Here is a 144179-nt window from a genome sequence, read left to right on the forward strand (position 1 = left end):
AGAGCAGGATATGGCTGGGTTGCAGATGATGCCTGGCAGAGAGAGGAAGGCAGCTCCAGGGAGAATAGGCCAGCAGTACCATGCAGGTGGCTGGCTGGTTGGCTGGCTGTTGGCCCTCAGATGGGCCTGCCGCCAGTCTGGCCACAGGCCCCATCCCGACCTCCTGCTCTCTATTCAGCCCTTTGTGTTGCTGTGAGGCGGGCCAGACAAATTCATGTCTCATCATCATCACACACTGTGATAGCAGTGACTCAGCGAGCGTCAATATCCCCTGTCACCTAAATCAATAGTGATGACTGTATTACACAACACGCGTGCCCGTGCGTGCGCGCACACACACACACACACACACACACAAACACACACACACACAGAAGAGTGATAAATGCACAATTAAACAAAGCCTAAATATTGTCCTTGCATTAATATATTCTTCTCATTTACATGAAGCCTTAAACCCAAATAGGAAGTAATATACCCATACAAAGCCTCAAGTGTCAAGCAATAATGCAGTTTGAAATGTCATGAGAACGTAATGTCTTTGGACTGGCTCTCACTACTGATATCTGCAGATATCAGAGGAAGTGTCTCACCTTCTGTTTGATTTTGCTCTATGCATACTCTACAGAAACACTCACTCACACCCACACACTGTCACACCCTCATCTGTTTCACCTGTCTTGTGCTTGTCGCCCATTTTCCCCATTATCCCCTGTGCATTTATACCTGTGTTTTCTGTTTGTCTGTTGCCAGTTCGTCTTGTCTCGTCAAGCCTACCAACGTGTTTTTCCATACCCATGTTCTGTTTAATCCCTGTTTTCTAGTTCTTCCAGTTTTGACCAATCTGCCTGCTCTGACCCTAAGCCTGCCTGCCGTTCTGTACCTTACGGACTCTGCCCTCGATTACTGACCTCTGCCTGCCCTTGACCTGTCATTTGCCTGGCCCCTGTTTTGTAAATAAACTTCTGTGACTGCATCTGGGTCTTATCATGGGGTCTGATAGTAAGGACTGGCCCTGACTGACCCAGTAGACTCGGACCAGCTCCACAACGTCATCTCCTCCTAAGGAGACACGAGGAGTTACGGAAGGATTCCAGACCTTGGCGGAACGCCATGAACGTGCCTTGAATACATTGCTGGAGCAATTCCGGGGATTGTCTGTTAGGCAGCCAGCCATGGCAGTAACCTCCCAGCCCCTCAATAACCCCGCTGTCAGCAGCGCGTCTCTCCAGGCCACCCCGGCATCCCGAGAACCCCGCTTACCTCCTCCAGAACGCTTTGCTGGAGAGTCAGGAACATGTCTGGCATTGTTCCCTCATCTTCGAGCTGCAGCCCTCGTCCTTTCCCTCGGACCGCTCGAAGATAGCATACCTCATAACGCTGATGTCCGGGAGGACCTTTGCCTGTGCTACGGCGGTGTGGGAACAACATTATGCCGTGTGCTTCAGTCTGGAGGAGTTTGTGGCTGAGGTGAAAAAGGTTTTCGATTCTTCATTGTCCGGGAGAGGGGCTGCCCGGAAGTTACTCCAGCTTTGTCAAGACTCCTGCAGTGTGGCAGACTATGCTGTTGATTTCCGCACGTTGGCTGCCGAGAGTGCCTGGAACGCGGAAACCCTGTTCGACATGTTCCTAAACTGATTATTGGAGGTTAAAGACGAGCTCGCAGCCCGGGAGCTGCCTACGGATCTCGACTAGCTCATCTCCTTGACCTTCCTGATCGATGGGCGGCTACGGGAACATAGGAGGGAGAAAAGATCTGATTCCGGTCCCACTCGCTCGCCCAAGGATTCCACCTCGCCTCAGAAGAATCCTGGAAGTCACCGGCGTCTACGTTTCTGAGAGAATCCGAGGATACCCGAGTTCCCCCGAGAGTCTCCGAGGTCTGCCGACTCGCCTCTTCCAGAGTTGATGCAACTCGACAGGGCTAGGTTGTCTCCTGCCGAACATTTACACAGATTTAACACCAAGAGTTTTCTGTATTGCAGGACTACCAGTCATTACATGTCTACCTGTCCATTAAAAGACTAGGCTCATCAGTAGGTACGAGTACTCTGGTGGGCCATATGGAGAATTACTTGTACCCCTCTCCATGCCATCCTGCGGTGGGGCGACCAGTCAAAATCTCTCTGGGTACTTATTGACTCTGGGGCAAATGAGAGTTTCATGGACACTACCCTGGTGTCAGAGCTGGGCATCCCCACTCAGCCTTTCTCCATTCCCATGGAGGTTAGAGCGCTGGATGGGCATTCTATAAGGCAGAGTCACCCACAATACCACTCCTATCAACCTGGGAGTGTCAGGGAACCACTGCGAGACTATGCAGTTCATGCTTATCAAGTCTCCTCAGGTACCCGTGGTATTGGGGTTTTCATGGCTCCAGCGTCACAATCCCCTCATCGACTGGACTGCTGGTGCTATCATGGGCTGGAGCCCATTCTGCCACGCTCATTGCCTGAAGTCGGCACAGCCTTTCCCCGGCAAGTCTTCCTGTGGGCTTGGAAGAAGCCTCAGACATCTTCCATTCCAGCGGAGTACCAGGACCTCCGGGAGGTTTTCAGCAAGTCCCGTGCCACTTTGCTTCCTCCGCATCGACCCTATGACTGAGTGATTGACCTTCTCCCGGGCACTACACCAACCCCGGGGACGGCTGTATTCACTGTCGGGTCCGGAGACCAAGGTTATGGAAACGTACATCGAGGACTCCCTGGCTGCAGGGTGTATCCATCCTTCTGCCTCCCCCGCCGGCGCAGGGTTCTTCTTTCTGGAGAAGAGGTACAAAACCCTGCATCTGTGCATTGACTACCGGGGCCTCAATGACATCACGGTTAAGAACCGCTACCTGCTACCACTCATCGCCTCGGCTTTCGAGCCGCTTCAGGGGGCCACCATTTTCTCTAAGTTGGGCCTGCAGAATGCCTACCATCTGGTGCAGATATGGGAAGGTGACAAGTGGAAGACAGCCTTCAACACGGCTAGAGGACACAACGAATACCTGGTGATGCCACTTGGTCTGACCAACGCTCCTGCTGTGTTCCAGGCCCTGGTTAACGACGTACTCCGCGACATGTTGAACCGGTTCGTGTTTGTCTACCTTGACGACATCCTCGTCTTGTCACGCTCAGCTCAAGAACATGTTCTCCACATCCAACAAGTCCTCCATCGTCTGCTGGAAACCAGCTTTTGTGAAAGCAGACAAATGCGAATTCAATCTCTCCTTCCTTGGATACATCATTGCTACTGGTAATGTGCAGATGGATCCCGGAAAGGTGACAATGGTGGTGGATTGGCCCCAACCCACTTCCAGAGTACAGCTGCAACGCTTCCTGGGATTTTCCAATTTCTATTTCCGTTTTATCTGGGGTTACAGCACCCTGGCTTCCCCTTTTCAGCAATCACCTCTCCCAAGGTGTCATTCACGTGGTCCCCAGCGGCTGACCAGGCATTCCTGGACCTTAAGCACTGCTTCGCCACAGCTCCTATATTAATCCATCCGGACCCGTGTCGTCAGTTCGTGGTGGAGGTTTATGCTTCGGACGTCGGAGTCAGGGCTGTCCTGTCCCAGCATTCTGCCCTAGACCTTAAGCTACATCCCTGCGCCTTCTTCTCCCATCGTCTTAATGCCACAGAGAGGAATTACGATGTGGGAATATGAAACTACTCGCGGTGAAGATGGTGTTGGAGGAGTGGAGGCACTGGTTAGAGGGGGCGGAACATCCATTCATTGTGTGGACGGATCACAAGATCCTGGAATATCCCCGCACCTCCTAGTGTCTTAACTCCAGGCAAGCTCAATGGTCCCTGCTTTTCACACAGTCCAACTTTACCATATCCTACCGCCCGGGGTACAAGAACGTGAAGCCAGATGCGCTTTCATGCTGCTATAGCCCCTGCCGCTACACCCTTGGACCACGAGACCATCCTTCCCACCTCGTGTCTGCTGGCTGCACTCATCTGGGGATTAGAGAACCAGGTCCGTGAGGCGCTGCGTTCCCATGACCGTGGTCCTCAGTTCTCGTCCCGTTTCTGGAAGGTGTTCTGCACACTCATTGGGTCATCGGCCAGTCTGTCCTCCGGGTTTCATCCCCAGTCAACAGCCAGTCGGAGTGAGCCAATCAGGATCTGGAGACGACACTTCACTTCCTTGTCTCCGCCAACCCCACCACCTCGAGCCAGCAACTCGTGTGGGTGGAATATACCCACAACATCCTTCCCTGCTCAGCCACTGGTCTCTCGCCTTTCAAGTGGTCGATGGGTTATCAGTCCCCGCTCTTCCCTGAGAAAGAGGAAGAAGTCAACGTACCCTTGGCCCAGATGTTCATCCGCTGCTGTCGCCGTACCTGGAAGAGTTCCCGGTCTGCTCTTCTCAAGACCACCTCTAGGGGTCGATGACAGGCAGACCGCCACCGGACCCCGGCTCCCCGCTATTGTCTCAGGCAGAGGGTATGGCTGTCCACTCGTGTTCTGCCCCTCCGGGTGGAGTCCCGCAAACTTTCTCCCTGTTTTATTGGCCTTTTCCCCTTCTAAGATTCTTAGCCCCTCTGCTGTTCATCTTCTGTTGCCCCGCACCCTCGGTATACATCCCACTTTTCGTGTATCAAGGATTAAACCTGTTTTACAGCCCTCTGTCTCCTCTTTTCCCCATTATCCCCTGTGCATTTCTACCTGTGTTTTCTGTTTGTTTGTTGCCAGTTCGTCTTGTCTTGTCAAGTGTACCAGCGTGTTTTTCCGTACCCCTGTTGTCTTTAGTCCCTGTTTTCTAGTTCTTCTGGTTTTGACCATTCTGCATGCCCTGACCCTGAGCCTGCCTGCAGTTCTGTACCTTACGGACTCTGCCCTGGATTACTGACCTCTGCCTGCCCTTGACCTGTCGTTTGCCTACCCTCTGTTTCGCAAATAAACTTATGTGATTTGAACTGTCTGCATCTGGGTCTTATCCTGAGGTCTAATACACACTGACACTGACACTACAACACACACACGCACACACACGCTTCATTTGCTCACACATACAGTTGAAGTCGGAAGCTTACATACACTTAGGTTGGAGTCATTAAAATCCGTTTTTCAACCACTCCACAGATTTCTTGCTAACAAACAATAGTTTTGGCAAGTCGGTTAGGACATCTACAAGTAATTTGTCACGATCTTTCAAGATCGAACCCAGAAGCAGACCAGGACAAGGAGCGTAGGAAGAAGGTGAGTATTTATTTACAGTGAAATGTGAAAAGGTAGATATATCCAGATGGCGTAGCGGGCAGCGGTGGTGAGTAGATGAGAGGAAATAGGTGAATCCAATGTAGTAGCAGAATCCTCTGTCAACCAGGCGGGAATGGAGTGAATGATCCAGGTGAGTAACTGAAGACAAAACAAACGGAGGTAAGTTCAAGGCAAGCAATACGTAAATGAAAACAACAAAACAAATACTATCCAACTGGAGTCTGGTACTCAGGCACAACATACTGTTCATGGCTAACGATCCGGCAGGGAATGGAAGTCAGGTCAGAGCTTTTGAAGGGTAGAGATGATGATCAGGACAGGTGTGCAGATTACTGACGGGAAACAGGTGCGGGTGAAATCAATCTCCCAATGAGCTAATTCGCCCGGCAACCAGACAGGATGCGTTCCAGGACACCTGAAACACACTCCAGGACAGACACACAGGCAAACCCAGACTCAGGAAGCGGGATTCGTGACAGTACCCCCCCTCCGACGAACGCCACCGGGCGGACTACCTGGAGCGCCAGGATGGAAGCGGTAGAAGTCACGAATCAGGTCGTCATCCAGAATCTGTCGCCGAGGAATCCAACTCCTCTCCTCTGGACCATATCCTTCCCAGTCCACTAGAAACTGGTACCCTCGACCCCGCCGTCTGGAGTCCATGATGCGGCGCACCGTGTAGACAGGACCACCTCCGATCATCCGAGGAGGAGGAGGACGAGGAGGAGGAGGCAACAGAGGACTGAGGTGAACCGGCTTGAGACAGGAGACATGAAAAGTGGGATGCACTCTAAGTGTTGCAGGCAACTTGAGTCGAACCACCACAGGATTTATGATTCTCTCCACTACAAACGGACCAATGAACTTAGGTGACAACTTCCTTGACTCCGTCCGTAGAGGAAGATCCCGTGTAGCCAACCAAACCTTATCTCCAACCGTATAAGCTGGGGCAGGAATACGGCGACGGTTCGCCTGTATCTGATACCGGTCAGAAACTCTAAGGAGAGCCTTCCTGGCCCGATGCCAGGTCCGGTGGCAACGACGAATATGGGTCTGGACAGAGGGAACCGAGAGATCCCTCTCCTGAGAAGGAAACAAAGGAGGTTGGTATCCGTAAAGGCATTGGAAGGGGGACATCCCAGTGGCAGATGAAGGAAGGGTATTATGGGCATACTCAACCCAGGGTAATTGAGATGACCAAGAGGTGGGATCAGAGGAGACAAGACAACGCAGCGTGGACTCCATCTTCTGGTTGGCTCTCTCCGCTTGACCATTAGATTGTGGGTGAAATCCAGAAGTGAGACTGACTGTAGCTCCAATGGCCAAACAGAAGGATTTCCAGACAGCAGAGGTAAACTGAGGACCATGGTCAGACACAATGTCACTGGGCAATCCGTGAACCCTGAAAACCTCCCTGACCAGGATCTCGGACGTCTCCGTAGCCGATGGAAGCTTGGAGAGAGGAACAAAATGAGCAAACTTGCTGAATCTGTCCACAATGGTCAGAATGACCGTGTTCCCAACAGAAGGGGGCAATCCCGTGACAAAATCCAGGGCCAGATGCGACCAAGGTCGCCGAGGAATAGGTAGGGGGTGAAGAAGCCCAGAGCTGGGCCGATTGGTACTCTTGTTCTGGGCACAAACAGGACATGCGGCAACAAACCTCCGGGTATCTTCTCCCATGGCAGGCCACCAAAAACGTCTGCGCAGTAGTGCCATAGTCCGAGCAACGCCAGGGTGACAAGCTATCTTGCTGGCGTGGGACCACTGAAGGACAGCAGAACGGACCGACTCAGGCACGAACAACCGACCGGGTGGACCGTTACCGGGGCCGGGCTGCGTCCGAAGGGCCGCCATCACATCCTCCTCTATCCTCCATGTAACGGCTCCCACGACAACATTCTGGGGAAGAATCGTCTCAGTCTTGACCCCACTCTCCTCCGTCTTAGAGAACATCCGGGACAGGGCGTCCGCCTTCCCGTTCTTAGACCCAGGTCGGAACGTCAGGGAAAAATTGAAACGTCCAAAAAACAAGGCCCACCTAGCCTGACGGGCGTTGAGACGTTTAGCCGATTGTACGTAAGCCAGATTCTTGTGGTCAGTCCAGACCACAAACGGTTGCTCCGCTCCCTCCAACCAGTGCCGCCACTCCTCCAAGGCAAGCTTCACAGCGAGAAGCTCCCGGTTACCCACATCGTAGTTTCTTTCAGCTGGAGAAAGACGACCAGAGTAGAAAGCGCAGGGATGGAGTTTACCGTCAGTGGAGCTACGCTGGGACAGGATGGCGCCCACACCCACATCAGAAGCATCCACTTCCACAACGAACTGACGGGAAGTGTCAGGTTGAGAGAGAATCGGGGCGTTGGTGAATCGGCTCTTCAAGTCCAGAAATGCTCGGTCTGCCTCAGGAGTCCAACAGAACTTTCTGGTGCAAGACGTCAGGGCAGTTAAAGGTGCAGCCACCCAGCTGTAGTCACGGATAAACCTCCGATAAAAATTCGCAAACCCCAGGAATCTCTGGAGCTGCAATCTTGTACCGGGCTGGACCCAATCCCGAACCGCCCGAACCTTCTCTTGGTCCATCTTGATCTCTCCCCTGGATATGATGTACCCGAGGAAGGACGTTGTATGGGCGTGAAAATCACACTTCTCCGCCTTCACGAACAGACGGTTCTCCAATAACCGCTGCAGGACCTGCTTGACATGCAGAACGTGGCTAGAAAGCTCCTTTGAGAAGATGAGGATATCATCCAGGTAAACGAACACAAAAATACCAATCATATCTCTCAAAACGTCATTCACCATACTTTGGAACACCGCCGGAGCGTTGGTCAGTCCAAACGGCATCACCTGGTACTCAAAATGTCCCATCGGAGTATTGAACCCAGTCAACCACTCGTCCCCCTCCTTGATCCGAACCAAATGATAAGCATTACGTAAATCAAGCTTCGTAAAAACCGTAGCACCCTGTAAGGAATCGAAAGCCGAGCTCATCAAGGGCAGGGGATACTTGTTCTTAACCGTAATCTCATTCAAACCCCGATAATCAATACACGGTCGAAGAGAACCATCCTTCTTGCTCACAAAAAAAAATCCTGCTCCCAAAGGTGATGACGATGGCCGAATGAGACCTGTAGCTAGAGACTCCTTGATGTAGGTCTCCAAGGCCTCACGTTCCGGTCGAGAGATACTGTATAACCGTCCCTTGGGAAAGGCAGATCCAGGAAACAGATTAATCGCACAATCATAAGGTCGGTGGGGAGGAAGAGACAGAGCCTTCTGTTTACTGAATACCTCACCCAACTCGTGATATGTTTCTGGAACCAGGGACAAATCAGGAGGAGCAGAGTCACTGACCTGACTGGAAACAGCAGGAGAACAGGCAGTCCTAAGGCAGTTAGCATGACACTCAATGTTCCAACTAGTTACCTTCCCTGTCACCCAATCAAACGAGGGATTGTGTTCCTTCAGCCAGGGGTAACCAAGAACCAGAGGAACATGGGGCGAGGACAAAATGAAGAAAGAGATAAACTCTGAATGATTTCCCGACACCAACATCTTAACCGGTTCAGTCCTCATAGTGATCCGTGCCAGACTACTGCCGTTCAGAGTGGTTGCTTCAATGGCTTCCGGCAATTGCTCCTTGGAAAGCCCCAGCTGTTCCACCAAGTCGGCATCCATAAAGTTGACATCGGCACCTGAATCGATAAAAGCGTTCAGGTCAAAACTCTGATCCTTATTCATAAGGGTCGCAGGAAAACGGGGTCTGACAAGATCCTTGAGAGATTGAAACTGGCTCGCTAAAATTCCTCCCAAATTTAGCGAGCCGGGCAGTTTAACGGGCGCTGTGGACAAGCGGAGTTGTAATGTCCCGATCTACCACAGTAGAAAGAGCTATTGGTCTCACGTCTACGTTGGCGCTCCTCCTTAGTTAGCCCGTGTCGCCCCACTTGCATTGGTTCAGAATCTGGTGGCAAGACTCCTCCACTAATCCCGTGTGGAGAATAACGATCAATACGTCCTGGTTCACCTCCTGAACCGAATGGTAACCGAGTTACAGATTGATTGGATAGACCCCACTGCTTCTCCCTCCTTCTCTCTCGGACTCTATTATCAACCCGAATAGATAAAGCGACCAAGCTGTCTAAGTCACTAGGCTCTGGATAAGAAATCAGCTCATCCTTAAGTTCATCTGACAACCCCTTGTAAAAAAACGCTTGTAGTGACTCCTCATTCCAACCACTCTCCACAGCCAATGTCCTGAACTCAATCATAAAATCTGCCACACTGCGATCTCCTTGGCGAAGAGAGAACAAACGTTTAGCTGCGTCCTTACCTCGGACTGGATGATCAAAAAGCTTCCTCATCTCTCCCGTGAACTCCTGATATGAAGCCGTGCAGGTTCCCTGTCGTTCCCAAACGGCTGAAGCCCATTCCAGAGCTCTTCCACGCAACAGTTCAATAACCAAGGCTATCCTAGCCTTGTCAGTGGCGTAAGAATGGGGCTGTAGATCAAACACTAACCCACACTGCATAAGAAACGAACGGCATTTTCCCAAATCCCCTTCATATTTATCAGGCGTCGGTACCTTGGGTTCACGAAATGGAAACGCTTCAGACACGGCAGGTGAGATGGGTGAAACCGGTGGTGAATGAATCACCTGCAAACTGAGCTGATCCTGGACTTGTGTCAAGCTAGCAGATAAATTCTGGATCGAACTCGCTATCTCCTGTAGCGCCGTATTGTGTTGTCCCAATTTCTTCTCCTGCAGGGTAATGGCATGGCAAACGGAGTCCAGGTCCGCTGGGTTCATTACTGGCCGGATCGTTCTGTCACGATCTTTCAAGATCGAACCCAGAAGCAGACCAGGACAAGGAGCGTAGGAAGAAGGTGAGTATTTATTTACAGTGAAATGTGAAAAGGTAGATATATCCAGATGGCGTAGCGGGCAGCGGTGGTGAGTAGATGAGAGGAAATAGGTGAATCCAATGTAGTAGCAGAATCCTCTGTCAACCAGGCGGGAATGGAGTGAATGATCCAGGTGAGTAACTGAAGACAAAACAAACGGAGGTAAGTTCAAGGCAAGCAATACGTAAATGAAAACAACAAAACAAATACTATCCAACTGGAGTCTGGTACTCAGGCACAACATACTGTTCATGGCTAACGATCCGGCAGGGAATGGAAGTCAGGTCAGAGCTTTTGAAGGGTAGAGATGATGATCAGGACAGGTGTGCAGATTACTGACGGGAAACAGGTGCGGGTGAAATCAATCTCCCAATGAGCTAATTCGCCCGGCAACCAGACAGGATGCGTTCCAGGACACCTGAAACACACTCCAGGACAGACACACAGGCAAACCCAGACTCAGGAAGCGGGATTCGTGACATAATTTTTCCAACAATTGTTTACAGACAGATTATTTCACTTATAATTCACTGTATCACAATTCCAGTGGGTCAGAAGTTTACATACACTAAATTGACTGTGCCTTTAAACAGCTTGGAAAATTCCAGAAAATGATGACATGGCTTTAGAAGCTTCTGATAGGCTAATTGACATCATTTGAGTCAATTGGAGGTGTACCTGTGGATGTATTTCAAGGACTACCTTCAAACTCGGTGCCTCTTTGCTTGACATCATGGAAAAATCTAAATAAATCAGCCAGACCTCAGAAATACAAGTGTAGACCTCCACAAGTCTGGTTCATCCTTGGGAGCAATTTCCAAATGCCTGAAGGTACCACGTTCATCTGTACAAACAATAGTACGCAAGTATAAACACCGTGGGACCACTCAGCCGTCATACCGCTCAGGAAGGAGACACGTTCTGTCTCCTAGAGATGAACGTACTTTGGTGCGAAAAGTGCAAATCAATCCCAGAACAACAGCAAAGGACCTTGTGAAGATGTTGGAGGAAACAGATACAAAAGTATCTATATCCACAGTAAAACTAGTCCTATATTGACATAACCTGAAAGGCCGCTCAGCAAGGAAGAAGCCACTGCTCCAAAACCGCCACAAAAAAGCCAGACTGCGGTTTGCAACTGCACATGGTGACAAAGATCTCACTTTTTGTAGAATTGTCCTCTGGTCTGATGAAACAAAAATAGAACTGTTTGGCCATAATGACCATTGTTATGTGTGGAGGAAAAAGGGGGAGGTTTGCAAGCCGAAGAACACCATCCTAACCATGAAGCATGGGGGTGGCAGCATCATGTTGTGGGGGTGCTTTGCTGCAGGATGGCAACATGAGGACGGAAAATGATGTGGATATATTGAAGCAACATCTCAAGACATCAGTCAGGAAGTTAAAGCTTGGTCGCAAATGGGTCTTCCAAATGGACAATGACCCCAAGCATGCTTCCAAAGTTGTGGCAAAATGGCTTAAGTCAATGGCTTAAGTCATACAAAGTCAATGTAATGGAGTGGCCATCACAAAGCCCTGACCTCAACCCTATATGAAATTTGATGGCAGAACTGAAAAAGCTTGTGCGAGCAAGGAGGCCTACAAACCTGACTCAGTTACACCAGCTCTGTCAGGAGGAATGGGCCAAAATTCACTCAACTTATTGTGGGAAGCTTGTGGAAGGCTACCCGAAATGTTTGATCCAAGTTAAACAATTTAAAGGCAATGCTACCAAATAATAATTGAGTGTATGTAAACTTCTGACCCACTGGGAATGGGATGAAAGAAATTAACCTCTCTGGTACAAGTGGGATGCTAGCATCCCACCTCGACAACAGCCAGTGAAATTGCAGGGCTCCAATTTAAAAACAACAGAAATCCAATAATTAAAATTCCTCAAACATACAAGTATTATACACCATTTTAACAATAAACTTCTTGTAAATCGAACCACAGTGTCCGATTTTAAAAAGTCTTTACGTAGAAAGCACACCATGCGATTATGTTAGGTCTGCGCCTAGCCACAAAAACCATACAGCCATTTTCCAGCCAAGGAGAGGGCTCACAAAAGTCAGAAATAGCATTAAAATGAATCACTTACCTTTGATGATCTTCATCTGGTGGCACTCCCAGGTCTCCATGTTAGACAATAAATGTTCGTTTTGTTCGATAATGTCCCTCTTTATGTCCAAAAACCTCAGTTTTGTTGGTGCGTTTAGTTCAGAAATCCAAAGGCACAATGCGCACTCTCAAAATCAAGACGAAAAGTCAAAAATGTACAATAAAAGTTAGTAGAAACATGTCAAACGATGTTTAAAATCAAGCCTCAGGTTGTTTTTGTCATAAATAATCAATAATATTTCATCTGACAAAAGCTTTGCCAATAGAAAAGGAGAAACAAGAAATGTGCACACCCGGGACTCATGGATGGAAATTTCCACTGGCCTCTCATTGAAAGTGCTGTAGCTCCCTCATTTTTCAGAGTAAAAGCCTGAAACAATGCCTAAAGACTGGCCACATGTAGAGGAAGCAATAGATATCGTGAACTGGGTCCTAAGTCTTTGTATGGTGGATAGGCTTTCAATGGAAAAACAGCCTTTCAAAATAATAGTACTTCCATGTTGGATTTTCTTCAGGTTTTCGCCTTCCATATCAGTTCTGTTATACTCACAGACATTATTTTAACAGTTTTGGAAACTTTAGAGTGTTTTCTATCCAAATCTACTAATTATATGCATATCCTAGCTTCTGAGCCTAAGTAGCAGGCAGTTTAATTTGGGCACGCTTTTCATCCAAAATTACGAATGCTGCCCCCTACCCTAGTGAAGTTAAAGATTAAATAAATCATTCTCTCACTATTATTCTGACATTTCACATTCTTAAAATAAAGTGGTGATCCTAAATGACCTAAGACAGGGAATTTTTACTAGGATTAATTGTCAGGAATTGTGAAAAACTGAGTTTAAATGTATTTGGCTAAGGTGTATGTAAACTTCTGACTTCAAATGTACATAACATTATTAACATTATTACTGACTCTACACACACTCACCTATTATCATCAGATACAGTGCTGCTACTCGGTTTATCATGTATATCCTGATGCCTAGTCACCTATACATATCTACCTCTATCACTCCGGTATCCACTGCCGGCCCGCTCATTAGGCAGGATTAGGCCACCGCTTATGATAGCAGATTGACGAGTGCGGCATTTTCTGAGCTAAACTGACCAAGACCCAACTCCAACAACAACACATAAAACCTCACATAATTCTGCCCAAAAGCAATTACAATTTCTCTCAACCATTGGCATATGGGCTTTTTAAGTGAGCGCTGATGTCACCCTGTGATACAGTGTCGACTTTGTCAAAGGCAGGGGCGCAAAATGTCCAGAGTGCTGTTGGAGAGAGCTGCGGCGCTCCACCAACATTCCGTCAAAAAAAGTATCTAACATAAATCATATAGCAGATATAGGATATTGTAGAAAGAGTATGCAGCCTTTTCTGCAGCCTACAGGCTGGAGATAAAATGTATGACAGTGTAATGAGACGGACACTTTTAACCTCATGCAAGTTTCTCCGATCAAATAGCCTAACCTAAATAAAATAAAATAAAAAATGAGCTGTCATGTTAACAATCAACATATCCTAAAAACAGGACAGGTCAAAGTAAAATGGACAATATGGAATGGACAATCACAACTGTTGTCCAGGAGTTTCACCCCATTGTCGTGATCAGTGGTTTCAAGTTTGTATCGATACATTTTTGACAAGCTGATCATACCCAAAAATAAAATACGTTTGCATTTCCTGCTGTGTTAACACATTGCAAATAGGCTGACAATAACACCTGATAAAGTTGAGTTGCTGATTTTCAGAGCTTAAATAGCCAAATTGATTAGTCACAGGAATCAGAACTAATAAAGCCAATGCAACGGCCTGTTTTACAAATGGTGAGCCTATCACATGGATGGGCATTCATAAAATGTCCATTGCAGCCGACATGGTAGGCTACACCCCAGTAAGCACGTACAGACGTCAATGTTTGGTTCAGATTTTGTCGGGTCTGGGCCAGCCTTGGTTTGGCCCAAACACAGACGTCTGTAAATTACATCTTTTGAACTTTTATTCAGAACAAAATATTTGCCTGATTTCAATATTAGGAAAATACATGTTTTTCAATGTTTGGAAAAGATGCCTTTTCAACGTCCTGCAAAATATGTATTTTAAACTTACTGACAATATGTCTTTTCACCTTCCATTCAGAACCTAAATTGAACCTAACTTCAACGTCTAGAAAATACGTATTTTACATGTCTTTTCAACTGCATTTTGCTTACTGGGACCATTCTAGTTTCTTTTGGTGGGAGGACATTTTTTGGTCTCTCCTAGTGAGGCAGAATGGCACATTGTAAATATGGTATTTGCACTGACCCTGGAACTGACCCTGTATATACAGTAGCTTACTTACTCTCTCGTGTTCTTCTTATTTCTATTTTTCATGTGTTTTTGTTCTACTTAAAGAGCAAGCAAGAAAGGCATTTCACTGTACTTGCATTTCACTAAAACTTGAAACTTGAACCATTCAGAACAAGCAGGGGACCAGAACAACCCACTACCATTTGTTTTCCCTTCTGTGGCTTTGAAGCTACAAAAGAGACTGTACAGTATTTGTTACCTTAAATCCATGTTGGTGTGGTTTGATGGTTGTGAAGGAGGCATGAGGTTCATATACTGTGGTCCCATGAGTGGACAGGACCTAATGAGAAGCAGGGGGTCCTGGGAGGTGGGAGTTGGGAGCTGGATGGGCCCTGGGGACAGGGTCACCCTGGGTTAACTATCAAAGATGAGGGCAAACCAATCCCTGTGGAAAAGGCCCAAAAGAAAACATCACCCTGCGCAAGCTAAGCCCTCCAAACAGAACAGGGAGTTCCCCGCCATACAATAATTAATCCAAGACACTAGAACCTGCATTTTTTTCATCCTACTAACTCCTTACTGGTCACAGCCCACAAGACTGGACACTGAGAAACTTTGGTCCAAAAACATGTTGGTCTATTGAGACTAGAAAGTCATCATTCAGCCATCCTGTTAAGGATTTTGGTGGAAAACTTGACACTTGGCACAATAGCTGTGTATGATTGTTGTATAAAAAAGGCTTTGACTCTCTTTCTTTGTAAATACAGTAGTTTGTTTTATATCAATATTTTTTTGTCGAAGAGTTGTATTACTCCATGTGCGTATTGCCAAGCCTTAGCTTTTGAGAGCATTCAATGGTTTTCAACAAAAATACTGACCATAAGAAATTGATACATGTTTATTTCTTTGACTGTTTATTGAAAAATATCTGAAGGAATGAATAAAGTATATATGGTTAACCATGGAGAAAATATGATAATAAATGTATTATAGAGTCTTGGAAAGATTCGTGTGGGGATTTTGAAAAACACCCAGCAAATGTGGAAACCACACAGTGATAGACAGTGAAAAACCAAATGAAAATAAAGACAGATGTGAAAAGTCCAACATTTAGCAATGACAGAAACAGTGGCAACAATGAAGTTGTCTAGACAGCTAGTTTTTATTAGATGAAAAGCTGGCTATTAATGCATTCTCTTGATTAAAGTCAACTTGAAAAAAAAAGTCTATACCCAATCCAAATTTCTGTGGATGTACAGTATATTTTACTGTTTAAACTTTTAAACACAGTAAAGTGGGATTCACAATCCCAAAATAACTCTTTCTTACAATGCTATTTTAATCTTTCAAACAAGCCTACTTAAAAATGTGACACAATCTGTGCAATTTAACTCATAATGATAATGCGGATTTTATTGTCATCAACTTGACGGCGTCGGGCAATGTAACTATTATGACCACCGCTCGATGAAGATGAAGTGCCTCTTCTACAACTAGAACAGCGTTTCCTGAATCCTTTGTCCACCATGGTCCAAGAGGGCATGCACCTGGCTGACTCAACAGTGTGGTCCAGCTAACATCACAATTCATGTCAAATCCTCCATGAGATCACTGCATGGATATCAAGTGAACAGCTCCTCTCTATGTTCTGTGATGATGATAGAGTACCTCAACCGTACTGCTAACAAAACCCAGCTTCCCCAGCAGATCACTGGATCTTATGCATGTATATGTACCCATAACATAGATAAGAAGACACACACAAATGCTGCCCCCCGCCCCTAATCTTTTTAATCACCCCTCTGCTGACACACCTTGCTAGAATGCCCCTTAAAGAGAATCTCTTTCATCACAGCGACACTTTTAGTCTCATTTCACATGTCCAGACAGAGGTAGCAGTGCTAATGGGGTTGCAATAATTGTCAAATGGGTTACAGGTCCTTGGGCAGAGGCAGTAAAGTCACATCACTGAGACACTGCTTGTCTAACAGCTCACTGCATGGTTCTAACTACTATACATCTATGAAGTGCTAGAACCTTCTGATGATCATGTCTGCTTTATTCTTTATATTTGTCTTTAGTCAACTTGCTTTTTGTTGTGGTTGCCTTAACCACTTGAAAAAATACTATAGTTTACTATTTTCTAAATACTGTAGTATTACTATAGTTTAAAAACGGTGGTGTTTTTGTGGACTGTAATATATTGTAGTATGTACTATAGTGCTTTTGCAGATATTACTGTAGAATACTGCAGTATTTACAGTTTACTGTGTCTAAATACTGTAGTATTACTATAGTTTTTTTGTATATACTATAGTATTTACTGTAGTGTTTTTGAGGACATTATTGTAGTAAAGTGTAGTGTTTACTGTAGTATTTTTGCAAACCTTACTGTAGTATTTACTATAGTGTTTTTATCTTTAGAAGTGGGTTCTTTCTCCTTGAGGAAAACTACTGGACAAATACTAAAAGAGCAAATTTTTCATAACCTCTACTGTAGGTAGGTAGGTAGGACTGGGGTCTGAAAAGATAGTTCAGCGCTTCTGCTCTTTTCTATAACCTGTAGCGAACACAACACATCGTCTAAACTTGGCATGTAGGTTTCTCACTTATGGGTGGAACAAATTGGGATATGGGGAATGAGCAGGGTTTATGCAAATTAAATACTGTGGTATCACTATAGTTAAAAAAACTGTAGTGTTTTTGCCGACTGTAGTATTTTTTCAGACAATACAATAATATTTACTGTAGTGTTTTTGTGGACTGTAGTATTCTGTTGTATTTACTGCAGTATCCTACAGTATACAACAACATTCTAAAGTAAGTACTACACATGATCGAGGGATACTACAATGTACAGTATAGTATTCTACAGTATTCCGTTTACTACAGAATTCTATAGTAAGTACTACAGAATACTACAGTCCGCAAAACCACTACAGTAAATACTATAGTAAACTGTAGTATTTTTCATGTGGGTAGAGCCATAAGAAATATGTTTAGACAAGAACAAAATGTATGCAGGTAGGACCTTTCTTTCCCCAATATGTCAAATGAATCAGCAAAGTGTACAACTGTGAAGTAATGCAGGCTGCTAAAGACTTAAGTTATTGGTCATTGGATATGGCCATAATACTAGATCAGCGTTTCCTCATTGTCCAGTCAACATGGAAGAAAAAGCGAAACCAATAGCCATTAAGACATTGCTCAGCACTTGTAGCCTACTGGGTCCTAAAGCACCAGTAATGTGTTGTTTCTATATGTCCAATGCTGATGAGTTTATTGTTTTAGAGCAGGGCTCCTCCTGCTGAGATCATTAACAGCTTTAAATTGTTCAAGGCTGAACTCGTGCTGAAATCCAAGCTCCCAGACATCATTCATTAATTCAATTAGGCTACAATGACATAATTTTCTGGGGGAGCATTGTCGTAAACACTAAAGATGGCTGACACCTGTCTATGTAGATACTGCAGGGCAGTCGTACAGTCACATACTTTGCATATTTCTCTCTTAATTGTATTAACACCCGCACGGTCTATTAATGTTGCTCTGTTCCAATTGCTGTGGTGACACAAATATGCCGTGTTTGCCATCATCCCTGCAGTGTGAGTCTAGTTATGTTTGGCATACAACCTACTGCGGGGATAATGCAAGATTAGATGGTGTTCTCTTTATTGTCAGGAGACCAAGAAGAGCACTAACAAACTATGTTATTATCTATTTTTCTCTGTAAGGGATGAAAGATTTGGGATACACATCATTCTGTAAGCGTATGTCAGACCTGTAGCTATCTAACAGACCTGTGACAGGACTAGTTGGGCAGGGACATTTACACTTTACTCTTACAAACAGTTCATGTGGACTTGAAGGATTAAAGCATGTACATTCCTCACCTGACACTGAGACAGCTTATCTTTTGAATCTTCTTCCAGACAGTTTGAACACAAACTTTAAGACAGTGAAGAGGCAACCCAATGTTTCCAGGGCAACTTGACAAGAAATGACATGCACCTTCAAATGTACAGCCAAAGGCAAGGGGTTTGTGGGTAGCCTTTCCTCCCCGAGCGATGGTAACTCATTCCAGGCTGGCTGGGAACACAGCCCTCTCTCTGTCAGGGCTTGCTGCCTTCACCTGAGCCTCCTGCTGCCTTCACCTGAGCCTCCTGCTCCCTCCCAGAAGGCTGCTGCATCACATTGTTTTCCTCCTCTCAGAGGCAAATCAGGTGATCCAGTTACACAGTGATTGACACCACCGATGTGCATCTCAACAAGAGGATTGGATCTGCTCAAGAAGTATTTCAAATGTTGTTTTGAGGAGCTAATACAGAATGGTTGTTTCTGAGTAATATGCAGACATCATAAAACTATGACACGAGAGCTTTCCAAAGCATGAGTAATGTTCATTTTAAATAAATCTTTCTCAAACCCCTTCTCTGAGAATGTTTTAATTTAGTGAAAAGCTATAACATAAAGACATAAAACCGTGTATTACTTATCCTAATTCATGACTTAGCGCTCAACGCCATATAGCTTGAAAGGCCTCCCTTTCAGCAGAGGAAGTCAACAGAGAGCTTCCATCAGGAGGGTACAGGGAGTCTGATGACATGCAGGGAGGTGGGGAAGAGAGCCATGTGAACCCATGTACCTCCACACCACCTTGGGAGAGAACCAGTAAATGTCCGGGAGGAACCGATCCATCACGACCTTGACTTTCCATTGCCTGCTCTGCCTCACTGATGTGACGGTCTGACCGCACCAAGCGAGGAGGAGTAGGACTAGAGGGAGGGTCTGTGAAACTCAAGCCTCACACACACAAATGCATGCACGGCCACAGTCGGATGAGTAAACACACCGAGAGAATGTATACATAAAACCTGTTTACACAAGACCGGGCCGGGCGGTACTGGTGGATCCAGAGGCTGGGGCTGAGTCTGAGGCTGGGGCAGTGCAGGTCACCAACGCCTCTACAGCCTCTTCAGGAAAACACCACAACTCTATGTTCTACTCTGGTAGGTCCACTTAGGCTGTTGACTGTAAGGTAATCAATATCGACACAAAGGTCATTCTGGGAGGTCACGTCCTTTGATATCTGTGCTAGGATGTAATCTGCAACTAGAGATTATTGCTCCGGCTAGAAACATATACTATAAAAAATGATAATGCATCCCCATCCCAACACTGACAGGTAAACAATCAATGAGATTGAGGTTTATATAACATGGAGATCAAAGAAACGTCAAATGATTTGACATACTGTACATGTTGTGGTGTTCTATGTCTAAATATTAACATGGATCTATTGAGATGAATATGTTATTACACCCACCAGTTAATCCCCCCAAATATATACGGAGAAGACAAACAATAGCAACACTTAACTTCACCAGACTCAGAGACATTGTAAAAGTGCAATTTCTCTCCAAAACGACCCCACAGTTAATTATTAAACCATGACATTTAAGAAAGCCCATAAAAATCCATATCGTGAATGTCCTAACCTTTTGAAGAAAAGTTTGGCGGGGCTGTTCATCGGAGGTTTATTTTGGATGTTTAAAGCCTTATAATAAAGCTGTCAAAGCCAGTCAAAGCTGCCCGTCTGAGAGCAACGGTCTTCTGGTGTGGTGCTCCGGTTGGTCAGCTGAGAGAAGAAGGTACTGGGGTTCAGTCAGGCCTCTGATACAGTCAATACGGTCTGGGAGGACACAGCCATAGAGAGAAGACTCTCTGAGGAGGCACAAGGAATCATGCTTGTACTTACACTATATATTCATCCATCTTATGAGACATGTATGGAAAACACATTCACATTCACATTAAAATAATAGCATTGCTGTCCTGACAAAAACTCTGGAGCCTTCATAATATCTCAGAGAAGGTCAGAGGGAAGGGCACGCAAGTGACAGTGGTAGGGACCTCTATCCTCTCTGAGAAAACACCCGTTATCAGATAGGTCAATTAGGTCATACATAGATCACACAGGGTGACGTGACAAGATCCAGAATCCAGCCCAAAAGTCATTAGGTTTGCACTGTTAAAGAATAGCTTTGTCACTGCAACTGGAGTTAAGCAGGATTCCAGCGTGGGGTTTAACGAGGGCTTAAATAATTGAGGTCAGCCAATTAGATTTTTGTGGATTCATTGCATGACTTGTCTGGGTGTAGTTAATCCCTTGGACCATTTCACTTAAACATGGCCCAAAGGTCCTTACTACTGTAGCTACTCCCCTCAGAATGTCATACAGTATGGCTCACACTGCCACTGACGTGGTAAAGCTTGAAAAGAAAGACCCTCATCGCTCTCTGTAAGAGAAGTATCCCTCCTGCTCTTGTTAGGAAATTGAATTATTTATACTGACCTAAGGACGTTCTTCTAAAAGTGGTCAATTATATAAAGTAAGATAAAAGTAAATTATTTCATTGTTTAGAAGTTTTTTGCAATTCTATCAGAGTAAATTATTTCATAACATATGTGCAAAAGATGCTGCAAACTCGAGGCATCAGCTGATTTGAATGATAAAGATTAGGAGAACAATTATCACAGTGTCACTTCAATAAGTTTTGCACTCTGCAGATTTACTATTTTTCAAAGACCTTTGGGCATGAACAAAAACTTAAGCTAATTTATGTAAACAAATATAGACCTTGCTTTTTATAACTTCCCTCATAAAGAACAGAGGCAAACCCGTATTTTGTGAGCAAATGTATGTCTTACAAGTCAGCAATGGCCTACAGGAAGCAGAGAAAAAGGGTCTCTTATTGGAGGTATTAAGCGTATGTAATAAATAGAAAGTACATGACAGGATGTGCACCAAATGCAGAATTCCTGCCAGTTTAGTTTACTAGTTATTGGCTGTTGACTTTAGGATTTACTGTCTACGGCAAGTTCTATGCCTACAGTACCTGTGATTTATTAGCCAATGGCTATTTCTGTCAAAACATCGTGGGGTGAAATATAGCAGAGAGCCTAAACACCTTGTCCTGTACTACATCCCAGGGTAACTGAAAGGTCTCTTCTACTTCCCAGAGGACTAGATGTGCTGTCTGCAGGGACACAGTCTGCTGTGAGCCAGTCATCTGACTCTTCCCTGCCCTGAGTGTGCCTGGACAAGTTGTATCCTATTCAGTTTCAGCTATACAAGTGTGATAGGATCACAGAGTGCAGAAGGCATCGGGCTTTAACAGGCTATCAAATGAAACTGATTATGTCTCTCCGTTACATGAAGCCATTTTTTTTTAAAGAAAATGAGACGGAATAAAATACTTAAATAGAGCTCTTTATTTGACGGTTTGTAAACTGCCTGAGTAATATGAAACTGCAGACACACACTCCCTTCCAAGTCTTGTGGTTAACAGACAGCTTATCTAGAGAGAACTTGGTGACAGGTTTAATTCTGTGTTCATTTTTTACATATGTCCATCCAATACAACAGCAGAGGTGAACTTCAATTTGTTAGAAGTTAGCTCAGTAAATGTCAGTGTCCTGTGTATTTGGAAAAAGGTAAGTCAGGTCATGTAATAATGGTAAGCACACAGGTATCAGTTTACATTGCATTTCATGGTTATGAAACACTATAGTGCATGCAAGCAATGACTTTGCCACTGCATAGTGTTCTAACAAATCTCTAATTAAAGTTAAGACCACAAGCAAGATATTAGGTTTTCCAATTAACTTCTCTTTATCCACATTGAATAGCCTTTCTTAGGTTTCATAATAGGAGCATAATACTGTCTGTCTGTCCATTTTAATTAGACGCAGCAAATGGAAAACTCTTCCTTATAGTCATTCTTATTCTATAAATTGAGGTCCCCGGTCAATATATTGTTCTAGTTTGCAAGACATACAATTCCCACGAGGAAGTGCAAAAATGTCTGTGGCAAAAATGTGTTTGGGGATTGTAGGGCAGCATTAAAGGTGGATCTCCAGGAGGTTAAGGGTGCTGGCTTGTGTTAGCCCTGGAGGTTATCTCTACTACATCCATTGCCCCTGGCCTCACTATCCTCCTCAGACTTCAAACAGTCAGACTGCATTCCTCGGCCGTGTACAAATAAGGACTAATAATGCTGAAAAATAAAAAAAGCAAAACAGATGGTGTCCAATAGCGTGGGAGAATTACTGGGGCTATCCAAGGCTATATCTACACCTCTGGGCACGGAGAGGTAAATCACATTCCATTTCTTTCTCAGCAAAAGGACACAGAGTTGACCAGCCTCTCACGACGCAAATAGTTTCATACAGTATCTGTGGAAGAGTGTGGTGTTTTGATTGAGAGCCTGAACTCAAAGCTTCTCTGGGGGGCGGTACCTGGCTGGATAGCAGGCTATGACCTCTCTATTTGTTTACAGTCACAGCACAGTCAGTCAGCCTCAGTCGTGTGCTCATCACGTACAGGGCCCTTCAAGACTCTTTCTTCAAGAAAATGACTGGCTTGAAGAAAGTGTCAGAGTCAGACATTGGTTACCACCATTCTCCCTAACAGTTAACCACAAGCAATGAAAAGTGCTCAACAAAAACGGAGAGAAGCTCCTCTGCTCCCCAGTTGGACTAGGGCTGAACTCAGATGATTGTGCTGAGAGCAGGGAGACCCAGACAGTGGTGAGCCCACAGAGGCCTGATTGTCTTTGGCCCAGCCTGTAATTAATTGGGCTGAGGGAAATGTGGTCTCGGTCGCTTCTAATTGTAAGGTTGGGAAATAATGGTGATAAAATACGCCTTAAAGGACCTCATTGTGTTAAAATATGCTGTGGATATGAAAACAATAGTCAGATAAAAACAATGTATTGTGGGATATTCAGAGCAAACCCAGTCATCTGTTACAGTAGATTAATTAATGAAGGGCCTCTTCTGATTTGAGTGATGGAGAGAGGATGGTTGTAAGGTCACTGACTGACACATACTGTAGTACTATCAATTGTCTCCAGCCATGCTGTGTTCTTAAGAGGCCTGCTGCTAAGAATGTATGTAGCTATTCATCTAATACTTTGGATAAACAAACAGGACCATACATATGTTTTTTCTTGGGGTGGAATGTAAAGAAAACATCTAGAAGAAAATAACAGGCCTACAACTGTCTCTCAGGTGGAAAATGGGGGATTTTGGTAATCAAATGAAAATATTGTCGCTGGACTAATTTCCTATGTGGTGTCAGAGCGGCAGTGGTGAAAATGTGTGAAAACTCTACGGAGGCCAACGGTTAACAGAGTGGAAATGTGTGTATGAGAGTGTGTGTGAGGGTGTGTGTGAGTGGTAGAGGTCAGCTCATGTTTCAGGAGTGGTGTTTTCTTGCCCAAGCCACCCCACTAGTCCCTAACAGGGACTTCTCTGGGCTAGCTGAATCTCAGAGCAGGCAGTGATACAGGCTGGCATTCAACTACTGCCTGCACTGTTTTGGCTTGATTAGTTCCGCTCTAATTTGAGAAGCTAGAATCTCAGGTTTGTGTTGATGATGAGCGGTGCATTATTAATGACAATAAGCAGTTCGTGGTTTGAAATGACAGGATATGAAGGTATGTGGATGGAATAAGGAATTATGGTTGGGAAAAGCTTAAACAACCAGTACATTATTGAGATCCAGAAGTGCCTAAGAGTGAAAAGGTTTAAAATATTGTGATATTCACTAATATGATATAATATCTTCAAATAATGGAATCCAACATGAATAAACATGATGTCAACTCTGCAAAGTAAAGTACTATACAGTACAGTATATCACACTACATGCTTGTGTTTGCTGGTAACTGAGCTTACAGTTGTTGTCAGAGCCCTACACTGTGGGTTCACCTGGCCTGATGTCTACTAGGTGAGGTCCTGACCAACAGTCTTTTTGAAATGCAAAAAGGGGGGGGGGGGGGGGGGGGGGGTTAGAAGGATTACTTTATCCTATCCTAGGTATTCCTTAAAGAGGTGGGGTTTCAGGTGTCTCCGGAAGGTGGTGATTGACTCCGCTGACCTGGCGTCGTGAGGGAGTTTGTTCCACCATTGGGGTGCCAGAGCAGCGAACAGTTTTGACTGGGCTGAGCGGGAACTGTACTTCCTCAGAGGTAGGGAGGCGAGGAATAAATCATAAATATAAATATAAATAAATATAATAAATCATTCCTAACATACTAATAATACCACACATATATTAAAAGGATATAAGCTAATATTGTACAGTAGAAATGGCAACTGCATTTGGCTGTGGTAAGACTGTCATAGTGGAGAAATGACAGCAATTCAGCCAGAGGCCATAACTCACATAGATTAACAAGGTGATATGGGTGGTACCCATTTCCCTGTCATTTGTCTCTGTAGATACTGAGGTGTTTGGGCTGAAGTGGTAATGTAAGCGATGCTCCTTTAAGGAGTGGCGGGATAATAACAGAGAGACGGGGGAAGACAAACGACCCTATACCTTCCAACACCTGTGATGTCAGATCTCTAGGTTGATAAGGAAGAGATATACTACTGTACCAGAGAGAGGAGGCCTTCAGCAGCTCACTCACGCCACAAGCCCTCCAAGCCTCGGTCATCACCATCACAGCAGTAGATCTCGCACGCATTGTTCTAGCTGCTGTGGAGTTGTCTTCAGGTGGACATTTATTTAATACCTCACTCACTCACTCACTCACTCACTCACTCACTCACTCACTCACTCACTCACTCACTCACTCACTCACTCACGGATCCCTCCGGAACTTTCATCACACACACCTGTCCCCTATTCCCACTGATTAGTATTTGTATATATGTGCCCTTTGGTTTCCATTGGGTTGTCGATTAATGTTACTATGTCCGTTGGTGCATGTGAGTACCTGTGCTGTGTGTTTTGGGCTTTCGTGCCCTTGTGGTTTGCGTAGATGATTACGGGTCTCGTCCCGTGTGTTCATCATTGTGCGCATGTGTTATTTATTCAAGGTACTCTTCGCTCTTTTATTTGGGTTTCAACCGTGTTTTTGTATAGTGTTTGTTTGGTCTTCGTCCCCGTGCCTTTACACGGCACGCCGTAATTTGGGCTTAATAAAAAAAACTATTACACATTTCCTGCACCTGTCTCCCGAATCATTCATACCAACGTGACACACACTCTCATGTACGCTGTGCATGAGGCACAGAAGCAAACACACAGCAAAAAAAAGAAAGGGCAGCTACTACCCAATTATGATTTAAAAAAATTGAAGTGAACATCCTGACCACAGCAGCTAAAAGCTAAACAAATATACATACACATGTGATTCACTGTTTGCAGAATGTCAACCTGCAGTCATAAAAGGACATAGAATGGGAGGACGAGGAGGACTCTACAATTGGATTGACAGAAGTATCACCTCATTTAGTATGATAAAATAGAGCTCAGATTAGAAGAGACTGTAGGCAGTAAGCAGGAGGCAAGGCAAAGCTCTGGAGGAAGTGTCAGCTTGCCTGACTGCATTGAGGGGCTGTCAGGGAGATGAAGGATCACCCAGGTGGTATCTAGCCTACATTCAAGCGGCTGCTGGGGGTGTCTGGAGCCTATTCAAGCCATGCTACAGTATCCTGCTCTCTTTTTCGGTCACCCAAATTACCCATTTCCCCCACTCTCTCCCTCCCTCTTCTCTCAATTCAATTTAAGGGCTTTATTGGCATGGGAAACATATGTTTACATTGTCAAAGCAAGTGAAATAGATAATAAACAAAATGCTCTCTCTCCCTCCAACTCTCTCTCTTTCTCTCTCCTTCTCTCAATAAAATCATAAATGAACATGGTTGCAATTGCAAATTTCATCCATTCACAGAGTTTAATAAAAAATAAAAATAAACCTTGAGTTCAGTCGCTTTAACTATTACTATACAATGAAAATACACAATACAATGTTGAATTTGCTATTATGAGGTTCAGTCTTTTGAGTACAACAGTGTTTTAGTGTAGCATGAATTAAGCTATTATCAGGAGAAGGAAATATTGTTTATTCAATGAACCAATTGACTTTGGTAATTTAGCAATTTCTTAACATTCAAAATGTACATTTGACATGGTCTCAAGTCTGTACGAAATAAATAGCACAATTTTGCTCATTTACAGCTTGGCTGAAAAAAAGGGTTATGGTTGGTTCATAATTAAATGGCATACAAATTCATTTTAATAATCATGTTCTCACCAGTGGAGGCTACTGAGAGGAGGACGGCTCATAATGGCTGGAATGGATTTTAATGGCTGGAATGGAGTGAATAGAATGGTATCAAACCCATTGACACCATATGTTTTTGATTCCATTCCAGTCATTATTATGACCCTTCCTCCCCTCAGAAGCCTCCACTGGTACTCATTAGTTACATAACAAAATATTATCCTTTTAAATAAAGCTTTTCAGATTCATAAGTACCTTCAAGAGCATGTTATAGTTAAATAAATAGAATGTTTTCCATTTTAACATGCACAACCAATCTGTTTGGGAAAGTATTTACACTAAACAGACACTACATTTATTTTTCGAAAGGTGTATATGTCGACGCCCGGACACATACATACTCACATCCTCTCTTGTGAACACACTGTCTATTTACTATTAACACCATATCTTCTCTTCAGGGCTAAAACTAGCAATGTGATCAAGCCGAACGCATTATAAAGAGGACAAGGAGTTCCAAACCACGTTCTGACATCTCAACAATTCACATGATTATTATTAAGGGTTTTTCACTTTTATGGTCATACGATTAACTATGGAGTCATGCATTTAGAGAACTGGTAGGCTTGTAGTATTTGGTAAGAGGTTTTTTTTATATCAGTGGCTCAATGAAATGTCTTTAGGTGGACAAAGAAAGGTGTGCTACTTCTGTGACAGTACAATACAAATATGCTACCAACAATCTCTAGAAAGGAGGAGAAAATAGAATTATCCCAGGGAATCTTCACGGTTGAGAAACTAGTTTCTCTCTCTTTGAGTCCATTGTCTGCAAATGATCCAGGAGTCACTGGAAGAGGTTGTTGCTTATGTCTTGTCCATAGCAGTGTGGAAACTCCTTGATGTGAGGCAGTTGAGGAAGTTGAGAAGCAGATTCTGTGGATGATCTGCTATATTACATAACATCATTTCTGTTTGTGGTTCTTTCATGACGCAAAGTAAGAGTTCTGCATGGAATAGAGTCGGTCAATGGGTCCCACACGTGCTGGCATGTTCACTTCCGAAGATGCCATGAAGCAGTCACTGAGGCTGGTTAAAGATGTGTCGCTGTCTATGTCATGGAAAATTGAGTCATTACCTGTAAAGAAGAGAAAGAGAAAAATAAGTTGCAAGAATATAATCATGTACATAACAAATAAATACTAAACACGGCACATTGAATAAAAGCACACTGCAACTTCCAATTGCACTGATAATACAGATGATGTACTGTATTTATGACTGTCTTGAAAATGAATAATTGTTAGTCTTGAATCCCACTTTGAATTATTGTTATTACGTGCTAGTGTAATTCTGATAACTGTTTTGACAATAACTCTCTGAAGTCATTGTCCTTCCTCTCTGGGACAGTTACTATAGATCTGAGAGGAACATGTCAACAAAGAACTTAATATGCATCTCATAATTTCTTGTCCTATTATTTTCCTTGCGGGAATTGTTAACTTTATTGCACTCCAGATTTTAATGACACTGTTACACAAGACGGGGACAGAGTGATGAAGAGGCATATCGTTTAATGTGTTGGCAATATCATCCTTCCCTCTATTTATCCCATAAAATAGAGGGAGTGTGATGAGACTGGGACTTTGGGTGTTGCAATTGCAAGAAACAAAATGGTGGCTTAAAAAAATGATATCAAGTTCAAGAAGCTATCTTTATGGGGTTGGAGACACTGCTCAGAATTGTCTTCTACCAGTTTCACCCCGTGTAAGTAAAGGGAAGAATAAAACAACAGATTCAAGATAGATTCAAATATTAGTTTTTTCTTGCTTGCAGCTGCATCGCTCTGATTGTCACATATTAATCACATAAAATTGTTATTTTGCATCGTGGCACGTTACTATACTCATCATGGTCACCATTGTTTTGATTATAATTTACCGCAAGCCCTTTGGATTATCTAAAAGCTCTTCACATAGTCTGCAATGCAAACTTTTAGATATCATACCAGAGCATGTCACCAAACCCCATGCATAGAGAGAATATAGCGAGTGATTGTGGGGTGGGAGTAGGAGGGTAGTAGAAAACATGTTGGATTGATTTACAAATGAACTTCAAAATAAACCAGTGGCCTGTTTGTGTCATCTCATGTGGGGGTGGGGGGGTGCTTGTACTTTGTGCGAGCGGCCTAAACCAGGGGTCTGTGGCCTGAACACATGTCCCACACTGGGGAGTATGTGAGGTTGAGTAGAGGGGCAGGGGGACTGATGCTCACCATATGGGTTCATGTGGTCTCCGGGCATCTGTGGGGGGGTGAGGCCCTGCTGGAAGGGGTCCGTACTGTAGCCGTTCTGATCCATGGCAACCAGCTGCTGCTGGGGCGGGGCCAGTGGCGTGAAGGAGTTCATCATGCCCTCCATCCGATTGGACATCACCTCTGTATCACAGCCAACCACACGGAGAAAGACTTTACATTAAGACTGTTGTGGAAGAGGCATTTACCTGACAAGCATTTTTCAGCTGGAAGGAAAGCCATCGACTCTAAATCTAATATAGAAACTAGACCAAAAGCACTGTCTCCATGGAAACCCTCCCTGCTCTGCTGTGGCCAATGGAGATTCTCCCAGCATTTCCTGATAGAAGGCTGCTCTTGACTCACTCAGTGGTGAGTGGGACACACACACAGCCCTTGTTGCTTTAAGACTGGAGCTCACCACCCTGCACTTTCCTTTACATTGGTGAGCCCTTGTGAACATATGTCTGTCATTCATTTTAGTTCCAGAAGTTTTATATGTTCTTGAGATTTTTTCTTGTTTAAGTTAACTGCACAGAGTGGATTTTGTTATCTTAAACACATACAGTGCCTTCAGAAAGTATTCATACCCCTTGACTTATTCCACATTTTGTTATTACAGCCTGAATTCAAAATGGATAAAATAAAATAAAAAATACCCAATCTTCACACAATACCCCATAATGACAAACTGAAAAAATGTTTGATCATTGCTAGACAACCATTTTCAGGTCTTGCCATAGATATTCAAGTCGTTTTAAGTCAAAACTGTAACTCGGCCACTCAGGAACATTCACTGTCTTCTTGGTAAGCAAATCCAGTATAGATTTGGCCTTGTGTTTTAGGTTATTGTCCTGCTGAAAGGCACTGTATATCCTATCTCCTCCCATACTATCCTATCCACAGTATGCACTTTTGGGCATTTCAGGGCATGACTATATTCCTTTTCCTAGAGAGTTTGACAAAAGGTCCATAAATTAACACACCACAAGGTCAGTTTTACAAACTGGTCCATAAAATGAAAGCATTATTACATTAAGTTTATACTGTAACCGAAAATGATTCAATGATCTTCATGGCTTTTCAGTACCAAGGCAAGGTCTGTTCAGTAATACAATGTCAATGTAAGCCTTGGGATTTTCACAGAAAATAAATATAGAGCTCATTTAACTTGTAAAACTGTAATTTCTCTAGTGCAACATCTCTTAAATCGTGAATCTTATGTCTACTGTATACTTTGTTTTGATTCTTCCTTCTCACTGTTATAATTCTTGTGTTTTCTTACCATATTGTGAGATGCTGAATTAGAAAGGCATAGATCCATAGTGGATGTATGCCTTTCCAATTAAGCTTTTGTCTATGACTGGAATGATATCATTACCACAATTTAATCTAAAAATCCCAATCTAATATGATTTGTAAACTTTGTACAACTGCTTTAGGTATTTTGCCTGGCAGTGTGTTACCATGGCATTATCTGCAATATTTCTTTATTTTCCTCTGTTTTTATTTGCTTTGAAGATTGTCTGTGAACACGTCTTGGTGTGGCTCTAACTTCGTGTGTGTGACATCATTTTTGAAAATGTATTTCAACTTTATTTAACTAGACAAGTCAGTTAAGAACAAATTCTTATTTACAATGACAGCCTACCAGCGAACAGTGGGTTAACTGCCTTGTTTAGGGGCAGAACAACAGATTTTTACCTTGTCAGCTCAAGGATTCAATCCAGCAACCTTTTGGTTACTGGCCCAACACTCTAACCACTAGGCTACCTGAGATGCAGTATCTGAATGGGGACACGAGAGTTGGACCTGGCTACAGCATGCAGACTACAGTACTCACACAGAACGGGTCATCTAATTTACAAGGATGCTTAACAGGGTTTGAGTTGTAAATCTCCCCACCCACACACACAGCAGACACGGTCTCCCTTGTACCACGCCTGACTGGGGCCACAGACGCTAGCTAGCCTCCTCCACCTCCGCACACCAGTGGACACTAGGGATAATATGAGGGGGGTCACACATGAGTAGAAGCCATTACGACCGTTCTACTCCCATGGTTCGCATGTTCCTCAATTAATGCCATGTTTTAGAGTGGTCACACAGAGCTGTGGTGTGCAGTATGTGATTATCCTGCCTCTGTGCTTCTCATTAAAGTGTCATGCTACACGTTTAGCTGGCTGAAACATCATTTTCATTTCGCTATGTGATAATCCCAGATCACAATTTAAACATCATGTCAAATGCAAAATCACTGTCTAAAGTCGTGGTAATAACAGCTGTTTTTAAACTACTGAAACAGCTATTAAAAATGATACTGGGACAGTGGTTGTTGCCCTATTCCAGGCTGACCTGAAGGCTGTGTACTGTACCTTGGCCAAGCCGTTGAGAATTCTGTTGTTCCTGTTGCTGCTGCTGTCTTCTTGCCAGCTTCTTCATCTGAAAAAAGGAGACAGAGTTTTAATGTACTCCCCAAACTAACATGTGCTCTTTTTAATTTGAAAATGATGCTCCTTGTTGCTCACCCCTGAGTGAACTACAGGAACACATATTTGACTGTACTTCATTATCAAAGGCTTTTGAAGATAATATCAAAAAAGGCAGTGGGTGTGGACATCTAATGGAAGCCTGAGGTAGATTTGCAAGCATTGCACTTTAACTTTACAGAGTTGAAAGGAACGCAATGAAAAAGTTAAATTTATCGTTGATAGCTGTGGTGATTTGATAGCTGTTTTAGAGTAAGTAATGTTTTGCCCATTCCAGCCAATCCGTGTGCACCATTGCTGTTGTTACTTTGTTCTCTTGATTAGTAACAAATAACATCATTATCTCAAATAACACTGCATTTGGGGTGGTTATGCTCTCACCTTGGCTCTCTGGTTTTGAAACCACACCTGTACCACACGAACACTGAGACCTGTCTCAGCAGCCAGAGTCTCCCTCACCTTTAATAGTCAACACAAAAGCATTTCAACATCATACAAGAAAACAAACTTAACTACAGATTGGAATCGTATGTGCTTTTTGAAAAACTTTTGGCATGTTTCCAAGTGGGCACCTTGCCTCTCTATTTTCTTTGATTTCAAATGTTGAATTAATGTGGCGGTCTTTTTGGACTGCTTGGTTACTGCCTCTTCAAAGCTCTGGACCGGGTGCAGTGAATGCTTTTAGGGCCTACGCTAAATGCAGTTCCTCTCTCTCAGAATGTGATTTGGCGCAGGGCAGGCGGGCTGCGTTACCCTCTACCTCAGTTAACACAGACCAGAGTGCTGCTTGCCACTTCAAAGCACCGCTCTGAGGTGCTGGAGATTTTTTGAATTTGAGAATTTTATTTGTAAAACTACTGTAGGCCTCATGGCATGCATCCAATTCTCCACATGCCAGTCTGTCCAGGGGGATATTCTAAAATATTAGTGTGGATTTGTATCGACCGTATACTACAAAAGCACGTCAAAGCAAGCTTAAAAGATTGATTTTGTTTCACAAAACCCAGGTTTCAGTTCACAATGCGTGTATAATGTAGCCATGCAGACATTTCAAGTAGATTTTCCAATGTAGGCCATTCTTACAGGTAATTTTCTGTACATAAACTTGTTCCTCAGCTACTTTTGTGCTCAAACTGCAGCCAGCTGTCTTCGCGTAAGAGGTTAAATAGAGTGTTAGTTTTCAGTGTTTTCACTCTGAAAACTCTAGTTTTCACTCTGTTCAGTGTACAGTACGCAGACAGTGGTATTGTATGTGTCTGTCTGTCTGTCTGGTGAGAGTAGAGCTGCTGTGGCAGAGATCAGGTCATGTGAAGGACAGGAGAGGGACTCACCTTTCTGCAGGGTTTGGAGGACACCTCGAAGGAGGCTTTGAAAGCTCGTCTCTGCTGAGTGGTCAGAATGGTGCGTGGCCTCTTGGGCCTCCTGGGGTCTTTCCCATCATCTCCCTTCCCCTGGCCTCCCGTGCCTTTCTCCTGCTTGATATCCACATCGTCATCGTCACTTTTCTCTGCATGGAGATACAGACATTTTTCACCAATATCAGCATGGGTTTGAGCTGACAACATCCCTGACAGTCTACTGATAAATATATGGTCTGTTCTTTTCAATTCCAAGAGATTCAGACTCCACAACTGTATCCATAATGAATGGAGACACATGTGGTTTTAATACATTTTATCAATTTATTACAAAAACATTAGGCCACATGCACGATTAGACATTCAGAGGACTGAAAAGCATAATGAAAAATGCACATTTGTCATTAGATTTGACATTGTGTCATTGGTAATTCATTACAATGGTTGTTTTACACCAAATAAATCTTTGATAAGAATCCTACATAGCAGATCCACCCCAACATGAAAAGGCAGCATGAGCACATATGGGAAATTAACTCAAGATATCAAAGGAAATGGGAAATATATATTTTAGAACCACACAAACTCAAAATAAATGGAAAATGCACATTGGGTCCCAACAGACAAAACGACTGAAGGGACGCTATGCATAAAGAGACAAATTGCAAAAGTTACCAAAAGGTGGAAAGCTGATGTAGATTTTATTGGTAATTAAATGTGTCCATAAAGGGACCTCGATGTTTCTCTCTATTGGCACACATTAAGTGCTATCTTAACAAACTAGTTAAATTGCTTAATCATCAAAATAGTCTGCTAATCTAATAAGCAATATCAGTGTAATAGAAAGATAATCATAATTATAACACTAAACATAATGGCTTTGACTGTTGAATAATGTATCCCCAATGCATTAGTAAGATAACACAAGGCCTGTGTGAGTGAAAGGCAGTGTTCTCAGAAGCAGCAGCAATGTCAATTCAAGCAACAAATGATGTGGGCTTCCAGTGATTGCTTAGAGATGCATACATCATGGTTCCGTTCTGTCTGCTGTCATCTGGTTCTGATCATCTCTACTGTAAATAGTGTGGTGTAGTAGGCCAAACTGCATTTCTCCAGTTGATTTCAACATTCTGACTGCCCATCATCATCACGGTTATACTCTGTTCATGTCAACTCTGGAATTTTGGAGACCCTCCATAAAATACCAGTGTGATACACTGGGAGAAAACGAAGAGCGGAAGTTAAAAGAATATTCCTATAAGTTGACAAAAGTGTACACAGGCACAGACGGTTTGATAAATTCTCTACCTTTGTGTGTGTGTTTAAATGAGAGCCAGATGGGTCTGAACAGTAAGGCTTGGCGAGATGCCTCACTGTGTGGAGGCGAGGCGAGGATGCAAGGAACACAGAGGAGCAGATAAGAGGAGCTACGCTCGGCCCTCCGCAGAAAGGCCCCAAATCCTCCCGTCAGTCAACATGATACACTGATTTAATTCCTTCCAGCACAACAGCCCGCCCACACAAGAACCCAACAGCCATTAATTGGCTTCTGCTCACTGCCCATAATATCCATTAGAATAAAATGAATCACAAAAGACTGGGTGTCTCAACCAGAATATGTTTTTGGGATAGGATTTGGTCCTACCTGAGTCAGAATCGTCTGGGCTGACAGAACTGAGCAGGTCCTTCTCCTTCTCATAGTCACTCTTACACAGCAGCTGGCCCTCCTTCAGGACAAACTCATCCCCTTTCCTCAGCTGCCGGTCACACACACAGCAGGAGAAGCAGTTTAAGTGGTACACACACTCCAGAGCACGCATCACAAACTCTGTGGGGGCGATCTTCTCCAGGCATCCACTGCACTTGGTGGCAAACAATCTACGGGAGAAGATGAGAGAAAAGGTACCATTACTAATTGATGCATTGAAAATGTATGTAACATTAATATTATTATTTCATCACAGAATCAAGGGGGTCTACTTAGTCTCCCTAGCTTGGCCTGTCACCATGGGCTTTTGATTAAGAGGGTTTGGGGGCAGGGAGTAGGAGGCTGTGGGCTGATCCTGTGGGCAGCCAGTACCAGTAAGTGATTCTTTTGACTAGAGCTCATGTGTTAAAGTGCCTAGTGTTGCCCCAGCCCCACGCCACACCAACAGCGCTCGGTCATGGGCACCCAAATGCCTCTTAGCCTCAGACAGCTGGCCAACACTGGGATCAGTCAGTTATAATGCTCAATTAGAATCCACACATTAAAACCCTACACAAGTCTTTTTCACTTGTTTATCGTAATCACTGTTTCTCTGTCGGATTAGCATCTGATATATTTGGCCCTATGTAACTGTTGCAATAGGTTGTCAGCATGGTCCGTTTGAGTAATGCCTAGAAGTGGAACATGCCCATTGTGTCCCCTCCCCATTCTATTCTACACCCACTATATCTGTTTATTCTTCTCCTCCTACATATCAGACCTCATCTGGCCATCCTAAACCAGCCTCTATGGTACATTGCAACATTACCAGTACCCAGACAACACCTACATCTTCCTTTCTGTCCTTTCATGAAGATGTAAAACTGTTTGTATTGTTTTATTGGTTGCTGGGAGAGTTTTTAATTCATTTGTTGTCGTTCAGAAGGAGCCCCATTAGCTGGAGCAAGGAAACAGAGAGTGTGCTTGATCTTGGCCAGCCTTGAAGCTGGATTTACTATTGTGCTCTTTGTTTGCGTTGGTTTGGAGGACAGCTGGCAGCCGCCTATCTATTTCTGGTGAACATCTATTTCATTGTGCAAGGGAGAGAGCACAGCAATTGACATAATCTGCTGTTTCAGGACAGGGATGAGCGATAGTGATGAATATGTGTAAATATGAGGGGAGAGTAACCCAGGGAAGGTTTTGTCATGCTAATGTTATTGTAGATGCTGATTTAAAACTGCTAGGGAGTTTGTCTGCCACACAGTTCAGTAGAGCAGCTGTTTGCATGGTTGAAACAAGATAGTACATGTTTGGTTGCTGTCTCTTGTCTCAACATCTCATATTAGGTCCATCTTTGAGCTGCCATTTACTACAGATCAGACTGTACTACAAATCAGACTGTACTACAAATCAGACTGTACTACAAATCAGACTGTACTACAAATCAGACTGTACTACAGATCAGACTGTACTACAGATCAGTCTGTACTACAGATCAGACTGTACTACAAATCAGACTGTACTACAAATCAGACTGGTTCTACTCCAGTGGATGGGTCATTTTACAAGCTATCCAATAGTATCATCACACAATTGATCATTGACATTGATAATAGAGCAACTATGCCATTTTCTGAATGATTATAACCTCCAAATATAATGTTTAATAGAAAATATGGCATTATTATCCAAAGAGGCGAACACATTTGACCTGAGTGTGAAAACTAGCCTCCGACCTTAATTTTCCCACACTGTGCTCCAACCAACTAGGCTATTGGAACTTCTCACTATAATGGAAAAACAACAGAGATATCAAAATTAGCCCACGTAGGATTGATGAAATCCTTTAATCTGTCATTTATTACAATACGTTAAGAAGATTATTATTCAACTATGGAAAAACCTTGAGGATAATCCCTTAAAAAAATGACTTTTTGCAAACACGCTGACTTCTTGTGAAAACAACCTGCTGACCTACATTACGCATATCTGTTCAACAATGAAATTACTGTGATCACTACAAAATATGCTATTCATACAACCTTAATGATCGCCTAATATGAATAGTCATGCATTGTGTATCAAAAGATTATAGCAGGGACATCAAACATCCAAAATCTACCACAAAAAATATACGCGTAAAACAAAAAGAGATCAGTAACACTGATAGCCCTCGTGGATCAACAAAGGAAGTTGCTTGGAAAATTGCCTATCCCTGTTTACACAAATCCACATTTTCACCTGCTTTTTCAAAGATAGATCAATAATCATTCATAGCTTTAGAAAGGACTGTCTAACTGTTGCATGCTGGGATTGAGGGACATGGGGGAATGAATGTGTGGAGACCAGCCCAGAGGTCCAGCTCTAATGTTTAGCTAATGATTGGCGTCTTAGTCTGAGAGTATAAAGGCAGAGGAAATGACTTGTTAGTATGGTTTGATATGTCCCGGATTTCACATTCACCTTCAACCGCTCTCTCAAATCTTCTCACCCAGATGAAAACATTCTTATTCAGACCCTTCTTTTCTTTCTCTTTCTTTTGCTCTCTGATTCTAATCTTGTAAGCCATTATTTTTCTATTTCCCCTCTCTGTCACTTTGCATTATTTTTGGTGCTGTAATTCCTATTTGTCCCTTCTGGAATCTTCCTGTCCCGCTTTGTCCTCTGCTCTAATCCGGACTTCTAGCCTGTTGTCGGCCCCTGTTCCCCATTCTCAGTGGGGTTCAGATGGAATATCCATGCATGACGCCCCTTCTATGGCAACCACACCTCCACAGGAAGGCAACGGCGACTTTTCGGATGGGCAGAGAGGGCCTTTCAGAAGCTGGCAGCAGAAGTAAATCCTTCTCTAAGGAACAAGGGGAATTAGCAGGGAGCACTGGACTAGGGATTTAACCCTACCTCTCTCCTTTGAAAGGCCTAGTCACTCCGACTCCCGTGGCTAGCCACAATCAAACAGAAAGGGGGTGGAGGGACACGGTGCAGAGAAGAGAACACAGCTCCCTGAATGACACAAGCACTGGATTGTGGAGGACCCTAATCCCGCTTTAATACCTTTCCAAGTTCAGCTCCTAAAGAATGCTCTTTAAAACAACACCAGTGTGTGAGCAGTGAAGGCCGACCAGGGGGAGGCACGCCATTCAACCTCCCTAACATTACCTGATTAGCAGATAGAGGCCCAGGCGGTGGGGAGAATATGCCCACGGGAGACAAGGGAAAGACGTGGATTATGATGATTACGCTGATCCATAAAAATACTATAATAAACACATCAACTTGGTTGTGCTGACTCCACACATAAGAAGAACAGGGTCTGCAGTTTGTAGTGTAGGCTAGGCCTAATGGGGCAAGAGGGAAGAGATGCAAGAGTTGTTGGGCCAGCATTGTTAGATTATTACTTTCATCCAAACGTATAAATATGATTATGACTCATAAGACAAAAAAATGACCAACTGACTCAATCAAATCTATCTGCCAAAGATCAATCAGTTTCTTCTGCTGCCAATATTAACCCCTCTGGAAGATGAGGTAGGAAGTTTGTTGTGTGGTCAGCCGCTGTCCTGTATGTTTACTGAAGACAGAGCAGGTGTGCTGTACGTTTACTGAGGACAGAGAGAGCAGGTGTGCTGTACGTTTACTGAGGACAGAGATAGAGCAGGTGTCCTGTACGTTTACTGAGGACAGAGATAGAGCAGGTGTCCTGTACGTTTACTGAGGACAGAGAGAGCAGGTGTCCTGTACGTTTACTGAGGACAGAGAGAGCAGGTGTCCTGTACGTTTACTGAGGACAGAGAGAGCAGGTGTCCTGTACGTTTACTGAGGACAGAGATAGAGCAGGGACCAAAAAAAGGACCACCAGCAGGATCCTCTGTCCCTCCTTTAATTTGCAGTCAGGATCTGTGTTTCTCTCCTACCACACCTGAGCGCACGGATTAGCCCATAAGACCCTCCTGTGTGGATCAATGATCACGATTCCAGCAGCAAAGTGTCAACATTTACCCAGGCCTTCTCAGCATTGGACCTCATCACTAGAAGAAGACATACTCTCAGCAGATACCTTTAAGAGGGCTCCCAGGGGAATCATTATCTCCTTCCAATCCTTTGTCCACACAATTCCTCCTTCCATCCTTACGTCTCTCACCATCTCTCTTCCCTCACTCTCTCTCTCTGTCATGTACACATTCTATCAGTTGAGATTCACAAGAACCCAGACTCTCACTTGGTTAGAGCAATGCCCTACTACTACAGCATAGTTGTATTCGATATGGTGCAGCTATGAACCCTCAAAGCACCTCTTCAGATGGAGAAGACAAAACTTTTTGACAAGCTTTGTCAGATAAAGATATTTCTAAAAATATCCCTGCATGGTCAAAGGCTAAGCTCAGTGCAGCTGAGAGGCCTCAGCCTTGGGGAGTCGTGGGTTTTCACCTCCCTGTTCCTCTTCTTTCTTTCTCCTGCTAAAGCCCGCTGGAGAAGTATGAACTTTCCCTTTGAACTGATTACAGGCAATTTAAAGTGTGACAACATCTTAAGCTTTCACCACATGTTGCCAATGATTTCCCACTAAAGACATTACTTTCAATGCTTCTACCGCAGTGATAAGGATCAGGGTGAGTGGGTGAGATAAAAGAGGAGGCCAGAGGAGAGAGAGAGGTATGGAGGAGTTTGTGGTTTGATAATCATGGTACATTTAGCAACACATGTTCTCATCTCACCTACTCCCCCTTTGCTATTGAACAACCAGAGAAATAGCATAACAATTTAGTGAAGAATAGCCCAGGCTATTATGTCACCGCATCCCCTTCAAAAGAAAGAGAGGATCAGGATTAACCCACGGAACAGCTGTAAACTATCACTTTGAAGATCCTCCTTGTTTCACTAGGAAGCGTGTGGGCCTGTGAGGCTAGCCATGTCAATCAGCCAGACGTGAGAGATGAGGTGTATAGGCCAGGGTCACAGCCACAGGAAGGCCTCCGGACACTGATTGCAGACTGACGACCTGTGGAGCGATCGGGCAACACTGCATGGCTGGAAGTTCATTGATTTATTTACAGGCTACATCTCTGGCTTGACCTTTCTCTCCAACTATCCATCTCCACTGCAGCCCAACAACAGCCCAAGCTGCCTGTGTCCTGGAGACCAAGGAGAAGGGTGGATGGAGAGAAGGTTGAGAAGGGGGAGACCAGAGGCCAAAGTTACTGATAAACAGCAGCTCCATAACAGCTCCAATAAACAGCAGCTCCATGGTAACTCTGTTCCAATGAAGTCTGGAGTGTAACATGCTGACCAGAACACATGCGCGGGTGCGTCCGCGTTGATCAGGTCACACAGGTTGAAATATCAAAACAAACTCTGAACCAATTATATTAATTTGGGACAGATTGAAAAGCATTAAACATTTATGGCAATTTAGCTAGCTATGTATGGTTGCTGTTTTACCTGAAATGCACAAGGTCCTCTACTCCAACAATTAATCCACAGATAAAACGGTGAACCGAGTTCGTTTCTAGCAATCTTTTCTCCTTCAGGCCTCTTCTTTTTCTTTGGACTTTATATGGCGGTTGGCAACACACTTTAAGGTGCATTACCACCACCAACTGGAATGGAGTGTGGACCTCAGTTCCTCTTTCAATCCCCCACGTGGGTATATGCTCCTAAAAACCAATGAGGAGATGGGAGAGGCAGGACCTGCAGTGCGTCGAGCGTCACAAATCGAACCAAGTTCTATTTTAGCGCCTAGCTACGCAGACGCTCGTTGACACGCTCAAGCAGTGTGAGTGCAATGATTCAATAAACATGTATGTGTACATTTATTTTGCAACGCTCACACACGTGACGCGAGCAGTGTGGTCAGCATGTAACAACGTGCATATGAGGATGAGGTTTACAGTTGAACAGATTTACTGGTTGTGGATGTATTTTCATGCAATGATGAATAAAGGCGATCCTTTTCAACTTTATTTCACCTTTTAGAAAATGACTTTATGTACAATTGTGTCGGTTACTACATACAGCACCCTCTATGTTAGATCACAGAGGCACATGCTCTAAATATAGCAGCCTGAACCACAACCCTACTTTGTCTAATTGCTTACATTGACATGGGAGAGTATGGACTGTCATCATAACCAAATCAACACAAAACTTGTTCATTTACTCTCAATCCAATTGTAATCTAGAGCAGCATTACTTTTAATAATCCTAAAGGATATGGCTCAATAGCAGTAAGGTCTCAGCATGTATCTTAGGTTGGTGTAAATAGATACGTGTAGAAAGTAATGAAGCCAAATAAGAAATGCCATCCTTCTAGTCCCCAGGGCCAGCTCCAGTCAGCTCTAAAAGCTGCTTAATCACCTCCCTCCCCACTCTTAATACATTAGCATAGTAATGGGCTTTAAATTGAGCCTCTGTTTTTTAATTAAACTCCCAGCAGGTAAAAGTAAAACGCATTAGAGGAAAATGTGCACACCACTAATGGCCCAAAGGGGCCTTTTCCATCACAACAACGGGTGGCAGGTAGCCTAGCGGTTAAGAGGGTTGGGCCAGTAACCGAAAGGTTGCTGGTTTGAATCCCTGAGCCGACTAGGTGATAAATCTGAGCAAGGCACTTAACCCTAAATGCTCCTGAAAGTCTCTGGTTAAGAGTGTCTGCTGAATGTAACAACTCTCTCACCAGACTGGCATTTGCTAAGATACCTTGTTGAAGCAAGCTACATAATAGCTCATATGCACCTGCCCCAAAATTACAATTTTGCGATATCACTATGTTTAAAACATTATATAATGAACCACAGTCTGGGATGAGGAGGTGTTATTCTTGTCACTTGACCCCCACTGCCGGTCTGGCTCAAATTAACACAGTATTTCTATGACAACACGATTTCCTATATACTGGAATACGGAGAGATTTCTTCAGTCAAGCCTCTGGCCACACAGACAGCCAGCTAGTCATATTAGTTTGGGCAATATCACTGTATTACACAACTATACACAACAGTCCTCTGCTTTTAGTCAGTTGTGTCATGTCGTCTTTGATATCAATATTAAATGTCTTCACATCGCTTTATATGGAAAAATGTATCAACTTCTATAGCTGCTGTTTGTTTCCTTAAAATTGCAATTTGTTTGTGGAGGTGTACTCTACTATAGCATGTTGGTCTTCCAGGATCCCCAGACACTGTAAACCCTGTGGGCACCACCTGACAGTCAACTGTGGGAGAATAAAAGGACCTGGGAGAGCCTCATCACACGTATAGGAAAATGTCACTGCTGCCTATCGTAATGCTATGTCTATCATTTACAAGACATTCTGCGGCACCAAGCATCAGAAAACAGAGCCAAGAACAACACCCACATTCCTCCAGGCATTGATCAACCCGTTGGCTACTTAAGTCTGACATATGGAGTCCCATTGTGTTGTTGTTGAGTTTAAAGGCCTGCTTCTGCTATGTTATCACCATCTTTCCCGTGAGTTTATAACAGAAGCAAATTAACACCATACAGTTACCCTCTATCTTTTTCACTCTGTAGTCAAGAGAGCGAGTGGGATAACGTTCTATGCATGTTAGGGAAAGAGTTGTACTTCTACAGGTTTGGGATCTTTATTTGACATATATTTTCACAGCAAACTAATTCTGCAGCAACGTGATTTGAACATTTAGTCCATAATGTTGCATGATCGGTGGTTAGGCTATTAGCTGAACAAAAGTAGGTTACATGAAAAGTGCAATACTGTTAATACAACCATGTGTTATTGTTGGTTTTCAGTGAATGTATGCAAATCACACAGTGAGAGAAAAGCTAGTGTTGAAATGTGAAAGGACAGTGAAATGGCTGGCCAGCAGAAGAGGCTGAGTACACAACTAAGCCAATGAGCAGGCAGCCAGCTACACAAGTGCTGTTTGGACAGCTGTAGTTTCTGAAGGTGGATGCTCAATGCAACATCACATTCAAGCCCTTCAGTGTCATCACTCCCTCTGAGTAATAGAGTGGGTGAAGAAAAAAAAAATCACTCAAATACGCTAGTCTTACGATACATAGAATAGATTACCTTCCTGAGTATTGCATCTACATGTACATTTGCTAATTAATAGCATAATATTCAAGGTAATCACCCGACTGTCTAAAGCAGGGATAGGCAACTGGCGGCTCTGGGAAGACCGACTGAGTTCCAATTTTGTATTTATTTCCCCAGTCGGTCTCAACTTAATGTTTTTTTGTTTGTTGTGGCCCCCACCCCCATAAAAGTTGCCAATCCCTGGTCTAAAGGTTTAGGTCCATTATGTAATTGTAACTGTCTCTAAACTGGACCTTTATCTTGGATTAAAAACAGCTGAATTTACTCCTCTACAAATGAGGCCGAAGGCTGTGAATTACCAGACTGGTATTAAGAGTGCTCTGCTTCTTCTCACTCCAAGCCAGTTAGTCTAGCTGAAAGTAACTGAAACTGTTTGTATGGCCCATCTCACCTGCCGCCCTGCTGGAGATTTGACATCTTAACAGCACATGCTCTGCAAATGAGAGCTGCCGAGAACAGAGCGAGGGCTGGGGATAGCTCCCATTTAAAGCCACTGTAAATTCCTCCGCACCCATTTTATATTTTTAATAACTCTATTGAGGGCCTCTCTCTGTCTGTCCCTTCCAAGCTAATCTAGGTGAGGTGTAGCAGACCCCCCATTAAGGGCTTGGCCCACTCAATGAGGCATCCTGGGTGATTGCTTCTTTTGAGAGAGGGAGCTGGTGATGGCTAGCTACAGTTGGATACATAGTTCTAAGATGTTTTGGAGTATACTGCTGCTTATAACTGCCCAAAGATACAGTCGGCTCTTATGACAGTGGATCTGAGGCCTGCTGTACTTAGGGCAGCAGTTAGGTCTGAGGAGGCTCTGGGCCTGTGTGCTCATTACCACCCACTGCATCTGAGAGCTGACATCATCCTTCAAAAGTACAGTTCATAAAATAAACCAATAGTAATGGCTAAAGTTCCAGTTTTTTTTCTGTAAGTAAAGATGGAGGTCTTTGATGATGAATAACCTGATCCTCTATCAAACACCAATCTAAGACGAAATGTTCAAGACACAAAAAAACTATAAACTCTATAAACTCTATAAACCCAACTCAACACAATACAGAAGCACTCCTAGGAATCAAGATGCACATGGTTGTTTAAATGTATTAAATAATGGGATTCTAACAACAAAAACCTAGAATTATATTTTGGGACATTTTGGGGGGAAATAGATATGGAACATCAGCTTTTACATTCAGCGGTGAAATAGTTAAAAATAAACATTTGGAGCAGAGGGCTTTATAATTACTATTGACCCCAGAGGGTCCTGGACTAAGAAATAAAACAAACAGTAATATGAGGTGCTCTGCAAATATGGAAAGACAGGGTCTGGTGGAGAACATCACGCGTTGGTTTCTTTTCTCAGCTCCTAATCTGTGGGCGAACACAATATTAAAACGGCTTTGGATCCACTTGTGACCCAGCTATTCACTAATGAAAAATTCCACAGCTCCATGCAGAGGCCAATGGAGCCTGCCCCTCTACCACAAACCATGCCCTGTCCATCTTGTGGAGTTTACCATGGCTGAAAAGACACTGGATTAATAGGTAGAGCGGGAGAGGCAGACAATCTGGAAGAGAATCTCTTGTGTGTTTTGCCCCTCTGCTTCCGCTCATCTTTAGGATATTGGTGCAGACAAGTGTTTGCCCAGGTTTTAATTATCAGCAATGAGGTGGTGATTATTGTGATGGTGGATTGTTGGGTGAAGGGCTCAATTTATTCAACAGAGATTCAGCCTAAAATCAGTCATAAGAGAAGAATCCCAGGCAGCCAGGGCTTAGCTATTGTCCATGGGAGCCCGACTGCTCTGTTTGTATTCCTGCTTTTTCACTCTCTCCACTGATTCTGTCTTTCTCAGCGACATAAACCTCTTAACTCAGACTGCTCTGATCCACTTGTTTGATATCACTTTGGATGGAGGTCAGCTTTAATTATCCTTGGGTATTATCTTAATTACAGAAAAGTACTGATTAGAAGAAATCAAAAGCAAAATGTTACATTTCCAGCACAATTATCACAGAAATTAGAAATATATTTAATTCATTCTCAATGGTCCGGAATTGAACATCCCCCTTCAGCCCTCATGTTCCTGTCTGGCTAAGTATACAAATGCACATTTAATAGGCATACTGCAGGTTGGCAACTAGCTGTGAACAGCATAGCACACAGAGAAATACAGTCAACAGCTGCTCATCTGACTCCCCTAGTTGACTCTGAAAAACTATTTGGGCTGTAAAATGAAATCTACTATACAGATATTGTATCCGATTTATATAATTTCATAATGTCATACAATTTACAAAAGACTCCCTTAAAAACGTGCAGTATTAATTCCAAGAAGGTTTTGACAGGATATGCCCAGAGTGCAGGCAGGCAACTTAACCATACTGTAGTAAGGCTCTTAAGAGATCTGGTTAAAGATTGTTTTGTGGGAAATTATGGCAACATTGGCAGGAGCTATAACATGTTTGTGATGGATGTCCTGGAGGGTCTCAGCGTGAGGACACCACAGCATCCCTGCCACAGCCAGGACACAGAGGCAGTGTTCTTTATAGGACATGTTCTAGGCAGGGAGCACAGCACACATTAACCAGGGAGATGTCTGGGATGCTGATGGGAGAGGAGGAGGTTTACTCAAAATCCCATTGCTGCTTCTTCTAGGGACAGAGTTCACTGAAGGGACGTCTGTAAACTCTGGTTCTCTCAAAAAAAGATAATGAAAGGCCTTTTCTTGACAGGGTTAGCAAAAGCTTTAGAAGATGAAGCCACAGACAATGTAAAATGATAGAGAGAACAAATGAGAGAGAGTGGGACAGGATGGGATAGAGAAAGCCAATGGAGAAAAAAAACTATATTTTTCAATGACAGGATGTTTCAGGACCCAAAGGCCAGGGATTAACACTGAGATTAGCATACAAAGAATATATTTGAATTTCTGATCCGCAGGCCCCTTCAAAATACTAAATCCAAGATTAGCAGGTGTTATGCTAAAACAAGTTTTGTGTGACATAGTTACACTAGACAAACAAATATGTCTTTAGTGTGAAGGGCTGGCATGAATGTATGGCCGTAGCCATAGAAACCAACTGGTATCTCAGAGCCTTGGAGAGGGGGGACAGTGTTGGAATGTGTCAGACAGAGAGAGGGGCACACACACACCACAGAGCTAACCAAAAACCTGCTGTTTCCCCCCAAAAGCACAATCTACTTCACTGTTCTGCCTACAGACCACCTATAAATATCAAGTATCTTTGGAGAGGCAAATTAACATGTTCATTGTGAGATCACAAAGCTTTTCAGTGCCTGAATATCTCTGTATTGTCTATGTTTTGTGAGAGAGGAGCCAATTGAGGAAGATTTAAATAAAAACATGTGAATTCATGAAGTGAAGCATTCACACAAAACATGCAATTTACTGAAGATTGACATTGTGACGTACTGCCTGTGTTCTAAAATAGATGGACTATATGTGCACATAAAGGCTGAAGTCAGGTGCTTTCATTTTGTTGACAAAGAATTGTCACTCATATATCACTGCACCAATGACAGGGACCTGCAAGCTTTTAAAGAGAGAGACTGAAACTGCAGAGAATAAGATCAGATAGAGCGATGGCCCAGGATTCCTCTGGAATGTTAGGGGAAGCAGGAAACTGACTAGCTAAAGCATTCTGGACCTTCTGCCAAAGCCGCACCATGACGCATAGACCAGCAATGCCATAACGAGGTCAGTTATGGTATGATAATACAACTGAAACATGTACATGACTTGGTTTTGTTTTACACATAGATATACAGTCACAGAACTGGTGCCACTCCAAATCAAAACGATTGAAGAAAATCCTGCACTCAAATACCACTTTATTAGGTATTGGGTTATTTTCAAATGCTAACGCATTTGATTTGACACTGTTATGTAATTGGAGTAAGGGATGACAATCAGAGAGGAATATTCAGCATTTTCCCTGAGAGGCAATCATCAAACGAGAGGGCAATCATAAAATCACTTGAAAAGGTCTGCACAGATTCATTAAGAGGTAAGTTACTGCAGGCAATGAGAGGGTTAGCAATTAAATCGTTGTTTGCAGATATTAAGCCTTAAAGGCACAATGCAGACATTTTTTTTTATCTCAATATCAAATCATTTCTGGGTAACAATTTCATCAGCTGTTGTACAATATAATACAAAACACAGGAAAACGGAATTTTGACTGCACTGGGCCTTTAATATTTCTGATGCTTTACAGTATACAATACAAAGTCTGCAATATTTCCTAAAATAACATTTACAACATGTTATTGTTAGGAAATATTGCAGACTTTGTATTGTATACTGTAAAGCAGCAGAAATATTAAAGGCCTGTGTTCTGTGTTTTAAACCTTCCATCTTGAAAATGCCACAGCACCTGAGGAGTAGTATTTTCCCTTTGTGAAACTGGAATGATTAGGCTGCATTTACTATGTGCAGAGAGCCCAGAAGTTTCTATAACAACAGCATAAAGAACATCAAATGTGCTGCAATATAGAGAGAAAACCATGAAAAGCAATTTCTCTGCATCACAGCGATGAGAGTAACATACTGTAATGTTTAGACATTGTGCAAGGAACAAATAACAACCCCAAAAGAACAATAAATAATTGTCTGAGTTGTCCCTTACTTGCTGAAACTTGTATTGGTATATCTGAATAGGAGGTATGTTTGTGTGTTTCATCTTGAATGGGTTTTTTCCACCCTACTTGTTGCCATCTTATGTTACCGTGAGGCTATTCTGTTCATGTCTTCAAGTATTCAAGCATGCATTTTGCCTCCAGAGATCTGGCAATGGAGTTGTCTGTCTGAGATGCCCCCCCCCCCCCCCCCCCCACAACATTTTCGTAACTCACTGAACTATGGATGTGAGTTGGATGCACACACACACGTACACACACACACACACACACACACACACACACACACACACACACACACACACACACACACACACACACACACACACACACACACACCTCTCTTTCATGCGGTTGGCTGAGTGCTTGTGTGAATCACTCCAGCTGGAAGAGAACAGGTTGGACAAAATTCTCACATGGAGCCTTCGAGGCACTGAGAGGAACGGTAAAGCATGGCAGAGCATGTCCACTCTCCCCACAATCCAACCCACACACTGACTCCCAACATTCCCTACCAGCACTGACCACAACACATCTCACTGGTTTAACCATGGCTCCTGACTGCAAACTACCCCTCTGACTGTCCACCAAGGGATTTGACCCATTTAGTTAGAAGTCTTTTGAGGCCAAAAACACCTCAGCAGGACTTCTTTCTAAACATACCCTGTAAGTGCCATCAGCTTTGAGGTAAGAGGATGAATCCTGGTTAACAGAGATCCAACCTTTCTAGGGTATGTGACGTTGTACCAGCTGTATGTGCAGTGAATGTGGCTTGTCTACCAAACACCACTCACTATACAAAACAACTGATATGGATCTCGATTTCTCTTCAGAAAGGGTGACAGTGAATGTATCCTCCTACACTGACAACCTTGGTGATCCCTCTCAGCTAGTGAAAGGGTGTGTATTCACAAGCCAATTTTACACTCCCTTTGGGCACGTGCAGCCCCCTCATCGTGCCTGGGAGCAGCCCATTCTCTGGCCCTGCTTACAAAAAGCAGCTGTTTATATAATGCAGTGGCGGCACTTTATGTTACAGAATGATAAATAAAGGGGAAGACGCAGAGCTTAAAGCTAATGAAAAGCATCTGAAACACACAGAAAAGTAGGGGGAAATGCACACAAGCACCCACACACACGCAATATGCATATAAGCACCCAGCAGGTAGGGGTGGTGAAGCACAGACCCAGCCAGAGGTTATGGGGACGTGCTGAGTGGCTAAAAGGACGATGCGCCCCACCAGCCGAGGTCAGTCCCAGGGGGGTGAGGGGGTGTGTGGCCCCCTGCGCCACCAGGGCCTGCAGCTCTCCTATCCTCAGGGCAGTCACCCTTCTCTCCACCTCCCACCTCTATACCCTAATGACAGAGCCCTGAGGCCTTGTCACCCCCACACTCCTACCTCCCCACCCCTCCCCCACTGTCCTTCCCAGGTGCCTGTCAGAGGGGTGTCTGCTTCACGACTGGTGTCACCATGGCCCAAGGCCCAGTCTTTCATTTGGAGTGCCCTGGTCCAGCTCTGCCACAGCCTGAGCCCACGGCCCGCGGCCTGGGCCATTGTCTGGCCTCAGAGAAACACCATTATTTCAACTCAATTTACTGTGAGTAAACACTGAGTGATGAGCCCCCCCACCCTGTCCTATCCCTCTCTCACACACACACACACACACACACACACACACACACACACACACACACACACACACACACACACACACACACACACACACACACACACACACACACACACACACACACACACACACACACACACACACACACACACACACACACACACACACACACACACACCTCTGATTCCTCTCTCCCTCTCCAGATTGTCACTCAGTAATTCACTTCCCAGCATAGAGTGGAAGACAAGCCCCATGTGCTTCTGAGTACGCTTTCATCACTGAATGGGTTTTAAGGGCTGCTGGCCCTATGGTGCACCCTTATAAATAATATCCACAACACACTGTGACCATGCTGTGACCACCATGGTTCCAAACAAAAGAAAAGTTATCAGACTCTAGTGTGACTCTAGTGTGTTATCAGACTCTAGTGTGACTCTAGTGTGTTATCAGACTCTAGTGTGTGTCTCAAATATGTGTAGATGGTAGAACCGCTGGTTTTGTCATGAGAGACAAACAGTGAGGCAGTTCAATTGAGCTGGGAGTATACATTTTTGTGGCTTTTGTGTCCCTCAGACAATGGTCACAGTGTGACTTGACACACGCAGCTGCAGAATTAGAACGCTGGGAGTGTGTCTAATGTGGTCAGAACAGTCAGTCCACACAGTCAAAAGGCAACATGAGACCGGCATTCACTTATTGACACGTCAGACGAAAACGTGAGGATGTAGACGCGGGAACAGCCATCCACCAAACTCTGTGCATTTAAAAGACATTTGCATAAACATTTAAAATAAAGGGGAAAAGATGTCGTTGTTTAGTGAAATAGCACCATATTCCTATTTAAAAAGCCTTTATGTGGGAGACAATACATCTTAATTATGGGGAATTATCAGGCAGCTTTAACTAGTGGTCGTTTGCACTGTCTCTGCCCAGCATTGGTAATAGGATTATTTGGAGTGTACTTTATCTTAGGCAGAAAGAGGCGGACACAGTAGCACAAACTAATGTGATAAAAGCTCCTGCTATCACTGCTTGATTCAAGGATTTTAAAGGTAACTGTTTATGACAAGGTAATAATGCTGCATGCAAAAGGCTGGCCTGTAAATTGGTTAGTTAGGGCATGATGGATGAGGGAGAGACTAACCTTATTTCCAATACTTCCAATACTATTTCCAATACTCCAACTGCTTGATTTCTGAAGCTGAGGATAATGAATTTGATTTAATTAGCCCCTCCCTTATCTAGTTAAGAGTTTAAGAAATTTGACCCCGCATGTACTCACATGCAAAAAAAATAACATTTCGGTGAAAATTATAAAAAATATTTGAAACAAAACCCTCAAAATAAAGAACCACAGCACACAGGAGTAAAAGTGAAAAAGGTATAGTGCATTTGAGATATTTTTCCCTTTATTTGCCATCCATCTGTTTAAGCATGGCATCATACATTTAAGCAATAATGCATGATAAAAATGTCATAACACATGGACTCGAGTGTATTATTGCTTTTATACAACGGGTTACCAGCATTGAAAAGCACGATTCTTTACTAAACCATACATTTTTCCACAAAACATGACGCTACATTCACTCACAATGGTTGGCAAGTGCAATTTTAGGCATTTTCTGGTCGTTAGTTCTATTTGTATTGACTGCCACGTAAAGCAAAACTACCCAAGCGCTGGTTGATAGTTCCAGAACTTTGCAGGTAGCTATGGCAACAACAAAAATGGTTGCTATGGAGGCTCTTCCCCCTTGCTAGCTAGCCAACTACACAGCTAACACAATCACTTCAGAATGAAGCTGGAAATATGGCAAACTAGCTGCATTTTGTTGCGTTTCACCTGTTTTTCTATTGACATTTCTTTGTATATATCCATAAAATTATGCGGATTCATGATTTCGACTGGCTGAGAAAAGCTGCTTGTCTGTCTCTTCCCGACTCCCGACACGTTCATTATTATGGGACACAACGGAGATCAAATTTCATATTTTGCAACAATGTTGCAAATGTTGGAGATAATGAGATAATTAGATAAGAGATAATTAACAGTGGAGATCAAGTTTATAAGTTGCATGACTGGGCAAATGAGACAGTGGATCTGTAAAAGTACTACTACTAGTAGTAGTAGTGGTAGTAGTGCGTTGCTACCAATGTTCCCGCTAATTGTTTTCGACACTGACAAAATTTTAGAAGCAAACTTGAATTTTGTGAAAATCTGTGCTACTTCCAGCCCGCGTTTACTGTGAACACTGAGGCTGTACCCGCTTTAAGTTACAGTTTTAACAGTGGCCAAGTAGGCTATTGTGGCTATTTGATCATAATGTATGCATACCAGAGTGGCCTACCATCAAAAAGAATGTAGAAAATGCATTCCATAACATTTTAACATGGAAATAGCTGTTCTATCATTCAGCCTACAGTAGCAGCCAGATGTTTTAACATTACTTAAAAAACATAAGCCTATGCAACATTACCCAATTAAAAACAGTACTGTAGCAATGAGGTTTGTGCAGTAAGCTATAGGCCCAATACAGTACATTATCACCGCATATTGGCTTTGCTTGAATAGCCCTGCCAATGCATTGTTGTTTAGGCCATGTTTTTAAATGATATTTCAAAATTTAAGGTAGGCTATATGTGCACACCGATAATAGATCCTTTGTTTTATTACTTGTGAGGCACAGCTGAGTGAGCATATATTTAAATTATTTGTATTTTACTGGGCTGATGTTGCCTGCATCTGATGGTCAGTCTCAGCAGACGGAGAGAGCAGCAGACTGAGGGTCCGCCTCTCAACATCCCTCCGCTCTCCCTTTCCTCCACTGACCAAAAGGGACACAATTTTCCAGCTGATGGAGAAACCTCATGCACAAATTCAATGCAATGCAAGCCTATAGATACACTTTCCTACTCATTCATTACTGCTGCAGTACTTGTTGCGCTGATTGGAAATAAGAACATGCATTTTGTGGCTTATAAAAGTGTTGAATACAAAGTGTTGACAGTGCTGAGTAAGAACTTCAACATGAACTCAGTCATAACAACAGAAGCTCTTTGCTGTATTCGTTGACAGTCTCTCTAGTCATGGTTTTAAACGATTTGAAATCTCACAGTATCAACTTAGCTGTAGCTTTCTTTTATGCCTGTTACTTTACTGCAGACATGGTAATCTGAGCCATCCGATTGGCCAGCGGTAGGCATATAGTGCACTTGATTTACTCTCTGGGCCCACCTGGAAGGCAGAGTTTGTACCTTCAGACACATGAAACGGTTCAAAATGGCAACAGTTCGCCTATCCAAAACACCAGTCGACTGCAGTTACTGCACTTTCACTGCAGTTTTAAAACTTCAATCTTTTTTTGTAAGTGTCCCAAGGGGAGTTGCGCAGCAGTCTCGGGTCTACTGCACGCCTACGCGCAGTTAAGAGGTAACATTGGTTGCTAAGTAACAATGTAAACTATGGCACTTTTTTATGAATGTGGCCATGTGTGTTGTGTAGTATATTATGGTCAGCATAGACTCTAACTATGGGAATTCCAAACCACCCGTTGTACAATTTGTACTATCGCCATCCCTTTTACCAGTTTCTCTACATATCTACACTAAAGAAAGGAAATACATGAGGAAGTGTTGTATACAAACCTTTAAGAAGTCAGCTGAGAGGAGGAGGCTAGGGATCAGGCACTAGCTATAAATTGTTAATTAAGGTAGTGATTCATCATCAGATTATTAATGAAGCTTGTGTTGGACCCTCAGCTCCACAGTAATGGGGTGGTGTATATCTCTCTCCTCCTGGCCCTCTGGGTGGACCTGGGCCTGGTCTAGCACTGCCAGCTAATCTATTTAAAGGGAGAGCCAGGCTCCATCATGCCTCTGAAATGTTACCCATCTATGGGTCCCCAAGCCTTTCCACACAGGCCTGCCTGACACCTCCTATTATGACTGCTACTTCTATTCCACCTCTGACAACAGCCCACTCAAGTCCATCATTCTGACAGCCCCAGGTATGTGTCATCTATCACTAATTGACCATGCATGTGAGAACCCCCCCCCCCCCCCCCCCCAAAAAAAGCAAGCACAAAGAAAAACAGAGCTGAGAACAAACGATGAGTTCAGCCACTGCAGAATCTCCCTCTCCAATATAGGGCATGGTGTTTATACAAGTCAGGGGTTTTCTGGGGTTATTTATCTAAAGCCAGCTTTGATTTGCTGTGGGTTGTGTTGATGTCTATGGCCTGAGTCCTAAACTTCCTGGTTGAGGAAATCAGCCCGCACTACAACAAGACTTAAAGAGACATACTTATCACTGGCAGTTCATCTCACGCTCCCACTGGTAAACTGGGGGAACAAGAGCAACAATACACAGCCCATTGATGCTTAAGAGGGGTAGCGCATTGGAGATCCTATTACCGGTAATACACATTTCACTTTATCTCACTCTCAGTCATTATCTAAACTGCATACATATCATTAGAGTACCTGGTTGAGAAGTGTGTGTGTTTTTCTCGGTCTCCTAATAGGGCCCAAAGGGACATTTTTGTTTTGTAACTAACCCTCTGTAGGCCATGAAGGAATGGGTTTATAAACCATTTAAAAACTGGAGACATGCAGGACCCACAGAACACTACCATGACGCATCAAATACAAACATATCTGTCATGAGATGGAGACGGTGAGCTCTTTCTCCCTCCTTGTGCATTGTAGAAGCACGAGATTAATTATGTGATTGTGGAGAAGAGAAGGAGCCCAACAACCCTCAGTCAGACTCAGACCAGTTCCTCATTACATTACTGAGGCCTCTGGAGAAACCCAATTGACTTCAGACCCACACAGCTCCACTGCTTCAGAGGTGGAGGAGAGAGGTACCTACCCAACGTAGATTTACACTGATTGAGAACCATAACATCTATTAAGGGTGTATTTCTGCTTCTCAGATAATGTCTCTGTGTACTTCCACAAGGGCAATGATACATTTCAGAGGCTAAAATATAGTTGTAGATTAAAACTGACTGCAGTGGCAGCAGAATTACACTATATTTCAGTTTGCATACATAGACAAGTTAGCCTCTTATGCTATCAATTATTAGCAAATCAGAATGTTCCGGTATTCTCCTCTACTGGATTATCCATACAGTATTGTATGGAAGAAATGCATTATGGCTCCAAAATGGTCAAATCCTTGAAAACCATACATAATCATTGTGGATGACATTAGAAATGAAGCTGCTTTAAAGAGCAGTACAGTGCCTGACTTCTGACCACCACAAGCATTCCTTTTAAGATGGTGGATATGAGTAAGAAATTATTACCCTACTAAGAGCCAACAAAAATCACATATTACAGTACAGCTTAGATACAGATAAAATAATGCATTGGCATTCAAATATTCCTTTTTGTGGACTGTCAATGTATTATTTTCCTTTTTTTTGGTAACATCATGCTCATACCATGCCATTCAGTTAGTTGGCTGTACTACAGTATTGACTGTGACGTTGATACATGCTAAAGGAACAAATAGTAATCTCTCACATCTAAAGCACCAGCAAAAGCTACCATCTCTTGTTCTCATAAAGACATCCATGCAAGTTAGATCTATGACCATGGCCTTCTCTCTGAGAGCCACACACCTATGCAATTACAGAAAAGGTGAGGCAGAAAATGCCTCATCCATAGGGAGTTTCACACAAGCAATAACATGCTATCAGAGAGATAGACAGCTAGATTAGATAGAAAGACAGCTAGACAGGCAGAGATCAAGCTGGATCCGTCATCTGGCTATATGTTCACAGGTCAGTCTTAGCTAATCTAATTCCTAGGGTTTCCCACAAAAAAGGCGAGTGCCACTCAGGAGAAGTGGCAGGGACAGAGAGGGGGTGAGGGTGGATGGGGAGAAAGGGCTTGAATAATTATGAATCCGGGAGCTTAACCTTCTGGGGAGTTAATTTGAAGAGCACTGGGGATAGGGTAGAGGGACTCTTTATTTCCCTGGGGAGCCTCTAATGCCATTGTGTGGGAATGGAGAGATCAGGCCACAGTGCAATATCGTGTCTGTTAACAGCCATATGACGAGCTGACCCCACTGCCATGCCCACAATCACACCTGCCGTCATCACGGCTAATTAGTTAAACATATCAATAGCGCTCTATTGGCCTTTTCTCTCCCGTATTGGCCCATTGATGCTGCCGGTGTGCTGAGTGACAAGTCACCCCCCCCCTTCCAACCCCTCTGAAGAAAATAAAGAAAAAGGAACTCATCAGATTCCCAGCTATGTATTGGCTGAAATAACTAAAATGTGTTATAGAGCAACAGATGATGTTCAGCATAACATTAAATAGAAATAGATGAATAAGGATTAATTAAATGTATGATATTTAAATATGCTCTGTGTAAATGTATTATAGACCTACTTACAGTATATGATGGTGTTTCCCACACCCCTCAAATATTTTCACTGATCTCCCATGTTTAAGTTGTGAGAAATAGAGACAGAGAAGGGGAGAGAGAAGGGAGAAAGCTGGGAGGGAGGTGAAGGATACAGACATAAACCAAGGGTTAGATAAATCAGCATGTGCAGAAATGATACTTTGCAGCCCTTGGCTTTGTTAGGGGGGCTAGCTGGAATTCTTTCATTTGGACTGGGGGGGCCCGTCCCCAGCTCTCTCCGGGAGAGTCTCCTGTCATGTTTGCAGCACGGAGGCTGAGAGATTGGATCGGTGGATGGCAGAAAGGCTCTGTTGTGTTGCTCTGGCAGCAGCCTGGGCTTATGGCAGCACGGGCCATGACATCTGGATTGAGTTTGCTGTGAGCACACTCAGACAGGGCTGCCTCTGCCAAGAGGAATCTCAGCCCTTTGACTCCTACTCCCATGGCTTGCTCTAATTGTCATCTCTCATTATTTAGTCAAAGGTGCAGGGATGAATCATAAACTATTATGTAGGGATGACATTCTCCTCTCCCTGTGAAATCCTCCTCTCCTTCTAGCTCTCTCCCCCTTCTCGCCTTTTCTGATAACGGAACTAGATTTTTTTTATCGGGGGAAAGACTGGAAGATAAACATTGCTCATCTCTCAGACTGGATTGGTTTCTGCTCAGATTTGGCTGAGAGGGGCTCTGAATTCTCTACTAGAGTTTCTTCCCAAGCCGCAATCGACATAAGATGAGAGCAGGGGAAGTTCACAATGATTTAATGAGTGTTCAATTAGAGAGGACTTAGAGAGGACTTTGTCTTTTGTCAGGAATTTCTCAACACAATAATGGGAGTCAGTTCCAGGCTAGGGTTTAACCAGTAGCAATTGAGGGGATTATTGCAAATAAAAACAATGTGTTTACTGTTTTATAGAGCATGGTGTGCTCTAATAAAGAGCTTCATATTAAGAGGTGGGTACTTCATATGAATCAACATCAAACTCAATGGGATTATAATATTCCAATAATTTATAGGTAGTGGAGACAGAAATATGGCAGAGAGCTCAGAGTGTAAAACAGGGTGTGGGAGCTTTAGACTATTTCAACAGTATCAGTGAATAAATCAGAAAATTCTCTAAGATAGCTGTATATATGTTTATTATCGCACTCCATACGACATTCTAAGGTATTACTTTCACATTTCATGGTTGAGGCCCACTGGTCCAAATCTGTTTAAACAAATAAACCTTTGACATTTTGATTAGATAATCTCCCCCAATTAAAAATATATATACTTTGAGACAAGCAACACCAGAAATAAATAACTATAAGTAATTTAATATTGGGTGAGAACAAAATGTAGCACTGTTATATCATTCTAAGCATCCATAGTACAGTCCCTGTTCAATGTGGCCTCTACAACCCTTGGGTCATAGGTTCAGTGAGCCTAGACTCCTATCTGATGTTGTTAAAGAAAATAAAAGTCACACATAGCTCCCAATTATAGCCATCTAATCCTGCTAGCTATATGGCTGAAGAGTGTGTCAGTCAGTCAGGTGAGAAAAGGTTGCACTAATGCGATGTGGTTCTCTGAACACGGCGGGGTCTGCCTTTGACGTGTCAAATGCTTGTTTTGGAAACAAAGTCAGGCGTGAATATGTGGAGTGTGTGTGTATGTGTGTATGTGTGCGTGTGTGTGTGTGTGTGTGTGTGTGACATGGCCTGCTTGTCACCCCACTGGTGGTATGCTGCTGTGTGCTCTTCATGACACACACATCACTCTCCTCTCGTGCCATACATTCTACAGGGATGAGCAGGGATGAGCTAACCTTATGTCTAGATCCTCAGGCTAGAGGCTACAGATTATGCAACAGATTAGAACCAACCAAGCTATTAAGACATAGCTGGCCAGAAAGTATAATAGGAATCGAATCCTATGTATTGAGACACCAAATTTCCCCACTTTGAGAGACTACAAGTACCACTTGCATTTGCAGGTATATTGAATGGTTCAAAATGAGGTGGAAAGATGAGTATCAGTCCCGTCTCCCTTACACAGCTTTGACTGCTCTGTTTATAGTAGCCATTACTCATTCATCACTGGTTGGGAGGGCTATTTTTTCACTTTTGTGTGTCAAGCATACCATCAGATTAGGAGGACTCAGATTTCATCACTAATTCTGCTCGTCCACTTATGAAGGTGACAGCTCCTCGAGTGAGGAAGCAGGCCTTGGTGACATGACACTATTCCATCATTGGCTAACTGATCACATCCCTCTCAAGGGCTATACGCTAACACTATTAGCACTACTGCTGGGCGTCTGACTAACACATCACTCACACAGAGCTACATGCTAACATCATTAGCTAGCTCTAATGTTGGGCTTCTAACTAACACATCACTCACAGAGCTACATGCTAACAGCATTAGCTCTGTTGCAAAAACACCCGGACCACAATGCAGCCTTCTAAAAATATAAGATAGATTTTTTGCCTCAAAAAATGTTGTTGTCGTGAGAAATGCCCTCATTTGTCTCTGAGAATGTGGCCTACAGTGTTAGGGAGAGAAATACTGTTCTGATTCCACCCTCTCATGCCCACAAAAGCTCTATACATGTTATTGAACTTGCAGTACATGCCTTTAGCAGAGCAACGGGACCCACCATTCAAATCCTATTATAATGTAATATTTCACATAGACATTGAACTACCGAGATGATTTGTAATTAGAACCAGAATCAGTCAAATGAAAATAGGATAGAGACAATAAAAAAGGAATGTTTTCATCTATGGGAGGATTCTCTGGCTTTATTTAAGATCTGTGAAATGTGCTAACAGCATTAATGATGTTAGAAAGAATTATGAGGAAATCAAATTTGCCTCGCCACTTGAGCGCCACTAAAATGCCAAACAATAAACTACCAGATTGCAAATTAGATCAGTAAAAATATCAAACACATTGCAGTGGAAGAAAATCCATAATTGCGTTTAGCGCCGGGCCTCTCCTGGGAGGCAAGACAATAAAGATCATCAGCACGCTGCTACATGGGATCTTCTATTGACAGAGCAGTAAAAATCGACAGGCTAACTAAATAAACACTCCAGGCATCATTAAATATTCAACAGCTGAGATTTGACTGGAACGCCTGCTTCTCCCACCCCTTCCGATGGCTTCTCTCTGAAGCACACCTTCCTCAGTCGACCCATCCTCCACCCCCCTGGCTCTTCACAACAACAAATGATGCGGTGCCTGAGGGCCCTACTCCAGCGGGAGACGTGGCTGGGAGGACAGGTGCAGGAGAGCAAAGGAAATAAAGAGGAGACAGCCTATGACCAATGCCTATTAACTGAGGGCTGAGGCAAAGCCCTATGGCATCCAGTGACCCCCCCTCAGCCCTCATCTATAGAGACGGAGAATGTGTCACACACGGACATCCACCCACCTAATGCATCGTACCTCATTTTCTCTATCAAGATGTCCCATCAAAAGTGTTAAAGAGAAATCCAACAAATCTGATCCCATTCACCCAAATCACACTGTGGAAAAATTCCATTGTGTCAGCAGAAAGACCAAAGGACCTGTTAAAGGACAATTATATTCGATTACAGTATCAGAGGGCAGTACAGTTAAACACACAATATATGGTGTTGCACTGCTAAACTAAACACAATCCAGCATCTGTTTGATCATAGCTTCTGTATTTCTAGTACTGGCAGCATAAAGGAGAGAAAAACATATATCCATAAATAATATAAACTCCCTGAGGCACATGACAATATCATATACATTCATCTGCCTGTGTGAAGAGAGCGGGGTTATGCAAATGTCTGATGACAGCATTATTGTGTGAGGAATATCAATGGAGTAATTACTGTTATATGCCCCTCCACCGCTGAGCCTTGCTCGACGCTCTCCATTTCTCAGCCACTCTCGAGGGGGAGATGAGCCGCACGCTCGAGAGCAGAGCTAATAACGGCAGCTCAGATACGGGCATGACTTAGACGAGCCCTGGGGTCCTGAGCCGCAGACTGCTAAACGTCGCCCGGGTCTCAGGAGAGGTCCCCACCACAGATCAAATGATTAAAAAACCTACCCGAGCTGTGTGGCAATCATGCCTGCCACCTAGGAGACTCTCTCTGTATGTCGGGGTCAAACCAACAGCTCTCACTTCAATAAGAACAACCGGTGACTTTTTATCACATCAGATGACCAACAGACACTGACACGTGTGTTTAGTCCCCAAAACCTCATTATACAATTGGAATAAAACAAACTGATGTAAACTAATGCTACATTATTCAGAAGAATAACCAAAGTATTTTAAAGTCATTATTATTAAATATCAAGGCAGATGAGTATGTTAAGTAACCATACATTTTGATATGACTAATATCATGTACAGTAATGAACGTGTAATCATTTTGTTTTACGGTTACTGTTAATATGCAGGACCAAAGTGATCTGGTCTGACTTTTGTAAATATGGCTTGGCACCTGGCCAATGAGCAAACACTCTTGGCATGTAAGTATCTTCTAATGTAAAGCTCAAATGGGTTTTAAGTGCTTAAGAAAACACTCTCCATGCCATTAATCTATGTGCAGCAGCAGCAATCTGCCTGAAGACCTCTAATATGTCATCTTCATCATATTTTACAGGTGAGTGATTGTCTAATAAATAAAAAGGTAAGAGGGCAGAGGTATGTTTCAGAGGGAGATATAGAAGGATTACGGGGAACTTCAAAAGAAGGAGGTAGACTTGTGTAGACCCTGAGGCTCATACCAACCAACCAGGAATGTTTCCCCCACATACCTTATCAGAGAGGGAAAAAAATGACTGGTTCATACTGAGAAAACACATCTTGTTGACTGTATTTCTGTATAAAATCACATTTGAATACAAGAAAACAAATTCCCAGGGATGAATTTAAGATGCAAGTGTAAGCTACCCTTACCCTGTAAGTCAGATAATGATCTAGTGTGCTGCAGTGTGGGTTGAAGAAAGAGGGCCAGGGGTCGCAATTGTACCCTCACACCATTCATTTCCTGATCAGGTGCAACTCTTGCAGTGTCGACACCTCATATATCTCCCTGAGTAGGATCAGGTTGATCTCCACACTTATCTCACAAGTAATAAGTCCCACTTAGACCTGCACCAGTCTAATACAGTGACAAGAAAAAGTGTGTGAATTACCCTTTGGAATTACCTGGATTTCTGCATAAATTGGTCATCAAATTTGATCTGATCTTCATCTAAGTCACAACAATAGACAAACAAAGTGTGCCTAAACTAGATCAGATCAAATTTTATGACCAATTTATGCAGAAATCCAAGTATTTCCAAAGGTTTCACATAGTTTTTCTTTCCACTGTAGATGACCAGGTAGGGTAGGTCCAGATACTTGGGTGGTAGGCTACACTGCCCCTAACACAGGTTTGACTATGAACACTGTCATCTCACCTTACACACGCAACACACATGCACTCACACGAGCGCACGCAAATGCACACACAACACGATTCAGTTAAGACATTGCTCCAAGCCACACAAGATGCATTCCAATACAGAGCTGTCTGTCAGGATGTATAAAACACTTACAAAATGATTCACCTACTGTCCTCAGTCTGTACCATTTTTACAAAAGAAATACAACTTTTTCTTCTACTGATGTAAGCATTACATCATCAGGTCTGAAACTATCATTTATCATTTTGACCACAATGCTGAAATAACAACCCCAAAAATGATGATGCTATTCCAAAGCATTTTTAAGCAGGGGTTTAGTCTAAAAGTAGTGAAGACCATTTCAGCCATTAGCTTCAAGCTCAGCTAGACTTCAAGACTAAAAGACAGTCCGTGCTAAAACAGTCAGATCAATTAGACTTCCCTAGCCGACGAGCACCAGAAAATGCCAGTATTTTAACGGCTGAGTAACAGAACCGAGCCACATACTGGTTCTTGTCTGACATGAATGCTTCATTCACAGTGTTCTGCTCAACGTTTCCTCACAAACCCAGAAACGCATTGAGAATGAAAATGCTGTCAAACACAATTTTCATCCAATTAGTGTTCTGTTTCAATCCTGGACAGAGAAAATAAAATATTACAGAGCAATAAAAAAAGAGCCAAAAACAGAATATACTGTATGTCTGTGGTGTGACAGTTCAACTGTTTTCTGTGAGTTTTTTCCTCTCCCCTACTTTTAACTGCTATTGTTCTTATGTTCAAGTGGTCTGGTTTTTATTTTCCGTCTTTTTTTCACAGCAATAAAGAAAAATATAGTAAAGAAATTGGCCTCTCCCCGGCATGGTTTCTCACCCTGGGATGAGTTGTAAATCTGATAGCATGATTAACCGTGGATGACAAAAATAAGGCCATTTTGTTTATTTGTTCCTGTTTCCTTGCCTAATGTCCTTTCAACAGGGCTTTGATCCCTCTAACCTTATGGATCTTCACCGTAAACACGTACCTTCTCATGACACTTTTAGTGCCATGAGGTTTGATGCCAGGCATCTGCAAGGAAGTCCAGAAACAGATAAAATCCCAAGGCACAAGAACATATCGTACAACTGTCTCTCCTATTGAAATGTCTTGGGATTATTGTAGTATGCTGACAGATAAAGGACATTCAATGACTCCTTTCAGTTCTTGCTTTCTGAAGATAATGTTGTGCAGACGTTGCTGTTGTGGTGAGGTTTTATCTTATGAAATGTTCTCTCATTGTGACAGTAGGCTATGCTATTCACAGGGAGATTAATCTTTGAATATCATCTGTGCTGCAGAGATACCTGGCTTCTCTCACAACCAAAAGGCCACCTACACCCAATTTCAGGAGAAGAGCTTCATCTGAAGCTTTGAAAGGCATTGCAAAATTACCCCAAAACCACCGTAACGCCTTCTGCCGTGAGACATCTCTACACATTCAAAAGGACAGTTTAGACATGACTGGCTTTGATACGGCCAACCAGACACATTATTGTAAACAATGTGGTTTTGACCCTGACCTAAACATAATCATGATCTTGATACTACCATACTAACTGTCTTTTAATTCAGCAATAAGGCACAAGAGGCAGTGCTGTATATGGCGTCGGGCCGAACAATGCCATTTACCTGTTACTGTATTCATGATACAGCACTGCCTCACGTGCCTTATTACTTTTATAAAACTGTTACAAACATATATAAATAACAATTAATTACATAATTTCGTTAAAGATGCACTATGCAGAAATCACTCCACCATTTCCTGTTTGCTAAAATTAGAATAGTTAGCCTAATTTCAGTTTATGTGACAAAAGAAGCAAGTAGAGCGTAGATAATCATTGTATCATCTAAACCGCTGTGAAATATCTTTTCCATATTGTATTTTCAGCTGTTTGAAGCTGGTGTTACAAAACCAAAACTTAAGAACGGGAAGCATAGAAATAGCTTACATAGAACATATCTACTGCTTCTTAGACTTGCTTTCAATAAGAATGACATATCTATAACTCACATTTCTATGTGAATTTGGTCAGGTCACCAAAAATGTTACATATTGCAGCTTTACATTTTATTTTGATAAGTAAATTCATTCAATTTCATTCTTCCACCAGAAGATATAGTCTGGACAAAAATCTGGTTGTTAGTTCTTTCGGTCATGTTGCTACAGATGCGACCTATGCAAAAATAATTAACGACTAGTTGCTTTGCTCAAACCCATGCTCAAGCTCTACACCCCAACCCAAGCACTCAGTTCTGCCACCTCTGGTCTCTTGGCCCTCCCACACCTAGGGAAGCTCCAGCTCAGCCCAGTCCAAGCTCTTCTCTGTCCTGGAACCCCAAAAGTGGAACCAGCTTCCCCCTGAAGCTAGGACAGCAGAGTCCCTGACCATCTTCCGAAAGCACCTGAAACCCTACCTCTCAAATAATATTTTAAATAATAAATAATCTCCCTCCTCACCTCGACCCCCCCCGAAAAATACATTCCTGATCCAACACTTTCATTTGACTACGTTATGAAATGACAACATGCCCGCCACCTTTATACGCTCTGTCTTTGCTGATAGCTACTTTATTGAGGAAAAGTGTACTTACTATGCCTGTAATACGTGGTTGTCCCACCTAGCTATCTTAAGATGACTGCACTAACTGTAAGTCGCTCTGGATAAGAGCGTCTAATAAATGACTCAAATGTAATAATGTAAATGCAAAGGCCTGGTCGTCTGTTCTAAACAAAATGGTTGCTACACAGGCTGGATAACGTTCTTGCCACTTGCTAGCTAGCTAGACAACTTCAGCTAACTCAGTCACGTCAAACTGAGCCTGGAATGACAGTACACTAGCTGCATTTTCATTTGTTTTGTCATTTACTTGGATATGTCCATGATAATGACATTGATGCGTGATTTTGCCTGGCTCAGAAAAAGTTGTCTCGTCTCGTCTGGGCACCGTTCACTCTATGTATTGTACCGAGATCGAAAATCAAAGGTGAAACATTGTTTCTGAGGATGGACAGGCAGGCAGCAATGCTTATATTAACCCCGCTGTAACAAACTAAATACTAGGCTTGAAGCAAGGTGAAATAACGTGTGAGTTGAGATAAATACAAGAGATGATTCAAACAGCAACATGAACATGATATTCTTATGGAGGTGCAGTGTTCATTTTCAGATGGTAGCAACTGTTAGCGAGCATAGTGTGCTTGTGATGGCCAATGCCAGCATGGCTTGGAACACAGCTTGTCCAATTAGCATCCATGATCCAAACAACCAGTTTTACAAGCATAAATATAGAAAACATCCAAAGGCCAATATAACTAATCTAATATTATTCATAACACACAAACACACACATACAAAGACATGCCACAACAAAACACACAGCACACAACAGTGAGAGCGGAAGTACATTTGCAGAGAGCATGAAGAAGATGACCACAGGAATTGTTTGTCAAAAGGAATCAGAGTGACTAATCACAAGCAGTCTTGGACATCTCAACCTGTTCGAGTTTCACAAGTTTCTTCATCCCACACTGACACGTGCCATGGCATGACCTGATCCTCCTCCTCCTCCTCCTCCTCCTCTCTGCCCTTCCAGCCCCTGTCACAGTCCCAGGCACACAGCTCCAGAGGAACACTCTGTGATGTTCCTCTCTTTTCCAGCAAGAATACAAACATTCAGGCCGAGGGCACAGCGAGCAGGGCACCGTGTCTTACTCAAGACAAATGTTCCCTTTCGTTTTGGTTTATATATCCCATCAATAATCTTAATAATTAGCAGATAATGCATATTTTTCCTCTCTCAACCATGTGTTCATGCCTGTGTATATCAAAGAAGCAAAGGAATAATTATTGTAAAAAACTAAAAATGCAACCAGAAGAAGGGGAACTAAACGTGATTGCTACTAGGCAAAGTAAGTTTCCATTAGCAGTTGCCAAGGCGCCATTAAATGTTATGGGCACATGTTGGTCAGCACAGTGTGAGTATGACATCTTACACTGTGCAGGGCTCCATTCTGGACCGTGGAGCCAGCTTCAAAAGAACTAAACCATCAAGAAAAACAGAGTCTGTATGAGGCTACCATGGAGCCAAGCAGCATTCCTAACTTAGTTCCACTATTGTTTTCCTATAAGAGCTAAATTCATTTATGGCTTAAGGCAAATGTTGAACCAAGCAACCATCCTGAAGATTGGAAGTCTTGAAGGATGTCTGTCACTCAAATAACAATAGTGTAATATTGTACAAGACAAAACTCAAACAAAGCCCCCATACACAGCAGCTCCATAATTAGCCGATGCAACAGAAATGGAGCCCTACTGCCCATAAGGGATGTTTCAGAGCCACTCAAACGCTTTATTACTTCCCTGAAATATCTGTAAAAGAGGAGCTATTGAGCAAAAAAAACTGTTTCAAGGACTTGGGGTGTAAATCTTTTTTAATGTTGCTGATCCCTGTGTTAGTGATGCTTCCAGAAACCACCCGCTGTTTCTCGCACCCCACAGTTCCCTCATTACGCATCGTCTGGGAGAGAAAGCTACTATTGCTTCTCAAATATTGCAAACTATAAGCGGTTTCTAAAGTTATAACTGCAGAGAATGACTCTGCCAAGAGTCTGTCGCTCTCGCTCTCTCTGTTTTTGTTGCTGTTGGTTAGAAAACCCATGAAAACAGAGCTAAAGTTGTGACATAATAAGGCTCTTGCTGTACATTACAGCTCTGCCTCTGCTTATATTTCTACTGTGGATTCAGATTCAAATTCATCCTTGATATTAATCAATAGATATGGCATATCTGGTCAATTGAGTATTTACCAAATAATATGTACATTAACATGTTGACCATCTACATCACCTGCCAATGCAACAGAAGGTGTGTGGATCTGTCCAGGCAAAGATGGCCACCCCTCCTCCATATCTTCTCCCAGGGTCATAGTGGGGTGTTGTTGTGTAGATTGGCTTCTCTCTCTCCCATCTTCCTGCCATCCCTCTGTGGGACATCACTCCCTGACAGGCTCCAAAGCCACACGCTTCCCCTGGACCCAGAAGTGCTGCATGTCTGCATGCGTGTATTCTTTGAGGGGGTGTATCTGTGGTGTGTGGTGTGTGTGAGAGTTTATTAGTGCCAGGATATGAGAGGGAGGGAGGGAGGGAGAACATCTCTGGGTCGGCTGTGTGTACAGTATCTAAAGAATACCCATCAAACCCTATGCAACATCACTCCACTACTAAGTACCGTGACATAAGAATAACTTCACCTGACAATGCACTTATAGTCATGATGATCCCCTATGTAAATATAAAACCACACCTATTAATGATATCAGCAAGACTGTAGTTATTGACATAATTACAAGAGCTCAATACTGCATGGTATGTCGATGGGCTGTCACATACACGTGATTTACAAGAGGAAACCTTTGAAACACACATAATTTATAGTCTTTACTATGCACATTTGGGAAGCAGACAAGAAAGACTGACGCAGTTGGCATGAGCTCACAGACTTAGCTCTGCAGTCGCCTCAATGATATTGTGCTCTTTTATTTTACTACCGATAATGAACAATAAGAAAAAAATTCAAAACTCTTAGCTCCAACTACATCACAGCCCTGATGGCTATACTAAAACATGTTATCCAATGAAGGGCATTTAGAACAGGAAAGAGAGGGGGAAAGAGCTGTTTTACTTTTCTTTCTTCTGCATTCATTCCCATCTCAGAGTTATGGTGAACTTAAAAGCTATAATAAAATAATGAAGAGCAGCGGGTGTAGATGATCTCTCTCTGAGAAATAGTTGTGGAGAAAAGAAAGACATATGCTGCATAGTGGGGCACCAAACCTGTATTTCATACATGACTTTGGACAATGCTAATAAGGATTAGAAACATACTTCAGCTAATGCACTTTTTTCAAGGCCAACAGTATTTTTTTTTTTTTACTTCTGTCTCTGAAAGAGAAGGATATGGAGATGTCCAATTTACAAAGAATGGATAAAACTTAATTAGTTAGAATATTTGATTACATACAAAATAGGACTGGAGGTAGACTGTAAAATGGTATGTCACAGTATAGAGATCTATGTAGTATCTATTGCATTAGATCTGACGTGTCAGAGAGCATGCTCTGACCTTACAAGCCATCCAGCCGGTGCCATGGTAACTGGGATCCAGTTGAAAGCTAAAAGATGCCTTCATGCGTAGATGGACCTATTAATCTGATTATGGTCACAAATCCTACAACATGTATAAGCGTGTCTCTGATCATGTGGGTTAAAGATGTTTAGGGTATGTATGTGAAAGAGAGAGACATAGAGATACACTGTAACTCCGTAAGAGTAGAAGCTTTGACATTTATGAAGATTATTCCATTTTCTCCAAAAGCCTACTGAGCCTGTTCAGCTATTTACACTAATGTTACAATGCTCATGTACAGAAACGTACTGCACACACACACACACACATACACATTAACACCCCTGGACTGGAGGAAACATTTATGCAAACATTCCCTCGACTGACGTTTTGCATGCACTATTCATTTGTCAATTGATGAATGTGTATAGCCACTCAGAATAAGAGGTCACAAGTGAGCAGCAACTGTATGCAAATATAGGCTCTGGGTCAGTGCATTCCCCCTGAAGCTAGAACGTATCTGCAAAAAAGGACTGAAATGAAATACAGAGTGAAATAGTAAACCATCTGTCAAAGCCTTACCGGTCTGTTTGAAAACACAACACCAGAGCACTTAAGGGTTTTAAACAGCCTCTTTTCACTGGCATGGCTATGAATATGCCTATTCTGAGGGAAATCCTTTCATTTTCATGTGAGAGATCTGAGTCACTCGCAGTCCTGTCTTCCGGAGGGGTGTGTGTGTGTTGTGCCACTGCAGGCCGGCCATGCAAAGGGGTGAGAGGAAGGAGAACGAGGAGCTGACAGACAGGGCCTGATACTACACCTCCACCGCAGGCGAATCCCCAGCTAACCCCTGTGCTGACAGCCAGGATGTAGCACTCATCCACAGGCCACAGCCCAGGGCTCAGGGCCCAGAAAGGGAGAGCAGAGAGAGGGCCAGCCTGCCTATGATGGAGGGGGCGGTGGTTTGGGTGGCACGCACCGCTTACTGCATCCAGAGCCGCGCAACCGGGAGGAGAAGCCACAGACTGTGTCGCCTGCCAACACCGTGTCCAATGCCTGGCTGTGGGACAGATCCACTACAAACACAGACATTATGCACACACTCACTCACTGAATGTATTATACCACACAAAATACAGTGCATTCGGAAAGTATTCAGACCCTTTGACTTTTTCCACATTTTGTTACATTAGTCTTATTCTAAAACAGATTAAATAAAAAATATTCCTCATAAATATACACACAGTACCCCATAATGACAAAGCAAAAACAGGTTTAGACATTTTTGCAAATTTATAAAAAATTAAACAGAAATTCGTAAGTATTCAAACCCTTTGCTACGAGACTGAGTGGAGCAAAGTACAGAGAGATCCTTGTTGAAAACCTGCTTCAGAGCACTCAGGACCTCAGACTGTGGCGAAGGTTCACTTTCCAACAGGACAACAACCCTAAGCACACAGCCAATACAATGCAGGAGTGGCTTCGAGGACAAGTCTCTGAATGTCCATGAGTGGCCCAGCCAGAGCCCGGACTTGAACCCAATTGAACATCTTTGGAGAGACCTGAAAATAGCTGTGCAGCGACGCTCTCCATCCAACCTGACAGAGCTTGAGTAGATCTGCAGAGAATAATAGGAGAAACTCCCCAAAAACAGATGTGCCATGCATGTAGCTGTAATCACTGCCAAAGGTGCCTTAACAAAGTACTGAGTAAAGGGTCTGAATACTTCTGTAAATGTGATATTTCAGTTTTGTTCCGTTTCTGCTTTGTCCAGTGGTGGAAAAAGTACCCAATTGTCATACTTGAGTAAAAGTAAAGATACCTTCATAAAAAATGACTGAAGTAAAAAGGAAAGTCACCCAGTTAAATACTTCTTCAGTAAAAGTATTTGGTTTTAAATATACTTAAGTATCAAAAGTATAAGTAAAAGTATAAACCATTTCAAATTCCTTATATAAAGCAAAGCAGACAGCATCATTTTCTTGTTTTTAACATTTAAGGATTGCCAGGGGCACACTCCAACATTTACAAACAATGCATTTGTGTTTAGTGAGTCCGCCAGATCACAGGCAGTAGAGATGAGCACATGTTGTCTTGATAAGTGCGTGAATTGGACAATTTTCCTGTCCTGCTAAACATAAAAAATGTAACAAGTGCATTTGGGTGTCAGGGAAAATGTGTGAAGTAAAACGTATATTATTTCATTTCGGAATATAGTGAAGTAAAAATAAAAGTTCAAAAATATAAATAGTAAGGTAAAGTACAGATACCACAAAATTACTTAAGTAGTATTTTTCAAGTATTTTTACTTTACACCACTGGCTTTGTCATTATGGAGTCGTGTGTGTAGACTGATGAGGGGAAAAAAACGATTGAATTAATCTTATAAGAAGGCTGTAACGTATCAAAATGTGGAAAAAGTCAAGTGGTGTGAATACTTTCCGAATGCACTGAATGAACATAATATACACAGTATGCGTATACTTACAATATTGTCCCCCCTCCATCTGCTTAAGAGGTTTTGAACGTGAAAGAATACAATTAAGTGTCAAAAATTTGTAGAATCGAGTAAATACTGGTTATTAGGTCAAAAACGTGTGCTGGCACCAGTAATATAAAAATATTTAATCCCTAAAATAAATATATATTCAAACAGCAATTGTGAAATACGACACTTTTCAAACAAATACTGTTGGGTCTACAGTAACTGCTGTTTATTTACTGTAGATACACAACCCATCAGTCTGTTGTGTTTGAGTCTGCCAATAACAAGTCTTACACCGCCAGTCTGTGTAAAGCAGAGGACTCTCCAGTCCCAGTGCACACTGCTGTGGTGTAGAGTAGACTGAGCAGAGGGAGAGAGGCAACTCGTGACCCCAGTTCCACACTGAGAGAGAGGCCCCGGTCAGAGCCAGCGCTGTCTCTCCAGCTGGGATCACAACGCTAGACTGAGGGTTGGGTTTCAGAGCTGGACCCCAGCCTAGGGGGTGTAGAGGTGGGATGCCTGTCCCCTGTGTCGGCAGGGGCAGAGCCCAGCGGCAGTCCTGCAGGACTGACATCAGACAGACGCCCACCCCAGGGGGCTGGGCCCGCTCACCCGCCCTCTCTCAGGAGGAGGTAGCGACAAGCACAGGGGCCGAAGACAGATTGGGCTTCCATAGGGCTGTCATAGGGCTTCCATAGAGCTGTCATAGGGCTGTCATATGGCTTCCATAGGGCTGTCATAGGGCTTCCATAGGGCATCCATAGGGCTGTCAGAGGGCTGCCATAGACCACAAGTTTGCCTTTTAAACTGCTGAGTTTGTATTTGCATCCCACCACAATGTACAGTTGAAGTCGGAAGTTTACATACACTTAGGTTGGAGTCATTAAAACTTGTTTTTCAACCACTCCACAAATTTCTTGTTAACAGACAATAGTTTTGGCAAGTCGGTTAGGACATCTACTGTGTGCATGACACAAGTCATTTTCCCAACAATTGTTTACAGACAGATTATTTCAATTATAATTCACTACATCACAATTCCAGTGGGTCAGAAGTTAACGTACACTAAGTTGACTGTGCCTTTAAACAGCTTGGAAAATTCCAGAAAATGACGTCATGGCTTTAGAAGCTTCTGATAGGCTAATTGACATAATTTGAGTCAATTGGAGGTGTACCTGTGGATGTATTTCAAGGCCTACCTTCAAACTCAGTGCCTCTTTGCCAGACTACGGTTTGCAACTGCACATGAGGACAAAGATTGTACTTTTTGGAGAAATGTTCTCTGGTCTGATGAAACAAAAATAGAACTGTTTAGCCATAATGACCATCGTTATGTTTGCAGGAACAAGGGGGTGGCTTGCAAGCCGAAGAACAACCGTGAAGCATGGGGGTGGCAGCATCATGTTGTGGGGGTGCTTTGCTGCAGGAGGGACTGGTGCATTTCACAAAATAGATGGCATCATGAGGGAGGAAAATGATGTGGATATATTGAAGCAACATCAAGACATCAGTCAGGAAGTTAAAGCTTGGTCGCAAATCGGTCTTCCAAATGGACAATGACCCCAAGCATACTTCCAAAGTTGTGGCAAAATGGTTTAAGGACAACAAAGTGAAGGTATTGGAGTGGCCATCAGAAAGCCCTGACCTCAATCCCATAGAAAATGTGTGGGCAGAACTGAAAAAGCTTGTGTGAGCAAGGAGGCCTACACACCTGACTCAGTTACACCAGCTCTGTCAGGAGGAATGGGCCAAAATTCACTCAACTTATTGTGGGAAGCTTGTGGAAGGCTACCCGAAACGTTTGACCCAAGTTAAACAATTTAAAGGCAATGCTACCAAATCCTAATTGAGTGTATGTAAACTTCTGACCCACTGGGAATGTGATGAAAGAAATAAAAGCTGAAATAAATCATTCTCTCTACTATTATTCTAACATTTCACATTCTTAAAATAAAGTGGTGATCCTAACTGACCTAATACAAGGATTTTTTACTAGGATTAAATGTCAGGAATTGTGAAAAACGGAGTTTAAATGTATTTGGCTAAGGTGTATGTAAACTTCCGACTTCAACTGTGCATGTATTTCCATCGATGGGGTTTTCCACCTCACTGACTCAAAATAACAATCTTATTAAGGCACTGGCATTGAACAAATGTAAACAGCTACAGGGCCAAAGAGAGACAAATCAAAGAGATTGTGGGGGTACAGTAAAACTCTTTGAAAAGTATTATCCATGATGAGATATGGCAATAACTGAGCAAACGAAACAACATATGGTAAATACGTCAAATCATCCAGAGGTCAATAAATAAGATTCACACTATTCTCAACATAGACTATACTGTAGAATCCATATAGTGACAGTTCTCATACAAAAACATAAGTACAGTATATCAAATCAAATTGTACTTGTCACATGCTTTATAAACAACAGGTGTAGACTAATAGTACTTACAGGCCCTTCCTGTTACGCCCGTCGTTAGATGAATTAGACCAAGGTGCAGCGTGATAGGCGAACATCTAACTATTATTTAAAATTAACACAAAAAAACCAACAAAATACAACAACGAACGTAAAGTTCTGCAGGCTACACAGTAACTAACAAAATCAAGATCCCCTAATCTAAGGTGGGAAAAAGGGCTGCCTAAGTTTGATCACCAATCAGAGACAACGATACACAGCTGCCTCTGATTGGGAACCATACTAGGCCAACAAAGAAATAGAAACATAGATTTGCCCACCCAAGTCACACCCTGACCTAACCAAATAGAGAATAAAAAAGGCTCTCTAAGGTCAGGGCGTGACACTTCCCAACAACGCAGAGAGAAAAAAAGAGAAACAATAAATAATTAAAGGAGGAATAAATGTGTTTTTCCTATTCAATGTCTTTCACAATTTCAACAGAATTGAGACACATGAATCTTCATTAACACTTCATAAGAAAATATATCAGAAACAATGTTCTATCTCATTCTGTAAATCTTCCATATTTCATCCCTTTATCCAGCCCTCTCCAAGGTGCAGGGTCATTTTGCAGTACTCACGAGCGCTGGAATGTCCCAGGAAGATGTATTGTGGGTGTTTTCGGGGAAATATTAAGATCCAGCCAGCAGAGAGAGAAGGTGAGGTGCGGGGGGAGGGAGGGGGTCACAGACGATCAGTATCATAGTCTCTCTGATGATGAAATGCCTCTTATATCCCAGTTCTCTCTCTCTCCTTGTCTTTTGCTCATCTCTCTCTCTCTCTCTCTCTCTCTCCTTGTCTTTTGCTCCTCTCTCTCTCTCTCTCTCTCTCTCTCTCCTTGTCTTTTGCTCCTCTCTCTCTCTCTTTCTCTCTCTCTCTCCTTGTCTTTTGCCTCTCTCTCTCTCTCTCTCTCTCTCTCTCTCTCTCTCTCTCTCTCTCTCTCTCTCTCTCTCTCTCTCTCTCTCTCTCTCTCTCTCTCTCTCTCTCTCTCTCTCTCTCTCTCTCTCTCTCTCTCTCTCTCTCTCTCTCTCTCTCTCTCTCTCTCTCTCTCTCTCTCTCTCTCTCTCTCTCTCTTTCTCTCTCTCTCAAGCATGGTGTCTGTGTCCTACAGGGTGGGCAGGGCAGGCAGCCACTCAGTACACTAGTAAACACTTTCCACTGTCATCACCACAGTACTACAGAGCTTCAACATCTGTCTGACACTGGTCATCAGCACCCCACATCCACCCCCTCCTCTCCCTCTCCTCCAGCTCCCTCATCTATATCATCCAAATATTTCCCCTCCGTGCTTTTTGAAGCTTCCATGGGTCACGGGACCCTGAGCACAAATCATTTTAGCTGGTTGTGGGGGGGCTGACCAGAGAGGTCGGGAGAGACACATGGAAACCTAATCTGCAATGTTTTCATTCCAGGGTTATTTTTCTTGCCAAGACAGCGATGGTCAATCAGTGGTGATCCCCAAACAAAGAGGAGGTTTAGGAAGCCCTCGCTGGTCTGAGTGTCATCGTTGCAGTTTACTTAAACCTTTCTCCCCTCCTGCTCCAGGGGAATAGGCCTAAGCATATTTAGAGTCGCTGACAGCCTGCTGTGCCTGGCTTCAGGATTCAGCCCCGGATCCAGGGCCCTGGCTCTCCTTGATAGATGGAGAACACAATACATTTCCTGGTTTCCAATAAAACGGAGCTGTTCGTTTTTACACTGTGACACATCACTTGCCGCTCCTGTTGTTACTGAATTATGGCCCATTGAGCAGGGGAGCCAAAAAGTACAACATATTTCTGAGAGACCTGTTACTGTTACTTCAGTTGCCCCAGCACCACATATCTGACCTATAAACACTAATAGATTGTAGAAAGAACCAACATCAACCAACACTTTTATTTGCAGGCCAATACTGTAACTGTATGAGGTGATAATTGTCTAAACATTCATAGTGAATACACTTTGGAGGCTACTCTACAGGCAGCATTCATATTGAACACCTCTGTACGCCATTGGCTTGAGAGACAGAGGCTGCTGATGGACAGGTCAGTGAGCCAGGGAGATGAGCCAGAGCAGTGCCAGTGACCCGCCCACCTGCAGCCTACATCAGCTATAGTATGAGTCAGGAGAGGAGAGAGGCTAGGGAGGAATCTGCAGGCCTGGTTAAAGTAATCAGATTGTTTCAGTGCATGTGATCAGCAGTCTAACAGACTTCCAAACAGTTGAATGAGTAAATAAAGTGCCCCAGGGGACTCCTGCTGGAGACGGATTACCGTAAGGGTACACACAAAGGAGTTTAAGCCCCACAGTACTCAGGGGACTGCAGACAAAAGCCTATGTTGGGGTTCTACCAGGGAACTGGCCCGGTTTATTAATCTTATCCTGGGCTGCACCTCCAGCTATTGCAAGTTATGCACTCATTCATATACACACAAACACATACCTGTGCTCAAGTGTACACACACACACTTGCATGCACTGTATGTGCCCCCCCCCCCCATTTCCGTAACTCACTGAACTATGGATATGAGTTGAATGTTTGTGGGGGTGTGACTCATAAGATCAGTCCCCTGCTCACTTGGCTGTGGTAGAAGGCTTAGGGGGAAGTTGGAGCTGAGGCATTATGGAGCCCCATCCTATTCTGCCTCCATTCTTCCTCCTCTTTGGACCTGACACAAGTAAAGGGATTAGGAGCCCCTGTTTCCGTCAGGCCCTCTACCCAGGACAAAGCACTGCACAGCTTAGTGTCACAGTCTATGATAAAAGTGCAGATCTCTGTCAGTCAGCTTGGGCAGACAGTGTTTGGAAGCTAATCTCATTAAGAGATGAAGAAAAAGAGTGGCAGAGAGAGAATTTGTTTTGAAGTAATGACATTCGCTCAAGTGTCAGAGTACATACAAAATCAGTCAAAAGTTTGGATACACCTACTCATTCAAGGGTTTTTGGAATCATGTAGTAACCCAAAAAGTGTAAAACAAATCAAAATATATTTTAGATTTTAGATTCTTCAAAGTAGCCACCCTTTGCCTTGATGACAGCTTTGCATTCTCTCAACCAGCTTCAGGAGGTAGTCACCTGGAATGGTTTTCCAAAAAGTCTTGAAGTAGTTCCCACATATGCTGAGCACTTGTTGCCTGCTTTTCCTTCCCTCTGCGGTCCAACTCATCCCAAACCATCTCAATTGGGTTGAGGTCGGGTGATTGTGGAGGCCAGGTCATCTGTTGCAGCACTCCATCACTCTCCTTCTTGGTCAAATAGCCCTTACACAACCTGGAGGTGTGTTTTGGGTCATTGTCCTGTTGAAAAGCAAATTATAGTCCCACTGAGCGCAAATCAGATGGGATGGCGTATCACTGCAGAATGCTATGGTAGCCATGCTGGTTAAGTGTGCCTTGAATTCTAAATAAATCACAGAGTCACCAGCAAAGCACCCCCACACCATCACACCTCCTCCTCCATGCTTCACGGGTTGAACCACACATGCGGAGATCCGTTCACCTACTCTGCGTCTCACAAAGACACGGCGGTTAGAACCAAAAATCTCAAATTTGGACTCATCAGCTCAAAGGACAGATTTCCACCGGTCTAATGTCAATTGCTCATGTTTCTTGGCCCAAGCAAATCTCTTCTTCTTATTGGTGTCCTTTAGTAGTGGTTTCTTTGCAGCAATTCGACCATGAAAGCCTAATTCACGCAGTCTCCTCTGAACAGTTGATGTTGAGATGTGTCTGTTACTTGAGTGTGCAGCTGAACATTGTATGCTGGAAACACTTGGTTTGTTATTTTTGATTAAAACAAAACCGCTATTCATTAAATATGAATAATTGTTTTTGTGTGGATTCCGCGACGCGGTTAGCTTTTAACACCTAGGACCGCTATTTCTTGTCCCGGATTCCCGCTTAACAGACAGGTTGAAGCTTGCTTGAGAGAGACGCTAAGCTGCTAGCCATCAAGCTAACGAAGTTGGTACCAGATGAGTTTTACAACGGATCCCTCTTTATTTGAAGAAATAAATGAACGGTTCCAGCGCTGTAGGAGCTGTATCTACTACGCTTTGTTTCGGGACAAACAAGATCACTCCAATGATCTGGTTCCAATGCGGCAATTGTTTGCTTGCCGAGGATTATAGGCTTGAGGTGGCTTCCTTGATCACGCAGGTCACCAGTCTATGTAAGAAACTGGGGAAAACACAGAGTGGAATGTTTACATTTTCCAAGCCGGTGGCTAGACGGCGTTTGCACTTGTTGGATGCATCTCCGCCTTGTCGTTTGTCGTTATCCTAATGGCTGGTGTTGCCCAGAGCTCCCCCTTCTGATATCAGAGTTGACGGAGAACAGCAAGAGGAGCAAGGCAATCAACGATGGTCGCATGTCACGAGCTGTGGAAGCCGAAGACAGCAGCCTCCCGCAAAGCAGTCTACACTCCCAATGAGAGGCCCGGAGCAGATACAAACAATTAATAGTTTCGCCGTCCTGGAGCCTGATCTTCCTGCACGTTTGTTGCTGGGGGTGCCTGTGTCCGCGGCCACAGTGCCTAATACTACGATTTCGAAGTCAACATCGGCAACCTTCCATCCCTGCCCTGGATCGAGCGGGGCTTCTCCATCTGTTGGAGGCCTGCACCAGGTGCCGGGCTCAAGTTATCCTGCCTCTCGCCCGTCCATAAAGGGCTCTCCGAATCATATGAAGTGTGGGAGTGGCCGGATTTCCTCGTCCTTCTTGCCAGCAGTGATTTGGGCAGCTCCATGGTAAGAAATGTGACCGTTCCTGGTGCAAAAACAATGTCCTATCAATGAGCTTGTGTAAATGACATTACTAAGCTACTCTCGAATGTACTACGATTCTATCGTAGTCCATGTGGGTTTTACTGACATTATGATGGGCAGCTCTGAACAGTTGAAACTGGATTTTAAAGAGCTGATTGACTCTCTGCTAGACATTAACAAAATACCCATCATATGTGGCCCTGTGCCATCTCTGAATCGTGGCATTGAACGCTTTTGCAGGATTCTTTCTCTTCACAACTGGCTATGTGATTATTGCAGCTCAATGGGTGTAACTTTTGTTGGCAATTTCGATACCTTTTGGAAACAAAATGCATTTTATAAGGAGGATGGAATCCACCCATATCATTTGGGTTCCTGGATCCTTTCACAGCATTATAAGGCTGCGTTGAGACAATGACTTATAAATGACCCAAGCCCAGCTCAGCTAATCCCTACCATTGTGAGTTGTCATAATGCTTCAGCAAATGTACATTACACCAGGGACGTTGATAGAGACAATGTAAGTAACCTAATTTATGTCCCTCTAACTACCCTGAATGCCACTGCTGTTACGGCTGTCGAAGTCGTTCTCCTCCTCAGACGAGGAGGAGCATGGATCGGACCAACACGCAGAGTGGAAAGTGGTCATATTTTAATGAACGTAAACTGAGTACTTACAAATACAAAAACAACAAACGTGACAAAACCGAAAACAGTCCCGTGTGGTACGAACACTGACACGAGAACAAACACCCACAAAACACACGTGAATCCCAGGCTGCCTAAGTATGATTCTCAATCAGGGACAACGATTGACAGCTGTCTCTGATTGAGAATCATACCCGGCCGAACACAGAAAATAACACATCGACAACCCACCCCAACTCACGCCCTGACCAACTAAATAAATACAAGAAAAAGGAAAAACAGGTCAGGAACGTGACAACTGCTGATTGTATGCAGTAATCATGTGCCTATGAACCATATTTATACTGTTAGCACTGAGGCAGGGTGTGCCCTAGGAGGAAGTCCACTGTGTGCAGCTCACCCTGCACTGACATAAAAAACATGAGCATATCTACTTCTGCTAAGCTTCCCAGTAAAGAAATGAAAAGATGCAAGCATCCCAGAAGAAAAGTGCACAAAATAGCCCACGTTAACATATATAGCTTAAGAAACAAGGTTCATGAGATCAATAATTTGCTAGTAAAAGATGACATTCATATTCTGACTATCTCTGAAACTAGATAATACCTTTGATGATACAGTGGAAGCAATACAAGGTTATAAAATGTACATAAAATGTAGAAATGCCAATGGTGGCTGTGTTTCTGTTTATATTCAGAACCACATTCCTGTAAAGATTAGTGAGGATCTCATGTTAAGTACTGTTGAAATAATATGACTACAGGTTCATCTGCCTCACCTAAAGCCCATTCTTGTGAGAAGCTGCTATAGACCACCAAGTGTTAACAGTCAGTATCTGGATAACATGTGTGAAATGCTTGATAACGTATGTAATATCAACAGAGAGCTATATTTTCTGGGTGATTTAAATATTGACTGCCCACTCAAGCTACCCACTCAAGAAAAAGCTTAAAACTGTAACCAGTGCCTGCAACCTGATTCAGGTTAACCTACCAGGGTAGTTACAAACAGCACAGGAATGAAATCATCAACATATATTAATCACATCTTTACTAATGCTGCAGAAATTTGCTTGAGAGCAGTATCCATATCCATCGGTTGTAGTGATTAAAATATAGTAGCCTTATCTAGGATTCGCAAATGTATTGCAAATTGAGAAATCATGTGACTAAACTGAATAAAAAGAAGAATAAACTATACTATGGAACAAGGATAAATGACAAAGAATGATAGTAAAAAAGCTTTCGAGCAACTTAAATTACATTTGGGAAAAAAGGCAAACTCAGCTCCATCATTCATTGAATCACGTGGCTCATTCATCACAAAACCAACTGATATTGCCAACTACTTTAATGTTTTTTTCATTGGCAAGATTAGCAAACTTGGGCATGACATGCCAGCAACAAACGCTGACACTACACATTCAAGTATATCTGACCAAATTATGAGAGACAAGAATTGTCATTTTGAATTCCGTAAAGTGAGTGTGGAAGAGGTGAATTTTTTGACAAACCAACATTGACAAACCACCGGGGTCTGACAACTTGGATGGAAAACAACTGAGGATAATAGAGCACAAAATTGAGTAACAAAATTATATGCCTTGTATGCATAGACTGGTACCAAGCGTCACAACAACCAATTTCTTGCCACTCCTATATGGCATATTTTCTATTTAAGCCTACTAGAAAGTGTGTGCCTCAGGCTTGGAGGGAAGCAAAAGTCATTCCGCTACTGTAACGGCTGTCGTCCTCCTCGTCTGAGGAGGATAAGTTAGAAGGATCGGAGGACCAATGCGCAGCGTGGTAATTGTTCATCTTGTTTTAATAAAGGTGAACACTCAAAATACAAAACAAAAAAAGTGACAACCGAAACAGTTCTATCTGGTGCAGACACACAAAGACTGAAAACAACCACCCACAAAACCCAACACAAAACAGGCTACCTAAATATGGTTCCCAATCAGGGACAACGATTGACAGCTTCCTCTGATTGAGAACCATATCAGTCCAAACACAGAAATAGCAAAACATAGAAATACAAACATAGACTGCCCACCCCAACTCACGCCCTGACCATACTAAACAAAGACAAAACAAAGGAAATAAAGGTCAGAACGTGACAGTATACCCCCCCCCCCCCCCCCCCCCCCCCTACCCAAGGTGCGGACTCCGGCTGCAAAACCTGAACCTATAGGGGAGGGTCTGGGTGGGCATCTGTCCGTGGCGGCGGCTCTGGCGCTGGACGTGGACCCCACTCCACCATTGTCTTTGTCCGCTTTCTTAGCGTCCTTTGAGCGGCGACCCTCGCCGCCGACCTTGGCCTGGGAACCCTAATAAAGGGCCCCACTGGACTGAGGAGCGCCTCTGGACTGAGGGGCGCCTCTGGACTGAGGAAACTCCTCCGGACTGAGGGGCAGCTCCGGACTGAGGGGCAGCTCAGGACTGAGGGGCAGCTCAGGACTGAGGGGTAGCTCAGGACTGAGGGGTAGCTCATGACTGAGGGGTAGCTCATGACTGAGTGGTAGCTCATGACTGAGGGGTAGCTCATGCCTGAGAGGTAGCTCAGGACTGAGGGGTAGCTCAGGACTGAAGAGCAGCTCCGGACTGAGGGGCAGCTCCGGACTGAGGGCAACTCCGGACTGAAAGACAGCTCCGGACTGAGGGGCAGCTCCGGACTGAGGGGTAACTGGACTGAGGGGTGACTGGCGGACGGCTCCGGCGGCTCCTGACTGGCGGGCGGCTCTGGCGGCTCCTGACTGACGGGCGGCTCTAGCGGCTCAGGACAGACGGGCGGCTCTGACGGCTCAGGACAGACGGGCGGCTCAGGCGGCGCTGGACAGACGGGCAGCTCAGGCGGCGCTGGACAGACGGGCAGCTCAGGCGGTGCTGGACAGACGGGCGGCTCAGGCGGCGCTGGACAGACGGGCAGCTCAGGCGGCGCTGGACAGACGGGCAGCTCAGGCGGCGCTGGACAGACGGGCAGCTCAGGCGGCGCTGGACAGACGGGCAGCTCAGGCGGCGCTGGACAGACGGGAGACTCTGGCCTGCTGAGGCGCACAGTAGGCCTGGTGCGTGGTGTAGGCACCGGAGGGCTGGTGCGAGGGACTGCCACAGGAGGGCTGGTACGTGGGGCTGCCACAGGAGGGCTGGTGCTTGGAGAAGGCACCGGATAGACCGGACCGTGGAGGCGCACTACAGGTCTCGAACACCGAGCCTGCCCAACCCTACCTGGCTGGATGCTCACTGTAGCCATGCCAGTGCGGCGAGGTGGAATAAGCCGCACTGGGCTATGTACACGTACAGGAGACACCATGCGTAGGGCTGGTGCCATGTACCCCGGCCCGAGGAGACGCACTGGAGACCAGATGCGTAGAGCCGGTTTCATGGCACCTGGCTCGATGCCCAATCTAGCCTGGCCGATACGAGGTGCTGCTATGTACCGCACACGTACAGGAGACACCTTGCGCTCTTCCGCATAACACGGTGTCTGCTCGTACTCTCGCTCTCCACGGTAAGCATGGGAAGTTGGCGCAGGTCTCCTACCTGACTTCGCCACACTCCCCGTGTGCCCCCCCCAAGAAATTTTTGGGGCTGCCTCTTTCTCCTGTTGCGCTGCCGTGTGCGTGTAGCCTCCTCCATTCTCCTGTAACCCTCCTCGCACTGCTCCAGCGAATCCCAGGCGGGCTCCGACAACGATTGACAGCTGCCTCTGATTGAGAACCATATCAGGCCAAACACAGAAATAGCAAAACATAGAAATACAAACATAGACTGCCCACCCCAACTCACGCCCTGACCATGCTAAATAAAGACAAAACAAAGGAAATAAAGGTCAGAACGTAACAGCTACCTAAGAATAGTAAAGCACCCTTTACTGGCTCAAATAGCCGACCAATCAGACTGTTACCAACCCTGAGTAAACTTTTGGAAAAAAATTGTTTGACCTGATTCAATGCTATTTTGACAACAGACTTTCAGCATGCTAATAGTGAAGGACATTCAACAAGCACAGCACTTATACAAATTACTGATGATTGGCTGATAGAAAATTATGATAAAAAGTTTGTGGGAGCTGTTTTGTTAGACTTCAGTGCGGCTTTTGACATTATAGATCAAAGTCTGCTGCTGGAAAAATGTATGTGCTATGGCTTTACACCCCCTGCTAGATTATGGATAAAGAGTTACCTGTCTAACAGAACACAGAGGGTGATCTTTAATGGAAGCCTGTCCAACATAATCCAGGTAGAATCAGGATTTAAAAAAAATCTTTATTAATGACATGCCACTAGCTTTAAGTAGAGCCAGTGACATTATCAACAAGGCAGGTCCTACAGGCCCTAGTTTTGTCGCACCTGGACTACTGTTCGGTCATGTGGTCAGGTGCCACAAAAAGGGACTCAGGAAAATTGCAATTGGCTCAGAACAGGGCAGCAAGGTTGGTCCTTGGATGTACACAGAGAGCTAATATTAATAACATGCTTGTCAATCTCTCCTGGCTCAAAGTGGAGGAGAGATTGACTTCATCACTACTTGTATTTATGAGAGGTGTTGACATTTTGAATGCACCGGTGCATACCCCACAAGACATGCCACAAGAGGTCTCTTCACAGTCCCCATGTCCAGAACAGACTATGGGAGACGCACAGTACTACATAGAGCCATGACTACATGGAACTCTATTCCACATCAAATAACTCATGCAAGCTGTAAAATTAGATTTAAAAAACAGATAAAAACATGCCTTATGAAACAGCGGGGACTGTGAAGCACAAACACAAACATAGGCACAGGCACATGCATACACACACGATAACATACACACTGTACACACGCGTACACATGGATTTTGTACTGTAGATATGTAGTAGTGGTGGAGTAGGGGCCTGTGTTGTGAAAACTGTGAATGTGCTCTAATGTTTTAAAAAAAATATATAAACTGCCTTAATTTTGCTGGACCCCAGGAATAGTAGCTGCTGCCAATGGGGATCCATAATAAATACAAATACTTGAACTCTGTGAAGCATTTATTTGGACTGCAATTTCTGATGCTGGTACCTCTGGGTCTTCCTTTCCTGTGGCGGTCCTCATGAGAGCCAGTTTCATCATAGCGCTTGATGGTTTTTGCGACTGCTCTTCAAGAAACTTTCAAAGTTCTTCATGTCTTAAAGTTATGATGGACTGTAATTTCTCTTTGCTTATTTGAGCTGTTCTTACCATACTATGGACTTGGTATTTTACCAAATAGAGCTATCTTCTGTATACCAACCCTAACTTGTCACAACACTCAAACGCATTAAGTCGAAAAGAAATATCACAAATGAACTTTTAACAAGGCACACATGTTAAATGAAATGCATTCCAGGTGACTACCTCATGAAGCTGGTTAAGAGACTGCCAAGAGTGTGCAAAGCTGTCATCAAGGCAAAGGGTGGCTACTTTGAAGAATATAAAATATATTTAGATTTGTTTAAAACTTTTTTTGGTTACTACATGATTTCATATGTGTTATTTCATAATTTTGATGTCTTCACTATTATTTCTACAATGTAGAAAATGGTAAAAAGAAAGAAAAACCCTGGAATGAGTAGGTGTGTCCAAACTTTTGACTGGTATTGTAAATATGTCAAAGAAGTCACAAAATGCTCCAAAATTATGACATTCCTACTGAGCATGACAGATTTCATTAATCAGTGAGTGTAAGTAACACAGTAATGATTTATGAGTTATCAGTGAATGTACTGCTCCAACAAAATATGATTACAGACTGCACAGGGGCAGAAGAAACGGAAACAGGGAGATAGAGAGAAAGAGAGAGATCCACTGATTGAGGGTAGGCCTAATGCTACAGTGCATTCGGAAAGTATTCAGACCCCTTCACTTTTTCCACATTTTGTTACGTTTCAGTCTTATTCTAAAATGGAATCAATTGTTTTTTCCCCTCATCAATCTAAACACAATACCAAATAATGACAAAGCTAGAACAGTTTTATAGAAATTTGTGCACATTTTTTAATCACATTTACATACGTGTTCCTGCCCTTTACTCAGTACTTTGTTGAAGCACCTTTGACAGTGATTACAGCCTCGAGAATTCTTGGGTAAGACGCTATAAGCTTGGCACACCTGTATTTGGGGAGTTTCTCCCATTCTTCTCTGCATATCCTCTCAAGATCTGTCAGGTTGGGTGGGGAGTGTCGCTGCACAGCTATTTTCAGGTCTCTCCAGAGATGTCCAGGCTCTGGCTGGGCCACTGAAGCCACTCCTCCATTGTCTTGGCTGTGTGCTTAGGGTCGTTTTCCTGTTGGAAGGGGAAACTTCCAGTCTGAGGTCCTGAGCGCTCTGGAGCAGGTTTTCATCAAGGATCTCTTTGTACTTTGCTCCTTTCATCTTTCCCTCGATCCTGACTAGTCTCCCAGTCCTTGCTGCTGAAAAACATCCCCACAGCATGATGCTGCCACCACCATGCTTCACCGTAGGGATGATGCCAGGTTTCCTCCAGAAGTGACGTTTGGCATTCAGGCCAAAGGGTTCAATCTTGGTTTCAGCAGACCAGAGAATCTTGTTTCTCATGGTCTGAGAGTCCTTTAGGTGAGTTTTAGCAAACTCCAAGCTGGCTGTCATGTGCCTTTTACTGAGGAGTGGCTTCTGTCTGGCCACTCTACCATAAAGGCCTGATTGGTGGAGTGCTGCAGAGATGATTGTCCTTCTGGAAGATTCTCCTATCTCCACAGAGGAACTCTGGAGCTCTGTCAGAGTGACCATCGGGTTCTTGGTCACCTCCCTAACCAAGGCCCTTCTCCCCTGATTGCTCAGTTTGGCCTGGTGGCCAGCTCTAGGAAGAGTATTGGTGGTTCCAAACGTATTCCTTTTAAGAATGATAGAGTCCACTGTGTTCTTGGGGACCTTCAATGTTGTAAAACATTTTGGTACCCTTCCCCAGATCTGTGCCTCATCCTGTCTCAGAGCTCTACGGACAACTTATTCGACCTCATGGCTTGGTTTTTGCTCTGACATGCACTGTCAACTGTTGGACCTTATATAGACAGGTGTGTGCCTTTCCAAATCATGTCCAATCAATTGAATTTACCACAGATGGACTCCAATCAAGTTGTAGAAACATCTCAAGGATGATTAATGGAAACAGGATGCACCTGAGCTCATTTTCGAGTCTCATGGCATTGGATCTGAATACTTATGTAAATAGAGTATTTCTGTTTTTAAATTTTTTAATACATTTACAAACATTTCAAAAAATCTATTTTCACTGTGTCATTAAGGGGTATTGTGTGCAGATGGATGATGAAAACATTTATTTAATCAATTTTAGAATAAGGCTGTAACGTAACAACATGTAGAAAAAGTCAAGGGGTCTGAATACTTTCCGAATGCACTGTATGCCCAGAACCCCATGTGGTTGTAGAATGTGTGACGTTAGTGTGAGAGTGAGCTACAAGCATACAGCACTCGGACTGCAGCACTTGCCACCCTGATGCCACCCCTTTCTTGTGTATCTGTGAAAACCCTACGTGTTGGAAAAACATTCCAGAGTGGGAGCACATTTACAGAGTGCAGGGGGCCAGCCCTGAAATCCTGAGCCAGAAGAGGCCTTGTCTCAATTCCACATGCACGTTCGACTGGGGTGCTTGTAGAACAGGCAAGGAAAGAGCCGATGCTGTTTTGCAGATACATACACTAAAACGTTATTGTAAAAAAAATGCATTCCAATTATTTATCTATTTTTCACAATAAAATCAATGAAAAACGGCAATCCTACTATCTTTTCCCAAATTGACACCTCTACTAATGTGCCATTAACTCTCTCCCTTTTTCATTGTATCTTCTCTGTTTTTCTCTCTCAGCTTTGAAATGATCAACTGGATATTTAGCTTTTTTCCTATTCATTCTAGCTGTTATTTTTAGATTGCATTTTTGCAGCATATTGCGGTAAACATTTGCGGTGTGTTTTGAATAGTTGTCATCCTCTGCAAATACATTTGATCCCCTGAAGAGTTGAAGCTGCTGATGAAAATCACCATGTACTAGTTTCTTTACCATAGCTGAGGAGTATTAATATCTGACTGACCTGTCCCGCTGGCTCCCTCACTGGATCCCTAACAAACAACTGTAGTAGATGAGGTTATTGTGGCTACCAACAAATTGCATGCTTGAGTTGCTTTGCATCCTTTGCTATCATTCTAATGTGAACCCACTAGACAGCTCCCAGTACAGGTCTGACTCCCCTCCTCTCTTCCTCAGGCCAACAGCTCCCCCACACCAAGCCACAGAGGTGTAGCCCCACATCCCTACCCATCAGCCTGGCCTCTTAAGTGTTGATGGGCATTAACATGGTTGAGCCTCTGTGGCTTGCCAAAGTATTCTGCTAGCTCTTTGTTTTTCAACTGTTATCATGCACACGTGCAAGCATGCATGCACACACAAAGACACACACAAAGACACACACACACACACACACACACACACACACACACACACACACACACACACACACACACACACACACACACACACACACACACACACACACACACACACACACACGCACATTGTGATTAAGCAAGACGTTGTTGCAGACATATTAATCACACCATTTTGTAAAGTATTAGTTTACGAATGACTACGCCTATATTATGTTGGGTATTATGACCTGTTCAATAAAATATTAATCATTTAATCTACAAGCTTATAATTGGAAACTCAATTAACCATTGGGAAATGCACCAAGTGAATACAAAGTGCATACGGCATTACACATTAATACCCATAAAATACCCTTAACAGGTCACAATGTGTAGGGGGAAATGGTTTGCACATTATGAAATGACAGATGATTGCATCATTTTATGTTGCTAGGATAGGCCAGGCAATGCTGACACAGAACCCAATACTTCCTTACAGAGGAATACAGCTAACCCAGTCAGTGCACCAAGAATCCAGGCAAGCTGAAGCAATATTATCCAGCTTACACCAGCTAATATTAGATTTGTCTTTCTGCAGGGGCCCTCTACTTCGACACTAGCACTAGCCGTAGCTACTTCTTCACCCCCTTTCACTCTTTCTTTTGGAAAAATGTGAGAATAAAGAACACTACGTCTTGCGAAATACATCTCACTGTTTCTGACCTGCCTAGTCTTTTATCCTATCATCTGAACACCATGCCATAGCTACAGTATGTATGTGTAAGAGTAGCTTTGCGGCAGGAGAAAACCTTTTCCATTTTGCGTGCATCCCTGTTCACACCGAGAACAAAGGCCACGCGGGAGTGTAGTACACTACAGTGAGTGGAACACAGTAAGTTAGTGCAGCTTATGTAGAAACCTAGCCGTCAGCATGTAGCCTATCCACCACCCCGCATCCCAAACACAGCTAATTAAAAAACACAATTTCACAGGAGGACACCCCAATCCAGCATAAAAAGCACCTATCAGCACACCAGGGGATCGTCCAACACTGAGAATTACGAGGGAAGGAGTGAAGGTAAGGGGGCTCTGGTGTTATGAGTTCAGTGGTCTGTTAAAATAATGTGGCTAGTGAATTGAACAATACTGCTGCTTCAACATACTGTATATTCATATAGGGGATCAAGTGGTTAGCAATATAGATTAGAAATTGTAATATTGCAATAGATAGCAGAAATATTTATTCAGCAAAACAATGCATTCTAATTTTAATATTTCCCTAGATCTGTTGTCACTCATCTGCACTTGTCAGAGCATCACAATATAATAGTTGACAACAATATATCTTCAGAAATAATACACTTTAATATTCTCATAAACTGACAAAACAGCCAGACCATTAGAATGCTCAACATTCCTCAATAGTAGTCTACTGTCCAACACATGTGGAGTGACACCCTTATTACACGGGTATTTTCAGACCAGATGCTTGGTTAGGGAAAACGCCCCTCTCAGCGAGATGTGTGTCCTCTAATGATGTCTAATTGAACTCCCAACACCAGGTCAGAAGCAGCTATCAGGGGGATTGTGTATTTCCACTACACTTCTCACACATCATCTCACTCCCTGACCGACAGACAAATGACCACCTCATGGTTTCTATGGTTACAGCTCCCACCCAGCAGACAACCAAACCAACCATAACTATTTACTTTGGTTAGTAGTGGCTTTACATTGTAACCTATACTAGTTTAAACTACTACACATCATAGTTGTGGGAAGTAGGGATGCTGAGGGTGCTGCACCCCCTGAAAAATCTGCATTTTTGTATTTGTATTTGTAGTGCACAGGGCCTTTACTAGTCCTGTATTAGCAGACCGATAACGCGGGGGAAAATGCTCAATCCAGTTGTTAATATCAACAGGAGGTCTTCTGAACATTTATAGAATTAAATTGTACCTTCATCCTAAAATATCATTATTCAGCCTAACAGGTTTTGTAAAAATACATTGGAGGGAGAATTTACTGGGACACAAAATCATAAAATCTCCTCTGTCTGAACATACAGCTGTAAATTGTGTTATAGGTGTGAAAATAAACGTTTGCCAATCCATTGATTTACGGTAGCCAGATATGATTACGGGGCATGAATCAATTTCTGTAGGAATGTAATTAGGCACATCTCCTGTTGTATGGCAAGGAGTCTGCCTTGCAGCTCACGACAGTTTGTGGGCTGATAAATGCACCTTAAATTGGTGTCATAAAAATCAAAATGGTGCCAATTACATCTCTAAGTATCCCATCAATGCAAAAGAAATAAACAAATACAGGTAGTGTTGTGTACACATGGGACCCCCCTGCTAGTTGTTGACCTGAGACTGATGGAAGGTGAAGAAAGGGAGGCTGGATTGTGTAATGATGGATAATAGTGTGGGAGTACATGACAGGAATCAGCAGGTTGCTGTTTAGAGGCTCTGGATATCCTCGAAGCTCACACCATTACAACAAGTTCACGGCCAAAACAACACCCCAAATGTGACTAGAAATTACTGCCTGTTCAGACCTCATACACAATTTTACACACACTCACTCACTCACACACACGCACGCACGCACGCACGCACGCACGCACGCACGCACGCACGCACGCACGCACGCACGCACGCACGCACGCACGCACGCACGCACGCACGCACGCACGCACGCACACACACACACACACACACACACACACACACACACACACACACACACACACACACACACACACACACACACACACACACACACACACACACACACACACACACACACGCACAGTCTTGTACAACTAACCTTGTGGGGACACACAATTCAGTCCCATTCAAAATCCTATTTATGTAACCCCTAACCCTAAACCTAACCTTAACTTGAATACCTAACCTTAACTCTAACCCTAGCTCCTAACCCTAAAACTAACCCTAGCTCCAAACCCTAAACCTAAACATAATTCTAACCCTAACACTAATTCTAACCTTAACCCCCTGGAAATAGCATTTGACCTTCTGAGGACCAATAAAATGTCCCCAGTTGGTCAAATTTGTGTTTGTTTAGTATTCTTGTGGGGACTTCTGCCCCCCCCCCCCCCCCCCCCGCACACACACACACACATTCTCTATTCGCAAACAACACAGACAGAAAGGTGGTAAAATAATAAGAGGACCCCACTCTGCTGGCCTGCACCGTTTGTCTATGTCACTGTTTCCTGACTGCATCTCCCAGGCAATGGCATCCTGGAGCTGCTGCTATGAAATCCACATTGTTACCACTAACTGCCTTGGGTCATGTCGGACAGAGCAGGATGAATGGCTGACAAAAACAGTGATGCAGGACAATATATGTAGCTCATTGTTTGTTGCAGGGCATCTAGCAGGGAGCTATAATGTCCCAGTGATTGAAGTAGCAATGTTAAAAAACCCTGACACAAAAAGATTAAAATGTAGTGACAAGCATGAAGAGCACTAATACAATGAGTGGGGACATAGGGCCACATGTTGCACACAGTCAGTGAGGCGGAATAAACGTAAGCCTCCCATCGAGACAACAGCAAACGTCACCAGCCAGTGAGTTTCACTATTATCAAGGCGCACTGATTGGATGCGCGCAAAGGTAACTTTGCCAATAGAATTCCGGGACTCTCTTGTCCTTTCCACGCATGCATGTCGGCTAATCCGCAGCAAAATACCATAACTGAAATGTGCCCATGTTCTTACTGTTGGTTATAGATAAATAACTACACAAATAAATGTCGTTTGTGTAATCATTTCACAATACATTTCCATTCAAGCCTTATTAGTCTACCAATTAAACATTTCCGAAAAGTTGTAAAGACCAAATAATAATAATAACAATAATAATAAGTTCAAGAAATTATAGTTTAAGTTCTCAGAGTGTAAAACCATTTGAAGACCACGAAGGCCACAAATCTTTAGCAGGCCATTGTTGCTTTGCGCGTGGAGTTGTTTTAATGGTCGCATGCAGACATGTTATTCTTCTAATGTAAGAAAGGAAAAAAACTAAAGCCAGTATTTTCATATAGGCCCACTTTATTCGAAAAGGCTTATAGCTCCTTCTAGTTCTATTTTGTTCGTGTGTGTGTAATTATTACCATGATATAGGATTAATAACGAAATAATATCAAGAAACTATTCCAAAAGGTGGGTCGATATGTTTTGGTTGTTGTTTTATCTTGAAACGAACAAAAGGTCTAGCTACATTTAAATCTAAAATTGTTCAATTGAATTGTGCTTTCCACGTACCATACACAGCGGTTAGGATAAATGCTCCGCTAAATCCTGCAGTGACCATCATCGGTCTCCAATCCAAGAGATCCTTGTCATAACAATTCAGAAAATATCAACAAAATTGCAGATAATTAAGTGCCAGTAAAAGCAATCGTTTTGTGACTGACTATAGTTTTGACTAAGTCGTCGATACTGGATAGGCTATAAGAATACATCTCCGTTAGAAACGTATTACGATTAACACTAAAGTGAATTATCACATGCCATACAAATAGAAAGAAACGATTGAAAAGCAAAATGTTCTCAATTATAGGTATATAATAAATGTAGGCCATATTTTCTAAAGAGCGTCTGGCAACTGACAAGTAGTCGGAGCGCGTATCTGGAGCGCACAGTGTGAGAGTGACAATACTGGGAAAAATGTACACATCAGCGTATAGTGTAGGCCTACTGATAGATCATGGGATGAATAAAGTTCAATTGAAATTGATTATTTGGCTGGAATTATACAATTGTTGGACACCTTCTAAATATAATTACATTCATGCGGCCCAAGTGAATAGGCCTAGCCTACTTGGTGATCTTTCATTGTGCGTAAAACAACCAGAGAATAGTCTATATGTAAATATTAGTTTTCTTACTGTTGGTAGTCATGTTTGCAGTACAGTTTCCTATCTCGGAAGTAACAACTGGTAGTTAGAGGTTGTTGACACACAGCGCACTGCAAACACTCCTCATGCCATGAGGAATCGTTGACTCTCATCAGAAACCTGTCAGATATTGGACGCTGGCATCCTTCACATACAGATTGGTGATGGCATTCCGTCCCTAAAATGGATGTAAAATAAGTTAAAAGGGCAAAAATATTTTAACAATAGTATGCATACTAGCTATACTTTATGGACTGTGTGTCTCTTTTTTTATATAGTTACCGGTTTATGACATGTTTATAATCTATATGACCTTATATTTATTAGCTAAACAATGTAAATGTTCAGTTTCGCTAATAAATATAAGGTCAGAGATTATAAACATGTCATAAACAGGTAACTATAAAAAAGACACAAACAGTCCATATCACACTACAAGACCCGGTTTTAGGGCCTACCTAATCTTATAATTGGAATTATCTAAATATTCTAAACCTAAGATATGAACGTGTTTAAATTGGCTATCTATACCACAACCACAAAATCTGAAAAGAGAAGGTATCAGCTTGCGGTGAAAATACAGTATTTGTTAAATGTGATATGCCTAAAAAACAGCAATCAATTGCAGTAACGGTAATCCAATTATTTGAAATAGTGATAATTTCACAAAGTAATGAAATAGGCTAGTTTGTCAGTGTAATAGGGAGATCATAAATACAATTATATATTTGTGGTATTATTTGTGCTAAACAGGCCGGCCTACAGTAAATGCACTACATTCATAATTAAAATGATAACTAAAGCAAATGGTAAAAGATGTCAAATGTTAAGGAGGCCTATGGCTCGTGAGAGGATAGTCTGCACGTAGAGCTGCAGGACACACACTTATAGCAATGTAAGTATATTCTAGAACTTTCTCGTATTGTGTGTGATATCTGTGCTCCGGGCTATTTTAGATGCAGATGAAACTATGCGGACTTACCAAGCACGACTCCAAGGGTAGCTTGACGATGGGGATGATCTTCAGTCTTTATACCGTCTAACATCCTTGGGTACTTGGATTGGTTTCTCTTCAAGAAACAGCGTTCCAGTGACTCCGGACCTGTTGCAATATCCATAACAATGTACTGTCAGACTTTCCTTCGCTTCAAATACTAGCTAAATGCCACAATATTTGCTGAGGCTACTTGCACACACATACACAAACAATGCGTTTTCCCAGATCGCTAACTTTAAAAAAAAAAATATTTAAAAAAAAGTCGTCCCAATGTTAAGACAGGCGCCACTGTTTGTAGGACTATCCTAAGCAGAATCGTCATATGTCACAGAATCGGATGAGAAGCGACAATAAACCTGACAAACACTATTTGGAGCAGTCACCTGTTAATTTGGACTGAATATGTATACTGTAGGCTATCTTCTTGTTTGCACCCGCGCGTGACCAGAAGAGAATTATATGGATGATGTAGCTTATCCGCTCGAGACGTATGTTTCTACCAAGAAAAACTACTAAAACAACAACAATTGTAACTCCAGAAAATATGAGTGAAATGTTCCAATGGTAACTCAAATTAAAATGCTATGCCCCTTGGACGGATCCCTGCCGCTTGAAAAGTCTGCATTACGAGATTGAAGCGAATGGATCCTCCTCCCACCCCTCTGGAGCCGCGTCACTTTTTTAGACTATTTACTGACATTGAGATGCTATTGGTGCTCACTTTTGGTGCGCTCTAAAAGTTGAACTATGTTTCGCCTATCACTTTGAACAAAGCTATAAACACAATATGGTGAGAGAAACAAAAATACAGTCAGTGTACAACAACTCAAATACTGTACATTGTAATCTAAAGGTATATCAAGTAGTTTAACTTGCTATGGCCATTTGCAATATATCTTTATTTAGTTAAAAGTGAACCATTGTTAAGATAATACTTCTTTATTGCAATTGATATTATAATAATTATAATAATACATAAATTATTATAATAATTATTACAGTAGAAGTATAAGTAGCCTAGTAGGCCTATTGTTGTTGTTTTTGTTGTTTTTTGTTGTTGTTGTTGTTGATGCTTCTTCTTTTTCTTCTTCATGTCTTCATATAGGTTAGTAAAAGCTTTGAAATTAAGTATTGGACCAATACGCTTTCGACGTTCACATGCTTTGTGGTATTGTGTCCACTGTGCGCTACAAAGACTCGAACCTAGTGACTCCTGTACAGCCGATGCACCTGGCGATGGGTGGCGATAACTGAGCACTGTGCAGCCTTGATGCCGACGGTGAGAGTGGCTTCCACTGAAACATACTTGAAAGTAGCCCGTCTAGAAAGTAGCCTATACTGACTTTTTCTTCCTCTAATCATGTTGCTAGAGCTTATCCACGTACAATCTATTTTAAAAACAGGATGGAACCCTTTTTATCTCATTCAATAAATTAGGGCTATCGTTTTCATAATTTAGGTCTATGTTAAATTGTTAGTAATATTGTTGCCTAATACATCATGGAATGCGACCTGTTTGGCTATGCACCTATTTAAGCCTAGTTATAAGGCTAGTTATTGTACACAGTTGGACATGCTTCTCTTTTTGGTTGTGTGCATCCCGAGGAATCAAAAATATTATTATTGTGGTGTAATTTTCGGAACTAATTTTGGTTTTAAAAAATTGCATTTTATTTACAATATTTATCATAAACAAACAAGTGTAGTTATACTAATTATTCATACTGACACAATGCTGTTCTGTGCCGGACACAGGCCTTCATTATAATTCAGCAGAGGGCTATAATTCCTTTAATCTTTTTTTATCAATTGCACGTGTCCTCGGTTGTGATTGAGATGCACAGGACTTGGAACCAGATTTATTCATGACAGCATGGCTCAGAAAAGCAAGCCTTGGAATCGAAAATAGTATCCCCCACAAAAGAAAAGAAGCACTCCTCAATTATTTCCAATTTTAACCAATGATACACATGTAAAAAAGAAACCATGTGAAACCATGTTTTATTAAATGCAACTAGTTGCCATTGTGTAGGCCTATAGACTATAACATAATGTTTGTCATAAAGTCTATGAAAATATTTTAGCTTTCCAATGCGGGCTTCATGTTTTAAGTTGTCTGCAAAGGTGAGGAATGTGAGTCGACCGTAGCTTAAATCACAGGGTGCTATAGATAATTCGTCATGCCTCCCCTTTCGCAGTACTCCAGGGATTCAGTACCTCAGAGGCATAACGACACTTCAAGCAGTCACTCTGAGATACAAGGCCTCTTACCTCTTTTACCTCACCCCTCTCTATATCTCTACACCAAATAAAGGCCTAGAAAGTCTTGAATTGGCTAATAGACGCACACCTTCATGGTTTTGACCATTCCGTCGCCCATTGCATGGCTTTAGGTCTGGAGATTCCTCAGCTCAGCGGTTTAATGTGATTCTAATCTCAATGTGATCAAGCACAACATCGGGCAGGAGGTGGGTTGGAAGAGACGTCCTCTGCTTAAGTTAATTACTTGGATCAGCTATTATTTATCGCCGCGCGTCTAAATCCAAAGGATATCCTAAATGTCCAAGTAGTCAAATAAATACTAGATCAAACTCAAACCGACTTGTCAGCGATAGAAAAGAGACTGGCTACATTTTCATCGTTGTTTAAATAGCTTAAAGGACCTAAATCAGGTGGTAATAGTTTATTGCATTTAGCCCATCTTTTTTTCCAATAGTATTGCTTCATGTTGTTGCAGGGCTGATCCAACCAACGCCAAAGTTGGGATATGTATACATAAATAAGAAATATGGTAAAGATGCCAATGATGTGTTGGCCGATGCAAATTATTTGAGCTAAAATTCGATAGAATTTTACACAATAATTAGCAACCACATCAAATACAAAATAACCAAAACAACAATCAAAAATAACATACTACTACTACTACTACTACAAATAATAATAAGTTTACAATCGTAGTAAAGGCATTAAACATAACCAGGCAGCCTATATTACACATATATAAACATAACCAGGTTTATTACACATAGGCCTATAGAAAATAATAGGAAAGACAAATTACAAAATGAAACATGCCGTTTTGAAAATAAAATGCATAACATAATCCTATGAAAAAGTACTACACGTGATCGAATGATACTACAGTGTGTAGTCTTAGTTTTAGGTTAGAGCTACCTGGTATCCATATTGTTCTTGATATCCTTTGTGGAACATACAGTGAACCTACTTTGCAATGTTCAAGCCGATGCCCTCTGGCGTTCAGAAGAAGAACTTCTACCGACTGGGTCTAATTAAGAATTGTCTTGACAATAATTATTCGTGCGTGACTATTTAAACATATTCTGGATTGGGCTGGATTTGATTTGGTAAATATATTTGTTTATATGCTTCGGTTCTCTTACAAAACTACTGCCTCAACAGAGACTAATGTTGGATTTACTTTGCCTATAGGATATACTGTATGTCAGAGGCATCAGACAAAGGTATTATGTCATATTCAGAAAACGCATTTTGAGAAATAGTTAATTCGCGTACAATAGAAGAGTATAGGTCTATAATAGATAGAACAATAGTAAGCTTCCTGAACGGTAGGCCTATGGGATTGACCTGCCTTCTGTGAGGATGGTATATATGTTACTCTCATTGCATCATATCGACAAGACAAGTCATACGTGCTTATCATGAACACCAACCAAAAGCTGTGTTTTTGCCCGCGGCGTTTAATGGTCTCTACGTGAGAACCCGGTCCTGCTATAGTCCCACTTTCGAAGAAACTTCACGCAGCAGGTGTGCTGCATGTGCACCTTGGGAAAGGTCCCAATAATATGCAAAGAAGAGTCTGTTTTCAGTAAAACAACCCATTTCAATTGCATCCACCGAAATTATAAAGAGGTTTTGTTTGAATGAAATGAAATGCATGCAAGTTTAAGTTGAATTCGTTGCAGACCTATATAGCAACAACATCATTTACTTGATTTCTATTTTAAATAGGCAACAGGCCGTTCAAGACATGAGAGAACGAATCAAGTAACCGAATAATAAACTGCTAACTCCTATTTTTTATGCTAATTTGAGTCAAATTTTTAAATTGGTGGTTACAAACTGTAATTTATTATTGTGTCCATTGTGATTACATGTATCTTATGGTAAAATAGACGATATTGTAGTACAACAGACCAATAATCAATAGACAAAAACGGAATCTGCTAATAAATTCGTTAAATATCTAAATCGTTTTATTATCGTATATATAGATCAACAGTGATATGACAACCAAATGTGGTGTATTCTTTATTCGGCACGTTTTTCCCCTCCGTGAACAGTTAACTTTCAGAGCCCGGGGCAAAGAGTGTGTGTTTGTGAGATCACTGAGAGAGATGTGAAGGGTCAGGTCAATACCTATTTCATTATCGGCTCGAAGAACATGTTACTTGTTATTTTCATCGCCAAACCTTCTATAATAGACCGACAAGGAATTAAACACGGGTTATAACTACTATATAAAAATATATATTATAGATAATATATTGATAAAACAATTCAAATATCAACTTTATATCTTTACCACCATCATAATAACGGGTCTCAAACATAGTGATAACTAGTTGAATTACACACAAAACAATCGTTTTATTTAAGTTATTGATTTACTGTTATTACTGTTACCTTAAATAATAATAATAATAATAATAATAATACAAACAGAAAACCTAAAATCGTGGTATAATGTAGCCAAGTATAAACATGCATTTGATTGTTATGTATTTCAAAGGTACATTTTAATACACGTAACGTCTACAAACTTCTGGTAACTATAGGGTACCTCAATTTAGTTTGCTCTCACCAATATAAAAGTTTTTCGATTTCAATAATGTGCATGGGGCACAAAATACGATTTTAAGTATTGATGATGACATTGTAGGGCAAACATAATGTGTTTAATTGAGTTAAAATTGGTAAAATCAGTAAAATTGATAGGTTGGCTTTCAGTTCAACATATCCAACATAATCAATAATCAACATAATGAGAATAACCATTTAGAGTGTACATTTTGTGGAAAAGTTTGTAAAGCTTTTTACTGGAATCCTGTACTCTACAAAACACTATAATTATACTTCAAATACATCAGATCGGATTATATTAATGTCAGATAAATAGTATTCCAAAATATTGACAATGGCTACAAAAGGATATACAAATACAGAAACGCAAATCAAACTTCCCTTTAAAAATGTGTAAATGTGACTTATTTAGTCTAGAGATCCTGGTGAAAAAGCCAATTCCTGACTGAAAGCATACACCAGATACATACAGTAAATTGCAGTGGTGGAGGACTTTGGTGGTTTAACTCACTTTGATCTTTTAATGAATGTTCCTCAAAACCCCTGGCTCTCCATGATGTGTCTTTAAAGGCAAGGATAAAAGCTCCCGAGCCCCACACAAGATATGGCTTACTGTAGCTTAAATAGCTGCTTACAAGCATCGGCTGAGGTACACAGAACATGATCTCTGAGATATCATACAAAATGGCCATAATATATTATTAACTAGGTGTTGTTTATTCAACTCTTGATTTCTGAAGGCCCCTCCTGGAGGCCAGTATAGACCACCAGAATCCTTTATCATGCAACTCAATCATGCCCTCTTTGATACACTCATATCCAAAACTACAAACAACATCCTTGATTTAGCCTAATCAAACATAGGTTTAATAGTCAACTAAACATATGAAAGGGAAATAATTAGCCATTAAAACACTGAAAATGACAAAAAAATATTGAAATATGAGTGCATATTATATGTATATCATGCTGCAATCCCAAAACGACATTATCATTTCACACCAGTTTTTAAAATACACTGGTTACTCCTTTCTGAACAAACAGCAAACACATGGTTGCTTTGACAGCAGAATGTACTCAAACAGATACACAGAAAGAAGGAAGAGAATGCTGTAATTCTACTGGCAACATCAATAAAAACAAACATAATATAACATACATAATCAACAACAACAAAAGACCAGCAAAACAACAGTGCTGAAATTCTATAATTTTCACAGCGCCAGCCTTACACCCCCCCTGAGAGAAAAGATGAAGCACAGTGGCTCTCTTCTCTTTCAGAACTACAATGATGCCCCCTGCTGTACAATCTAACAGTTACATGTGACACACTTATGGTTAATTCCCACACACTGCAGAAATATGAGCTACTGTTTTTGTTCCAGAACTACTTTCAATTTAATATGGTAAGAGATCATAATAACGTTATACACAAAATGTGTCATGCCAAAATCTTGAATAAGTGTTATCCACAATAAATGAGAATGTCAAATTGCTACACAAGGTTACAGTGAACAGCAATTTAATGTTGCATAGAACAGGGGGGGCAATTATTCTTCTTTTTTTGTTGCATACAATATAACTCAGTACTTGTATTATTTATTTTATACAGTCTTTTTTGCTCAATTTTATCAAGGGTTTCAATCATTTTGGATCTGACTATAATGAGTGAGTAATATAATCTGAGCAATATTTAATAGGAATAAATAACAATATCATCAAAAATGACAAAATTCAAGACTGGCATATCTTATCCAAACACCGATGAATAGATGTATTATGGCGTAAAGAATACTGGGTTGCCAATGAAGGGTTGTTCTACTTGCCATTACTGCAGAGTTTCGTAAAACACACAAAATGTGTCTGCCTATGGCATGCCATTCACACAGATCAAACAACTTTCCCCACCAAAAGTCCTCCTCCAATCATTGTGGAGAGAGCAGATGAAAGATACCAACAGATGAAACATAGTGTCAAACCAGCATTGGAAAAGGCTTTGTTTTCAGGGATATGGGTATCTTTCTTCTCTGCTTTGTGTCATATATACAAGGTATTGTAAAACACGTCTTCATACAGCCAAACACTTATCAAATACCCAAAACACATGGCAAGATGTTGTATTAACAAAACAGTGCTAGTACCAAATCTCTGTCAGTCACCCAACATCTCTCCGTGCCACTACCCAGATGGTTGTGACCATAGTTGACCATTCCATTGTTGGTAAAGGCTGCCATGATCCATCTGGCATATGTATAGTGCTGTGACTAAGAAACATTAAGCATCTGAGGTAAGTGCAGAACGAAGCTGTAGAACAGTACATAGAAAACCAAGCCACATCTGGAGAAGTTAATAGGCCAAATAGACAGACAGGGGAGTTGTGTCTGTGAGTGGGAGATGATAGAAAGGCCAGAGCAGAGACTACTCAGCTGAAACAATAGAGAACATACAGTACACGTTCCATTTGCTCACAAAAATGGACAGATAGAGTGTCCTTCCTGGGAAATAATTATAGAAGAAGTGAGTGTAACAGCTGCAGAAATATATTTTCGCCTGCTTTGAGGCTCTAGCGATGGCAAACATTTCTCAACTTCTAGCACGATTTACAATGCCTTTCATCGGATGGTTGTGTTGTTCATTTGATTTGTCTCCAGAACAATAATGTTTCCCTTGACAGAAAGCAAGGCTGCAGGAGGTTCCTAGCATGATTGTAGGATATGTGCCATTTACAACAGGCATAAGCAGATCTTTCTCATGTGGGAAGCATAAATTCTCTATGAGCTCTCTAAATGATATGTGTCTACAGACCTTGTGGCTAGAGCACTGAAAGACACGTTAAATGGATCTACAGACTCCATGCTGTGTCATAACACCATGTTAGTTTTAGGAGTCCTGAAAGCTGTATAATCATGACGAACACCACACTATGGGGAATCCATTACAGAGGTACTTGGAGACAATTGACATCAAATCCAAAGGCATTTACATGCATTGCATGCAATACTATCACAAATTATGCTAAACAGAGACTAGACATGATTTCATAATTTATTGCACAGTTATACATGCAACGTAAGTCCATAATGTTTAGTAGATGTGTGTAGGCAATGCACAGTCACACCTACTGTGCAATGGCTTAGGGGCCAGAGTTACTAAGAAAAGTACTTAAACTATTATTTTTAGTTATATAATTGAGTTAATTACTTCACGAACACGTCACTTTTCTTGTGCAGTCCATAGGTGTAACACAGTGTTCTTGTGGAAGTGTGTGTGTGTGAGTGTGTTTCCCATTGAAAGGCTTCAGAGAAAAGGTAGAAATCCACCAGATGTTTATCCGCTGGGTGGATCTGGTAGTGAAGAACTAGACAGCATCTCTCACAAGTGAACATTTCCAATCTGTCCTGAACATTAGGCATAGTATTCTAAAACCCCTCTCCATCACAACGTGCTGCTCCTTATGTACTGACCACAACTTCAGCATATCCCTCCCAGAAACGAAGAAATACTTGGAACGTCTGACTGAATAGTTACATATACCTATAGAGAGAGAGAGAGAGAGAGAGAGAGAGAGAGAGAGAGAGAGAGTGAGTGAGTGAGTGAGTGAGTGAGTGAGTGAGTGAGTGAGTGAGTGAGTGAGTGAGTGAGTGAGTGAGTGAGTGAGTGAGTGAGTGAGTGAGTGAGTGAGTGAGTGAGTGAGTGAGTGAGTGAGTGAGTGAGTGAGTGAGTGAGTGAGTGAGTGAGTGAGTGAGTGAGTGAGAGAGGGGAAAAGGCTATCTGGCTTTTGTCAAGATGAGAAAGCCAGAGCAGAGAACCATAAAGTCTAATGAATATATTAGTGGATGTTCTCTGCCCCTTAAAGGAGAGCTAACAGGCTAAATGAAGTTATTAGAGCCCCCACCTGGGGCTGAAGACCAGGGCTTTGAACTAGTGGTCTAGTGGTACTCACGGAGGTCACTAGAAAAACAATCATCTATAGTGTAGTAATACAGCACAGGGTTTCTTGCTAATAATATTTGAATGATTATTCATGTAAAAGGATCTTAAAATACATTTGGTACATTTTAGAATTTGTTTCTGCAAGTCACAAAAAATCTTGTAAAAATTAAAGGAATGTACACCGAACATGCTACGGGTCAGTTCTGCATGGAAGTCGTATGTAGGTAAGTACCCCCCTCAGTAATGTGGGAGTAATTGAGAGGGTGATTGTTAGAAAGTGACCTTGCTGGTCTGCTGGAATTTCCTTCCTGGAGTTCATGTGCCTAGTTACCACTTTGGCAACCTCGTGCCCTATGAACTGACCCTGTCCTCCCTCTGGGTTCAGCAGGGAAAATAAACCCATCCTCTGTAGAGCGCTGCAACTAACAAGAAAAATGCTGCCCAAATCTCTCAGTACTGCTCTGTGTTTTCCCTCCGGACCACTTTCAGCTTAATAAACATCTTAACTGGGCAAGCGTCCCACGGGAGTTGCTTGGAAATCCTATGGGCAGCCGGAGCTCAGAAGCTGACCCTTTATTGCATCCAGGTGGCTGTGTTAAAAAACGCTGCCCGGCCATAAATGTCCAATAAAATGCATGTAGCACCTCCAGGGGTGTGCGGGGTCACTGCACCTGTCTGTGGAGTAAGTCTCTCCTCTCTCCCCATGGTCCATCACCTTGCTGTACCACACCACCTCCAGCCCCTCCCTGCTTGTCATACAATGTCATCTGGTGGCATTAACTCTCCCATAGTAGTACTATACTACATAACAACTACTAATCTCTCATTTCCACTGAGGGGAGTTTTAACGTCTCACTACAGTATTTGACGTCCAGTAGATATGAAAACACATTATTCCTTGACATTTTTGTGTGACTGTTGATTATTGCAAACATATGTCTGAAGGGATGTTTGCATTTGTTGTACACATATTTTGAATTATCTAAATAATCTGAAATATACAAAATCTCATTACCAAATTGGTTTGTTTGCAAACATCCGTCCTAGTCAATCACATCACCATTGTTTACGACTAGCTCACACATATGAGACACATGGCAGCTTACTCCCTTCATGTGTCCAATCAGAAGAGCTTAATGAGGCTGCAGGTTCTGCTGAGGTCTGGACACAGCACATTGGCCCTTTGATCTCACATGAAAGGAGTTAATTGATCTCTGTGTTACAGGCACTTTGCGTTGAAGGCCTACTCTCCCAGGAGGGAAAAAAAGATTCTGACTGGTCATCTCACATATGGAGAAATATCAGAGAGACGGAGGGAGAGAGAGATCACCTCACGCCCGGCTCCATCCTTGCTCAATTACAGTAATGTGCCTCACATGGCCCAGACGCCATGGCAGATAGGAGAGGAGAGCCGTGGGGCTCTGTTCTCCTCTGTGAGATCACTCATTGCACCACAGCGCTTGCTGTACTTGGCCAAGATGGTTTTGATATCCCTCTCTCCCTTGAGTCCTGTTGAGGCTTGTTAAGGTAGAGGTGCAGGGAGGACCACACGTTCAAGCTCCCCTCTAAAAGGCTGGACATTCCACTACCTGACGACACTCACAAAACAACAAAGAGACTAGAGGCCTCTAGGTGAACTTCAAACAGTACTGAAGTACCACTTAGAGCAGTACCACCTCCCTCTACCATGGATGGTCCTATCCAGGTACACAGCGCTAAGCCCATTAAAACAAACTACAATGTCACGTGTTGCTGCACGTAAAGCAGGAAACATTTTCTAGATAGTAATAATATCTGTGTTGCTAACCTAACCTACCAGATCATAGATCACGTGTTAAGCTACAGTGTGATAAAAGACAAAGCTAAACTTCTTGCTTATCCATATCTTGCGAATGCAAAAAGTATTTGTGGTGTAGAGGCGTATTGTAGGTTGGGTGTGTTGGGACTGTGCGTGTGCCGTTGCTATAATCAGATTAGTGGTGTATCGGTGGAAGTTGTGTGTATGCCGTTGCTACTGATCAGACCCTCTGTGCCAGCGGGAGAGACATGGTCTCTGCAGCACATCAAATAGAAAAACAGCCCGACATGCTCTGGGATTAATGGCTCCCTGTGCTCCTTTTCACATTGGAGGCAGAGTTTATCAGTGGGCTGCTGGATCACAGGAGACCTGCCTGCCTGCCTGCTGTATGCCCTGGGTCTATCGGGCTGCCTGCCCCTGACAAGCCTCACACCGTCACTCTCTTTACCTCCCTCTCCCTGGTCACAGAGGAAGCAGGCCTGTCAGAGGGAGAGTGAGAGGCTAAGCCAGTCTTAACACAGCCCCTCAAACCACCTCATAAATACAGGCTTCCTTTTCCAATTTCCAACTGGCAGATCCACCTCTGTCTACATGCTTACATACTGTTCCGTGTCTTGGGTGTGAGGTAAAAAATGACTATGGTGCATCTGGCCTGACTCTCAGAAGGCGGAGCTTTGAAGTGCTGATCCAGAGTTCAGTTGAACTTCCTTAAATCAAATCTCACATTTATTGTAGCTGAAAATGAAGAGATCTCCATGCCAATGGTTGTATATAGCAGTACCAGAAATAGCAGGGGAGTTACAAAGAGATACCTTTAAATAGATCCGCTAAAGACACATGTGCAAGCCTCTACCCTTTTAACTAGGGCATGGGTTTACACAAAACAGGGACAAAATATAGACCTATTCCTTTCTGATTTTACAGTGTGGTCTCTGAATATCATTATTATTTTTCAATATCACAAAGTGGAGCAGAGGGAAAAGTGAAACCATGTGAGGCAGCTTTTTGAAGGGGCGCTGGGCATGGCTTGTGAAGGAGCTGTGGTTCTGATGGAGGAGGGCCTATTCTGAGCTGTGGCTTGGCCAGCCACAGTCCCCAGCTCAGCAGCAATGCGCCCCCACAAAATTGCCCAAGTGACATGGGCCGCCACAGTCTAAGTGTACAAATTCAGCCCTGAAATCACATCTGACCTGCTGTGCCTTTATTCTGGTCTAATTGGATCTGTGTTACAATTATTACCTTTCAATCGATAAAAGATTAGACAACAAAAGACTAGTCTTAAGGGGGCAAGGGATCATTAAAAAAAACAGTCTCACTCACATTGTTTGTCAAACGCTTGCTTCCCATGTGATGGATCAGGTGAAAATGGGTTTAATGCTGACTAGAGTGTGAGACAACAGTTACTGTGGCAGGCTGATAGCAAACACTCATATTTGTCATTACTGTCACTCCACTGTCACATAACACAGTGCTCCTCCTGCCTTCTCCCAAACTGCATAGAGAGTGTCTCAAACTGTGAAGAGAGCAATGTGTTGGTATTAACACTTAACCCTGCTTACCTCTACAGTAAAACACTTAACCCTGCTTACCTCTACAGTAAAACACTTAACCCTGCTTACCTCTACAGTAAAACACTTAAACCTGCTTACCTCTACAGTAAAACACTTAAACCTGCTTACCTCTACAGTGAAACCTATGAGGTTGTATATTCTTGTATAGAGTATGTGTGCATGGGTGCTCCCAAGTGGCACAGAGGTCCAAGGCACTGCATCTCAGTGCTAGAGGCGTCACTACAGACACTGGTTCAATTCCAGGCTGTATCACAACCGGCTGTGATTGGGAGTCCCATAGGGCGGCGCACAATTGGCCTAGCATCGTCCGGGTTAGGGTTTGGCCGGGGTAGGCCATCATTGTAAATAAGAATTTGTTCCTAACTGACTTGCCAAGTTAAATAAATACAATGAATGTAGTGTAGCTGTGTGTAGTTTATTGGGGGAGTGTGTGAGGGTGTGGTCTCGGGCTGTCACTGTGCTTTAGGGCTTCACTGATATGGGGTGATGGGTGTCACCTTGAACAGCAGAACAGGAGACAGACCGTCACAACACAGAGGGTTGTCATCTGTTGCACACATCACTAAACACCTGGGAATACCAAAAGTCATTAGGAGTTTCGGTAGAAATCATATTAACACTGCTTATACAGAAATCACTAATTCATCAAGGTAACAAGCGAGTCTAATTAAGGAAGCAAATCATTACATTAATGTAATTTCATAAACAAATTAAATCTGCAGAGATGAGCAAATAGATTCTGCTATCTTCATTCGTTCAGAATGACACATTTCAGCAGTTGTTGTTAAAATGTTGTAAAATGAAGAGACAACATGCTACCATTTAAACTTAAGCACTGGCCCTTGGAAAGAGAAAGAGGTGTGATTCTAGAGTGGAGAGGTAAAGGGAGATTACAGGTTAGGTCCTTTGTGAAACTGGACTACAATGGGGGGGCAGGGAATACTTCATTTTTGATAACATATTATACAATTTGCTGGAATGTGTGTGTGTGTGTGTGTGTGTGTGTGGGGGGGGGGGGGTCTCTGAAGTGGTGGCTCACATATCATGAAGCATTGCTCATTCTTGCTGCACAGTGCTCATGATGGACTCTGTGATGGATGTCTGTGCTTGTTCCTCATACAGTACACCTTCAAAGAGAACTGACTAGCTGACTGGATCTGTCTCTCTCTCAGAGAGAGCAGAGCAGTGATGCGGCCTTCCATTTATTCCCTGCAGTCTCAATCCCTGCTACTGGTACACAGGCTCAATCCTAAATGTTAGTATGACAACCAAAAGGGAGACACAATGACATTCAGTGGTAGTCATGAGAATTGTAAGCAGTTTATTCATTTTTAGACATTGTATAAAACGTCTGTATAAAATGTACAGAATAACATTTGAGTTAAAAAAGTTCAACAAGAATAGGAATATAACATGTGTATAGCCTATTTGATTGTACCAACTCATTATGGCAATTTTTCCGAAATAAAAAATAGAAAAGATTATCATATTTGGAGATGCACTACTGCAGTGGTTCCCAAACTTCTTATAGTGCCGTACCCCTTCACAAACATTCAACTTCCAGCTGCGTACCCCATCCAGCACCAGAGTCAGCGCACTCTCAAATGTTGTTTTTTAGCCATCATTGTAAGCCTGCCACACACACACACTATACAATACATTTAATAAACAGAAGAATGAGTGTGAGTTTTTGTCACAACCCAGCTCGTGGGAAGTGACAAAGAGCTCTTATAAGACCAATGCACAAATAAGGCTAATGAGAAGTGTGTGCTTGAAAGGATGCACATAACTCTGCAATGTTGGGTTGTATGGGAGAGAGTCTCAGTCTTAAATCAGTTTCCACACACAATCTGTGCCGGTATTTCGTTTTCATGCTAGTGAGGGCCGAGAATCCACTCTCACATAGGTACGTGGTTGCAAAGGGCATCAGTGTCTTAACAGCGCGATTTGCCAAGGCAAGAAACTCTGAGCGCAGCCCTATCCAGAAATCTCTCTTGTTCAGATATCAGTAAGTGGACTGGAGGTAGGCCATGAAAGGGATAACGAATCCAGTTGTTTGTGTTGTCCGTTTCAGGAAAGTACCTGCGTAATTGCGCACCCAGCTCACTCAGGTGCTTTGCTATATCACATTTGACATTGTCCGTAAGCTTGAGGTCATTTGCACACTAAAAAATTATACAATGGAAAGACCTGTGTGTTGTCTTTGTTAATGCAGACATAAAAGAGCTCCAACTTCTTAATCATAGCCTCCATTTGTCCCGCACATTGTATAAAGTTGCAGAGAGTCCCTGTAATCCTAGATTCAGATAATTCAGGCGAGAAAAAACATCACCTAGATAGGCCAGTCATGTGAGAAACTCATCATCATGCAAGCGGTCAGACAAGTGAAAATTATGGTCAGTAAAGAAAGTTTTAAGCTCATCTCTCAATTAAAAGAAACATGTCAATACTTTTCCCTTTGATAACCAGTGCACTTCTGTATGTTGTAAAAGTGTTACATGGTCGCTGCCCATATCATTGCATAATGCAGAAAATACACGAGACTTCAGGGGCCTTGCTTTAACAAAGTTAACCATTTTCACTGTAGTGTCCAAAATGTCTTTCAAGCTGTCAGTCATTCCCTTGGCAGCAAGAGCCTCTCAGTGGATGCTGCAGTGTGCCCAAGTGGCGTCGGGAGCAACATTACTACTCCACTATGTCTCCCTGTCATGTATTTGGGCCATCAGTACAGATACCAACACATGTTGACCACCAAAGTCCGTTTGATGTCACAAAGCTGTCCAGTACTTTAACAATATCCTCTCATATTGTCCTGGTTTCCAGTGGTTTGCAGAAAAGGATGTCTTCCTTAATTGACCCCCCATGAACGTAGCGGACATATACCAGGAGCTGTGCCAGGCCTGCCACGTCTGTTGACTCATCCAGCTGTAATGCATATAATTCACTGGCTTATATGCAAAGTAGTAATTGTTTCAAACCATGTCCTACCATGTCACTGATGCGTCGTGAAACAGTAATGTTTGATGAAGGCATTGTTTGTATATTTTTGGGGCCTTTTCACCCAGTATTGTCCCAGCCATATCCGCGGCAGCAGGAAGAATTAAGTCCTCCACAATAGTATGGGGCTTGCCTGTCCTAGCCACTCAGTAGCTCACCATATAAGACGCTTCCAGCCCCTTCTTATTAATGGTATCTGTTGCTTTTATACATGTCTTACTACTCGAAAGCCGTCTTTATTCTCGCTCAAAAAACTCCCTTGGCTTATTTTTCAAATTGTCAAATATTTTTCAAATTCTAAATGTATGCGCAAGAGTGAAGGTGTCCCGGGAGAGAGTAACGGTTAATGTCATTGGATGATAATTATTTGACTAGGCTACCTGTATTTGACATTGTGTTGTTATTTTGCTGAACACTAGATGGTTCAATTTTATTTTTGGCAGTAAAACGAGGCTACGCAGGCGAGAAAAAAAGCTCACACAAATGTATAGCCCAGTTGGAAAATATAAATGTACTGATAAAACATTTTGATTAAAAAAATACATACATATATATATTTTTAAATTAAAATGTTAATCACTTTTTTAATTGGCATACCCCTGACGGCATTGAGCGTACACCTGGGGGTACCTGCACTACAGGATTAAAAATACATTTCCGATAACTTGATGTATGAGTACATGACATTTAGTGTGAAGTCACCCAGGTACATTTGGGCAAATCGTGAAGGAGACATTTGCCTTCATATGACATGTTTCTGCAAGATTATCGTCCAATCTGTATACTTGGACTTTGATTTAGCTTTTCCAGTATTAGTAGCTGTATTATAAGTTTAGTAGCTGTATTACAACATTTGCAAAACAACGAGTTTTCATAACTTCATAACTCTGAATATTCATATAATTTTTGTCCAAAAGGAAAAGGCATGCTGTCGCAAAAGGTTAGCACCTACATTTTGCAACAGATACAGGGTTTCTGGATACTCCCGTAAAGCCCAGCTCATTGGCTATCTAGCTAGCTTTGTTTGACCCCGATTGGTGCTTATTTGACAAAGATACAGTCAATCAAATGAAGACCGTCTGCGTCATCGGCGTGCCATGAAGGCGACGCTCTCTGACCAAATTTGGTATCGAATAGGATATACTACACCCCTAATGATATAGTGAAATCTGGTTACGTTCTAGGATCTCTGAGGAATACATATGAACGTGATTTGACTGGTTGAAACAACGTTTAGGGTTAGATTTTCACAGATTCCTTTCTTTGCAAATTGAACGAGTGGAAATACAAAATCGATCGTGCATGCTATATGGACCTTTTTAGGATATGAAAAATTATTTTATATAACAAAACGACAATTCATGTTATCTCTGGGACCCTTGGGATGATAAATCAGAGCAAGATTTCAGAATGTAAGTACACATTTCACCTTCAGAGGTGAATTTATCAAACCTATCACGGTGAAAAAAGTATTTTGTTGTTAGTAGCTCTCCTCAAACAATAGCAGTAAGCAGTAATAGCTACTGTAAATTGGACAGTGCAGTTATATTAACAAGAATTTAAGCTTTCAGCCGATATAAGACACTTATAGAAGCTCCCGCGCTCAGGTCTGTTCAACGCTGGTCCGACCAATCTGATTCCACGCTTCAAGACTGCTTCGATCACGTGGATTGGGATATGTTCCGCATTGCGTCCAACAACAACATTGACGAATACGCTGATTCGGTGAGCGAGTTCATTAGAAAGTGCATCGGAGACGTTATACCCACAGCAACGATTAAAACATTCCCAAACCAGAAACCGTGGATTGTTGGCAGCATTCGCGCGAAACTGAAAGCGCGAACCACTGCTTTTAACCAGGGCAAGGTGACCGGAAACATGACCGAATACAAACAGTGTAGCTATTCCCTCCGCAAGGCAATCAAACAAGCTAAGTGCCAGTATAGAGACAAAGTAGAGTCGCAATTCAACAGCTCAGACACAAGAGGTATGTGGCAGGGTCTAGAGTCAATCACGGATTACAAAAAGAAAACCAGCCCCGTCGCGGACCAGGATGTCTTGCTCCCAGACAGACTAAGTAACTTTTTTGCTCGCTTTGAGGACAATACAGTGCCACTGACACGGCCTGCTACCAAAACCTGCGGGCTCTCCTTCACTGCAGCCGAGGTGAGTAAAACATTTAAACGTGTTAACCCTCGCAAGGCTGCAGGCCCAGACGGCATTCCCAGCCGTGTCCTCAGAGCATGTGCAGACCAGCTGGCTGGTGTGTTTACGGACATATTCAATCAATCCTTATCCCAGTCTGCTGTTCCCACATGCTTCAAGAGGGCCACCATTGTTCCTGTTCCCAAGAAAGCTAAGGTAACTGAGCTAAACAACTACCGCCCCGTAGCACTCACTTCCGTCATCATGAAGTGCTTTGAGAGACTAGTCAAGGACCATATCACCTCCACCCTACCTGACACCCTAGACCCACTCCAATTTGCTTACCGACCCAAGAGGTCCACAGACGATGCAATCGCAACCACACTGCCCTAACCCATCTGGACAAGAGGAATACCTATGTGAGAATGCTGTTCATCGACTACAGCTCAGCATTTAACACCATAGTACCCTCCAAACTCGTCATCAAGCTCGAGACCCTGGGTCTCAACCCCGCCCTGTGCAACTGGGTACTGGACTTCCTGACGGGCCGCCCCCAGGTGGTGAGGGTAGGTAACAACATCTCCACCCTGCTGATCCTCAACACTGGGGCCCCACAAGGGTGCGTTCTGAGCCCTCTCCTGTACTCCCTGTTCACCCACGACTGCGTGGCCATGCACGCCTCCAACTCAATCATCAAGTTTGCGGACGACACTACAGTGGTAGGCTTGATTACCAACAATGACGAGACGGCCTACAGGGAGGAGGTGAGGGCCCTCGGAGTGTGGTGTCAGGAAAATAACCTCACACTCAACGTCAACAAAACAAAGGAGATGATTGTGGACTTCAGGAAACAGCAGAAGGAGCACCCCCCTATCCACATCGACGGGACAGTAGTGGAAAGGGTAGTAAGTTTTAAGTTCCTCGGCGTACACATCACGGACAAACTGAAATGGTCCACCCACACAGACAGCGTTGTGAAGAAGGCGCAGCAGCGCCTCTTCAACCTCAGGAGGCTGAAGAAACTCGGCTTGTCACCAAAAGCACAAACAAACTTCTACCGATGCACAATCGAGAGCATCCTGTCGGGCTGTATCACCGCCTGGTACGGCAACTGCTCCGACTACAACCGTAAGGATCTCCAGAGGGTAGTGAGGTCTGCACAACGCATCACCGGGGGCAAACTACCTGCCCTCCAGGACACCTACACCACCCGATGTCACAGGAAGGCCATAAAGATCATCAAGGACAACAACCACCCGAGCCACTGCCTGTTCACCCCGCTATCATCCAGAAGGCGAGGTCAGTACAGCTGCATCAAAGCAGGGACCGAGAGACTGAAAAACAGCTTCTATCTCAAGGCCATCAGACTGTTAAACAGCCACCACTAACATTTAGTGGCTGCTGCCAACATACTGACTCAACTCCAGCCACTTTAATAATGGGAATTGATGGAAAGCCACTCTAAACTATGCCACTTTATGTTTATATACCCTACATTACTCATCTCATATGTCTATACTGTACTCTATACCATCTACTGCATCTTGCCTATGCCGTTCTGTACCATCACTCATTCATATATCTTTATGTACATATTCTTTATCCCTTTACACTTGTGTGTATAAGGTAGTAGTTGTGGAATTGTTAAATTAGATTACTCGTTGGTTATTACTGCATTGTCAGAACTAGAAGCACAAGCATTTCGCTACACTCACATTAACATCTGCTAACCATGTGTATGTGACAAATAAAATTAGTTTTGATTTGAAATTTGATTTGATTTGTACCACCATTTTTTGTCTCTATAACATCTGCGATCGTGACACAAGGCTCTGCATGATTTACAACTGTCCCGTTGACGGGAACGCCGATCCCTAAGCTTAAGACATTAACAGGCAATTAAGGTCACAGTTATGAAAACTTAAGAAACTAAAGAGGCCTTTCTACTGACTCTGAAAAACACCAAAAGAAAGATGCCCAGGGTCCCGGCTCATCTGCATGAACTATAGGCATGCTGCAAGGAGGCATGAGGACTGCAGATGTGGCCAGGGCAATAAATTGCAATGTCTGTACTGTGAGACACCTAAGACAGCGTTACAGGGAGACAGGATGGACAGCTGATCGTCCTCGCAGTGGCAGACCACGTGTAACAACACCTGCACAGGATTGGTACATCCGAACATCACACCTGCGGGACAGGTACAGGATGGCAACAACAACTGCCTGAGTTACACCAGGAATGCACAATCCCTCCATCAGTGCTCAGACTGTCCTCAATAGGCTGAGAGAGGCTGGACTGAGGTAGGCTTGTTGTAAGGCAGATCCTCAGCAGACATCACTGGCAACAATGTCGCCTATGGGCACAAACCCACCGTCGCTGGACCAGACAGGACTGGCAAAAAGTGCTCTTCACTGATGAGTTGCGGTTTTGTCTCACCAGGGGTGATGGTCGGATTCACGTTTATCGTCGAAGGAATGAGCATTACACCGAGGCCTGTACTCTGGAGCGGGATCGATTTGGAGGTGGAGGGTCTGTCATGGTCTGGGGCAGTGTGTCACAGCATCATCGGACTGAGCTTGTTGTCATTGCAGGCAATCTCAACGCTGTGCGTTACAGGGAACATCCACCTCCCTCATATGGTACCCTTCCTGCAGGCTCATCCTGACATGACCCTCCAGCATGGCAATGCCACCAGCCATACTGCTCGTTCTGTGCGTGATTTCCTGCAAGACAGGAATGTCAGTGTTCTGCCATGGCCAGAGAAGAGCCTGGATCTTAATCCCATTGAGCACGTCTGGGACCTGTTGGATCGGAGGGTGAGGGCTAGGGCCATTCCCCCCCAGAAATGTCCGGGAACTTCCAGGTGCCTTGGTGGAAGAGTGGGGTAACATCTCACAGCAAGAACTGGCAAATCTGGTGCAGTCCATGAGGAGGAGATGCACTGCAGTACTTAACTTTTGATTTTGACCTCCCCATTTGTTCAGGGACACATTATTCCATTTCTGTTAGTCACATGTCTGTGGAACTTGTTCAGTTTATTTATCAGTTGTTGAATCTTGTTATGTTCAAACAAATATTTACACATGTTAAGTTTGCTGAAAATAAACGCTGTTGACAGTGAGAGGGTGTTTCTTTTAGTTTATGAGATACATTTTTTACTGTGGCTCTTATCAAGCAAAAGCAAACAATAAGTGAGCACAAACAATTTAATGAGCGTAAAGCGATCACAAATTTGATCACAAATTCCCAAATTAGACCATAACTCTGAAATATATAGAGCTATGAAGAGATTGAAAATGCACATTTAGAATATTTTTCTCCAATATTATAATATTTAGAATTCTTTTAAACTTCACATCCTGTTCATGAGGTTTCTGCTACCTGTTCCTTTCAGATAGATTTGAATCCAGTCGACTTCTGATATTGTGGACTATTGTGAATGTGTGCTCTAATCTGGACATTAAAGAAATCATTCCAGTAAGTGCTTTGCTGTTGTGGAATGGGAGACCATTCATGAAGGTTCTGTAGTCTTATACCCTGTCCCTCCAGAGCATTCCTCACTCCATGCAAGGCTCTCTCAGTACTGGCTCTGGGTGTGCCTGGGTGGCAGATACGGGCTGATGCTGTGCTCCATGTTGAAGTTGTACTCATACTGAAACACGATAGAAGAATAGAAGGATACAACATACAGTAGTAGTATATCCAGTATAAACAGTTTATGTAGGAAAACACCTCTGCAAACCCATTCAGATATGTTGTGAGGTAATATTAGTTCACATTGACAGATCTTTTCAAGGAAAACTCAATTTAAGGTTTGATTAAGCATCGTATAAGCAGTCCTCTCAGAACCAGAGCAATTTGCCTTTACTATTACAGGATGGGTGGTGGGTTTGGGTATAACCCGAAAGAAGAAATATGAGCAAATACTGTCTCCTTGTGGAATAAGATGAGAATGGAAAATAATGCAAAAAGGCAAGGCGACACTGTGCATAAATGGGTTGAGGGGAAAATAACAAGACTTCTGAATTTGCTTTAAACAATCCATCTCCCAGATGTGTTCATTTTATACATCACACTGTTCTTCTAGGCTTTCTCAAAGGATCAAAAAGATCTCCTATTTCTATGTTTAGTTTGAGGCCACATCACACGCAAGAATAAAAACAAATTGCAGTCAAGGAAAGCAATTCAAATCAGTTTATAACATATTTGGATGCAATTAAACGTTTTTGTTTTTTAAACTCCAGGAATTAATAGTAAGGTTGTTTAAAGAGAAGTACCACCTATGAACTGCTCCCACTGGAATTTTACTAAAACAGGCAAGCAGACAAACAATAACAATGAAGTGCCTCTTGTAGATTTATCTCTGTTTCTGCCAAGAATAAATCCAGACAGACGTTTTTGCTCCCATAATTGGGCTCCACAAAATACCAACCCATCACTTCAATAGTCTAATCTGCAATACTGAGGAACAGCTCTAGGTGATGCTGCAACATCATAACATATGTTTTAATATCTAGCTACATTCCAAGATCCCAACTAAGCACAATGGATGTATTGGGGATCTCTACGTCCAACCAACACCCCTATGTCTTTCAGGAAAATGTAAGTTACGCATCACATGTCACAAGACGGTTAGTTATAATTAAATGGAGCCACGACACCTCGCAAAATAAATAAATAAACAAATAGAAGTAAGTGTGAGCATGCGTGTGTCTGTGTGGATGATGGATGGGGGAATGGGGTGTTATCAGGAAGAGCATGTATCACTGTCTGCCACTTTTACACGTGGGCTGACAGGACAGTGACACGTAAGAACATGGGCGGCAGTCACCCAGATGAGCAGAGCTTCATTTCCTGTCCCTGCTCCACTGCCAAAAATATGTGACATGTTGTCTTCATCAATTCCACCTCTATTTGGAGCTCTCTCTCTCTTCTCTCCTTTTCAGTCTGTCTCTCTCTCTTTCTCATTGTCTCTCTCCCACTCTCTCTTCTCTCCTGTCTTTCTGTCTTTCTCTCTCTGTCTGTCTGTCTCTCTTACACACTGTATGCACCAAGGCACGTACGCACGCACACACACACACACACACACAGTTTACTTCGGAAACACACACACGTGCAAATGAAAAGAGCCGTCAGATGCATACACACATATGGAGAGACATCCACACTAACAGACACACTCTCACACACTAACTCTGAAAATCATTAGCCAAATGCCAATAACAAAAAATTTCAGCAGTGCAAACTACATAAAGACGTCAGCTCAAATCTCTTACTAATTAACACTTAAAAAGACACAAATTAGATATGCGTGGCTAAAAGCAATTATAATCTCCACAAGTTTTGCGAGTCATTTGGGAAATGAAAAGAATGCCTAATTGCTGGAACCAACATCATCTAAGAAATATGGCTTAGTTGATGCCTAGGAAACGTTCTTATCTACAACACTGTATGTGATTACAACAGTTTTCCTCAATTACATGTGCAAATGATAAATACCACCAAGAACCTCTCTTTTATGTATCTATTTTTAATGAAATTCGAAATCAGTCAATTAGAATGTGCTTAATACCGTAAAGGCTTTCTTCTCCCTGAAGAGAGAACGCTAACTCCTCCAGTAAGTGTACACTGACAGTGACCTCTGCTGGACAACTGAAAACCACTCACAAGTGAACAAGAACAGTCTGTTCATGTGTTTTCATATTATAAAAGCTGCACGCACTAAATAGATACATTGATAGAGGTATTGGATTTGATCCACTGAAAACAAAGATATCTAGTTCCTTGAATATTCCCCCCCTTAAGAAATTTCAGGCAAGTCAGTTAAGAACAAATTCTTATTTTCAATGACAGTCTAAGAACACTGGGTTAACTGCCTTGTTCAGGGGAAGAACAACAGATTTGATCAATCAGGGATTTGATCTTGCAACCTTTTGGTTACAAGTCCAACGCTCAAACTACTAGGCTACCTGCCGCCCCAAATACTACTAATCTTTTGATAACTGTAAATATATGTAAACAACTGATTTGAGCAGGTGTTACTAGTAAGTACAGGGTACTCAGTTATTGATTGGGTATTTTAGCTTCAACATTATGTTAGAACAGAAAACCCGTATCTACATTTTGGAGCCCTACTTTCAAATATGACATATATTTTTTTTATATTTAACAAAAAATATGCACTCCAAAAGTCCTGAAAATATATTTGGCATGTGTAATATCAAACTGAAAGATTATATATTTTCCCATCTCTAGAGATATTGTAGCAAGATAATAATGCGAGAGTAGAGAAGTAAAAATAACACAATGGTGAGGGATGTTTCCTCTTGGAAACTAATTATCAAGCTAAGCTGTGACTTCATCCCCATCAACCTGGCCCCACCATTAATCTTGTGCTGTCCTCCACTTCACTAAATCCTGCATGTTACACTATCTCACATTTACTTCATCAGTTCCAGCTACCACCGTGGTAATGAATGATTCCTCGCGCCCTTCCCTTCACTTCCCCGGCTCAGCTCGCCATGTGTCCTGCTGCTAATCACACTCTCTGAGAGGAGAGCGAGCCTACGGGACGAGCTGCCAGGCTGTTTCCATCAGCAGTCCACAGTGGCCAAACACACACACACACACACACACACAATATTAGTACCTGAGTTGACAATGACAATGAGCTCCATTCTCAGAGACCAGATGACAAGATGGCGACTGTGTGATTTCTATACTATGTGACAGAATACAGAACCAGGGAGCAGAACAGACACCCAGTTTGATGAGGGAGTGTTTGCTCTGTAACACATCTCAAACCCAACAGCACCTGTTCGTTTACAGTGGTCTGTCACTTCCTGGCAGTTCTGATACCCAGATATCGTGCTAATGAGAGAGAGGGTGGGGGGGTGTCACTCTCTTTAGTGCACACACAATAAGAGTGTGAGAACACACACACACGAGAACGAACACACACACACACACACACACACACACACACACACACACACACACACAGCATTGCACACACACACAAACACGCACATGTTTGTTTTACTGTCCTTGTGGGGACCAAACAATTAATTCCCATTCAAAATTCTGTTTTCCCTAACGCTAACCCTAAACCTAACCCTTAACCTAATCCTAACCTTAACCCTAACCCTAACTCCTAACCTTAATTCTAATCATAACCCTAATTGTAACCCTAACCCCTAAGCCTAAAATAGTAGGTTTCCTTTTGCGGACCAGCGAAATGTCCAAAAATCCAAAACACACACACACACTTTCTAATTTGTTCCTTACTAAGAATGCCTGTAGGGTAGTCACGGGGCCGGCCCTAGCCTTTTGGGGGCCCTAAGCACGATTTGGTTGGGGGGCCCTAGCGACCATTTATGTTGCTTATGCCTGGGGCCAGCGCTGGGTAGTCACTCTGTAACAGTACACTGTAGAGGTCTTCACAGATCCACCATTACCCGAGACCAGATCAAGGACCCAGAGGGTCCGGAATTCTAAATATTGTCACGGGTCTGGGTCGGATCTGATATGATTGTCACAGGTCTCGGATATGTGTAATTTTAACTGACTTATCCGGAAGGGCCTGTACATATCTGAACATGACTGCTGCAGTAGAGAGAGAGAGATATTTCATCATTTATGCTGCTGTACCCACAAAGACCTCTAGTACACTGTTTGTATTGTTTCATTTGCTCTATATGAACTTCAATCTCTACTGTCTGTATGCTGGCTATGTTATTGGGTAAGAAAGATCAAGTAAGACTAATTGAAACCAAGCACATGCAGTAGGTGCATCACGCGGACTGGGATATGTTCCGGGTAGCCTCAGAGAATAGTATTGACGTATACTCTGATTCAGTGAGTGAGTTTATAAGGAAGTGTATAGGAGATGTTGTACCCACTGTGACTATTAAAACCTACCTTAACCAGAAATCGTGGATAGATGGCGGAATTCGCGCAAAACTGAAAGCGCAAAGCACCGTATTTAACCATGGAAAGGTGACCAGGAATATGGCCGAATACAGAAAGTGTAGTTATTCCCTCCACAAGGCAATCAAACAAGCAAAATGTCAGCATAGAGACAAAGTGGAGTCGCAATTCAACGGCTCAGACACGAGACATATGTGGCAGGGTCTACAGACAATTACGGAATACAAAAGGAAAACCAGCCACCGACATTTTACTTCCAGACAAACTGACCACCTTCTTTGCCCGCTTTGAGGATAATACAGTGCCACCGACGTGGCCCGCTACCAAGGACTGTGGGCTCTCCTTCTCCATGGCTGACGTGAATAAGACATTTAAACATGTTGACGCTCGCAAGGCTGCTGGCCCAGACGGTATCCCTAGCTATGTCCTCAGAGCATGCACAGACAAGCTGGCTGGTGTGTGTTTACGGACATATTCAATCTCTCCCTATCCCCGTCTGCTGTCAAGATGGCCACCATTGTTCCTGTACCCAAGAATGCAAAGGTAACTGAACTATATGACTATAACCCCATAGCACTCACTTCTGTCATCATGAAGTGCTTTGAGAGACTAGTCAAGGATCATATCACCTCCACCTTACCTGTCACCCTAGACCCATTTCAATTTGCTTACCGCCCCAATAGGTCCATAGACGATGCAATCGCCATTGCACTGCACACTTCCCTATCCCATCTGGACAAGAGGAATACCTATGTAAGAATTCTGTTCATTGACTATAGCTCAGCATCCAACACCATAGTACCCTCCAAGCTCATCATTAAGCTTGAGGCCGTGGGTCTCAACCCTACCCTGTGCAATTGGGTCCTGGACTTCCTGACGGGCCGTCCCCAGGTGGTGAAGGTAGGAAACAACATCTCCACTTCGCTGATCCTCAACACCGGAGCCCCACAAGGTTGCGTGCTCAGCCCCCTCCTGTTCACCCATGACTGCGTGGCCATGCACGTCTCCAACTAAATCATGAAGTTTGCAGACAACACAACAGTAGTGGGCTTGATTACCAACAACGACGAGACATTCTACGGAGAGGAGGTGAGGGTCCTCGCAGTGTGGTGTAAGGAAAATAACCTCTCACTCAATGTCAACAAAACAAAGGAGATGATTGTGAACTTCAGGAAACATCAGAGGGAGCAACCCCCTATCCTCATCGACAAGACAACACTGGAGAAGGTGGAACGTTTTAAGTTCCTCGGCATACACATCACAGACAAACTGAAATGGTCCACCCACACAGACAGTGTGGTGAAGAAGGCGCAACAGCACCTCTTCAACCTCAGGAGGCTGAAGAAATTTGGCTTGTCACCTAAAACCCTTACAAATTTTTACAGATGCACAATTGAGAGCATCCTGTCGGGCTGTATCACCGCCTGGTACGGCAACTGCACCACGCTCAACCGCAGGGCTCTCCAGAGGGTGGTGCCATCTGCACAACGCATTAACGGGGGCAAGCTACCTGCCCTGCAGGACGCCTACAGCACCCGATGTCAAAGGAAGGCCAAAAAGATCATCAAGGACAACAACCACCCGAGCCACTGCCTGTTCACCCCGCTACCATCCAGAAGGTGAGGTCAGTACAGGTGCTTCAAAGCTGGGACTGAGAGACTGAAAAACAGCTTCTATTTCAAGGCCATCAGACTGTTAAACAGCCATCACTAACACAGAGAGGCTGCTGCCTACATAAAGACTTGAAATCATTGACCACTTTAATAAATGGAACACTAGTCACTTTAATAATGCCACTTTAATAATGTTTACATATCTTGCATTACTCATCTCATATGTATATACTGTATTCTATACCATCTATTGCATCTTAGCCTATACCGCTCTGTCATTGCTCATCCATATATTTATATTTATATATTCTTATTCCATTCCTTTACTTAGATTTGTGTGTATTAGGTATTTGTTGTGGAATTGTTAGATATTACTTGTTAGATATTTCTGCACTGTCGGAACTAGAAGCACAAGCATTTCGCAACACTCGCAATAACATCTGCTAACAATATGTATGCGACCAATACAATTTGATTTGATTTGATTTGATTCATACTGGCAATCAGTTTCTATAGTGAGAGGGCTGAATTTCTGGCAGGCATGCAATCAGGTACCTGTAATCTGAATACAAAAAACTGTAACTGTAATCACTTACTGTATGTTACCAGCAAAATATTGTTATCAGATTACAGAAACTTTTCAGAAATTAGATCATTACTTCTTTGATTTCTCAAAAATTCAGAAAGGATGTTTGCGAGAAATAAAATACATGATGACACCTTTCTGTTTTCTCAATGACAATCAATTCAGCATTGAAAAAAGGTGTAAGTTTAAGTTTGTTCCACCTGAGTGTCTGACCACAAATCAGAGACCACTATGATGACACACTAAATGCATTTGACAGATCATTTTCGTCTTCTTTTATGGGCAAGCAATCTAAAAGTAAATGAAAGTAATCAGATTATGTTGCTGAGTTTGGGTAATCCAAAATGTACATTACTGGTAATAATTTTGGACAAGTAACTAGTAACTGTAATGGATTACATTTAGAAAAGTAACCTACCTGACCCTACAGGCATTAGATGGATAGGCATTACAGGACACAATGGCCTCCTTGGTTTCTCCACAGTGAAACGAGTCAGTTCTCAGAGAGAGTGGCTGCCCAGCCCCAGCTTGGGCGTACTCTAATTCAATCTGGGCTTAGTGGAGCCAAAAGGTCCTTGCCCATCTCAGACACATAATTACAACCCCCAAGAACGTTTGCTTTACATTCTGGGCCAACGGCGTCTGCGGCAGCCGAGCATTGTAGCCCCTACTCACTTCCTCCTCGATCTCTGCCAAGGATTTGATCGTAATGCCCATTAAATTGACTCAATGCATCTGCAATCAAAAGCAGAGAGAGAGATAAAAACAAGAAACATGGTGGTTAGGCACATGGCTAAGTAAGCATGCTTCAAATCTTTCATCCTCTCTCTGTGTCAATACAAACGGTGCTATAGTGACAGCTGCCGCCAGCCAAATGGACTGCATTGAACCAGCTCTGCCTGGCTGCACGTATTAATCAGTCAGTCTACACTGGAGGAGAGGAGAGGATAGGAGAGGAGGTGAGGGAGATGACTGGAGAGGAGAGGAGGTGAGGGAGAAGACTGGAGAGGAGAGGATTGGAGAGGAGAGGACTGCAGAGGAAGTTAAGTTTAACAAATTAGAGGTGATTAAAAGAAAAATACTTTTTAGTTAGCATAATTCTAAAGCTTTTTGTAAACACTTACTTCTGCAAATTTCTCAGAGATTGTGAAGGGCACGCCATCCATTGCTGAAAAGAGACAATACAACTTTGAGTGGAAACATAAGAAAATATAAACATGACAACACAATTCATACATTTCATACAAAACCAATCATCTCAACCTTGTAGGAGTATAAAGTATAACAGATGAATAACCCCCCACAACCCCCCTCCCATCTCAACCCTCCCGCAATAGCTTGAAGATGAAATACTTTTTATTCTCCACTGTATTTGAGTACCTCCACCCTCCCGCTTCCTTCCTTCTACCAAAATCCTCGCCTCGCCCTCCTCCACTTTAATTACTCTTGATTATTCCTGATTCTGTCTTGTCGGAGAGATGTTCCACTCTTAAACAAAGACACACTCACACTTGCACAGAAAAAGGGAAAGAAGGGAGACAAAGCATTCACCGGATACTGATTTGCATGAAAATAAGCCACAGTGTTCGGCAGGCAAAAAGTGGATTGAAATGAAGACTTGCCAAAAGCGTGGTGGTGTAATTAGCGTTTCACCAAACAAATGAGCTTCAACAGAGCTATAATTAAGCAGGCCTGTAATTAAGTGTATGCCCTTTATCATAATGATCATGGTTAAAATGGTGTGATGGCTGCCAGTTGATTATTAATAGTGTAACCCCATACTGCAGGCAGCCTGCACAGGATTCAGTGTCACGACTGTCAGGCTAGAGAGCAGTCCTTTGTTTATAAAATACATTAGGGCCCAAATTAACACAGGGTGACAGGGGACACAAAGGCTCTCGTTCCTTTCCAGACGAGAGGGGGGAACTAACTGCCACAGCTCGGCTACACTTAAAATCTCCAAAATCACGAGGCACACCAATTCCAGCTCCTCTCTTTCTCTCTCTGAGGGGCCACAAATATCAAGAGGCCAACCTTCCAACTGGTGTTTTTTTTACCCATAGTCCATCATCCTGCTGGCACAGGAAAAGGAACTCATAAATGTAACCAAAAGCTTCTCATGAGTCATTTTTGGATCTGATATTAGTCTGTGGAGAATACAACTTAATAACAGTATTTCAAACAATGGCATTTGAATGATCCTTCATTCTGACACGTATGACTGCCTTTTTGTGTACCTCAACAGTAGGGATCCATGACACTGGACTTTCCACCCAGAAATTAGATTTTTATTTTGCTACAATGAGATTTTTGTAATCTACCCATGACCTCACATAATGTAATGCCTACAAAGCACTGAGAAAAATACATTGAATATCACCTCTCCCTGAAATCCACCATCACATTTACAATCCACTACTGTAATATTAAACCCTGAGATAGGACTGATGAGAGGCTAGCCTTTGGCTCTCATTTACCATCACCATATAGCCATTCAGAAAGCTAGCCCTGGCATGTGTGATTCACCCCGCTCAGAGCGGGACTATTTAGCAGCAGTGCTAGCTGAAGGGCTATCTGCAGCAGCAGGGCTGGTTGATTGGGTGGATATGATGGCTTGTTTAAGCCCATAAAAACAAGTGAATAAACATGTGCTACTGTGTCACTGGGAGCAAAGAGGGAGGTAGGTGGGGGAATACATTAGAATCTATACCCAGCAATTGGAAGTGCAGATTGTGCCCTTTTGATGGGTCTGGGTGTAGCAGACAGATTAATCCAGAACTGAAGGCTGGGGTGCTTCTTTATTGTTAGTTGGGGTGCATTTCACTTAGTATCCCCCCACCATCCATACTGGAGGGTCCATCTCACACCCAGATGAATGGAGGAACTTGGAGCTGATTGCACTGGGCGAGAAATTGATAATTTACCAGCGACACATAGTATAGTTGTAGAAAGTGTTGAAGTAATGTTAGTCCAATCTCCTGGTTGAAACAATCCCAGTCTAAAGCATACACTACCTACTCAAATGTTAAATAAATAATACCTACTTGCCTAGTTAAATGAAGGTGAAATAAAACGTTAAAAAATAAAAATGGCCAGGGCTAGTCTGTCTGGGCAATGAATCAGGTTTCAGAAATTTGTGTGAAGAAAACAAATATCAAATCAATCAAATAAAATTACGTTTGTCACTTGCTTCGTAAACAACAGGTGTAGACTAACAGTGAAATGCTTACTTACGGGCCCTTCCCAACAATAAGGAGAGAAAAAGAAAACAATAGAAAAATAATAACACAATGAATAAATACACAATGAGTAACAGGAACTTGGCTATATACACAGGGTACAAGTAGCGAGTCGATGTGCAGCGCTACGAGGTAATTGAGGTAGAGATGTACAGTACATTTAGGTAGGGGTAAAGGGACTACAGTAGGTAACAAGATAGATAATAAGCAGTTGCAGCAGCATATGTGATGAGTCAACATTTTTATGTGCAAAAGGGGGTCAACTATTTGGTGAACTGTTTAGCAGTCTTATTGCTTGGGGGTAGAAACTGTTCAGGGTCCTGTTGGTTCCAGACTTGGTGCATCAGTACCACTTGTCATGCAGTAGCAGAGAGAACAGTCTATGACTATGGTGGCTGGAGTAAATTTTTAGGGCCTTCTTCTGACACCGGCTGGTATAGAGGTCCTAGAGGTAGTGTAGCCCCAGTGATGTAATGGGCCGTACACACTACCCTCTGTAGTGCCTTGTGGTTGGATGCCTAGGAGTTGCCATATCAAGAGGTGATGCAGCCAGTCAAGATGCTTTCAATGGTGCAGCTGTAGACATTTTTGAGGATCTTAGGGCCCATGCCAAATCTTTTCAGTCTACTGAGGGGAAAGAGGCGTTGTTGTGTATTCTTCACAACTGTGTTGGTGTGTGTTGACCACGTTAATTCCTCAGTGATGTGGACACGAGGAACTTGAAGCTCACGACCCGCTTCGCTACAGCCCCATCGATGTGGATGGGGGCGTGCTCGGCCCTCTGTTTCCTGTAGTCCATGATCAGCTCCTTTGTCTTGCTGAGGGAGAGGTTGTTGTCCTGGCACCACACTGCCAGGTCACGGACCTCCTCCCTATAGGCTGTCTCATTGTTGTCGGTGATGGTGTTGGAGTCGTGCGTGGCCACGCAGACGTGGGTGAACAGGGAGTACAGGAGGGGACTAAGCACAGACCCCTGAAGGGCCCCTGTGTTGAGGGTCAGCGTGGCGGATGTTTTGTTGCCTACCCTCAACACCTGGGGGGCAGTATGTCAGGATGTCAAGGATCCAGTTGCAGAGGTGTTCAGTCCTAAGGTCATGAGCTTAGTGACTGAACAGCATTCTCACATAGGGGTACCTCTTGTCCAGTTGGGAGAAGACAGTGTGTAGTGCAATAGATATTGCGTCATCTGTGGATCTGTTAGGGCAGTATGCGAATTGGAGTGGGTCCAGGTGTCTGGGATGATGGTGTTGATGTGAGCCATGTCCAGCCTTTCAATGCATTTCATGTCTACAGATGTGCGTGCTACAGGATGATAGTCTTTTAGATAGGTTACCTTGGCGTTCTTGGGCACAGGGACTATGGTGGTCTGCTTGAAAGATGTAGGTATTACAGAATGTGTCAGGGAGAGGTTGAAAATGTCAGTGAAGACACTTGCCAGCTGGTCAGCGCATGCTCTGAGTATGCATCCTGGTAATCCGTCTGAATGTTATTAACCTGTTTAAAGGTCTTACATCGGCTATGGAAAGTGAGATCACATAGTCATACGGGAACAGCTGGGGGCACTCATGCATGGTTCAGTGTTGCTTGCCTCGAATCAAGCTTAGACAGCATTTAGATCGTCTGGTAAGCTTGTGTCACTGGCCAGCTTGTGGCAGGGTTTCCATTTGTAATCCATTACAGTTTGCAAGCCCTGCCACATCCGACAGCGTCAGAGCTGGCGTATTAGGATTCGATCTTAGTCCTTATATGGAGGAACTTTTAATGTCTTTGAAATTCTGAGTTGGTTTAATTATGGCTGCAATCCCGGTAACGGGATCGATATGACAAAAACAAAAAAAAGTGCAGGGCGCCAAATTCAAAAACAGAAACCTCATAATTAACCTGTTTGGGCTGCAGGGGGAGTATTGAGTAGCCAGATAAAAGGTGCCCATTTCAAACGGCCTCGTACTCAATTCTTGCTTGTACAATATGCATATTATTATTACTATTGGATAGAAAACACTCTCTAGTTTCTAAAACCATTTGAATTATATCTGTGAGTCAAACAGAACTCATTTGGCACAAACTTCCTGACCAGGAAGTGGAAAGTCTGAAATCGAGGCTCTGTTCTTCTTCCTGCCTATAAATGGGCATGATACGTAAGAGTATACGTGCACTTCATAGACCTTCCCCTGGATGTCAAGAGGCTGTGAGAGAAGAAATTTAGTGTTTATCTTGGTCTGAAGTAGAATACAGGCTCTTTGTATGACGTGTCCCTCATTTCCGGTACTCTGGGGAGCGCGAGGTGGACAGTGGGATTGCCTTCTGTTTAGCTGCCGTTATAGGCGACTACTATCTCCGGCTTTGATTTTATTTGATACATGTGACCATATCATCTTAAAGTATGTTTTTTCAATATAGTTTAATCAGATTATTTAATTTTTTTCGGGAGTTTTGCCGTGTTCCGTTCTCTGACTTTGTTTACGATGGAGAGATTCGCGCCACTTGGCTAGTGCGCTTGCTAAATCAAGAGGGAAAGTGGACGTTCTAAATCCAAACAACGACTGTTCTGGACAAAGGACACCTTGTCCAACATTCTGATGAAAGATCAGCAAAAGTAAGAAACATTTTATGATGCTATTTCATATATCTGTCGTACATGTGAACTAGTCGTGGGCGCCCACCTTTTGGGTACTCTAGCTATACCGAAGCTGGATGTCGTAATGAAGTTATTTTTTAGAATTCTAACACTGCGATTTCATTAAGAACTAATGGATCTATCATTTCCTATACAACATGTATGCTTTAGTTATGTTTATGAATAGCTATTTGGTCAGAATATGTGTGTCAGAAAAAGTGTCCGAAAAAAATCAGGGCGTTGTGGGAAAAAGTAGCTAAGTTTGCAGAATGTATAACCATTGATTTCAGCTCTAAATATGCACATTTTCGAACAAAACATAAGTGTATGTATAACCTGATGTTATAGGACTGTCATCTGATGAAGAAAATCAAGGTTAGTCAAAAATTATATATCTTTTGCTTGTTTGTTACGATCGCTAACTTTTGCTACTGGGAAATTGCTTGTGTTTTTGGCTATTGTGGTAAGCTAATATAACGCTATATTGTGTTTTCGCTGTAAAACACTTGATAAATCGGAAATATTGTCTGGAATCACAAGATGCCTGTCTTTCATTTGCTGTACACTATGTATTTTTCAGAAATGTTTTATGATGAGTATTTAGTTATTTGGCGTTGGTGTCTGTAATTATTCTGTCTGCTTTCGGTGCAATTTCTGATTGTAGCTGCAATGTAAACTATGATTTATACCTGAAATATGCACATTTTTCGAACAAAACATAGATTTATTGAATAACATGTTATAAGACTGTCATCTGATGAAGTTGTTTGTTGGTTAGTTTGGTTGGTTCTTGGTTAGTTAGGTTGGCTTTGTGCATGCTACCTGTGCTGTGAAAAATGTCTGTCCTTTTTTGTATTTGGTGGTGAGCTAACATAAATATACGTGCTGTTTTCGCTGTAAAACATTTTAAAAATCGGACATGTTGGCTGGATTCACAAGATGTGTACATTTCATTTGCTGTATTGGACTTGTTAATGTGTGAAAGTTAAATATTTATATATTTTGAATTTTGCGCCCTGCACTTGAAGTGGCTGTTGTCATAAGTGTACCGACGCCGGGCTGCAGCCATAAGAAGTTAAAATACCTCAGACACTTATGTGTCTTATATCATTTTAAAGGTAATCTTGTTGTTAATCCCACCAAAGTGTCTGATTTCAAATAGGCTTTTCAGCGAAAGCACTACAAACAATCATGTTAGGTCACCACAAAACCACAATAAGTACAGCCATTTTTTCAGCAAAAGATAGCTTTCACAAAAAACAGAAATAGAGATAAAATTCATCACTAACCTTTGATTATTTTCATCAGATGACACTCATAGGACTTCATGTTACACAATACATGCATGTTTTGTTTGATAAAGTTCATATTTATATAAAAAAATCTGAGTTTACATTGTCGCGTTAGATTCACTAGTTGCAAAAACATCAAGAGATTTTGCATAGCCACATCGTTTCAACAGAAATACTCATCATACATGTAGATGATAATACAAGTTATACACATGGATTTATAGATATACGTCTCCTTAATGAAACCGCTGTGTCAGATTTTAAAAAAACTTAACAAAAAAAAGAAACCATGCAATAATCTGAGACGGAGCTCAGAACAATAGCCAAATTAGCCACCATGTTGGACTCAACAGAAACCAGAAAATACATGATAAATGTTTCCTTACCTTTGATGAACTTCATCAGAATGCAGTCCTCGGAATCCCAGGTCCACAATATATGCTTGATTTGTTCGATAATGTCCGTTATTTATGTCCAATTAGCTACTTTCGAATTCTTTACCAAACGCCCTAACCAAAGTCTCAAAGCGCGTCAACTATAACGTGACGAAATGTCCAAAAGTTCCGTTACAGTCAGTAGAAACATGTCAAACGATGTACTGAATCAATCTTTAGAATGTTGTTAACATACATCTTGAATAACGTTCCAACCGGAGAATTACATCGACTTCAATTGACCGATGGAACGGAGCTCACTCTCACGTGAACGCGCCAGTTCAATGCGTGGGCACCTCATGGAAGTGATTACTCATTCCTGTCTCCTTCGGCCTCCCTTCACATTAGAGTCATCAGACTAAGTTCTATTGACTGTTGACATCTAGTGGAAGCCGTAGGAAGTGAAAACCCATCCATATCTCTCTGTATTTTCAATGAGAGCTTGGTTGAAAATCTGGTACCCCCAGAATATATCCAAACAGGAAGTGGAACTTCTCAGGTTTTTGCTTGCCATATGAGTTCTGTTATACTCACAGACATAATTCAAACAGTTTTAGAAACTTCAGAGTGTTTTCTATCCAATACTAATAATAATTTGCATATATTAGCAACTATGACGTAGGAGCAGGCCGTTTACTCTGGGCACCTCTGTGCACCTTTCATCCAAGCTACTCAATACTGCCCCTTCAGCCATAAGAAGTTAACGTTGGAACAGAGCAAACGTTTGCTAGCTAGCTAGCTAAAAAGCTTGTGTGTACAGAGCAACACTAGAATTAAAAAGTAGTAGTTAATAAATCAAATTTTAAACATGATAACTATAGTATCCTTAACTAGCATTGAAAATTTAACATCTCTCCCTAATTTCTGAACTACACTTGTAACGTCATCAGTAGGCTACAGTAACCTATGCTTCAGAGGGTTAGTGGCAGGTAGCCTACACACACATGCACACCCACTGGCAAAGATTTCCAGCTGGCAGGCATGCGCTGCAATAAGTTTGAGTGACAGAATAAGGGCTTCGCATAGACGCTTTGTTGCGATTTTTGTGGGACTCGAAAAAAAATGCCCTGAACATAAAATAACATTATTAACCCGTTCCCATGCTTTCAAATGAATGGTTTTGTTCCGGGAACAGTATAGATTACTTTAGTTTTCAGTGTGGGTTCTGTTCCGACAAACAATGTTTTTATTTTCCGGTTTTCGGTTCTGTTCCCTGAACCAGTTCCAGCCCTTGTCCTGAATTGTCGTCATCGATGCACTTATTAATGAAGCCGGTGACTGATGTGGTAAACTCCTCAATGTTATCGGATGAATCCCGGAACATATTCCAGTCTGTGCTAGCGATTCTCTAAATATTTTACCATTGGTCGTGTGGTCCAATCTATATTTGTGTAAATGGTGCAGTAGAAATGTGTGCATTATAGAGTGATTATGTATTTGGTAGGATGCCATTTCTATAAAATCAGAGCCCATGCAAAAATGTGCAGGTGCTCAAATTATGACTCTCCTAATGAAAATTATGATGTAATGATGCTGATCATGACAATAACAATGATGAAGATGATAACAATGAGGACGAAGATGAGTGCAGTGGTGTTAGCAAGTAAGGGCCCTGTGACCTGACTGATGGTAGTGTAAAGAACGGAGTCAGCACGCGCCCCGTGTGGATCATTGCCTTATTAATGGCTCGTCAGGTGCGATGAGGAATGGCTGCATTGTCATCTCCAGCCCCTTGGTGCAGACAAATGACTGTTTCAGGACGGAAGGGCTTCCTCGTACACTGCGCTGAGCACTAATCCCTCATATTTCTATTGTTGGATACATTGTCACCGAGGACCTCAGCTTCAGTCCCGTTATGACCCATACACAGCATCTCCAGGGCTCTAACGCACACCCACACACAGATGCATGCACACACACACTCACAGATTAATGCCGACAGGGTAATATTCAGACAATGACTGACACACACACACACACACACACACACACACACACACACACACACACACACACACACACACACACACACACACACACAACTGCCCACAACTGCCCACAACCAACTCACACACAGATTACTGGGAAATGCTCAGACATTGGCTAATGGAGGACTCTGCGTGGGTGATCGAGCATACACTATATATACAAACGTATGTGGACACTCTTTCAAATGAGTGAATTCGGCTATTTCAGCAACACCCGTTGCTGACAAGTGTATAAAATTGAGCACATAGCTATGCGATCTCCATAGGCAAACATTGGCAGTAAAATGGACTTACTGAAGAGCTCAGTGATTTTCAATGTGACACCGTCATAGGATGCCACCATTCCAACAAGTCAGTTCGTCAAATTTCTGCCTTGCTAAAGCTGCCCTGGTCAACTGTAAGTGCTGTTACTGTGAAGTGGAAACGTCTAGGAGCAACAACGGCTCAGCCGTGAAGTGGTAGGCCACACAAGCTCACAGAACTGGACCGGCGTGTGCTGAAGCGCGTAACGTGTAAAAATCATCTGTCCTCGGTTGCACCACTCACTACCCAGTTCCAAACTGCCTCAGAGCAATATCAGCACAATAACTGTTCGTTGCGAGCTTAATGAAAAGGGTTTCCATAGCCGAGCAGCCGCAAACAAGCCTAAGATCAACATGCGCAATGCCAAGTATCGGCTGGAGTGGTGTAAAACTCGCCGCCTTTGGACTCTGGAACAGTGGAAACACGTTCTCTGGAGTGATGAATCACGATTCACCATCTGGCAGGAGAAAGCTACCTGCGCAAATGCATAGTGCCAACTGTAAAGTTTGGTGGATGAGGAATAATGGTCTGGGGCTGTTTTTCATGATTCGGGCTAGGACCCTTAGTTCCAGTGAAGGGAAATCTTAACGCCACAGCATACATTGACATTTTAGATGATTCCGTGTTTCCAACCTTGTGGCAACAGTTTGGGGAAGGCCCTTTCCTGTTTCAGTATGACAAAGCCCCCATGAACAAAGCAAGGTCCATACAGAAATGGTTGGTCGAGATCGGTGCAGAAGAACTTGACTGTCCTGGACAGAGCCCTGACCTCAACCCAGCAAACACCTTTGGGTTGAATTGGAACGCCGACTGCGAGCCAGGCCTGATCGCTCAACATCAGTGCCCGACCTCACTAATGCTCTTGTGGCTGAATGTAAGCAAGTCCCCACAGAAATGTTCCATCTACTAGTGGAAAGCCTTCCCAGAAGAGTGAAGGCTGTTATGGAAGCAAAGGGGGGACCAACTCCATATTAATGCCCATGATTTTGGAATGAGATTTTTGACGAGCAGGTGTCCACATACTTTTGGTCATGTAGTGTACCTCATATAACTTGAACCACAATTCTTAACAACAACAAAATAATGTTGATGAACTATTCTTTCATACTTGAAGTGAATCTGCTGCTGCATAGGTTAGAAACACATGGTTTTGTTGCTGGAGCTTTTGATTGGTTCCAAAACTACCTCTGACAGAACCCAGGGTGTTGCACTGGAGGGCATGAAATCAGAGTTTCGACAGATCACAAAAGGAATCTCTTAAGGGTTCATTTTATGGCCTTTGCCTTTTTACGGTGCTGGATGCAGTGTATCACGGAGCGCTTAGGTTCATAACCAATGCCAGACTGAAATATACAACATGGTGAAGTGGCCCTCCCTTCCTACCAGAAAGCTTGAGCACATTGGCACATATTTTGGCACAAGGCAGTGCTTGGGCTACTCCTCACATATCTTTGCTAGCAACAACATCACAATCCTACAGCCTCCACTCTCAGTCAGGGCTCTAATTCACAGTTCCAAGGACAAGGACTGAATAAGCAAAAAATCATCCTACAATGCTTCTTGGTATTGGAATGAGCTACAAAATACTTTACAACTGGAGGAGAGGGTGTTGCTGTCTGAGTTTGAAGCTCTGATAGAAGAAAATGTTGTTGACCATTGCAATTTTTATGTAATGTGCTCTTGTGTAATGTGTACATGCTGACTATTTCCTGCTGACCTCGTGCCAGGTCCCCCTCGTAAAAGAGGTTTCTAACCTCAAGGGTCTTTCTTGCTTAAATAAAGGTTAAATAAAAAATTATTCAACATAACTGCACTGATCTGTGACCAGTGTAATTATTCAGCTGAATCAGGCTGACTCCTGTATCATGTGTAAGTACTGAATATTTACTCAATACAATCTTATATGCATGTGGCTATTTTGAAAGTGACTATGAATCAATGTATAGTAATGTTTGGGTTACACTACCACTACTGTGGTAATTCTGCTGAGATACAGTGAGTGGACAGCGGGAGCGAGTTTGTGAAATATGATGGTGAAAAACCGACTGAATCTTCCCCGTTGGCCAAAATCTATCACAGACTCAGTTTGTAAAAGTTATGACCTCTATTAACTCTATTGTGAAAGAGTTTCCACTTTCCATTCAAGCACTTGGACTTCCCTTTAGACATGATCTTAACCATGTATCCCTTCTTGAGGATTTATGCATCTACTATATATATTTTTCTGATCCTAACTCTACAATATAAACTTTGTGCACAACCACACCAGTGTCCAAATACTCTATTCTAGGTTATGTTCCATGCTCTCTGCCTCATTTAAGGTAAATGGAGAGTGGATCCACATAAAGAAAGTGGAGGAGGACTTCTTCTGCCCACTCACAGCCCTTACCCAGACTCTGCCATGAGAAATAGTGGCCAGTCCCGACAGCATCTCTGAGACATATTGTAGTTTATTTTGTCGCCCGGGCATGCCATCTGTGCCGTTCCAATAGAGGCTGTGTGCTCAGGCTGCTGCAGGAGAGAGGGTGTGAGGCGCAGGGTCCCTTAGTAGTTCTGCAGCCACGGCAGGTCATTAGTCAAATTGCCTAATGAGAGAGAATACAAATGGCCCCCTACCCTGACAGGAGGAATTTTGGAGATGTCAAAGCTCCTGACCCGTGCTATGAGAACAGATGATGGCGCGTTGCTATTTTCAGATCATTTTAATGACTATGGCTCTATGAATTCCATTCTTTCTCCTTTCTCTTTTTTTCATTCCTCCAGACAGCATAGGGGAGATCGGGGGGGAAATTCCTTAAAGCAATTCTGAAAATCTCCCATGGAGAAGCAAAAAAGTGTTATTTTGAATGATTACTGTAAATGCAAAATGACATTTGGCTCAATGCACTTACTAATTCAGAATTGCAACCCTCCTAACAGTTAAATAGATGCAGTCACCAAAAATAGATACCAAAGAAATATTCATGAAATGGAGACAATTGTGAAATGCCAATTCCTATACTGAACAGAGGGGTCTGCTAGTCCCAGATAGTTTGGAGGGCATGGTTCTCTGTCTCAGTGCAGCTGATCATTATTATACAGTAGGTGGATTATATGAGTGTCTGTGTAGACTCCTCAGGGGCAGCAGTGGGGTTGCTAAACACACTCCCAGGTTTACACAGAGAAAGAGAGTAGGGAAAATGGAGGAGTATTTAGCAAGGAGGGAGTGGAGTTATTTTTCCATCTGTGTGACAAGCAGCCCTTGAAATCTGGTTCTGGGTTGGAAGCCAGGAGGCAGTCCCAGTAGGGTGCTGGTCCATCAGTCTTCCAGAAAGTGGGCAGAGCGAGCAACACCTACAGTGAGTTGGCCACAAACACTCCAGCACAACAGTGGATATTTAGAGCGGCAGTCTCATTTCAGAGAATTCCTCCTACGTGAGGGCCCATATTTTTCCATTTCTGCAATGGACACTAAATGCGTATGATGACACAACAGACACCTAGAATTCAATAAAATGGAGGCTATGGCATAATGATCAATCATGCATAGAGGACCGATCTTGTCACAAATGCTATTTTTACAATTCAAATATTTTGATCAATCACATTATGCTTGTATGTATTGTGCTTGGTAATTGCACAACAAAGTCAAACATCACTGTTAAAGTTTGACATTTCCAATGTAGGCTAACCACGAGGACCACATAGCACAAGTCTGGGAATTGAATAAACATACAAACTTGATGAGCAGCACATTGTCTTTAAATACTTAACAGTGGCACCATCATTGAGCCCCAGCTGTGGTTGCTGGTAAATGTGCAGCAGGATTTCTGTATAAATGGGGGACGCCTCTCTGGACAAGTGTAAAACCTGGCAGAGGGCTGACAATAAATTGCATGCGCTGGATGGGACACAGCAGAAGGCACAATTACACAAATCCTCTTAATTAGCGGATCTGTGGGCAAACTAACCTGTAATGATGCAAGGGATGTGTTGAGCCCAAAAAACCTAACTTGGTACTCTCCAGAACACTGGAGAGAGGGTCACATGGCCATGTGCCCTCTGAAGGGGATCAGAGAGTGACGTGTGATCTGTTGTGATCAGAGCAGCTGTACAATACAGTAAGGAGTGGTCCCCATTCTGTACTGCTCCCACCGGCTCCTAGCCCTGTCAGAGCGCCTTGCCCTCTGGACTGTGGGCAGAGCAGCAGACCCTGCGAGGTTGTTGGTGGCATTATTAAGTTTTCCATGCTCACAGTACCAGGCAATGTAAAGTGGCACCTCACATGGTGAGTAATGAGCAGTGCCAGCGCGGAAGCAGGAGGGATGACAGCCAGAGAGGCCTCCTTGGCAGCCACTAACCCGGGCCTCAACCAATTCATCATCCCCCTAAAACCAATCCACCAATGCCGACACGGCATTTGTCATTCATTATGCTAATAAGCACACCATTACTCTCCTGGTGAAACAGGTGATGGTTATTAGTTAAGGCCTTTTGGATAGTTTGACACATCGGAGTATGTTTGTACACGTCACCGTGTAGGTCAGTATACCGTATGTGGGTGAGGTGAGGCCTATAGTGTTTTGTGTTGGGGAGACAAAACAGTTTATTCAGTTGAAATGCTACAATGAAAAGTCCATTGTATACTGAACAAAAATATAAACGCAACATGTAAAGTGTTGGTCCCATGTTTCATGAGCTGAAATAAAAGATCTCAGAAATGTTCTACATTCACAGAAATATTATTTTTCTGTAATTTTGTGCACAAATTTGTTTACATCTCTGTTAGTGAGCATTTCTCCTTTGTCAAGATAATAATCCATCCATCTGACAGATTTGGCATTTCAAGAAGCTGAGTCAACAGCATGATCATTATATAGGTGCACCTTGTTCTGGGGACAATAAAAGGCCACTCTAAAATGTGCAATTTTGTCACACAATACAATGCCACAGATGTCTCAAATTTGAGCATGCAAAAGTGAGTGTGCAATTGGTATGCTGGCTGCAGGAATGTGTACCAAAGCTGTTGCCAGAGAATTGAGTGTTCATTTCTCTAACATAAGCCGCCTCCAACATAATTTTAGAGAATTTGGTAGTACGTCCAACCGACCTCACAGCGGCAGACCACGTGTAATCATGCCAGGTCAGGACCTCCACATCCGGCTTCTTCACCTGCGGGATCGTCTGAGACCAGCCATCAAGACAGCTGATGAAACTGTGGGTTTACACAACCGATGAATTTCTGCACAAACTGTCAGAAACCATCTCAAGGAAGCTCACCTGTTTGATCGTCATCCTCACCAGGGTCTTGACGTGACTGCAGTTTGGCGTCGTAACCTACTTCAGTGGGCACATGCTCACCTTCGATGGCCACTGGCACTCCCGGTTTCAACTGTACCAGGCTGATGGCATACAGTGTGTATGGGGTCATGTGGGCGAGCGGTTTGCTGATGCCAACGTTTTGAACAGAGTGCCCCATGGTAGTGGTGGGGTTATGGTATGGGCAGGCATAAGCTACGGACAACAAACAGTGTACTGTATAACCATTTAAAGTATGTTCATGGTTCTCCTAAAAAGAGACTAATACTGACTTTTATCCAATCATATGGGAACTGTTTCTTAAATCAGGTCCTTTGCCATGTTCACAAACACACAAATGACTCCATCTTTGTAAAGAGGGCGATGCGTTAGAACATTTCTAAAGCATAATTCACAGTTCCTCGTAGAGAAACAGTCTGAGCAGAACTATTCAATATCCCCAGATACCATTTCCAAAACGACTTCATTTCCAAAATTTCATTGTGCTCTTTAAATCACACTACAGGATGATTTAGGAGATCATTAATTACAAACTTAACAAGTCAGCAGAGCCATTAAAAGATCTTTAAGACATATTTGACCATACATCTCCTTAAACTATATTTAATGACTGGATTTCATGGAAATATTTTTTATCAAGTTCTAATTAGATGTGTGATAACAAACCCTGCTGTACATGGAGGGAATGAGGAAGCTGTGACAGGCCATCCATTGATGGTCTCCATGTCTGGCTACTGAGAATAATAGAGCACTGCTTTTATCCCAGGGAAGAAGAGAGAGCAATGAGGGATGTGACTTCAGATTCCAGTCAGGCCTGCAAATGCAAAGCTATTCAAAGTCACTTATTTGAGTCTATAATGGGATTCTGAAACATTGCATTGAAATAATTTATTGGGAAATATATTAATATGCTTGAATCATTGGCCTTTTGCAGTTAGCAGATTATCAAAACAGAAATCATTTTAATTAGCTATAAAGGTAAAATTGACAAAATAAAAGAGTTGTAATATTCAAGATATTAATAACCAAAATGGTAAAATGACCACCAGCTACATTTTGGGGATTTTCACTGTGTGAGTAAGAATGCTTTTAGCCCTGTCTTGCTTCTCTCTCCACACTGACCATAAGAATAAATAATTCATGGGTTTTAGAGAAAGAAGCTTTGCAGTTTTTCATGACTTGACGCAAGCCCGAACCCTTTGGCTTCGTTTCAGACATTTAGAACAGTTTTACCGTACAGGAATTGCATACTTTAAATCTTGTATCATTTAAATTAAAACTCTGCAGTAAATCTGCCAATACCTCCCCCCATGAAATATCCACGCAAGATTAATTTAGCTAAATTTAGCTGATGCTAAACAGAATCCAGGTGAACTTTGTATGGACCCTTACAGGAGAAGAAAACACCAAACTGGTTAGGGTTTTAAATCAACCACCAGAGGAACCACTAAGCCACTGAATAAGAAGAACTTGCTGATGACTTTTGTGTCAGTAGCCAGAGTTTGTGTATTTTAATCCCTCAGCCTAAAGAATGTTGTTATTATAAAATATAGCCACACTAGTGCAAAGGCTGTTAAAATACATCATAGTGGGTTGGGATTAGAGTTGGAGATAAGCAGGGGCTAAACTCCTCCCTCTGCAGAGGCTAGTCCAGCAAGCCGAGCACCACAGAGAGAGATAAGACAGAACTTTTGTTTGAAACCTGATGAGAAGCCTCTTAATGAAAGTGCTGGGCTAAAAATAATCTTTTGTCTCTGTGTTAGTCAATCAAAAAATGATGTAGTTGGGAAAAAGAAAGTAATTTTGCATAATCAGTGAGCACCATCTGGAACAATTAACCGAATTCCACAAAACTCAGAGGATCAGTCATATTGGCTTATTAAAGATCCAGAATTATACAAGTAATAAATCCTTGGAAAAATGAAGCGTACCCCTGCCTGTCACGACTATTTTAACTTCAAATACAGTGGAATGCTTGATAAGGCTGAAAAGAGGAGATTAATATATGCAAATTATGTCGAGCATTTAAAAGCCCCCCAACAACTGTCTCCTTTTTTTCTGTCTCTTATTACGGGGCTTTATGTTTTATTCATACACCAACTCACCTGTCATTTCATAAGATATAATATTATGAGGGTATTATTAAACAGTGTAAAGTGGCGCTTTAATTGGAGAGCTCCATTGCATTTTCCAATTATTTGGAGCAAATTAAAAGCAGATGCACATAGTTTAATAAGGATTCTAATATCGTTTCCGGAAAATCTAAAATCATTGTCATCCTTTTGCCATGATATTTCACAACCCCAAGTTAATTTTGAATCTCCTCCAAAGTATGAGCCGTCTCCCGTCTGTTAATTGAACTTCTTTTAATGGATTGGGAAATAATTGCACTCCATATTAGGTTAGATCAGGGCCAATGTCACTTTTTTTATTAACGCAATAGATATGTTAATATATTAGTTTTTATTAGTTTACATTTTTATCATGAGGATGTCTGATGAATATGATATGCTGTTCCATGGATACACAATAAAGCAGAGAGTATATGAACTCCATTCAAAACACCATCATCTTATGACTTTATCTAGTGAAGTAAAGCAACGGGAAATAAAACAGTACTCCTCATTATGTAAATTAATACAATACTATATACCATTGAAGATGCATTTTGATGCAATACAATACATTCCCTAACACATTTCCTAAATACATATTTCAATATAATTAAATGCACCAAGAAAAACTTGCTCCCCTGTCAATGGTATAGGAAATAATTGGCAAAGAAACTTGCCTTGGATCAAAGAGATACTGGTGAAATAAAGAAAATGTTGGGGCGGTTCTGAAAACTCCATCTTTGTTAAAATGAGCTTGAACTGTCAAGTGAGAGAAGGTTGCAAAATCAATGTGAATAAGTTTGTAATATTCTGGTAATGAATGTCAAAGCGCCTGCACATCACATCTGCACATAATGTGACTGAAGATGACAGTTTTCCCAGACATGTTGCCTCTCCTCCCCTCGACTCGTTCTTTTTTTTTGTTTGGGGTTTTTGTTTTGTTGGGAAGTGACGGAGGGTTTAATCAAGAAAGCAGGCAATTCATCAATCCTAAAGAAGCCGCCTGTACAACCCTGACAGAGCGCACATGGTTTTAGACCAACTCGAACCTGGCCAGCTGTCAACACACTACACCACACCACACAGCTCACAATTAACACAAGCCCACCGTCTGCTCCGACCCCACACTTGGTCTGCAGGTCGTCACACTGTTAATGAAGGAGGAAAGATACTGCCTCCAACAATCTATGTGTGGCTGGAAGGCTACTACGTGTGGCTGGAAGGCTCTCTTTCCAAGACAAATTAAGCTGAAAGATAAAGCTTTTGTACAGTATGCCGCTTTGGGAAGATTAACCCCAGAAAGTGATTAAAAGAGAAAGAAAGGCATGTAGGCTTTGTGACATGGAGATAGAAGAGCAGGCACCAAATGACATTGGTACAATTATAGAGCACAGTCTCTATTGATAAAGGATGATTTTTGGCATTGCACTGAACCTCCATGGTTCTTATAGTCACTCAGATGGAATGCCACAGAATAGGCCGAGGTAGGTAGCAGGTAGCAGAAACAATAACATTAACATTCTAAATAACACTGAAAAAATGAATCCCCAAATTGTGTGAGCTCATATAATTCCAGACTGGTAGGCTTGACTATCTGTACAAACAAGTAAGGATACAGTCCGTGTGTGACAGGGATAACTGAGATGATAACTGCATGCCACAGCCCCGCTATCTCTCCACTGTGGAACAAGAGGAATCCTCACCACATGGTGTCTCTCTCCAGCTGGATAAAACCTGCTTGATCTCCTCTCCACACACCTCGTCTGGAGCAGCACCACCCCAGCCAGTACGACGTTTTAGCAAGTTCTGACTCTACAAGCAAGCCCAGTCCAGATAAATTTCAGTACACTTTCCACTCTATTATTACTAAAAGAGCATTTCTCCTACAACTGCAGGTAAATGTTAGTGTGGCATGTGATGAATCATATTTGACAGCTGTTAAACGTTCTCTTGAGTGTAATGCTGAGCTCCTCTGGGAAGCAGTGTTCACTCTTTCAGATAAGCACAGCACTTTACCCGTCTGTGATAAAAGATAGACATATACGATATGCATAGATCAATTACCAAAGGAGCGATCTACTCGTTGGTGAAGATTAAATACTTTCATAACAACATACAGCTAAAAAGATGAAAAAAACTTGATCTGCAATGATTAAAAGTGAGTGGAATTTAACACTAGCTTTAATTTATCGGTGGGTCAAGTTGGGGCACAGTGAGAGAGCTAAACAGATTTAGAATACAGTTCAGATAATTTGCAAGACGCCTTACTACATACTGTATAATCTGCACCTTCCATATTATAGGAGGGTCTACACAATGAGACTCCATATACGTGTTGTTGAGTTTGGTGCAATAAAAAGGCAGTTTAGCTGATATGGTATAGAGCACCTGCTGGTGCTCCTCCTGTTGGTGGGGGGCAGTGGTGGAAAAAGTACCCAATTGTCATACTTGAGTAAAAGTAAAGATACCTTAATAGAAAGTTACTCAAGTAAAAGTGAAAGTCACCCAGTAAAATACTACTTGAGTAAACGTCTATAAGTATTCAGTTTTAAATATACTTAAGTATCAAAAGTAAAAGTATGAATCATTTCAAATTCCTTATATTAGGCAAACCAGAAGGCACAATTGTCTTGTTGTTTTATTTATTTACGGATAGCCAGGGGCACACTCCAACACTCAGACATAATTTACAAACTAAGCATTTGTGTTTAGTGAGTCCGCCAGATCAGAGAAAGTAGGGATGACCACGTGTTCTCTTGATAAGTGTGTGAATTGGACCATTTTCCTGTTCTGCTAAGCATTCAAGATGTAACTAGTACTTTGGGATGTCAGGAAAAATGTATGGAGTAAAAAGTACAATATTTTCTTTAGGAATGTAGTGAAGTAAAAGGAAAAGTTGTAAAAAATATAAATAGTCAAGTAAAGTACAGATACCCCCCAAAAATGACTTAAGTAGTGCTTTAAAGTATTTTTACCTAAGTTCATTACATCACTGTTGGGGAGCGCTACAGGTATTTGCCTGGAGGAGATAAAGTAGCATGCCATGTCAAACGAGTGTACCACAACATTGAAGGTGACATTTTCTCTGAGATCTGGAGAAGAATGCCAAGGTGTAGATTCGTTGTCAGGAGGGGAAGGGATTCACAAGGGCAGGATCTTCTTATTCCAACCCCATCATCCCCACAACAACACCCACACTCCCTTCAAGATCAAACAGAGACCTGATCAGGACAAGACACAGCTGACAGAAGAGTGCTGGATATCGAGACGTGAAATAAAAGCTATCCTGTGTGTGAGCTGCCCAGGAGGTTTTGGCAGACCGTTAATGGTTTGGGTCTAGGATTAGGGGCTGGTTAGTGCTAAAGGAATAAAACTTGTCTGTTTTACCATACTATAGGCTGGTACTACAAAAAAAAGCAGGCACTTCATGGGCAGTTGGAGCTAACAAACTTTATAAGATTGCAATCCTCATCAATCAAGCTATCATGCATTACACCCTGTGACTCACCCCCACTGATCGATAAATCCACAGCAAGCGCAAGGAATTTCTCAGCTTCAGAACTGCATAATGTGACATTGGACATGCTTTGAAGTTAAACGAGCTCCTCCAGAACATTATTAAACATATCTGATGTAGCTATAGGCTACAGTGTGTGCAAAAATGTAGGGCAACGCTGAGCAAGATGTTAATGTAATATCATGCTAATGAGAACTTGAATTCAAGGATTCAAACAAATAACTAAATACTCTTTAGACAGAAAAAAAAGAAGCAAACTAACTTTGGAAAAATATAGTTGTGTATTATGTGTATGTTTATGTGTGTTTGCCCATTTGCTCTGTTTGTGGTTAGGAAAATGCATCTTGAGGAGGCTGAACAATTAATTTCCAAAATGCAAGACTAACGGCATACAGTATCTGACAGTATCTGCATATTCTGAGGGCAACACGGCACTATTTTACGTTTTTATCTCTTTTGATGAGATAAATAAATGCAATAATTTATATCAAAAGCAATAAAACAAGCTCCCTGACAGTTTGTGGTATTTATGAGCTGAAGTCTGCAACTCAGATTTATTTGCCATGATAGGGTCGACTTTTCCCCTGTTCATTTACATCAGCATTTGGCCATGTTAAATCCGGGCCAATGGTGAATTTTTAAAAGGTTGGCATCAATCTTGTGGAACCGATTGCCACATTTAATGAAGACTTCCCTTACCTTGCAAAGGTTGACTCCAATGCTGAAAAAGGAAGGGACATGTCTCTCCAAGCTGTGAGACATTTCACAAACACTGATAAACTGAAGGAAGATTGTTGACGCTCTTTTGAAGAAATGCGCTTGAGCGGTTTGGTTCATGATATAGCATAGAACAATGAACAGATCCATTGAGATACACAAATGTAAATGAAGCATTCAGAGAAGACCTATTTTAAAACATACATTTGCTCAAATATCACCACTTTGATAAGGTCAACATTTAGATTTGTTTAGCCAGCCTTTGAAAACTATTCTACTCAAAATGGCATCTTTCCTGGTTTAAGAACAAAGCACTTCATAACGAAATGATGGGTTGCCACTGACTGAAATTAAGGGAAGATCAGACAATGCCATAGAATAGGGCATAGCTGATTCTCCTACAAACACAGATCTTCATCGAACATGATTGAACGAAACTGGATTGAATGAAATCAGCAAACTGTTCACATAAATTGCAACTCTTTTGGTTCTAATATAAAGTAAGAGGTCTAAGAGTTTTCATGTTCATATTCATACAAAACACAAAGAACAGTGTCAATCCAAATTCTGGGATTTCTAGACATAATTTGGGTGCACTGGCTATAGGGTACCATATGGCAAATCAATTACATGTCTAATTCTTAAAACAAAAACATGGCAAGTGTATTGCTACATAATCAACGGCAGCGGTTGGGCTCAGATTATGTTGGCCACTGGAGTTTTGACTACAATTCATCATCATTCTAGGCAACGAGAGCCATATTGACACTTGTTCCTAATTTGAATATTTAATTACAGTGTAGCTCCTCATTAAATTACTGTAAAACTGGGAACATAGCCTGAAAGATTTAAACAATTACAACTTCACTCAGGAGCCCATTGGCCCAATGAAACCGATGCGGAATGTAATCACAAACACATATGCATAAAACCCATATGCATAAAAACCTGATTCACTTTGAGCTGGCTCACATTACATTTTCAAGCCAGAATTTTGTAAGTAAAACTAGGGTACTGCTGATTGCTTGATAAGATCACTTAGCTGTCTAAATCCTACATTAGTGCACAATATCAATTTATGGTTTAGGATATTTGTTTAATGTGGTCGTGCGATAGAAATGAGGTAAAATAAAATGAAGCTGTCTATCTGTTAGACAAGTAGTAGTCTGCAGACAGGCAATTAGTAGTCTGCAGACAGGCAATTAGTAGTCTGCAGACAGGCAAGTAGTAGTCTGCAGACAGGCAATTAGTAGTCTGCAGACAGGCAATTAGTAGTCTGCAGACAGGCAAGTAGTAGTCTGCAGACAGGCAATTAGTAGTCTGCAGACAGGCAAGTAGTAGTCTGCAGACAGGCAAGTAGTAGTCTGCAGACAGGCAATTAGTAGTCTGCAGACAGGCAATTAGTAGTCTGCAGACAGGCAATTAGTAGTCTGCAGACAGGCAAGTAGTAGTCTGCAGACAGGCAATTAGTAGTCTGCAGACAGGCAATTAGTAGTCTGCAGACAGGCAATTAGTAGTCTGCAGACAGGCAAGTAGTAGTCTGCAGACAGGCAATTAGTAGTCTGCAGACAGGCAATTAGTAGTCTGCAGACAGGCAATTAGTAGTCTGCAGACAGGCAATTAGTAGTCTGCAGACAGGCAAGTAGTAGTCTGCAGACAGGCAATTAGTAGTCTGCAGACAGGCAAGTAGTAGTCTGCAGACAGGCAATTAGAAGTCTGCAGACAGGCAAGTAGTAGTCTACAGACAGGCAAGTAGTAGTCTGCAGACAGGCAGTTAGTAGTCTGCAGACAGGCAAGTAGTAGTCTGCAGACAGGCAAGTAGTAGTCTGCAGACAGGCAATTAGTAGTCTGCAGACAGGCAATTAGTAGTCTGCAGACAGGCAAGTAATAGTCTGCAGACAGGCAAGTAATAGTCTGCAGACAGGCAATTAGTAGTCTGCAGACAGGCAAGTAATAGTCTGCAGACAGGCAAGTAGTAGTCTGCAGACAGGCAAGTAATAGTCTGCAGACAGGCAAGTAGTAGTCTGCAGACAGGCAAGTAGTAGTCTGCAGACAGGCAAGACAAGGATAAAAATAATATCAGTGAAGAGACTGAGCTCTGATAGAGTTGGGAGTTCTTATTTTGACACTGATCCAGCCTCTTCCATGACAACATCTCCACACCTTCAACATGCAGACAGTCCTGATTTGCAGGGGCTGCTTTCTCAACCATCATTATCTCCCTTTAAGCTTTGTGTCAGGTGCTGAAAAGAATAGCTGCCTGAATTCACAGGAATCTCTGAGCACACTGAGCATCAGATCTCACTTGATGATTCTATCGTTTGTGGCACAGTTCTGCATCCATTTGCTTGATTTTGAGATACATTTGCAACTTTTTTAAGATTCCACAAAGTAAAGAAAAAGAGTGCTTTCAAGAAGTGTGACGGTGACGTTACGGCTGGGAGCTCTGTCAAAACAACACACTCACAGACAATGATGGTCTCCCTCTAGAAACAGGTAAAGGGAGAGTGCTGGTTAGGCAGCAAGGAATGGTGACAGGTACAATGCCAACACACAGCTGGAACACTTTGGAAAGTGTCAAAGGCAGAGGAAAGGACAATATAAAAGTTAGAGAGTGCATGCATGCATGCCAACCCTGGCATTGGGATTGAGACTTTTTTTCTTTCAATTATAGTGCCTGACCTCCATCAGACACAAATACTTTATGAATAACAGTTTTGAAAACCAAAATCGTAAAAATATGGTCCAGTTACAGTGTGTAAAAGATTCTTGGCCTCAACATTTTTATCATTAGGCCATTTGATTTAAAAAGTGTCCAGGCTATTATTCTAAGAGAAATGCCAAAAACCTTGATTCTGTGGGGGGAAAAAGACATGACATTGTTAGTACAAAGCTAATTTATGCCACCAGTCTGTCTAGAGGTCAGATATCAGCCTCAGAAATGACAGTTTTATCAGGAGAACAAATGGCAGCGTTGGAAAAGAGGAGAGGAGAGGGGGCTGCTGTAGTGGACGCATTAAAAGCCTGACCGGACGGCACAGCTTTTTCACATAAGGGAGTCAGGAACTGGCCGACTGGCCCCTCTCAAAATGGAAAGAGAGTTGAAGTGGTTGACATCAGGCCAAAGAAATTAACGGGACACCCAGCAAATCAGGATGTTCCAGACAAAACTGATCAGAAAAAAGTACAAATACAATAGGATGTAGGATCTTAATTTGATCATACTGTTGCAGGATAACTTTCCTAAGTGTTTGAGATTTAAAAAGGCTTCTGAAGTTTGTAATTTCCACTTTGAAAAATGAGTCAACCCCTACGAAAATATCCATGAATTATAATCCACATAATAATTAACATTTCCTGTTGCTGCAGGATTATTTTCCTGCTGTAGCAAACTGGCTCAAATTAAGATTCTACATCTGTAACATCATAGCTCTTCAGTTTAGCTAGAGGCTCAGGTTATTCAAATCAATGCCTGGGTAACTTTAGCATTACAAGGGTCATAAAATATTTACACAACATTGACTGCGTTTAAAACATATTTTCCACTGACTGTGAAAGGCACTTACTGTACATTTAAGGGGTGCCATTCCTAAAAGGCCATAAAGTTCTTATAGATAGCCCCAAGGCAGCATAGGTCATAGGAGGGAATTCTCATATGCTGAACATGGATAAGGAAAGTGGTCAGGTGATGCAACCAAATTTTC

The 144179-nt window shown here is 42.6% G+C and overlaps 1 protein-coding gene and 1 non-coding gene across 3 annotated transcripts; both read right to left on the minus strand.

Moving 5' to 3' along the window:
• Positions 1 to 16973: 16973 nt before the first annotated feature.
• LOC120057305 lies at positions 16974 to 17029 on the minus strand. Its single transcript, XR_005477899.1, has one exon. It is a non-coding gene; the product is annotated as a U7 small nuclear RNA (small nuclear RNA).
• Positions 17030 to 27612: 10583 nt separating this feature from the next.
• Positions 27613 to 91659, minus strand: LOC120054554 (LIM/homeobox protein LMX-1.2-like). 2 transcript variants are annotated; one of them, XM_039002001.1, is made up of 9 exons: positions 91524 to 91659; positions 90533 to 90719; positions 34412 to 34644; positions 32740 to 32915; positions 31790 to 31867; positions 31290 to 31361; positions 30725 to 30735; positions 28902 to 29080; positions 27613 to 27764 (listed from the first exon to the last, which is right to left on the minus strand). In XM_039002001.1, exons 1-9 carry the CDS (start codon positions 91657 to 91659, stop codon positions 27613 to 27615), a joined length of 1224 nt encoding a protein of 407 aa, XP_038857929.1. The 2 variants fall into 2 exon arrangements, with proteins under 2 accessions (XP_038857929.1, XP_038857939.1); XM_039002011.1 differs by lacking the exon at positions 30725 to 30735 and having other exon boundaries at positions 28902 to 29063; positions 31295 to 31361.
• Between the last annotated feature and the right edge of the window lie 52520 nt (positions 91660 to 144179).

This window comes from Salvelinus namaycush, chromosome 1 (genome assembly GCF_016432855.1).
Source record: "Salvelinus namaycush isolate Seneca chromosome 1, SaNama_1.0, whole genome shotgun sequence".
NCBI lineage: Eukaryota > Metazoa > Chordata > Actinopteri > Salmoniformes > Salmonidae > Salvelinus > Salvelinus namaycush.

What these genes read in the sequence shown, in the direction of transcription:
- LOC120054554 (XM_039002001.1), bottom strand. Translation starts at nt 91,659, where the DNA reads ATGGATATTGCAACAGGTCCGGAGTCACTGGAACGCTGTTTCTTGAAG. An exon ending in TACCCTTGGAGTCGTGCTTG is followed by an intron (nt 90,720 to 91,523) that starts GTAAGTCCGCAT and finishes CATCCATTTTAG; the next exon opens with GGACGGAATGCCATCACCAA. An exon ending in TGCAAACATGACTACCAACA is followed by an intron (nt 34,645 to 90,532) that starts GTAAGAAAACTA and finishes CTTCTCCCGTAG; the next exon opens with ATTGTTTGCCACCAAGTGCA.